This window comes from Mytilus trossulus, chromosome 8 (assembly GCF_036588685.1).
Source record: "Mytilus trossulus isolate FHL-02 chromosome 8, PNRI_Mtr1.1.1.hap1, whole genome shotgun sequence".
Classification (NCBI taxonomy): Eukaryota; Metazoa; Mollusca; class Bivalvia; order Mytilida; family Mytilidae; genus Mytilus; species Mytilus trossulus.
The window spans coordinates 41,562,798-41,706,976 of record NC_086380.1 but is presented as its reverse complement, the minus strand read 5'-3'; the positions used below and the strand labels follow the sequence as shown (position 1 = coordinate 41,706,976).

General features: G+C 32.6%; 1 protein-coding gene and 1 long non-coding RNA gene across 3 annotated transcripts; both read right to left on the bottom strand.

The window, feature by feature from the left end:
• Positions 1-33,895: 33,895 nt before the first annotated feature.
• Positions 33,896-36,140, bottom strand: LOC134681921 (uncharacterized). Its single transcript, XR_010100718.1, has 3 exons — positions 35,652-36,140; positions 34,833-34,900; positions 33,896-34,448 (listed from the first exon to the last, which is right to left on the bottom strand). It is a non-coding gene; the product is annotated as an uncharacterized LOC134681921 (long non-coding RNA).
• Positions 36,141-40,650: 4,510 nt separating this feature from the next.
• Positions 40,651-84,393, bottom strand: LOC134680963 (uncharacterized). Of its 2 annotated transcripts, XM_063540283.1 has the most exons (23): positions 84,290-84,393; positions 77,188-77,233; positions 74,116-74,206; positions 72,465-72,627; positions 71,056-71,281; positions 69,551-69,617; positions 68,871-68,933; positions 66,906-66,977; positions 66,175-66,231; positions 65,743-65,799; positions 64,249-64,353; positions 61,302-61,442; positions 60,763-60,816; positions 59,393-59,533; positions 56,639-58,282; positions 55,823-55,897; positions 51,227-51,433; positions 49,906-49,940; positions 48,333-48,456; positions 46,576-46,650; positions 45,724-45,798; positions 44,188-44,301; positions 40,653-42,227 (listed from the first exon to the last, which is right to left on the bottom strand). In XM_063540283.1, coding segments are annotated over exons 1-23 (3,795 nt in total). In that variant the 5' UTR covers positions 84,292-84,393; the 3' UTR covers positions 40,653-42,066. The 2 variants fall into 2 exon arrangements, with proteins under 2 accessions (XP_063396354.1, XP_063396353.1); XM_063540284.1 differs by lacking the exons at positions 71,056-71,281; positions 72,465-72,627; positions 74,116-74,206; positions 77,188-77,233; positions 84,290-84,393 and having other exon boundaries at positions 40,651-42,227; positions 55,823-55,901; positions 56,640-58,282; positions 69,501-69,615.
• Positions 84,394-144,179: the final 59,786 nt, after the last annotated feature.

Below are 144,179 nucleotides of genomic sequence, written 5' to 3'. Positions count from 1 at the left end.
TTTCAATTAATCATTTTTGTGTGACATATTTAAGAACAATATATGCATCAATATGAAAATATATTCTAGTGCGTAAAAGCAATTAATTATCTATATACTTCACTATTATATTATTAAAATACTTATCATTAATGACAGCATTATGTTTTATTTGAAATGAGGTTAAAGTTCATGTAACTTAAATTCATAAACATAAGTTGGTATCTGCCTTAAGGTTGATAGTTTTTTGATAAATAAAATGGATCTTTGGGCGAATAAAATAAGTAAATTTGGGACCTTTGGGCGAATTCAAAAAGAAAAAAATAGTTTCTTCATCGGAGTTCTTTTTTTCCAATATTCTCTCCAATTATTGTTATTGCATCAAAAAAGGACAATGATATGTACTCCATTTGTCGTTTGTTATTTAAGGTAACTTTGTGTCTTTATTTTTCGAACACTACCTTCATATAAACTTTCGTCTTAAAAGGGTAAGGCGTGAGGCAAATGTCTTGATTTATTGTTCCGCTTTCAAGATGGTGAGTTTTCTTTTATAAGCAATCTCTTCATGTTTTCCATAAGGTTTGTACTTTTTAGATAAATAAAACGGACCTTTGGGTGAATAAAGTAAGTAAATATGGGACCTTTGAGCGAATTCAAAAATAAAAAAAAGTTTCTTCAGGTGTGATACCACCAAATCATGGTAAGTCACATCCGGTTGAAAAATATTCCCTTGAATTTGACCGTTGTAGGTAATTAATCCTACATTTTATTGCAGTAAAACTATTTCTGTGTCATAAACATATGTCTTGGGTATTTCAAAACACCATTATTTTTTATTTGTGATTTCTATAGAAAATTTTGTAATCTTGAGGTTACATGGTGACTAAACCTTGTACACAGATAGAATAAGGGGAGAAATTTGATTGGTTAACTTCCAATGATGGTTATTTTCTTATATGCAATGAAATGTTATGTTAAACTTTTTCTATAGAAGTGGACAGGATAAAACTTTACTCATACCAAGTATTTCTTTATTTGAAACAAAGATAAATTCTGCACAATTTTTTGAAAAGTGCAAATTTAACAAAGACTAATAGGGGAAAATCAATGGTGGTATTACACCTTCATCGGCGTTATTTCATTTTAATATTCTCTCCAATTATTAGTATTGTATCGAAAAAGGTCAATAATATGTTCTTCATTTGTCACTTGTTATTTAAGGTAACTTTGTGTCTTTATTTTTTAAACACCACCTTCATATGAACTTTCTTCTTTAAAGGGTAAGGAATGAGGCACATTTCTTGATTCATTGTATTAGTAAACTCTCCATGTCTTCCGTTTCTGATCGGATATGTCTTTGTATTTAGATAAACATTTTTGTGTTAATAACTTAAGAACAGTCTATGCTTCAATATGAAAATATATTCTAGTGCGTATAAGTAATTAATTATCTATACAATACACTATTGTATAAGTAAAATGCTTATCATTAATGGCAGCGTTATGTTTTATTTGAACGAAGTTTAAATTCATGCAACTTAAATTCATAAACATAAGTTGATATCTACCTTACGGTTGATATTTTTTTATATAAATATAAGGGACCTTTGGGTATATAAAAAAAGTTAATATGGGACCCTTGGGCAAATTCAAAAATAAAAAAAACCAGTTTCTTCATCGGAGTTATAACTTTCCATTATTCTATTAAATTTTTAGTAATGTATCAAGATAGGACAATAATATGTTCTTCATTTGTCACTAGTTATTTAAGGGAACTGTGTGTCTTTTTCTTTTTCGAAAACTGCCTTCATATGACCTTTCTTCTTAAACGGTTAAGGCGTAAGGCAAATATCTTGATTCATTGTTCCGCTTTCAAGATGGTGAATTTTCCTTTACTGTCAAACACTGCACGTCTTTCATAAAACCCCATAATACCAAGCATGTGTCAATAGATAGACCATCTGACATCATAGTAATATCTTTCAACACAATAAAAACCAATTATACCAAACTTGTTTCAATAGGTAGACAATATAACATCATAGTACTATCTTACTTTACCATAAAAGTCAAATATACCAAACATGTTTCAATAGATCGACCCTCTTACATCATAGTACTATCTTACTATACCATAAACACAAGTTATACCAAGTATGTTTTATAAAAGAGACCATTTCACATCATAGTGCTATCTTACTACACCATAAAACCATTGTACCAAGCAACTAACTTTACCAAGCATGTTTCTATTCAAAGACCATCTAACATCATAGTACTTTTATACTACACAATAAAATACAATTATATCAATATTACACCTTAAAAACCTTTGTAACAAGTATCTTTCAATCGATAGACCATCTAACATTAAAGTACTATATTACTAAACCATAAAAACGATTTATATCAAGCATGCTTCTATTATAGATCATCTAACATCATAGTACCATCTTACTATGCAATAAAAACCAATTATACCAAACATGTTTTAATAGATAGACAATTTCACATCAAAGTACTATCTTACTACACCATGAAAACCATTGTACCAAGCATCTTTCAATCGATAGACCATCTAACATCATAATACTATCTTACTACACAATAAAAACCAATTATACCAAGCATGTTTCAATAGATAGACCATTTAACATCATAGTACTATTATAATATGCAATAAAAACCAATTATACCAAGCATTGTTCAATGGATAGACCATCTAACATTACAGTACTATCTTACTACACACAAAAAATCAATTATACCAAGCATGTTTCAATAGATAGAACATCTAACATTATAGTACTATCTTACTACACAATAAAAACCAATTATACCAAGCATGTTTAAAAGATAGAACATCTTACATCATAGTACTATCTTACTACACAATAAAAACCAATTATACCAAGCATGTTTCAAAAGATAGAACATCTAACATCATAGAACTATCTTACTACACAATAAAAACCAATTATACCAAGCATGTTTCTATTGGAAATTAGTATGGCGTTCATTATCACTGAACTAGTATATATTTGTTTAGGGGCCAGCTGAAGGACGCCTCCGGGTGCGGGAATTTCTCGCTACATTGAAGACCTGTTGGTGACCTTCTGCTGTTGTTTTTTATTTGGTCGGGTTGTTGTCTCTTTGACACATTCCCCATTTCCATTCTCAATTTTATTCTATAGATAGACCATCTAACATCATAGTACTATCTTACTACACAATAAAAACCAATTATACCAAGCATGTTTCTATAGATAGACCATCTAACATCATAGTACTATCTTACTACACAATAAAAATCAATTATACCAAGCATGTTTCTATTGGAAATTAGTATGGCGTTCATTATCACTGAACTAGTATATATTTGTTTAGGGGCCAGCTGAAGGACGCCTCCGGGTGCGGGAATTTCTCGCTACATTGAAGACCTGTTGGTGACCTTCTGCTGTTGTTTTTTATTTGGTCGGGTTGTTGTCTCTTTGACACATTCCCCATTTCCATTCTCAATTTTATTCTATAGATAGACCATCTAACATTATAGTACTATCTTACTACACAATAAAAACCAATTATACCAAGCATGTTTCAATAGATAGACCATATAACATTATAGTACAATCTTACTACTAACATTATAGTACTATCTTACTACACAATATAAACCAATTATACCAAGCGTGTTTCAATAGATAGTACATCTAACATCATAGTACTATCTTACTACACAATAAAAACAAATTATACCAATCATGTTTCTATAGATAGACCATCTAACATTATAGTACTATCTTACTACACAATAAAAACCAATTATACCAAGCATGTTTAAAAGATAGAACATCTAACATCATAGTACTATCTTACTACACAATAAAAACCAATTATACCAAGCATGTTTCAAAAGATAGAACATCTAACATCATAGTACTATCTTACTACACAATAAAAAACAATTATACCAAGCATGTTTCTATAGATAGACCATCTAACATCATAGTACTATCTTACTACACAATAAAAACCAATTATACCTAGCATGTTTCTATAGATAGACCATCTAACATCATAGTACTATCTTACTACACAATAAAAATCAATTATACCAAACATGTTTCAATAGATAGACCATCTAACATCATAGTACTATCTTACTACACAATAAAAACCAATTATACCAAGCATGTTTCAATAGATAGACCATATAGCATTATAGTACAATCTTACTACTAACATCATAGTACTATATTACTACACAATAAAAACCAATTATACCAATCATGTTTCAATAGATAGACCATATAACATTATAGTACTATCTTACTACACAATAAAAACCAATTATACCAAGCATGTTTAAAAGATAGACCATCTAACATCATAGTACTATCTTACTACACAATAAAAACCAATTATACCAAGCATGTTTCAAAAGATAGAACATCTTACATCATAGTACTATCTTACTACACAATAAAAACCAATTATACCAAGCATGTTTCTATAGATAGACCATCTAACATCATAGTACTATCTTACTACACAAAAAAATTAAATATACCAAACATGTTTCAAGAGATAGACCATCTAACATTATAGTACTATCTTACTACACAATAAAAACCAATTATACCAAGCATGTTTCAATAGATAGACCATATAACATTATAGTACAATCTTACTACTAACATTATAGTACTATCTTACTACACAATAAAAACAAATTATACCAAGCAGGTTTCAATAGATAGAACACCTAACATTATAGTACTATCTTACTACACCATAAAAACCAATTATACCAAGCATGTTTCAATAGATAGACCATATAACATTATAGTACTATCTTACTACACAATAAAAACCAATTATACCAAACATGTTCCAATAGATAGACCATCTAACATTATAGTACTATCTTACTACACAATAAAAACCAATTATACCAAGCGTGTTTCAATAGATAGTACATCTAACATCATAGTACTATCTTACTACACAATAAAAACAAATTATACCAATCATGTTTCTATAGATAGACCATCTAACATTATAGTACTATCTTACTACACAATAAAAACCAATTATACCAAGCGTGTTTCAATAGATAGTACATCTAACATCATAGTAACATCTTACTACACAATAAAAACAAATTATACCAATCATGTTTCTATAGATAGACCATATAACATTATAGTACTATCTTACTATGCAATAAAAACCAATTATACCAAGCGTGTTTCAATAGATAGTACATCTAACATCATAGTACTATATTACTACACAATAAAAACCAATTATACCAATCATGTTTCAATAGATAGACCATATAACATTATAGTACTATCTTACTACACAATAAAAACCAATTATACCAAGCATGTTTAAAAGATAGACCATCTAACATCATAGTACTATCTTACTACACAATAAAAACCAATTATACCAAGCATGTTTCAAAAGATAGAACATCTTACATCATAGTACTATCTTACTACACAAAAAAAAACCAATTATACCAAGCGTGTTTCAATAGATAGTACATCTAACATCATAGTACTATCTTACTACACAATAAAAACAAATTATACCAATCATGTTTCTATACATAGACCATCTAACATTATAGTACTATCTTACTATGCAATAAAAACCAATTATACCAAGCGTGTTTCAATAGATAGTACATCTAACATCATAGTACTATCTTACTACACAATAAAAACAAATTATACCAATCATGTTTCTATACCAAGCGTGTTTCAATACCAAGCGTGTTTCAATAGATAGTACATCTAACATCAATAGATAGTACATCTAACATCATAGTACTATCTTACTACACAATAAAAACAAATTATACCAATCATGTTTCTATAGATAGACCATCTAACATTATAGTACTATCTTACTACACAAAAAAAACCAATTATACCAAGCGTGTTTCAATAGATAGTACATCTAACATCATAGTACTATCTTACTACACAATAAAAACAAATTATACCAATCATGTTTCTATAGATAGACCATCTAACATTATAGTACTATCTTACTATGCAATAAAAACCAATTATACCAAGCGTGTTTCAATAGATAGTACATCTAACATCATAGTACTATCTTACTACACAATAAAAACAAATTATACCAATCATGTTTCTATACCAAGCGTGTTTCAATACCAAGCGTGTTTCAATAGATAGTACATCTAACATCAATAGATAGACCATATAACATTATAGTACTATCTTACTACACAATAAAAACAAATTATACCAATCATGTTTCTATAGATAGACCATCTAACATTATAGTACTATCTTACTACACAATAAAAACCAATTATACCAAGCGTGTTTCAATAGATAGTACATCTAACATCATAGTACTATCTTACTACACAATAAAAACAAATTATACCAATCATGTTTCTATAGATAGACCATCTAACATTATAGTACTATCTTACTATGCAATAAAAACCAATTATACCAAGCGTGTTTCAATAGATAGTACATCTAACATCATAGTACTATCTTACTACACAATAAAAACAAATTATACCAATCATGTTTCTATAGATAGACCATCTAACATTATAGACCATATAACATTATAGTACTATCTTACTACACAAAAAAAACCAATTATACCAAGCATGTTTCTATAGATAGACCATCTAACATCATAGTACTATCTTACTACACAATAAAAACCAATTATACCAAGCATGTTTCAATAGATAGACCATATAACATTATAGTACAATCTTACTACTAACATTATAGTACTATCTTACTACACAATAAAAACCAATTATACCAAGCATGTTTCAATAGATAGACCATATAACATTATAGTACTATCTTACTACACAAAAAAAACCAATTATACCAAGCATGTTTCTATAGATAGACCATCTAACATCATAGTACTATCTTACTACACCATAAAAACCAATTATACCAAGCATGTTTCAATAGATAGACCATATAACATTATAGTACTATCTTACTACACAATAAAAACCAATTATACCAAACATGTTCCAATAGATAGACCATCTAACATTATAGTACTATCTTATTACACAATAAAAACCAATTATACCAAGCGTGTTTCAATAGATAGTACATCTAACATCATAGTACTATCTTACTACACAATAAAAACAAATTATACCAATCATGTTTCTATAGATAGACCATCTAACATTATAGTACTATCTTACTACACAATAAAAACCAATTATACCAAGCGTGTTTCAATAGATAGTACATCTAACATCATAGTACTATCTTACTACACAATAAAAACAAATTATACCAATCATGTTTCTATAGATAGACCATCTAACATTATAGTACTATCTTACTATGCAATAAAAACCAATTATACCAAGCGTGTTTCAATAGATAGTACATCTAACATCATAGTACTATCTTACTACACAATAAAAACAAATTATACCAATCATGTTTCTATAGATAGACCATCTAACATTATAGTACTATCTTACTACACAATAAAAACCAATTATACCAAGCATGTTTAAAAGATAGAACATCTAACATCATAGTACTATCTTACTACACCATAAAAACCAATTATACCAATCATGTTTCAATAGATAGACCATATAACATTATAGTACTATCTTACTACACAATAAAAACCAATTATACCAAACATGTTCCAATAGATAGACCATCTAACATTATAGTACTATCTTACTACACAAGAAAAACCAATTATACCAAGCATGTTTCAACAGATAAAACGTCTAACATTATAGTACTATCTTACTACACAATAAAAACCAATTATACCAAGCATGTTTCTATAGATAGACCATCTAACATCATAGTACTATCTTATTACACAATAAAAACTAATTATACCAAACATGTTTCAATAGATAGATCATCTAACATTATAGTACTATCTTACTACACAATAAAAATCAATTATACCAAACATGTTTCAATAGATAGACCATCTAACATTATAGTACTATCTTACTACACAATAAAAACCAATTATACCAATCATGTTTCAATAAATAGAACATATAACATTACAGAACTTTTTTACTACATCATAAAAACCAATTATACCAAGCGTGTTTCAATAGATAGTACATCTAACATCATAGTACTATCTTACTACACAATAAAAACAAATTATACCAATCATGTTTCTATAGATAGACCATCTAACATTATAGTACTATCTTACTACACAATAAAAACCAATTATACCAAGCATGTTTAAAAGATAGAACATCTAACATCATAGAACTATCTTACTACACAATAAAAACCAATTATACCAAGCATGTTTCTATAGATGGACCATCTAACATCATAGTACTATCTTACTACACAATAAAAACCAATTATACCATGCATGTTTCTATAGATAGACCATCTAACATCATAGTACTATCTTACTACACAATAAAAATCAATTATACCAAACATGTTTCAATAGATAGACAATCTAACATTATAGTACTATCTTACTACACAATAAAAACCAATTATACCAAGCATGTTTCAATAGATAGACCATATAGCATTATAGTACAATCTTACTACTAACATCATAGTACTATATTACTACACAATAAAAACCAATTATACCAATCATGTTTCAATAGATAGACCATATAACATTATAGTACTATCTTACTACACAATAAAAACCAATTATACCAAGCATGTTTAAAAGATAGAACATCTAACATCATAGTACTATCTTACTACACAATAAAAACCAATTATACCAAGCATGTTTCAAAAGATAGAACATCTTACATCATAGTACTATCTTACTACACAATAAAAACCAATTATACCAAGCATGTTTCTATAGATAGACCATCTAACATCATAGTACTATCTTACTACACAATAAAAATCAATTATACCAAACATGTTTCAATAGATAGACCATCTAACATTATAGTACTATCTTACTACACAATAAAAACCAATTATACCAAGCATGTTTTAATAGATAGACCATATAACATTATAGTACAATATTACTACTAACATTATAGTACTATCTTACTACACAATAAAAACAAATTATACCAAGCAGGTTTCAATAGATAGAACACCTAACATTATAGTACTATCTTACTACACCATAAAAACCAATTATACCAAGCATGTTTCAATAGATAGACCATATAACATTATAGTACTATCTTACTACACAATAACAACCAATTATACCAAATATGTACTAATAGATAGACCATCTAACATTATAGTACTATCTTACTACACAAGAAAAACCAATTATACCAAGCATGTTTCAACAGATAAACCATCTAACATTATAGTACTATCTTACTACACAATAAAAACCAATTACACCAAGCATGTTTCTATAGATAGATCATCTAACATCATAGTACTATCTTATTACACAATAAAAACTAATTATACCAAACATGTTTCAATAGATAGACCATCTAACATTATAGTACTATCTTACTACACAATAAAAACAAATTATACCAAGCATGTTTCAATAAATAGAACATATAACATTATAGAACTTTTTTACTACATCATAAAAACCAATTATACCAAGCGTGTTTCAATAGATAGTACATCTAACATCATAGTACTATCTTACTACACAATAAAAACCAATTATACCAATCATGTTTCTATAGATAGACCATCTAACATTATAGTACTATCTTACTACACAATAAAAACCAATTATACCAAGCATGTTTCAATAGATAGACTATCTAACATTATAGTACTATCTTACTACACAACAAAAACCAATTATACCAATCATGTTTCTATAGATAGAACATCTAACATTATAGTACTATCTTACTACACCATAAAACCAATTATACCAAGCATGTTTCAATAGATAGAACATCTAACATCATAGTACTATCTTACTACACAATAAAAACCAATTATACCAATCATGTTTCTATAGATAGACCATCTAACATTACAGTACTATCTTACTACACAATAAAAACCAATTATACCAAGCATGTTTCAATAGATAGACCATCTTACATTATAGTACTATCTTACTACACAATAAAAACCAATTATACCAAGCATGTTTCAATGGATAGACCATCTAACATTATAGTACTATCTTACTATGCAATAAAAACCAATTATACCAAGCAAGTTTCAATAGATAGAACATCTAATATCATAGTACTATCTTACTATGCAATAAAAAACAATTATACCAAACATGTTTCAATGGATAGACCATATAACATTATAGTACTATCTTACTTTGCAATACAAACCAATTATACCAAGCATGTTTTAATAGATAGAACATCTAACATTATAGTACTATCTTACTACACAATAAAAACCAATTATACCAAGCATGTTTCAATGGATAGACCATCTAACATTATAGTACTATCTTACTATGCAATAAAAACCAATTATACCAAGCAAGTTTCAATAGATAGAACATCTAATATCATAGTACTATCTTACTATGCAATAAAAAACAATTATACCAAACATGTTTCAATGGATAGACCATATAATATTATAGTACTATCTTACTTTGCAATACAAACCAATTATACCAAGCATGTTTTAATAGATAGAACATCTAACATTATAGTACTATCTTACTACACAATAAAAACTAATTATAACAAGCATGTTTCAATAGATAAAAAATCTAACATTAAAGTTCTATCTTACTACACAATAAAAACCAATTATACCAAGCATGTTTCTATAGATAGACCATCTAACATCATAGTACTATCTTACTACACAATAAAAACTAATTATACCAAACATGTTTCAATAGATAGACCATCTAACATTATAGTACTATCTTACTTCACAATAAAAACCAATTATACCAAGCATGTTTCAATAAATAGAACATCTAACATTATAGAACTTTCTTACTACATCATAAAAACCAATTATACCAAGCATGTCTCAATAGATAGAACATCTAATATTATAGTACTATCTTACTACACCATAAAACCAATTATACCAAGCATGTTTCAATAGATAGAACATCTAACATCATAGTACTATCTTACTACACAATAAAAACCAATTATACCAAGCATGTTTCTATAGATAGACCATCTAACATCATAGTACTATCTTACTACACAATAAAACCATTGTACCAAGCATCTTTCAACCGATAGACCATTTAACATCATAATACTATCTTACTACACAATAAAAACCAATTATACCAAGCATGTTTCAATAGATAGACCATCTAACGTTATAGTACTATTATACTATGCAATAAAAACCAATTATACCGAGCATTGATCAATGGATAGACCATCTAACATTACAGTACTATCTTACTACACAGAAAAAAACCAATTATACCAAGCATGTTTCAATAGATAGAACATCTAACATTATGGTACTATCTTACTACACAATAAAAACCAATTATACAAAGCATGTTTAAAAGATAGAACATCTAACATCATAGTACTATCTTACTACACAATAAAAACCAATTATACCAAGCATGTTTCAAAAGATAGAACATCTAACATCATAGTACTATCTTACTACACAATAAAAACCAATTATACCAAGCATGTTTCTATAGATAGACCATCTAACATCATAGTACTATCTTACTACACAATAAAAATCAATTATACCAAGCATGTTTCTATAGATAGACCATATAACATCATAGTACTATCTTACTACACAATAAAAACCAATTATAACAAGCATGTTTCTATAGATAGACCATCTAACATCATAGTACTATCTTACTACACAATAAAAATCAATTATACCAAACATGTTTCAATAGATAGACCATCTAACATTATAGTACTATCTTACTACACAATAAAAACCAATTATACCAAGCAGGTTTCAATAGATAGAACACCTAACATTATAGTACTATCTTACTACACCATAAAAACCAATTATACCAAGCATGTTTCTATAGATAGACCATCTAACATCATAGTACTATCTTACTACACAATAAAAAACCAATTATACCAAACATGTTTCAATAGATAAACCATCTAACATTATAGTACTATCTTACTACACAATAAAAACCAATTATACCAACATGTTTCAATAGATAGACCATCTAACATTATAGTACTATCTTACTACACAAGAAAAACCAATTATACCAAGCATGTTTAAATAGATAAAACATCTAACATTATAGTACTATCTTACTACACAATAAATACCAATTATACCAAGCATGTTTCTATAGATAGACCATCTAACATCATAGTACTATCTTACTACACAATGAAAACCAATTATACCAAACATGTTTCAATAGATAGACCATCTAACATTATAGTACTATCTTACTACACAATAAAAACCAATTATACCAAGCATGTTTCAATAAATAGAACAGATAACATTATAGAACTTTTTTACTACATCATAAAAACCAATTATACCAAGCGTGTTTCAATAGATAGTACATCTAACATCATAGTACTATCTTACTACACAATAAAAACCAATTATACCAATCATGTTTCTGTAGTCAGACCATCTAACATTATAGTACTATCTTACTACACAATAAAAACCAATTATACCAAGCATGTTTCTATAGATAGACCATCTAACATTATAGTACTATCTTACTACACAATAAAAACCAATTATACCAATCATGTTTCTATCGATAGAACATCTAACATTATAGTTCTATCTTACTACACCATAAAAACCAATTATACCAAGCATGTTTCAATAGATAGACCATCTAACATTATAGTACTATCTTACTATGCAATAAAAACCAATTATACCAAGCAAGTTAAATAGATAGAACATCTAATATCATAGTACTATCTTACTATGCAATAAAAAACAATTATACCAAACATGTTTCAATAGATAGACCATCTAACATCATAATACTATCTTACTACACAATAAAAACCAATTATATCAAACATGTTTCAATAGATAGACCATCTAACATCACAGTACTATCTGACTATGCAATAAAAACCAATTATACCAAGCATGTTCCTATAGATAGACCATCTAACATTATAGTACTATCTTACTACACCATAAAAACCAATTATACCAAGCATGTTTCTATAGATAGACCATCTAACATCATAGTACTATCTTACTACACAATAAAAACCAATTACACCAAGCAAGTTTAAATAGATAGACCATCTAACATCATAGTACTATCTTACTACACAATAAAAACCAATTATACCAAACATGTTTCAATAGATAGACCATCTAACATTATAGTACTATCTTACTACACAATAAAACCAATTATACCAAGCATGTTTCAATAAATAGAACATCTAACATTATAGTACTACCTTACTACACAATAAAAACCAATTATACCAAGCATGTCTCAATAGATAGACCATCTAACACTATAGTACTATCTTACTACACAATAAAAACCAATTATACCAAGCATGTTTCAATAGATAGAACATCTAACATTTTAGTGTTATCTTACTACACAATAAAAACCAATTATACCAAGCGTGTTTTAATAGATAGTACATCTTACATTATAGTACTATCTAACTACACAATAAAAACCAATTATACCAAACATGTTTCAATAGATAGACCATCTAACATTATAGTACTATCTTACTACACAATAAAAACCAATTATACCAAGCATGTTTCAATAGATAGAACATCTAACATTATAGTACTATCTTACTACACAATAAAAACCAATTTTACCAAGCATGTTTCAATAGATAGACCATCTGACATTATAGTACTATCTTACTATGCAATAAAAACCAATTATACCAAGCAAGTTTCAATAGATAGAACATCTAATATCATAGTACTATCTTACTACACCATAAAAACCATTGTACCAAGCAGCTTTCAATCGACAGACCATCTAACATCATAATACTATCTTACTACACAATAAAAACCAATTATATCACACATGTTTCAATAGATAGACCATCTAACATCACAGTACTATCTGACTATGCAATAAAAACCAATTATACCAAGCATGTTTCAATAGATAGAACATCTAACATTATAGTACTATCTTACTACACAATAAAAACCAATTATACCAAGCATGTTTCAATAGATAGACCACCTAACATTATAGTACTATCTTACTATGCAATAAAAACCAATTATACCAAGCAAGTTTCAATAGATAGAACATCTAATATCATAGTACTATCTTACTACACCATAAAAACCATTGTACCAAGCAGCTTTCAATCGATAGACCATCTAACATCATAATACTATCTTACTACACAATAAAAACCAATAATACCAAGCATGTTTCTATAGATAGACCATCTAACATTATAGTACTATCTTACTACACAATAAAAACCAATAATACCAAGCAAGTTTCAATAGAAAGAACACCTAACATTATAGTACTATCTTACTACACCATAAAAACCAATTATACCAAGCAGGTTTCAATAGATAGAACACCTAACATTATAGTACTATCTTACTACACCATAAAAACCAATTATACCAAGCATGTTTCAATAGATAGACCATATAACATTATAGTACTATCTTACTACACAATAAAAACCAATTATACCAAACATGTTTCAATAGATAGACCATCTAACATTATAGTACTATCTTACTACACAATAAAAACCAATTATACCAAGCATGTTTCAATAGATAAAACATCTAACATTAAAGTACTATCTTACTACACAATAAAAACCAATTATACCAAGCATGTTTCTATAGATAGACCATCTAACATCATAGTACTATCTTACTACACAATAAAACCAATCATGTTTCTATAGATAGACCATCTAACATTATAGTACTATCTTACTACACAATAAAAACCAATTATACCAAGCAGGTTTCAATAGATAGAACACCTAACATTATAGTACTATCTTACTACACCATAAAAACCAATTATACCAAGCATGTTTCAATAGATAGACCATATAACATTATAGTACTATCTTACTACACAATAAAAACCAATTATACCAAGCATGTTTCTATAGATAGACCATCTAACATTATAGTACTATCTTACTACACAATAAAAACCAATTATACCAATCATGTTTCTATCGATAGAACATCTAACATTATAGTTCTATCTTACTACACCATAAAAAACAATTATACCAAGCATGTTTCAATAGATAGAACATCTAACATTATAGTACTATCTTACTACACAATAAAAACCAATTATACCAAGCACGTTTCAATAGATAGACCATCTAACATCATAGTACTATCTTACTACACAATGAAAACCAATTATACCAAACATGTTTCAATAGATAGACCATCTAACATTATAGTACTATCTTACTACACAATAAAAACCAATTATACCAAGCATGTTTCAATAAATAGAACAGATAACATTATAGAACTTTTTTACTACATCATAAAAACCAATTATACCAAGCGTGTTTCAATAGATAGTACATCTAACATCATAGTACTATCTTACTACACAATAAAAACCAATTATACCAATCATGTTTCTGTAGTCAGACCATCTAACATTATGGTACTATCTTACTAAACAATAAAAACCAATTATACCAAGCATGTTTCTATAGATAGACCATCTAACATTATAGAACTATCTTACTACACAATAAAAACCAATTATACCAATCATGTTTCTATCGATAGAACATCTAACATTATAGTTCTATCTTACTACACCATAAAAACCAATTATACCAAGCATGTTTCAATAGATAGAACATCTAACATTATAGTACTATCTTACTACACAATAAAAACCAATTATACCAAGCATGTTTCAATAGATAGACCATCTAACATTATAGTACTATCTTACTATGCAATAAAAACCAATTATACCAAGCAAGTTAAATAGATAGAACATCTAATATCATAGTACTATCTTACTATGCAATAAAAAACAATTATACCAAACATGTTTCAATAGATAGACCATCTAACATCATAATACTATCTTACTACACAATAAAAACCAATTATATCAAACATGTTTCAATAGATAGACCATCTAACATCACAGTACTATCTGACTATGCAATAAAAACCAATTATACCAAGCATGTTCCTATAGATAGACCATCTAACATTATAGTACTATCTTACTACACCATAAAAACCAATTATACCAAGCATGTTTCTATAGATAGACCATCTAACATCATAGTACTATCTTACTACACAATAAAAACCAATTACACCAAGCAAGTTTAAATAGATAGACCATCTAACATCATAGTACTATCTTACTACACAATAAAAACCAATTATACCAAACATGTTTCAATAGATAGACCATCTAACATTATAGTACTATCTTACTACACAATAAAAACCAATTATACCAAGCATGTTTCAATAAATAGAACATCTAACATTATAGTACTACCTTACTACACAATAAAAACCAATTATACCAAGCATGTCTCAATAGATAGACCATCTAACACTATAGTACTATCTTACTACACAATAAAAACCAATTATACCAAGCATGTTTCAATAGATAGAACATCTAACATTATAGTGTTATCTTACTACACAATAAAAACCAATTATACCAAGCGTGTTTTAATAGATAGTACATCTTACATTATAGTACTATCTAACTACACAATAAAAACCAATTATACCAAACATGTTTCAATAGATAGACCATCTAACATTATAGTACTATCTTACTACACAATAAAAACCAATTATACCAAGCATGTTTCAATAGATAGAACATCTAACATTATAGTACTATCTTACTACACAATAAAAACCAATTTTACCAAGCATGTTTCAATAGATAGACCATCTGACATTATAGTACTATCTTACTATGCAATAAAAACCAATTATACCAAGCAAGTTTCAATAGATAGAACATCTAATATCATAGTACTATCTTACTACACCATAAAAACCATTGTACCAAGCAGCTTTCAATAGATAGACCATCTAACATCATAATACTATCTTACTGCACAATAAAAACCAATTATATCACACATGTTTCAATAGATAGACCATCTAACATCACAGTACTATCTGACTATGCAATAAAAACCAATTATACCAAGCATGTTTCAATAGATAGAACATCTAACATTATAGTACTATCTTACTACACAATAAAAACCAATTATACCAAGCATGTTTCAATAGATAGACCATCTAACATTATAGTACTATCTTACTATGCAATAAAAACCAATTATACCAAGCAAGTTTCAATAGATAGAACATCTAATATCATAGTACTATCTTACTACACCATAAAAACTATTGTACCAAGCAGCTTTCAATCGATAGACCATCTAACATCATAATACTATCTTACTACACAATAAAAACCAATTATACCAAGCATGTTTCTATAGATAGACCATCTAACATTATAGTACTATCTTACTACACAATAAAAACCAATAATACCAAGCAAGTTTCAATAGAAAGAACACCTAACATTATAGTACTATCTTACTACACCATAAAAACCAATTATACCAAGCAGGTTTCAATAGATAGAACACCTAACATTATAGTACTATCTTACTACACCATAAAAACCAATTATACCAAGCATGTTTCAATAGATAGACCATATAACATTATAGTACTATCTTACTACACAATAAAAACCAATTATACCAAACATGTTTCAATAGATAGACCATCTAACATTATAGTACTATCTTACTACACAATAAAAACCAATTATACCAAGCATGTTTCAATAGATAAAACATCTAACATTATAGTACTATCTTACTACACAATAAAAACCAATTATACCAAGCATGTTTCTATAGATAGACCATCTAACATCATAGTACTATCTTACTACACAATAAAACCAATCATGTTTCTATAGATAGACCATCTAACATTATGGTACTATCTTACTACTAACATTATAGTACTATCTTACTACACAATAAAAACCAATTATACCAAGGAGGTTTCAATAGATAGAACACCTAACATTATAGTACTATCTTACTACACCATAAAAACCAATTATACCAAGCAATAGACCATATAACATTATAGTACTATCTTACTACACAATAAAAACCAATTATACCAAACATGTTTCAATAGATAGACCATCTAACATTATAGTACTATCTTACTACACAATAAAAACCAATTATACCAAGCATGTTTCAATAGATAAAACATCTAACATTATAGTACTATCTTACTACACAATAACAACCAATTATACCAAGCATGTTTCTATAGATAGACCATCTAACATCATAGTACTATCTTACTACACAATAAAACCAATCATGTTTCTATAGATAGACCATCTAACATTATAGTACTATCTTACTTCACAATAAAAACCAATTATATCAAACATGTTTCAAGAGATAGACCATCTAACACCACAGTACTATCTGACTATGCAATAAAAACCAATTATACCAAGCAAGTTTCAATAGATAGAACACCTAACATTATAGTACTATCTTACTACCCCATAAAAACCAATTATACCAAGCATGTTTCAATAGATAGACCATATAACATTATAGTACTATCTTACTACACAATAAAAACCAATTATACCAAGCATGTTTCTATAGATAGACCATCTAACATTATAGTACTATCTTACTACACAATAAAAACCAATTATACCAAACATGTTTCAATAGATAGAACATCTAACATTATAGTACTATCTTACTACACAATAAAAACCAATTATACCAAACATGTTTCAATAGATAGAACATCTAACAGTATAGTACTATCTTACTACACAATAAAAACCAATTATACCAAGCATGTTTCTATAGATAGACCATCTAACATCATAGTACTATCTTACTACACAATAAAACCAATCATGTTTCTATAGATAGACCATCTAACATTATAGTACTATCTAACTACACAATAAAAACCAATTATATCAAACATGTTTCAAGAGATAGACCATCTAACATCACAGTACTATCTGACTATGCAATAAAAACCAATTATACCAAGCATGTTTCTATAGATAGACCATCTAACATTATAGTACTATCTTACTACACAATAAAAACCAATTATACCAAGCAAGTTTCAATAGATAGAACACCTAACATTATAGTACTATCTTACTACACCATAAAAACCAATTATACCAAGCATGTTTCAATAGATAGACCATATAACATTATAGTACTATCTTACTACACAATAAAAACCAAGTATACCAAGCATGTTTCAATAGATAGACCATCTAACATTATAGTACTATCTTACTATGCAATACAAACCAATTATACCAAACATGTTGCAATAGATAGAACATCTAACATTATAGTACTATCTTACTACACAATAAAAACCAATTATACCAAGCATGTTTCAATAGATAAAACATCTAACATTATAGTACTATCTTACTACACAATAAAAACCAATTATACCAAGCATGTTTCTATAGATAGACCATCTAACATCATAGTACTATCTTACTACACAATAAAACCAATCATGTTTCTATAGATAGACCATCTAACATTATAGTACTGTCTTACTACACAATAAAAACCAATTATATCAAACATGTTTCAAGAGATAGAACACCTAACATTATAGTACTATCTTACTACACCATAAAAACCAATTATACCAAGCATGTTTCAATAGATAGACCATATAACATTATAGTACTATCTTACTACACAATAAAAACCAAGTATACCAAGCATGTTTCAATAGATAGAACACCTAACATTATAGTACTATCTTACTACACCATAAAAACCAATTATACCAAGCATGTTTCAATAGATAGACCATATAACATTATAGTACTATCTTACTACACAATAAAAACCAAGTATACCAAGCATGTTTCAATAGATAGACCATCTAACATTATAGTACTATCTTACTATGCAATACAAACCATTTATACCAAGCATGTTTCAATAGATAGAACATCTAACAGCATAGTACTATCTTACTACACAATAAAAACCAATTATACCAAGCATGTTTCTATAGATAGACCATCTAACATTATAGTTCTATCTTCCTACACAATAAAAACCAATTATACCAAGCATTTTTCAATAGATAGAACATCTAATATCATAGTACTATCTTACTATGCAATAAAAAACAATTATACCAAGCATGTTTCAATAGATAGAACATCTAACATTATAGTACTATCTTACTACGTATACACCCGTGGTATAGTTAGAGCTGAAAACCGTGCTTTACTTGTTGAAAACGGAGGACATTTAGATGTAAGCCGCGAATATGCAAGATCACTTATGAGTAGAACAAAATTAGTCAAAAGGAAAGGGACAAAAACGGCAAGAAAGTTACCGGTTGATTTTGAAAACTTAAAGGCGGAATATTTGAAGAAAATTACAAAATGTGTTGACGAGTATAACATTCCACATGAACTGTTTATAAACTTTGACCAGACAGGTCTTAAAATGGTTCTTACAAGTGAATGGACATTAGAAGAAAAGGGATCAAAAGAATGTAGTATCGTTGCATTAGATAATAAAAGAGAAATAACGGGTGTAGTAGGAATTTCCCTGACAGGTGCATTACTTCCGTTTCAAATAATTTACAAGGGTCCAACTGATAGATGTCATCCTTCATACACATTTCCTAAAGACTGGAACATAACGCATTCTGAGAATCACTGGTCTACAAGTGATACGATGATAGAATACGCAAAATCCGTATTGATACATTACTTTGACAAAGTTTGTAAAGAAATTAAACGTTCCGGGAGAAGCAAGGCACATGCATTAGCCATATTCGATGTCTTTAAGGCACATCAAGACAAGGACTTTCTTGCACTGCTTCACAAAAACCGTATTCGTACAGTGTTTGTTCCCCCAAGTACAACAGAAGAGCTTCAACCCTGTGACGGTACCGTTAACGGGAAATTAAAGTGCATTATCAAGCAGACATTCAAATGTCAAATAAGAAATAGTCTTACCTCTGACCTCATTGAGAAGTGTTTCAAAAAAAAAAAAAAATGGTCACTGATTGTAAATTGTATATCAAAATCATCAATTTTACTGTTTAAAGCATCTCTGCAATAACCTAGCACTGCACTGTGCTAATAATTGTTTTTTTAATAAATTTTACATATTCAGTATCTTGAAGGAGACTTATAAACTCATTCATTTTCAAAGTCGAAATTACTGGTGAATGGTCTGATCTGTAGCTATTGTCAATGTTTATATCACATATGTCATCTACAAGGCTTTCAGAGATCAAAGAAATCTAACTGTGATTGTTTAAATGGATTTTTTTCTCCATGTAAATCTTTTAAGATCAGAGTATCTCTCTCTAAAATTGTATCCCTTGAATTTGGATTATTTATATGTTTACAGTTATGGGTATCTATGTCAAAATTCTTAACAAGATTATGGTGAGTTGAATAACACCTGTATCACTCAGATTACAATTCTACCTTCACATCTAAGTTTGTATTTAGCCTATTAAATACTTATTTAGCCTTGAGAATTGAAAGGTCAGTTTCCCATTCATACAATAGAAGTTGATAAATTTGGCTTCATGCCATTTACCTTGTCCAAAATTAAGGTCACTTTATTGTTATTGTGATATTGTTAAAGTACAAAAGAACCCTATATTCTGACCAATACTTAAAATTTTGTGCATCTTGATTTAATTCTTAAAAATCTGTTAATGTTGAGTTTTAGGGGTTATACAAGGTTTTCTCTAACTCTATGGAAATTTATCTCTTTCCGAACCCATTGTATAAAAAAATTTAATCAACGTGTGGTTGCTGGTGATCTCAAAAGATCATTGGATGATTTTGAGGGTCATGACCTTTTTAGCTAACTGAATGAATCAAAATACGATAACAGGTGTTAATGAAATTGACAACTTCGTGCAATGTGAAAGGCACTCGAAGGGGATTTTCGGTTAACAAAAAAAGAAAATGTCTTTTTAATCATTAGAGAAACAGATTCTTACATAGTTACTTGTGGATTATCGGATTTATCCAATCTCGATAGTTAAATTATAAATTTTAAAGTCCTCGCCGAGGCGGCTCGGACTTTAAAATTGATAATTTAACTATCTCGATTGGATAAATCCGATAATCCACTGGTATCAATGTAAGAATCTATATATTAAATTGCATATTTCTTTACATGGTAGTTTTTTTTTCAGATATAAAAAAAAACTATCTGCTTGACTGTTATAGAAATAGACTATGCGTGCAGGTTATCTATTACACTGTCTTGTCTTTAGTTTACACCAAATCTGACAAATTATTATTTAGTTGCAAAATATTTTAAATGAGACCTGAAATTTTAAAAGTGCATTGAACAATGTTGAAGGTTAAAATAATCATATAAACTAGAATGAAGAAACATCTTGATCCCAAAAAAACATCATCAACCAGGATATAAAATTCCAAATATTAATTTATCATTGTTTCTTATACTAATATCAGTTGAAATCTCAAGCCACTGTTTTTGATGTTTACAATGTAGGTCATGTTCCAACAGAAAGTCAATAAATATGACATTACAATGTACTCTTAGCACAAACACATAAGGTCACTGTGAAATATACAACTAGGGCAAGAAACATTCAGTTATACCAAACCAGTTTGACCAGATGTTTAGTTTAAAACCAGTTTTACTAGATGTGTCCTATATATTGACAATGTAAATGACATGAGGACCTGCATGGGTTTTTTAATATCTGTATTCTTTAAATTGTTATGGCATTTTCCTTTTAACATGTTCAATAGCCTTGAAAATAACTCATTCTGTAAAATGTTCATGAAAATGATTTTATTATATAGTCTTTTTGTTACAAGATTATTTATCAATTATGTACATTGATCATTATATTATCAGTATTGCATTACAGTTACTAAAGTTACCTTTTCAAGTTATTTTGCACATTTATTCCCTATACTTTTGCACCACAGTATTCTCTTTATTTTATTTTATTGTTCATTTTCTATTTTCTCTATTTTTTGTTGCTATTACATGTATTCTCTATACTGTAAACCCCATTCTGACCCTCATAGGTAAACTTCTATTGTATGAATGGGATAAACTGACCTTTCAATTCTCAAGGCTAAATAAGTATTTCATAGGCTAAATACAAACTTACCTGTCAAGGTAGAAATATAATCTGAGTGATATCGGTGTTTTTCAAGTGACCATAAAGTCCCCACAGATCAGACACAGTTGAAGTCTATGATTTGTGTTACTTTGTCATAGAAGCAAGGATTATCAGTATTGGGCCCATACACATTTATCAGAGTAAATCTCTTGTCTTCAATATTTATATCGAACCCTAACCAATTGCCATCCTCATCTTTTCAAAATGATTTTTAAACAGGATTGCAACTCCTCGTGAAAACAAATTTTAAAAGCTCATAAATCCCATTTGAATAAATGGACGGACGGACGGACAGTTGAACGGACTCACAGACCAGAAAAACTAATGTCCCTCTACTATCGTAGGTGGGGCATAAAAATAGCAGGGCAAGTTGATATGTGCTTTTATATAACTATCTGAAAAAAAACATAAATTTGATTGCATATTTGGTCTCATCAGTCAGGGAATGCATCAAATTTACAATTTGTGAGGAACACAAAATACTAATCTGACTTTTCCCTGAGACCTTCCTGGTTCTATATGCGTGTAAATGTGATTATATACAGCACTTCTAAAAAATCATCATAGATTTTTCTAAAAGAAAATAACAAGCCAATGATTGTGTTTTTATCTAAACAGCATATTCAAAATTTAGAGTGATATTACAAAGTAGAAAACAACCCACCACATTATTTTATTTTTTCTCTTTCTTAATCAGGGTCCAACAAAACGTAATTTTGAACTGAACCAGAAAAGTTTCGACCTACCAGATAGTTTTAATTGAATTCCATGCAAAATACCACACAAACTACTATAATGATCAGTCAATGAGTACTCGAACTAAATTGTACAAACAATAATTACATTCAAAATCTTTTGATTTTAAGCACTGATAAAATATATTATGATAGCATATGTTAAAAATGCTTAACTTTTAGTATAACTGATTCAACACAAACTTATAAGCCTAGTATCACTGAGTATGTTTGATGAATTATTTTGATCTCAATTATCTTTTGTTATCTTGATTGTAAAAAAGCAGAACACTATCTAAATCTTAACATAAATAAATATATAACTTTAAGACGGGAATGCAATTCAAATATAATCTATAATTCATCATTTATCAGATGACTATGATTAATTCTTCAAAACTTTTTTTAAACAGGATAGCAACTCCTCTTAAAAAACAAGTTTTTAAAGCTCATGAATCCCTAGTGTTGGATAATCGATTGAAATTACCAACCGATTTTCTATTACAATCGGTTGACAGCAACCAACTGACTATCGGTTATAATCGGATCATAATACCTTGCCCTTTTTTTTTAAAGGAAATCATGTATTTAGTCTCATTGTACATGTCTTATGTGTACATTCAATATCATTGCAGAGTTTATATATTCATATTTGATCTTTTGTTTCCTTTTCATATTCTTGTGTACTAAATTATAATCCTGGTACCTTTGATAATTATCTATTCAGCAGTTAAAACAATGAAATGTCTTGATAAGAATCAAGATTCATATTGAACATATTTTATCTCATAATTACAACATTTATTACCAACAGTGACACTTTCATTTCTAAATTTCAATGGTGTAACTCACAAAACAATTTCAATAACATAGCTGTATGAACATTTGAATGCTTCTATGTAATTAGGAAAAGATATATAAAGTTTTTAATTTTTAGAAATTTAAAATTAACACAAAAAAATAAAATAATGCATTTGCATTATAAGATATACAGTATACAAAGGGTATTAAGCCATTGTCTGTTAATTCGTGAAGAACGCTTTTTTTCACTCTTGTGATCATTAATTTCTGTCAATTGTGTCATTCGTACGTCTGAACTTATAATTGTAAGAATGCGGAATTATTACATAGTTGAACCGTATCCGATTCGTGATTCTTATATTTTTATAAATGGCGGACAAATTTCGGAAAATTTACAACAATAAACGATGTTTGGCAAACAATTTGGAAAGGAATATGACGTTTTTGATGCAACACATGGATAAACATTTCTAAAAGGCAATTTGCAACATGTTCTAATGAAGCAACGAAATTATTTTGTCTAAAATCAGAATGATTTGTACCGCTCTCAAGTAACAAGTACCGGTAATGAAAGAAAGTATTTCATACAAAGTTATTAATGTTAAATAACCTTCCATCAATCTGCTAATGCTTTTGTCACGTTTATAAAGAAGGAAATTGGTTTATTCTTTAATTATTGGATGTTTGACATTGTTACTGTCATCGACTGGTTAATATTGTTTGACTGCGCATATAAAATGCAAACCGTAAAACAGACCGGAAGTTGACAAGCTAAAGGTCCGGAAATTTAAAACATCAATCGATTGAACAAAATCCCAATCGATTATCGACATCGCAAGGCCCAACCAACTGATTTCCGACTTATTCTGATCATCGGAACAACACTATGAATTCCATTTGAGAAAACGGACGGACGGACATATAAATGGATGCACAGACCAGAAAACATCATCTCCCTCTCCTATCGTAGGTTGGGCATAAAAATAGCAGGGCAATTTGATATGTGCTTTTATATAACTATCTGAAAAAACCATAAATTTGATTGCATATTTGGTCTCATCAGTCAGGGAATGCATCAAGTTTACAATTTGTGAGGAACATAACATACTAATCTGACTTTTCCCTGAGACCTTCCTGGTTCTATATGCTTGTAAATGTGATTATATACAGCACTTCCAAAAAATCATCATAGATTTTTTTAAAAGAAAATAACAAGCCAATGATCGTGTTTTTATCTAAACAGCATATTCAAAATTTAGAGTGATATTACAAAGTAGAAAACAACCCACCACATTATTTTATTTTTTGTCTTTCTTAATCAGGGTCCAACAAAACGTAATTTTGAACTGAACCAGAAAAGTTTCGACCTACCAGATAGTTTTAATTGAATTCCATGCAAAATACCACACAAACTGCTGTAATGATCAGTCAATGAGTACTCGAACTAAATTGTACAAACAATAATTACATTCAAAATCTTTTGATTTTAAGCACTGATAAAATATATTATGATAGCATATGTTAAAAATGCTTAACTTTTAGTATAACTGATTCAACACAAACTTATAAGCCTAGTATGTTTGATGAATTATTTTGATCTCAATTATCTTTTGTTATCTTGATTGTAAAAAAGCAGAACACTATCTAAATCTTAACGTAAATAAATATATAACTTTAAGACGGGAATGCAATTCAAATATAATCTATAATTCATCATTTATCAGATGACTATGATTAATTCTTCAAAATTATTTTTAAACAGGATAGCAACTCCTCTTAAAAAACAAGTTTTTAAAGCTCATGAATCCCATTTGAGAAAACGGACGGACGGACGTATAAATGGACGCACAGACCAGAAAACATCATCTCCCTCTCCTATCGTAGGTTGGGCATAAAAATAGCAGGGCAATTTGATATGTGCTTTTATATAACTATCTGAAAAAACCATAAATTTGATTGCATATTTGGTCTCATCAGTCAGGGAATGCATCAAATTTACAATTTGTGAGGAACATAACATACTAATCTGACTTTTCAAATATAATCTATAATTCATCATTTATCAGATGACTATGATTAATTCTTCAAAACTTTTTTTAAACAGGATAGCAACTCCTCTTAAAAAACAAGTTTTTAAAGCTCATGAATCCCTAGTGTTGGATAATCGGTTGAAATTACCAACCGATTATCTATTACAATCGGTTGACAGCAACCAACTGACTATCGGTTATAATCGGATCATAATACCTTGCCCTTTTTTTTAAAGGAAATCATGTATTTAGTCTCATTGTACATGTCTTATGTGTACATTCAATATCATTGCAGAGTTTATATATTCATATTTGATCTTTTGTTTCCTTTTCATATTCTTGTGTACTAAATTATAATCCTGGTACCTTTGATAATTATCTATTCAGCAGTTAAAACAATGAAATGTCTTGATAAGAATCAAGATTCATATTGAACATATTTTATCTCATAATTACAACATTTATTACCAACAGTGACACTTTCATTTCTAAATTTCAATGGTGTAACTCACAAAACAATTTCAATAACATAGCTGTATGAACATTTGAATGCTTCTATGTAATTAGGAAAAGATATATAAAGTTTTTAATTTTTAGAAATTTAAAATTAACACAAAAAAATAAAATAATGCATTTGCATTATAAGATATACAGTATACAAAGGGTATTAAGCCATTGTCTGTTAATTCGTGAAGAACGCTTTTTTTCACTCTTGTGATCATTAATTTCTGTCAATTGTGTCATTCGTACGTCTGAACTTATAATTGTAAGAATGCGGAATTATTACATAGTTGAACCGTATCCGATTCGTGATTCTTATATTTTTATAAATGGCGGACAAATTTCGGAAAATTTACAACAATAAACGATGTTTGGCAAACAATTTGGAAAGGAATATGACGTTTTTGATGCAACACATGGATAAACATTTCTAAAAGGCAATTTGCAACACGTTCTAATGAAGCAACGAAATTATTTTGTCTAAAATCAGAATGATTTGTACCGCTCTCAAGTAACAAGTACCGGTAATGAAAGAAAGTATTTCATACAAAGTTATTAATGTTAAATAACCTTCCATCAATCTGCTAATGCTTTTGTCACGTTTATAAAGAAGGAAATTGGTTTATTCTTTAATTATTGGATGTTTGACATTGTTACTGTCATCGACTGGTTAATATTGTTTGACTGCGCATATAAAATGCAAACCGTAAAACAGACCGGAAGTTGACAAGCTAAAGGTCCGGAAATTTAAAACGACAATCGATTGAACAAAATCCCAATCGATTATCGACATCGCAAGGCCCAACCAACTGATTTCCGACTTATTCCGATCATCGGAACAACACTATGAATCCCATTTGAGAAAACGGACGGACGGACATATAAATGGATGCACAGACCAGAAAACATCATCTCCCTCTCCTATCGTAGGTTGGGCATAAAAATAGCAGGGCAATTTGATATGTGCTTTTATATAACTATCTGAAAAAACCATAAATTTGATTGCATATTTGGTCTCATCAGTCAGGGAATGCATCAAGTTTACAATTTGTGAGGAACATAACATACTAATCTGACTTTTCCCTGAGACCTTCCTGGTTCTATATGCTTGTAAATGTGATTATATACAGCACTTCCAAAAAATCATCATAGATTTTTTTAAAAGAAAATAACAAGCCAATGATCGTGTTTTTATCTAAACAGCATATTCAAAATTTAGAGTGATATTACAAAGTAGAAAACAACCCACCACATTATTTTATTTTTTGTCTTTCTTAATCAGGGTCCAACAAAACGTAATTTTGAACTGAACCAGAAAAGTTTCGACCTACCAGATAGTTTTAATTGAATTCCATGCAAAATACCACACAAACTGCTGTAATGATCAGTCAATGAGTACTCGAACTAAATTGTACAAACAATAATTACATTCAAAATCTTTTGATTTTAAGCACTGATAAAATATATTATGATAGCATATGTTAAAAATGCTTAACTTTTAGTATAACTGATTCAACACAAACTTATAAGCCTAGTATGTTTGATGAATTATTTTGATCTCAATTATCTTTTGTTATCTTGATTGTAAAAAAGCAGAACACTATCTAAATCTTAATGTAAATAAATATATAACTTTAAGACGGGAATGCAATTCAAATATAATCTATAATTCATCATTTATCAGATGACTATGATTAATTCTTCAAAATTATTTTTAAACAGGATAGCAACTCCTCTTAAAAAACAAGTTTTTAAAGCTCATGAATCCCATTTGAGAAAACGGACGGACGGACGTATAAATGGACGCACAGACCAGAAAACATCATCTCCCTCTCCTATCGTAGGTTGGGCATAAAAATAGCAGGGCAATTTGATATGTGCTTTTATATAACTATCTGAAAAAACCATAAATTTGATTGCATATTTGGTCTCATCAGTTAGGGAATGCATCAAATTTACAATTTGTGAGGAACATAACATACTAATCTGACTTTTCCCTGAGACCTTCCTGGTTCTATATGCTTGTAAATGTTTTTATATACAGCACTTCTGAAAAATCATCATAGATTTTTTTTAAAAGAAAATAAGCCAAAGATTGTGTTTTAATCTAAACAGCATATTCAAAATTTATAGTGATATTACATTGTAGAAAATAATCCACAACATAATTACATGTTTTATCTTTCTTAATCAGGGTCCAAAAATGTAATTTTGATCTGAACCAGAAAAGTTTCGACCTGCCAGATAGTTTTAATTGCATGCCATGCAAAATACCACACAAACTGCTGTAATGATCATTCAATGAGTACTAGAACTAAATTGTAAAAACAATAATTACATTAAAAAACTTGATTTTAAGCACTAATGAAATATATTATGATAGTATTTGTTAAAAATGCTTAACTTTCAGTATAACTGATTCAACACAAACTTATAAGTCTAGTATGTTTGATGAATTATTTTGATCTCAACGCTTTCTAAATCTTTTAGTAAATAAATATGCAAACTTTAAGACTGGAATGCAATTCAAATATAATCTATAATTCATCATTTATCAGCTTTCTATGACTTATTCTATTAATAGTAAAAACTTAATTTAGATGATTTACATTGTTGGATTGAATTTAATAACTCTAAGTTTCAAAAGTGGTGTAGTACTCTTTGAAAACAGAGACAGACATTCGCCTCTGATGCAAGCCTTCAGTGATTAATATAAGATTTAAGACAACTATGAAAAAAAACAGAAAAACAGACTTTAAATTCATGCTACAGAAAGGAGGAACTCATGCCTTGGCAAAAGAGAAGTGAATTTTGCAAAATAATCTGAAATCCAATCATCAATACACAGAGCAAATGCAGAGAAATAAAAACATGTACAGTATATTATTTTTTTGCTTTTTTGTTTGCTGCATGGTGGATTGTACCACAGGATTGTGTACGATCTTGCATCCTAGGCATTATAATAGAGGATCGCAGAGCAACTATGACCCTAGGAATGCAGTCTGTAGTGCCATCGTCGCATGGACATCTCTTTGCATTCATCAACCTTGTCCCTGCTTTAATAAATAGTACCACTGCCTTGATGTAAGATCTTGGAATATCTAAGGCTATGGAAGCAGACCCAAAAAGAAAAGACAGTAAGACAGAGATTGTCAGCCATCGTAGGAATAGTTTATGGGAAGTAAAACACAGACAGTAAAATCTAATTTAACAGATAGGTTTCATGCATGGCTTATTGGCAGGCAAATCTAACAGAAGCTGAATACGGACACAACACAAAATACAACACTAAATTGTGTGAATGAGGACATACTTAGTACGTCATACAGATGACCTTTCTTTTTGTTTTTGCTTAAAAAGGTACTGAATTTGAAAGAGCTTTTCAAGGCAAAACCCTCAGTTCAAGGGAAGGATCATGTAATGCGAATGTTGAAATCATCTCCAAATCATGGCAATTTGTAAGCAGCTTTTCTTTGCCATCAGTGTAGAAAAGATATACATAAACTGCGAATTGACAAGCTTAGGATCTAGTGTTACAATAGACACTATGCTAACTGATGAATACTAGAATGAAGAAGAAAGCTTAAATTGTAAGATGTAGTTTGCTTTGTAGGTGAACAAGAAGACGAGCGTGTAAGTCTTTCTGCCAGTACATAGCCTCTTACACTATTCAAGACCTCTATAATGCTCCCTGCAACAGCATATTGTAACTACACTCTTGCATCCTAGGCATTATTGTAGAGGACCAGAGAGAAACTAGGACCATAGAGAGGCAGTGTGTAGGGCCATCGTCGCATGGACACCTTATACAGATGACCTTTCTTTTTGTTTTTGATTGAAAAGGTACTGAATTTAAAAGAGTTTTTCAAGGTAAAACCCTGAGTTCAATGTAAGAATCAGCAATACGAATGTTTGAATCATCTCCTCCAAATCATGGGAATGATTTGTGCTTAATTTATAAGCAGCTTTTCTTTGCCAACAGTGTAGAAAAGATATACATAAACTGCGAATTGACAAGCTTAAGATCTAGTGTTACAATAGACACTATGCAAAGGATGAATACTAGAATGAAGAAGAAAGCTTAAATTGTAAGATGAAGAAACATCATATGTAATTTGTGTGGAAATATGTTTTAAACGACTTCATTCCTGAAAAGCCACTAGAGGACACACACTGAAGAAAACCTATATAATCGTGATATTTGTAACACAGCTTTCTCACAGTCACTATTTCTGAACACCCACAAGCAAATAAAGCAATCCAACCAAAAGCAATATGATTGTAACATATGTGGGAAAAGATTTGCAATAAATATATATGTTAGTGACAATAAGTGAAATTAGCCATTTAAAGCTTGAATCCTAGACAATAAGCTAACGCCTAGGCATTAAGTTATTGCCTGAATTTTTAGTCATTGAGCTTATTTCCTGAGATCTGATGATGATTATTCATTGTGTTGCTAAACATAGTTTTATAAACTACAAACAATATTATTTCACAGATATCAGAAAGTCACAAATTGATAGGAATAAAATCACAAATAATAAGTTTACAATTGTTAGAAGATGTAACTTTGAATAGAAATTTCGAAGATCCCAAAAAGTCCCAGATCTGTCAGATAAAAGTATCAGTATCAGATTTGTAAAAATCAATAGAAGGCATGTGCAACAATCTGACAAAGGCTTGAATTTGTATTGCTCAACTTAATTTTAGTGATCTGTGTAGAATGCAATTAAATGGTACGAAAAGACTAGATACAAGACTGATAAAACCTGAAGTTATAAGAATATCTCTTGAGATTATAGCACAAAGACTTCAATATCTTGCCAAAGCAAAATATATCAATACAGAAAATAACCTTTTTCAAATATATTTTAATACCACAATTCATTAACCATATGTTAATAGTTACAACACAAATTTATAAGACTTAATTCATTAAACCTAAATGTTAAAAAAAATATATAAGACAGTCATTGTAGTTATTGGACTTAGAATTGTTAATATTTTGTACCTTCATTTTGATATATATTATAAACTTATACATAGCATCTGGTAGGTTGATATTACCAACAATTTCATCTAAAGAAATTTCAAACTATTTTTAAGACTATATAAAAAATTAGTCATGCATGCCTCCTGGAAATATATTGTTATCAAAAGCATGGTATTTTTGTTTATTTTTTCTTAGCATGCAACAATACATAATTTGTCAATATTTTTTTGTTAATCAAGGCAGATCAAAATAATTAAGAGGCACAAGAAACCAAATGAAAATTCAATCCATCTGACTGCTTAGAAGGAGTTGTGCTTACAAGAAAATGGACAAACAGACAGATGGACAGGGTGATTCCTATATTCCCCTCTAATACTTTGTTTGTGATGGGTATACTAAGATTAATGTTAAAGTCATATCAAATATATATATAGCAGATATTTCATTAAAACCTTGAGTCATTTTGAAAGCCAAAGGATCCAAAATTAAACTTTTATATGATTTCAACAACATCTGAATTATCAGGGCATTTTGTGTGAAACTTAAAGACTTACAACATAAATTCAATGATTAGTTTACCTACTTACAAAATTTTGATATTTTAAATAAGATGAAAAATGTCATTGACAGTAAAATCTGATCTGACTTATTTAACAATCTGTATTAATACATTGAGTTTTGATTTATACATTAACCATTATTTTTCTACAATTCATAAAAAAGTTGGATATAAGGATTGACTACTAGTAAATCAGAGGCGTCCTTCATACCTACTTACAAAATTTTGATATTTAAATAAGATGGCAATCGCCATTGACTTTAAAATATAATATGACCCATTTACCATTTTACAATTAATATTGAAACATTGAGTTTTGATTTTATACATTTACAATTATTTTTTTTTACAATCCATAAGAAAGATAGATATAAGGATTAACTAAATTTTTTTACATTATTTGTTCATTAAGATGTTGAGGAACCAAAGTCCAAGAAAAGGAGGAGAGCACCAGATAACAGCTGTAATAGAAAAGCTGATTAAATAGAACTGAAGATGACGAAGGAGAACTTACTAAGGTAATAAAATTAAAACAATGATCACAAAAAAATGTCTACTTTAAAAAATTGACCAAACACCATGTACATAAAATTACTGTATATGTTATAACATAAATTTGTCATTTGTTTGTTTATTTTGATCAACTGTACTGTACTTGTTCTATGAATGAATAAGCAAAACAATTAGTCAATTAATCTATCCAACAACAAAAGCTTCAAAAGAGACTTAATATACCTTTCATAAAAAGGGAGATAAGCAATAAACGTTAAAATGCCAAAAAGACCATTAACAAAGCTCAATTATTAAAGAAAATATCATTTATATTGCTAAAAGAACATATATGCTTATATATCTTCCTAAAGGCCAATTGGTGAATGGTAGTTTTCTGACAAGAGCTATGTTTAAACAATATTATAATTTCTGCATTGTAGGGGGGGGGGGGGGGGGGGGGGGGGGGGGGGAAGCCTAGATCATCTTGAGATAATAAAACCAAAATCAAACAGAAATATATTTTACATTCCAGTTTCATTGATATAGAATCTATATTTTTATTTAACATATGTTTGTAACTTCCCTTGTAAATACAAGTTATTGAAGTCACAAAATATAAGTTTAACAAGGTTAATTTTTTAGTCATTAGCATATAGCACTTAGCTATTATCCAGTGTTGTCAGTGAGAGAAACTCACGATACACACATTCATTTACGTTAAGTTAAAATTATTAACAATTGAGCAAATACTTCAGTTTTAGTCAGGAAACTATATTTGTGGCCGATAATGTTGAACAGCAGCAAGACCCCCAAAATTTATGGTCATATAAAAATAGGGTTTCAAATTTTTTGTATGTACTATTTTAACAATAATCCTTAAAGCTAATTAAAACAAAACTTGCATTTTACGCCAACATTTAAGCGTCAATTATAGTACCTTTAAACAAAATTTTATATAAGCTGTGGTAAACCTTTAATCATATATATTATAAGCTATGGTAAAGCAGTAAAATACTTAGCATTTTCTGAGACTCTTCAGCTGCAGGGCTTTACAATGGTGAAATATTGACTAAAATATCTGCTGCAGGTCACAACTAAAAGTGTAGGAAAAATAAACTGCAATGAAAAAAAGTTGAATTATAAATCATTAAAAATATGATTTTGACTTAAACAAAATTATTACTCTAGTACAGGAGCCTGTAATTCAGTGGCTGTCTTTTGTTTATGTATTACATATTTGTTTTCTTGTCACTTTCTGTACATTAATTAGGCAGTTAGTTTTATTGTTTGAATTGTTTTACATTGTCATGTCTTGGCCTTTTATAGCTGGCTAGGCAGTGTGGGATTTGCTCATTGGTAAAGGCTGTACAGTGTTAATTTATGTGCCAATTGGTCTGCTGTGGAGCCTTGTCTAAATTGGCAACCATACCACATCTTTGGTGTATAAGATCTTCAGAAAAAATGAAACATTTATTTTTCATTACAAGTTTTATTTATTACCTTAAGTAGTTGTTACTTATCATATGGCACAAACATCATTCCTAAAAGTCAATTCTTGTTGGCTTCAGCTGAAATTTAAAATGTAGATATCATTAAAAAAGCTCCAAATTATCTCCCTTTGGTGCAAAAATGCCAAAATTGAATTATCTTTTTTAACTCATCGCTGACCTTTATTTTTTATTGTTTGTTTTCGAATATGCTGTACATAAACTTAATAATTGTAAAATTTAAGAGATTTCTGTAATTTACTTCTTTTTTTTATTTCGATATTACCACTATTTCTCCTATTAGTTCAACAGAAAAAAAGGACATTTACAAAAATGTATGCTTCTTTCGAAGGGAGATTGTGAGTGTAAATGAATGGTGATCCCATTTTTTTTATTTCATTTTTCTATTAAGTATAAGACAAAGTTCATTTTAAAGAAAAATATATCCAAATCCTATATTAGATAAACAAAAATAGATTTAGACCCATGAGCCCCCTTAATAGCTCAGAAACCACAAAACCTAGGAAAAATCTGATTAATTAAGAACGTTAAATAAACAGCTGCCCCGTAAGCATATGATACATCTGTCTCATTTTCAAAGAATAACGTTTGATTACTTCTCAATGTCAATTGGTGAAAATCAAAAAGGAGCGTTAATCAATAGAATAATCAATTCAACCAAGTTTAATGAGAACTGCTTAAGGCATTTTTGAGAAATTGTTCCTAAACTGGAAAATAACCCTTTTTTAATTGAATAAAACCCAACAACTCGGATACTTTAAATTAAAACTGTCTGTTGGTTGAGAAATCAGTAGTCTGATTAAATACACACCTGTTTTTTCTGTTGGTGGAGGGATGATGATGCTGATTAATAACACACCAGGTTGTTTGTTGGTTGATAGATGAAAAGCTGTTTCAGTACAAACCATGATATCTGTTGATCACGAGATATGGAGGTCTGTATCAGTACACACCAGGCTATCTGTAAATGGAGCGATGAGGATGCTGATTCCGTACAGACCAGGCTGGCTGTTAGTTTTTAGATTAAAAGGCTGTTCCAGTTTAGACCAGGCTGTCTGTTGGTGGAGAGATGTGTAGGCTTATTAAGTCGATACTAGATTGTCTGTTGGCTGAGAGATGATGATGCTGATGAAATTTAAACATGGTTATCTGTCATGGAGAGATGAGAAGGCTGATTCAGTTCACACAAGTATGTCTAATAATGAGATGTGCTAATGTTGATTCAGATCACACCATGCTGTCAGTAGTTGGAGATATGATGATGCTAGTTCAGTACACATTAGGCTGTTTTTAGCTTAAGAGATCATTATGTTGATTCAGTACCCACCAGGCTGGTAATTCGGTATATGCCAGACTGTTTGTTCGTAAAGAGATGATGATGTTAATTCAGTATGTACCAGATTGTTTGTTGGTTGAGAGATGAAGATGCTGAATTTATATATACCAGACTGTTTGTTGGTTGAGACATGAGGATAGTCATTTAGTACATCCCAGACTGTTTGTTGGTATAGAAGATAATGCTAATGGAATATATGCCAGACTGTTACTTGGTTAAGAGATAATGTTCCTTGTTTAGTTTATGCCAGACTGTTTGTTGGTTGAAAGATGATGATGCTAATTAGGTATATGCCAGACTGTTTGTTGGTTGAAAGATGATGATGCTAATTAGGTATATGCCTGACTGTTTGCTGGTTGAAAGATGATGATGCTTATTCAGTATATGTCAGACTGTTTGTTGGTTGAAAGATGATACTAATTCAGTATATGCCAGACTGTTTGTTGGTTGAGAGATGATTTTGCTATTTCAGTATATGCCAGACTGTTTGTTGGTAGAGAGATGATGAGGCTTGTTCAATATATGCCAGACTGCTAGTTGGTTTAGAGATGAAGATGCTACTTCAGTACACACTATGCTGTTTGTTAGTTGAGAGATGATGATGCTAATTCAGTATATGCCAGACTATTGTATGTTAAGAGAAATGGTGCTTATTCAGTATAAGCCAGGCTGATTGTTGGTAGAGAGATGATTATGCTAATTCAGTATATGCCAGAGTGTTTGTTGGTTGACAGATGATGATGCTAAATTCGGTATAAGCCAGACTTCTCGTTGGTTGAAAGAGTATGATGCTTATTCAGTATATATGCAAGACTGTTGTTGGTTGAAAGATGATGATGCTAATTAGGTATATGCCAGACTGTTTGTTGGTTTAAAGATGATGATGCTTATTCAATATATGCCAGACGGTCTGTTGGTTGAGAGATGATGATGCTTATTCAGTTTATACCAGACTGTTTGTTGGTTGAAAGATGATGCTGTTTCTTCAGTTTATGCCAGACTGTTAGTTGAAGGATGATGATGCTTATTCAATATATGCCAAACGTTTTATTTGTTGAAACATGATGATGGTTATTCAGTATATGACTGACTGTTGGTGGAGAGATGATGATGCTTATTCAGTATATGCTAGACTGGTGACTTGTTGAGACATCAGGATGGTAATTCGGTATATGCCAGACTGTTTGTTGGTAAAGAGATGATGATACTAATTCAGTAAGTTCCAGAATGTTTGTTGGTTGAGAGATGAAGATGCTGAATTTATATATACCTGACTGTTTGTTGGTTGAGACATGAGGATTGTCATTTAGTACATCCCAGACTGTTTGTTGGTATAGAAGATAATGCTAATGGAATATATGCCAGACTGTTTGTTGGTTAAGAGATAATGTTCCTTGTTTAGTTTATGCCAAACTGTTTGTTGGTTGAAAGATGATGATGCTAATTAGGTATATGCCAGACTGTTTGTTGGTTGAAAGATGATGATGCTTATTCAGTATATGCCAGAGTGTTTGTTGGTTGAAAGATGATACTAATTCAGTATATGCCATACTGTTTGTTGGTTGAGAGATGATTTAACTATTTCAGTATATGCCATACTGTTTGTTGGTTGAGAGATGATTTTGCTTATTCAGTATATGCCAGACTGTTTGTTGGTAGAGAGATGATGAGGCTTGTTCAATATATGCCAGACTGCTAGTTGGTTTAGAGTCGAAGATGCTAATTCTGTACACACTATGCTGTTTGTTAGTTGAGAGATGATGATGCTAATTCAGTATATGCCAGACTATTGTATGTTGAGAGAAAATGATGCTAATTCAGTATAAGCCAGGCTGTTTGTTGGTAGAGAGATGATTATGCTAATTCAGTATATGCCAGAGTGTTTGTTGGTTGACAGATGATAATGCTAATTGGTATAAGCCAGACTTCTAGTTGGTTGAAAGAGTATGATGCTTATTCAGTATATATGGAAGACTGTCTGTTGGTTGAGAGATGAAATTGTAATTCAGTATAAGCCAGACTGTTTGTTGGTAGAAAGATGATGATGCTGAATAAAAATATGCCAGACGGTCTGTTGGTTGAGAGATGATGATGCTTATTCAGTATATACCAGACTGTTTGTTGGTTGAAAGATGATGCTGTTTCTTCAGTTTATGCCAGACTGTTGGTTGAAGGATGATGATGCTAATTCAGTATATGCCAAATGTTTTATTTGTTGAAACATGATGATGGTTATTCAGTATATGACTGTTTGTTGGTTGAGACATGAGGATTGTCATTTAGTACATCTCAGACTGTTTGTTGGTATAGAAGATAATGCTAATGGAATATATGCCAGACTGTTACTTGGTTAAGAGATAATGTTCCTTATTCAATTTATGCCAGACTGTTTGTTGGTTGAAAGATAATGATGCTTATTCAGTATATGCCATACTGGTTGTTGGTTGAAAGATAATGGTGCTAATTCAGTATATGCTAGACTGTTTGGTGCATGAGAGTTGAGAATGGTAATTCAGTAGAAGCCAGACTGTCTGTTTGTAGAGAGATGATTATGCTAATTCAGTATATGCCAGACTGTTTGTTTGTAGGATTATGACGATGCTAGTTCAATATATGCCAGACTGCTAGTTGGTTTAAAGATGAGGATGCTAATTCAGTACATACTATGCTGTTTGTTGGTTGAGAGATGATGATGCTAATTCAGTATATGCCAGACTGTTGTTTGTTGAGAGATGATCACGCTAATTTAGTATATGCCAGACTGTTGTTTGTTGAGAGATGATGATGGTAATTCAGAATATGCCAGAGTTTTTGTTGGTTGGGAGATGCTGATGCTTATTCAGTATATTCCAGACTGTTGTTTGTTGAGAGATAATGATGATAATTCAGTATATGCTAGTCTGTTGGTTGGTAGAGAGATGATGATTATAATTCAGGATATGCCATACTGTTTGTTCCTTGATATATGATGATGCTTATTCAGGATATGCTAGACTGTTGGTTGGTTGAGAGATGATGATGGTAATTCAGGATATGCCATACTGTTTGTTCCTTAATATATGATGATGCTTATTCAGTATATTCTAAACTGTTTGTTGGTAGAGAGATGGTGATGCTGATTCAGTTAATGCCAGACTGTTGGTTTAGAGATGAGGATTGTAGTGCAGTACAACTAGGATGTTCGTTGGTTGAGAGATGATATTCCTTATTCAGTATATGCCAGACTGTTTGTTGGTAGAGAGATTACGATGCTCATTCAGTATATATGCCAGACTGTTTGCTGGTAGAAAGATGATTATGCTAGTTCAATATATGCCAGACGTTTGTTGGCTGAGATATGATGATGCTTATTCAGAATATGCCAGACAGTTTGTTGGTTGAGAGATGATGATGCTAATTCAATATACGTCAGACTGTTTGTTGGTAGAGAGATGGTTATTCAGTACACACTAGGCTCATGATTGGGTGAAAGAAGATGATGCTTATTCAGTGTATGCCAGACTGTTTGTTGGTAAAGAGGTGATGATGCTTATTTAATATATGCCAGACTGTTTGTTGGTTATGAGATGAGGATAATAATTCAGAATAAGCCAGCAGGTTGGTTGAGAGATGTTGTGGCAATTCAGTTTACAGAAGACTGTCTGTTGAAGGGGATATGATGATGCTGATTCAATTTACATAAGACTGGCTGTTGGTGGAGAGATGATGATGCCGATTCAGTTTACATAAGACTGGCTGTTGGTGGAGAGATGTTGATGCTGATTCAGTTTACATAAGACTGGATGTTAGTAGAAATATGTTGATGCCGATTCAGTTAACATAAGACTGGCTGTTGGTGGATAGATGATGATGCCGATTCAGTTTACATAAGACTGGCTGTTGGTGGATAGATGAGAATGCCGATTCAGTTTACATAAGACTGGCTGTTGGTGGAGAGATGATGATGCCGATTCAGTTTACATAAGACTGGCTGTTGGTGGAGAGATGATGATGCTGATTCAGTTTACATAAGACTGGCTATTGGTGGAGAGATGTTGATGATGATTCAGTTTACATAAGACTGGCTGTTGGTGGATAGATGAGAATGCCGATTCAGTTAACATAAGACTGGCTGTTGGTAGAGAGATGATGATGCTGATTCAGTTTACATATGGCTGGCTGTTGGTGGAGAGATGATGATGCCGATTCAGTTAACATAAGACTTGCTGTTGGTGGAAATATGATGATGCAGATTCAGTTTACATAAGAGTGGCTGTTGGTGAATAGATGAGGATGCCCATTCAGTTTACATAAGACTGGCTGTTGGTGAATAGATGATGATGCCGATTCAGTTTACATAAGACTGGCTGTTGGTGGATAGATGATGATGCTGATTCAGTTTACATAAGACTGGCTGTTGGTGGAGAGATGTTGATGCTGATTCAGTTAACATAAGACTGGCTGTTGGTGGAGAGATGTTGATGCTGATTCAGTTTACATAAGACTGACTGTTGGTGGAGAGATGTTGATGATGATTCAGTTTACATAAGACTGGCTGTTGGTGAGGAGATGAGAAAGCTGATTCAGTTAACATGAGACTGGCTGTTGGTGGAGAGATGTTGATGTCGATTCAGTTTACATGAGACTGGCTGTTGGTGGAGAGATGTTGATGTCGATTCAGTTTACATGAGACTGGCTGTTGGTAGAGAGATGATGATGCTGATTCAGTTTACATGAGACTGACTGTTGGTGGAGAGATGATGATGCTGATTCAGTTTACATGAGACTGGCTGTTGGTGGAGAGATGTTGATGCCAATTCAGTTTACATAAGACTGACTGTTGGTAGAGAGATGTTGATGTCGATTCAGTTTACATAAGACTGACTGTTGGTAGAGAGATGATGATGCTGATTCAGTTTACATGAGACTGGCTGTTGGTAGAGAGATGTTGATGGCGATTCAGTTTACATAAGACTGGCTGTTGGTGGAGAGATGTTGATGTCCATTCAGTTTACATAAGACTGACTGTTGGTAGAGAGATGATGATGCTGATTCAGTTTACATGAGACTGGCTGTTGTTCGAGAGATGTTGATGATGATTCAGTTTACATAAGACTGGCTGTTGGTGGATAGATTTTGATGTCGATTCAGTTTACATGAGACTGACTGTTGGTAGAGAGATGAGGATGCTGTTTCAGTTTACATAAGACTGACTGTTGGTAGAGAGATGTTGATGCCGATTCAGTTGACATAAGACTGGCTTTTGGTGGATAGATGATGATGCTGATTCAGTTTACATAAGACTGGCTGTTGGTGGAGAGATGATGATGCCGATTCAGTTTACATAAGACTGGCTGTTGGTGGAGAGATGAGGATGCTGTTTCAGTTTACATAAGACTGGCTGTTGGAGGAGAGATGTTGATGTCGATTCAGTTTACATAAGACTGGCTTTTGGTGGAGAGATGTTGATGCCGATTCAGTTTACATAAGACTGGCTGTTGGTGGAGAGATGAGGATGCTGTTTCAGTTTACATAAGACTGGCTGTTGGTGGAGAGATGTTGATGCTGTTTCAGTTAACATAAGACTAGCTGTTGGTGGAGAGATGTTGATGCCGATTCAGTTAACATAAGACTGGCTGTTGGTGGAGAGATGAGAATGCCGATTCAGTTAACATAAGACTGACTGTTGGTAGATAGATGATGATGCTGATTCAGTTTACATAAGACTAGCTGTTGGTGGAGAGATGTTGATGCCGATTCAGTTTACATAAGACTGGCTGTTGGTGGAGAGATGATGACGCAGATTAAGTTTACATGATACTGGCTGTTGGTGGAGAGATGAGGATGATTACAGATTAAGAGGCCTATTACAAGTCAATCGATTATATGGAATGCATGATATTCAGAATGCTCACATACTTTGGAGGGTTTTCTTAAGTTTCTTTGAAATTTTTTCTCTGTAAACTTTTCTATCATTGAAGATTTTTGTCTTGATGGCTGTTATCCTTTTTTTAATTTCAATATCTTGAAGGATTGGATGCTTCTGAAGAAACTCTCTTACATCTTTTGATCCTGAAAAAAACAACAATCTTGTTCATTGGCATAGTTATTCATTAAGCATACAGAAAAAAAAATTGTTTGAATTTATTTTACAGAGTTACCCATAATGTGCATTTGATAAGGCAGTGTCTATTGAAATGTGGCTGACTTTTATATTTGATGTTATATTTGTTTACTTTTTTCTCCTTTTTGCTTTATTTTTATTTTTTTATTCTTTGGGCTACTTTTACAATCTCTTAGTGTTGTAATTTAGTTCTAAGGTATCCATGCCTTTCCCCTGTAGAAAAAAAAGTTGAGGGCCAGTTGATGGCCATGTGGTGGACAGTTGAGGGTTAGCTGTTATAGGTTGCATTTCTGTAAATATTGACAATGCAATTTCCCATAGGAACTCCTTTTACGGCTAAAACTGTACTACTTTTACTATGAAGTTTTGTTTATCCTAGAATTGAAAGTTAATATTCACCAAATTTTTTTTCAAAGGTCAAGATATAGAGCTGTGCGGCATATTTTCAACTTTTCTTTGCCCTGAACTTTTCAGAGTTCTAACTAACACTAATTTTCTTAACTACCCCCACCTCAAATGAAAGGTTACAACAGATTTTAATGTAAACAATATGCACAAGTTTATTTACTGCTAACATTCCCAAGTTATGTCGCTGTGAGGTGGATCACAGAGAACACAACTGGGAACCAGTATGTAAGCAAAATTAATTTTCTACAAATATTCAAGATCTCCCCAAAAGAGGCATGTTTTGAATCCAGGTAGCCCTCAACTGGCCCTCAACTATTTGCTCAACTGATAGCCAGCTAGCCCTCAACTCTTAGTTCAACTGGGGTCAGCAGGCCTCTACGATACCCTTTTTTCAACTTGTCCTACCAAAATTTACTTGTCCCAATGATATTGTTACTTGTCCAAAAAATTTCTATTAAAAAATAACCTTTTTACATTTTTAGTTGATAAAAGGAACAAAACGAATTTAAACAATAGACAGGATTTGATGTATTTCTTTTGATTTGAAATACTTTTCAAAAATACGAGTCAAGTACAACTAAATCTAGTCATGTCACGGGACTAAGGTTCTAGTTTTTCATCAATGTGAGTCTCATCAGACTCTAAACAAGAGGCACCATCTGATAGGCCTGTACACTCATTGGATTTGTATCCTGCTTTTTTTTTAAGTTGAAAAAAGTTTATTGAAATGCAATCAATAAAAAGAAGATAAGGTCTGATTGCCAATGAGACAACTCTCTGCAAGAGACCAAATGACACAGAAAACTATAGGTCACCATATTGTCAGTATTGGTTTTTTTTCTACTTATGATCAAATATGAGTTTGTGAATTTAATGGTAAATTAAAAAAAATATTTTTGTGAAAAAATTACTGGTATGGTATTTCTTATAAGGAACAGAATAATGTAGCAAAATGAGGTACTGATTTGTCTTGATCCCAAAATATCTCCTGCCTTGCCAAACTGTCTATCAATCATGTCTACTAAATATGTTTTCTCAGTGCCAAACTGTCTATTAAAACTTGAGGTGACGAACTGTCCTGTTAAGTTACCTGATCTACAAAACGCATCATTGATTCGGATCAGTAAATACCTTTCACCTGTTAAAAAGTATCTGACAAAGAACCAGTTGAAAATAATCAATTGCAAGTAAACATGTTGAAGAAAAAAGTTTTGCATTTAAATAAACAGAATGCAGAAACATGTCAAATTAATATTTGTTTTCGTGTTTTTTGTTTATAATAACTTTGTTCTTCAAAGTTGGATTACATTTATTTTCTGCTGAATAATTGTGCTTGTCCTTCGATACAGCTTTTACTTGTCCGACTTTTTTCACCTCTGGTACCGGGCAATCGGACAAGCGTTATTGTCGAGCCCTGGTCCAGTTGAGCAATGCAGTTGGCTTAGTGATCATTTTTCTGTATAGGTTTTGTATTTGATAATCGATAATGCAAAAGTTTACCTGGCAATGACCCTTTGTTGTCCAAGCTAGATGTATCTGTAATGTATCTCTTAAAATAAACATCCACTACTTTAGTATTCTCTTCAGTCCATAATTTATATTTTCTTTTTGTTCCTATAAAATATTCAATTACAAAGCTACTTGTTTAATAATTGTAATCACTCATAAATCAAGTTACCTAAAATCTCCATAGATTTTGGGTTTGAAATAAATAACAATTTGGACATCAACCTTTTAATTTCCATGAATATAAATTCTGAAAACCTGCAAAATATTTATTCTAATTTATAATTAAATGTTGATGTTCAAATTCTAATGTATATCCATATCGTTCATCAGTTGCATAGACAAATTCCAATACAATATTAATTATCACTACAGTAGTCCCTCTATGAAACAGCCCCACCCTAGAACGGCCACCTCCCTTATTGGTCCACGTTAGGCTTATAATTCTGCAATTATATGCAGAAGTACCTCCCATGTATAGCCAATTCCTTTATCTGGCCAGTGGCTAGGTGTTTTCATGCTAGATTTGAAAAAATTAGGCCAGCTAATGTTCTCATGTAAAACAGGCTTTGGTATTTTGTACAGGCACATAACATTGACAAGAAAGATACTTCCTATAGTTTGATAAAAAATTTGTGTATGATTGTAAATTCAACAGTTCAGGGAAACTTGCAACATCATTTGGTGTGGGGGAAACATAGATCAATGATATTGTAATATATAGAAAATCAGATGGGTCAGCTATTCAAAAATTGCATCAACAGAAAAATTGTAAAATTGCTATGAATAATGATGAAACCAATAGGAAAACTAACATGTTCATGGATATTTAATTTCATGGTTTTGCCAAAGTCTGCATTCACACTTATGGATTTTTTTATTATTTGTTGAACATTTGATTTTGTGGATTACCTGTACCCACCAAATTCACAATGATTTGTATCCAACAAATAATAATGCATCCACAGAAGTTCTAATTGAATAAATTTGACAGGAAAAATTTAAAAGTTTAAAACAGAGGGAAACTTGTCAAATTGTTAACATAATACTGTGGATTCATTATTATTCGTTAGATACCAATTTTCGTGGGTTTTGTGGGTACAGGTGAACCACAAATTTCAATGTTCATATTATCATTAGGCTCTGTATACAGAGATTGACAAAACCAAGAAATTAAATATCCACGAAATTGCAAGTTTTCAGCAATCCACAAAAATTGATACCAACGAAAATAAATGAATCCACAGTACGCGTTTTTGCCACAAAACAAATGTCAAGATCTTGCAAATCTACTGCACAATATTGTGCAATTGAAGATTTCTTCTTCTGAATCATTTGACAGGAATTTGGAATACACAGGGTCCATTTTACAAAGGGTATTTTAAGAAAGACTTTGAAGTGAAAAAAATAGGACTTTAGTTTTAGCTGAATGAAGAGGAAACCAGTTTATTCAGTGTCAGTTTACTAAGGTTTGACTGTTTGAGATAAAATTATTATTGCAGCTTTAGTGTCAATGTTATAGAAAGTTACCTTTTTCTGCCTCAGGTTTAGTTGGAACTTTCTGAAGTTTTGCAGCCTTGTTATCATCATATGTTGAACTTTTCCCTAAAAATAACAATAACTCAACTATATAGTATGATGCAATCTATAATACTCTTTCTCAGTCATAAGAACTTTCCATCATTACCGAACTGAACAAAGAAATAACACGATGGGTGTCGTATACAGTGCAGGAAATGCTTACCCTTCCAGAGCACCTGATTTCACTCCCGGTTTATAGTGGAGTTCATGTTGTTTCTTAATTATTATTTATAACTGTTGATGTAAATGTCCTTTGGTTTTGTGAGTCTTTGTTTACTCCTTGGTTTTGATTGTTATTGTCTTCCTTTCTTATCTATGTTTAAGAAATAAGCTCCGTCTTGAGGTTTTTCATATTACTGCTGAGGTCAAACCCTAAACAATTGGACCAAGATTGGACAAAATTTTCAAGCTTGAAATGGTGTGAATTTGGAATGTGATCAATTTGTCAAATAGACCTCTGTAACATCAGTCTCTGATTTGACACTTTCCCTTTGTGTTCATTGTTTCTTTTTGCATTAGAATCCTTGTGTTATCTGAGTTGTGACACAAGAGATTAGTTTTGACAAGTAATAATTGATGTAAATAAGAGTATTGAGACTAAATCATTAGACAGGAATTTGGAATACACAGGGTCCAATTTACAAAGGGTATTTTAAGAAAGACTTTGAAGTAAAAAAAATAGGACTTTAGTTTTAGCTGAATGAACAGGAAACCAGTTTATTCATGGTCAGTTTACTAAGGTTTGACTGTATGAGATAAAATTATTATTGCAGCTTTAGTGTCAAAGTTATAGAAAGTTACCTTTTTCTGCCTCAGGTTCAGTTGGAACTTTCTGAAGTTTTGTAGCCTTGTTATCATCATATGTTGAACTTTTCCCTAAAAATAACAATAACTCAACTATATAGTATGATGCAATCTATAATACTCTTTCTCAGTCATAAGAACTTTCCATTATTACCGAACTGAACAAAGAAATAACACGATGGGTGTCGTATACGGTGCAGGAAATGCTTACCCTTCCAGAGCACCTGATTTCACTCCCTGTTTATAGTGGAGTTCATGTTGTTTCTTAATTATTATTTATAACTGTTGATGTAAATGTCCTTTGGTTTTGTGAGTCTTTGTTTACTCCTTGGTTTTTATTGTTATTGTCTTCCTTTCTTTCTATCTATATTTAAGAAATAAGCTCCATCTGGAGGTTTTTTATATTACTGCTGAGGTCAAACCCTAAACAATTGGACCAAGATTGGACAAAATTTTCAAGCTTGAAATGGTGTGAATTTGGAATGTGATCAATTTGTCAAATAGACCTCTGTAACATCAGTCTCTGATTTGACACTTTCCCTTTGTGTTCATTGTTTCTTTTTGCATTAGAATCCTTGTGTTATCTGAGTTGTGACACAAGAGATTAGTTTTGACAAGTAATAATTGATGTAAATAAGAGTATTGAGACTAAATCATTAGACAGGAATTTGGAATACACAGGGTCCAATTTACAAAGGGTATTTTAAGAAAGACTTTGAAGTAAAAAAAATAGGACTTTAGTTTTAGCTGAATGAACAGGAAACCAGTTTATTCATGGTCAGTTTACTAAGGTTTGACTGTATGAGATAAAATTATTATTGCAGCTTTAGTGTCAAAGTTATAGAAAGTTACCTTTTTCTGCCTCAGGTTCAGTTGGAACTTTCTGAAGTTTTGCATCATATATTGAACTTTTCCCGAACATAACTCAACTATATAGTATGATGCAATCTATAATACTCTTTCTCAGTCATAAGAACTTTCCATCATTACCGAACTGAACAAAGAAATAACATGATGGGTGTTGTATACGGTGCAGGAAATGCATACCCTTCTAGAGCACCTGATTTCACTCCCGGTTTAAAGTGGAGTTCATGTTGTTTCTTAATTATTATTTATAATTGTTGATGTAAATGTCCTTTGGTTTTGTGAGTCTTTGTTTACTCCTTGGTTTTGATTGTTATTGTCTTCCTTTCTTATCTATGTTTAAGAAATAAGCTCCATCTGGAGGTTTTTTATATTACTGCTGAGGTCAAACTCTAAACAGTTGGAGCAAGATTGGACAAAATTTTCAAGCTTGAAATGGTGTGAATTTGGAATATGATCAAGTTAGTTATACATTACTATAGACTCGTGACACAATAAATGTGGTCGGAGAACTTTATTTGAGTTACCATATAGCAACGATCTATTTTGTCCCTAGCAACTTATTCCAAATTCATTAGTGTTAATTAGTTTAACTTCCATTTAGAACATACATGTGTAAGTAAAACTTCAAAACACTTAACAAAACAACTGTTGAGCTGCATGGAAAGTTTGTATTTCGGATGTTCAACCTGACAGGATTTAAAAACATTGGCACCTGATGTTCAAGGGACTTGTTCTTTAAATAGGCCAATTAGATGTGCAACATTGAAAAGTAGCAAAATTGATTACAAGAACACAGCTTGACTCACTATCACATTATTTACCCATTCATTTAAAAAAAATTAATAACAAGTTATACAAGACAGCCATTGTTCTAAGTTTAAACTTACTTTTGTTTGTTCTTCTCTCTACTTGCTCCTCTGTATCACCAGATATCATAGAATCATTTGAAGAACATGGTTCATCTTCACAATCTCTTAAGTTTATATCACTTACATCTGTTGTATTTAAAATCTAAACAGAAAACAAACTTAAGACTTGTTGACTATTTTATTAATTGTGACTGTTTATTTAACGCATCATGTAAATGTAGCGGAATTTGATGAGACTGTTATTAAAGTGAGAGGGTTAGCGCTATAGAACCAGGTTTAATCCACCATTTTCTACATTTGAAAATGCCTGTACCAAGTCAGGAATATGACAGTTCTTGTCCATTCGTTTTTGATGCGTTTTGTTTTTTGATTTTGCCATGTGATTATGGACTTTCCAAATTGATTTTCCTCTGAGTTCAGTATTTTTGTGATTTTACTTTTTAAAGGATGTACATTGACCTATAACGGTTTACTTTTATAAATTGTTATTTGGATGGGGATTTGTCTTATTGGCACTCACATCACATCTCCCAATATCTAAATACTCTCAAAACTTTCCTGTTTAAGATGTATAAAATATTTTATGGAAGAACCTGCAAAATCTGTTATGAAAGTGCGTATGTATTCTGAAACATAGCAATTGCAGTAAAGCCTCCACTTTCAAGATTCATAGCATACAAGACATCCAAATATACTTAATACTTTTGAACTTGACATAAAATGTAAGAAAGAATGTTTAAACAACAGCTGTCAGAATGACAAGAAACCAGACTTTTTTTACATCTATTTGGGTCCCAGCATTTTTCAATATCACAAGGACCAAAATCCTGCACAGGAATAGTGACAATCATCAATACAAAACAGTTGTTTTACATTGTCTTATCAGGCCCTTTTATAGCTGACTATCAAGTATGGGGCTTTGCTCATTTTTGATAGCCATATGGTGACCTATATTTGTTGATGTCTGTGTCATTTGGTCTCTTGTGGACAGTTTTTGTTTATATAGATTAGACCGTTGGTTTTCCCGTTTGAATGGTTTTACACTAGTAATTTTGGGGCCCTTTATAGCTTGTTGTTCGGTGTGAGCCAAGGCTCCGTGTTGAAGGCCGTACTTTAACCTATAATGGTTTAATTTTTAAATTGTTATTTGGATGGAGAGTTGTCTCATTGGCACTCACACCACATCTTCCTATATCTAGTTGTCCCATTGGCACTCATACCACATCTTCATTTTTATATTGACCTCCATTTTATCATTACTAACAACATATTAAAATTTGAAAAGCTTTGCTTTGAAGGATTTATGAATAAATGCACAAATACAACTGGATATGCCATTTTTCAATCTTTCAAGAACCATAGCTCATGAACAGTGAAAGTGAAAATCCTTCATATCAAGCATGACCTCCATTTTGTCATCTAATGAGTAAAAATATTTTAAAATTCTACAAGCTTTTTTAAAAGGTTCCTCAGTTTATGTATGATCCATCTTTTTTTCAAAATCACTATAAAACATTTATGTACCTTGTAAATATCAAGTACTGACAAAAATACAACATGTATTATTAACTAGCTATAGGGTGATATTTACCATGTGGGATCTCTCAGATTCATCATCACTACAGTCTGAAAAAAAACACCAACAGTTTGATATCTAAATGTTCAGAATAACATATTGGAGATAAACACAAATAAATGGAGATTGTCATGTTGTGTCCATAAATGATGCCCCTGTTTAAAAATTATAAAGGGACATAGCTCAAGAACTTGAAAAGTGACACTACCCAAACATGTACTTGTTCTGGTTTTTTTTGGCAAACAAGTATTGTAAATTGTGTATAGGTCTCATAATGTTTGGTAGGGACAAACTTAAGTAATAGAACAGAAACTAAAAATTATGCAATTTTTCCATTTTTAACCAGATTATGATTCAAATGATGCAACCAAATTTCATCTGTGTTTGTGGTAAAAAGTATTGTGTATAAGTTTTCTAATGTTTGGTTTAAGCAAACTCAAGTCAGAAAACAGAAACTAAAATTTTTGCTATTTTTCTATTTATAAAGGGCCATAACTGTGAACGGTAAAAGTGACACCACCAAAAGTCATACTTGATCTGTGTTTTGTGTAATAAACATTGTACATAACATTTGGTAGAGGCAAAGTTATGTTTAAAATTTTGTAATTTTCCCATTTATAAAGGGACAGAACTCTATAATGGTTAGAGTGATACTACCATCATTCAAACTTGATCTGTATTTTGTGATAATACACCTTGTGTACAAGTTACATAACATTTGATTGAGGCAAACTTAAGTTAGAGAACAGAAACAAATTTTGAGAGGTACGTAGGTACATTCAGACAAGGGTAAAATCAAATGTCCCCCTGCTATAGTTTGGGCATACAAATTACCAAGCAAAGTTAACATTTTTATGTCAACTTACAGGAATGGATTTTTAAAGAAAGTATTGACTCTTACACCTTTTGAAATGTTTAACCTTCCAAATCCCACTCACAAAATTCACATGCACGATTAACCACTCCATTGACTTATACACTACCCAAATGGAATTAAATGGAAAAAATTTATGCATGCATGATCATCCCAAAAAATGTGCACTACTAGGGTGACTACATAAATACAGATGTCATATCACGGAGATAATGCATATTCCAATTAAAAACAGGCCCATTTAAAAAAAATCACCAAAAGCACCAAAATTAAACGTCCTGAAGCTCCTGACATTGAAGTATACAAATTTTCAGTAGGTCCCACTATCCAGTTTGAGAGGACAAAAAAAATTATGGATGTTTATATAGAAGATGACGCCAAATTAAAAGAAACTTGACCTATTGGATAGAAGGCGCTTAAAATAGATTTTTGCATGAAACATATTATTTTCATTCTTCATACCTGGAAGTAAATCAAAAACTGATTCAGCTGCCAGCCAAGCATCATCTGTGAAGTATTCTTTTGCTGCATCTTGTAGCATCAGATCTTTCATGCAGCTTGCAGCTCTTATTTTTTCTGGTCTTTGTTCTACTTCATCTTCCTCTATCAATCCTTTTCCTGATATTGCCCTTACTGCAACATTATCATCCACCAGTTCATTCAAAAAGTCTGAAATCAAAAGTAATCAACATTTAAATATTTCTGTTATTCATTAACAACATAATATTTTTGATCTTATTGTCTATGGACAATGAATGAACCTGATATTGCAATCTGGCAATTACTACAAGCATTAATCATGTTAAGGACAGTCACAAAAACTATTATTTTATCATTCCTCAACCTAATCAGTTTGTAAAAACGGGTACATATTCAGTGGTTAAGAAAAAAATTCTGTTTAAACCACATTATTTATTAATGTATAAAGATTTACAACAATTGACTGTTTACATTTAAAGGTTGCTGATCTTTTTTTTTTTGTGACTTCTGTTGATCATCTCATTAAGTATTATAATCACTTACAATGCATAATATAAATAACATAAACTACCAAATTTATTGCAACATATGTGCATTTCAACAAATGATGTCTCTTCAGTGATGTTCAAGGCTGAAATATTTAAACCAAAACACTAATACAACTGATTTTGAATAATTTGAAGATCAACTCAACAGTTAATTATTTAGGTGGCATGTAGGCTTATGTACACAAATAAAACCGCTGTAAGCACTGTAGGCAGATAACCAAAAACCAAGGCAAACATAATTATGAAAACTGTGGTAATATTGCTTCAATTTATTTTCAAAGATTTAAAAGAACAAACATTAAACATTCATATATAATTGTACATTTATGCAAATAATTCATAGTTTATCAAGGTTTTCAAAAGCAACACATATATCAAGTATATTTTTTTCGCTGTCATGAGTCTGCAGTGGTACAAATTCGCAATGATTGCAGTTCTTCTAGTTTATAGTTAATGTCCATATAAGTTGACTTTTAGTATTTCAATTTGACTTTAGTACGAGCTTGTAAAAGTATGAATGGACTTGCTTTCCTGAAAAGAAAACTGAGTTTGTGTTCTACAGTACAAAAGGTATGAGACACAAATCAGACAAATGTTTACTACTACAGGGATCAAAGGTGAGGTCTGACTGACCAGTTCATAGTAAATGTAAATGACCCCCACCTTCACCCCAAGTCTATGATGTCTAAGTTTGGAATAAAATGACAGGTAATTATAACGAGATTGTGTCCAAAGTACACGAATGCCCCACTTGCACTATCATTTGTATGTCATTCAGTCTTTTTTTAAATGAAAAACAGGAATGAATATGGTTTAGGAGTTGGTATTTCAATCTTTTACAAGTTCTCAAAACACACACAATAGGGGGTGGGGTGATCCTAGGGACTACGCCTATATTTCAATTATTTTTTTATCTTGTCATATGAATTAATATGGTTTGCAGGGGTTAAAAAATTTTGTTACAGCTAACTAGCCCAGGACTTTTTGGCAGGAGGATTTTACTAGCCCTGTTTCAAGAACTGGTAGCCCATCAAAACCAACCTGCTAGCCCAAGTTTAACTTACAAATCACTCAGTGTGTGCTGCATAAGACGCTGGGAATGTGTGTCATGTTTTGAAAGGGCATTTGTAGACAGTCTCGGGCTTTTCATCCTCAACAATCGACCTTGCCCACGGGAATCTTTCATTCCATGTCGCTATGAACGTTCTTTTTCGCTTGTCCCGATCGTACTTTCTATTTTTTTTTTAGATGTATCAGCCTCATTAGAATCCCCTTCATTTGCCGATTTTCGCTTTGAACTTGAAGTTGATGAAGTTTCTGCGCTTGCCGTAGTAAAATATGTTGATATATTTTGTTGCATTGACAGTTTTGTGCTCCCTGCTTAAACAGTTGTCCGACCAGAGTCTAGACGGATCAATACCTATCAATACATTATACCCCCCGGTACCGTTAATTGAAAAACTCGACAGAACCAATGAAAAATATCCCCGTTATAACATATAACGAGAAATCGATATTGAAAGTACAATAACTGCGATCAATACATGATACCGGGCCACCCGGAGTTATTTGTTCTATTTTTAAAACATGTTACTGTGCATGAGGTGAGGACCTGTACAAACCAGTTCAAATTCTTGGAATCTCGGATAACGTAATTGAATCTGATTGGCTAAGACAGAAAAGTGATGAAGGGATTTTCCACTTTCTATTTTAGACACTCCAAAAATTTTTTGTTACTAGTCCGTCGGGCATACTGGGTTATAAGTTTTGGTTGCCCGAGACGTAAATGTCTAGTCCCGGGCGTCGGGCTAGTGGATTTTTTAACCCCTGGGTTTGGGGTGGGGATCTCAACTGTTATCAAGTTTTCAAACAGGAATGAGTGGGTGATCCTAGTGACTTCCCCTATATTTCAATTGATTTGTTATATTGTCCAATGCATGAATATATATGGTTATGGGATGGGGATCTCATCTGTTTCTAAGTTATCAAACAGAAGAGGGTAAGGTGACCCTAAGAACTCTCCCTATATTTCATTTGATAAGTTCTCATACATGAATATATATGGTTTAATTTAAAGTTGGGGATCTTGACTGTTTCCAATAACTCCATCAGGAGGGGTGGGGTGACTGCATTGACTCCCCCTATATTTTATTTAATTTAGAGGTTGGGATCCCCACTGTTTCAAAGTTCTCAAACAGGAAGGATGGGGTGACCACAGGGACTTCCCCTATATTTAATATGATTTGTTATATTGTTCCATACATGAATATATATGGTGTAGGGGTGGGGATCTTGATGGTTATGAAGTTCTCAAACAGGAGGAGTGGGTGACCCCCAGGGACCCCCCTATATTTCATTTGATTAGTTACTAGTATATTGTCCAATACATGAATAATTATGGTTTAGGGTTGAGGATCTCAAATGTTTCCAAGTTCTTAAACAGGATGGTATACAGTTACCCTAGAGACCCCCTTATAATTCATTTGATTCCTTCAACTTTTGCCATTAGGGAAATCTAAACTATTTGTCTTTAGAGATTTTCAGCGATTAAATATTTCATACATTTGTTTTTGACATCTTAGCCAAAAGCTCAGGGGATAATAAACTACATATGTGCTCTACTTCCTATGTGCAACTTCAAAACTTTTGGAAAAATCGACGATCATTTAAGGTGTTTCTTGTCATATTTTTTGTAAATCAGAATTAAAAGTATGAAAAACTGTCCAATAAGTTATAAATAACATAAAATCCAGCTAGATAATAACAATGGCAAGTATTTCAGCAATTATTGGGTAGAACACAAATCCAGGGTGCTTGTATAAGGCAGTTAAACTGCCTAAAAATAAAGCTACATATTTTGAGCAAATGTACGGTAAAGTGTTAATTTTAGACTTTTTATAATTTGGATAAATGTTTTACATAGTTATAAATCCCAAATGAGAATTTGATTCAAATCAGAGAACATGAATTCAATTTTACAGCTAATGTCCCTTTAAGATAAATTCCAAATCATATATCAGACTAACAGCAAATTAATTAAAACAATATCTGTATTTTAATGCCAGTACCAAGGTTAAGTTTCATCAAAACATTGTTAATGTGAGAAAGAGTTGCACTAAAAAAATGTATTGACCAACAGATAGACATCCATCTACAGGCAGACTGAATGAAATTCATATATAATAAGTAGTAAAAGACATAATAGGATATATTAGAGAGCAACTAAATGGAAAAGACCAGTCAGCACAACAATACAAATACTATATAAAAATATGAATAACAAAAGAAAACTACATAAAATATAAACACTCCTCTGATAATGTACCATAATAAAAAAAACATAATTTATGCAAGGAAACCACTTTACACTATAACTTAATCACTTTTGGTCATATATAATTAGTAAACTGTGAAAGTACAGAATATTATAAAAAAAAAAAGTCACAGGGCAAACACACTATGAACTACAACTGCATGCAGAATGATACCCATTTAATATTTAATAATCTAAACTGCAACTTTTAATCTTTTAATTATTATAAAAACAAAATTTTGATAAATGAAAGTCAGATTTCTGGTAGTGAGATGCTAGTACGATAAAGTGTTAATTTTATATCCTCATAGTTCTCGTACATATGTGAAATAGTAATTTTATCCTGGGCTTGATTTTGATAAGAATTATTTTAAAATTCAAGATACATTTATATCAAAAGTTCATGTTACTGTTTTCTTTAGGTGACCTAATTAACACCTTTGATGGTCTTTAATCTGTTGATCACAAGATCTCAGGGTTTAAGTGAGTTTGTTATAACTTACATGGGTCAATGGTTACTTTGCAGTTTCTGTCAATTCAAACAATTTGTAATCTTCATATGTAATGGCTTAAATTTTTCATTTTTTTTTTTTGAAAAACTAAAATCAATGAATCTAAAAACCAATGAAGATGTAAATGTTGCTCAAACCACAAGAATTAAAGTACTTTCACAGTACTGTATGTACCTAACCATTTAACTAATTAAATTTGACTAACCTTTAAGAGAGAAGGTAATTTCTGGATTTTTTGGACCAGTCTCTGCAACTTTTGATGAGGAAGCTTTCATGTTTCCTGCAAAAAAAATTGAACTTTCAGCATTAACATTTAACGCAAAGGCAAACCTCAATCAGAGTTGAGAACCACATCTGCTTGCAAAAATCTTAAGACACTTATTTTTCATCTATAGGTTTAATTTGGTTCAGGATATATATTTGTCTTCATCATTTGACAAGTGTAACTAGTAGGTTTTCATTAAAATTGATTGTTTTGGCTCCAGCATCTTCAGTTATATTGTATCTCTTAATTCTGATTTTTAGACCTTTATAGTTTATGTATATATATATATCTTATGTTTAATTGTGTCATATAATATTTCATTATGGCGTTTTAAATAAATCTGACTGTGTGTTTGTATTGCCTGAATTGTTTTATAAAAGTTATTTTAGGGCCATTTGTAGCAAAGTGAGTCAAGGACTCATGCTGAAGGTTGTACTGTGACTTTTAATTGTTTATATTTACTACTTACTGTTGGATGGAGAGTTGTCTCACTGACAATATATCACATTTTATTTTTATGAACATGTAAAACTCTAATGTTGGGACTTACCCCCATTATTGTCTTGCTTCTTATATCTATACATACGATGCCTAATCTTGTATGCAAAGTTTCATGGAGTGCATGGATAGAATGAATGACAAGACTGATTTTATGAAGGAGGGGAGTTATTATAAAAACTATTGTAATTATATGACATCAAAAACTCAACTACATCTTTGCTAGCCAAGGGTTATGATCCTTAACAATGTACTTACCCCTGTCTAAACATTGAAGAGCTTTCCCAACAGATGTTGTTATCCTCACGGATTCAGGGCACTGGTATACATCTCTATTCATGTCTGCACTGTGCCCCATGTGTAAATAAAATAATCGGCGCTCTTTTTCTGGGATGTCCATTGCAGCATATAAAGTTGCAGCCCTGTGTCGCATATCAGTAGCAGTGATGTCCTTGCTAAGTCTGGCTTTTTTGCAACATTTTTTTACACAACTCCATCCAATTACATGTTCATCTTTACCAGCAGTTGTGGGAAATAAAAATTTATTTCCTTTCCCAATGCCGGCATCATCTCGAACTTTTTCATCTGCAAGGATTCTAATGGCATCCCAACAATCCTGGGGTATTAACAGTGACACAAGCTTTCTTTTTCCTGCTTGGTATGCAATCTTTAATTCACATAATAATTTTTGCTCAATGGGGTCCTCCACCTTTTCCACTGAATCTTGCGAAAACCAGACCCCATTTTCTGCATCATCCCATTCTGATAGTAAAAGCCTAGCAGGTTCGCCTCCTCTTCGAGCATTAAATAGTGTTAATCTGCATACAAGTAAATCTCTAATCTCAGCATATTCATTAGAAGTTATAAATTGGAATTTCGTTTTAATGTCTTTAATTTTATTTTCCAGCCATTCTTTCAACATCTTAACATCATCCTCATCTGGAAGGCGAGATGGCATCCTCAATTCTTTCTGTCTTAGTACAGTTATTTTATATTCTGCATCCCCAAATATACCTGGCCAGCAAAATTCCAATAGATCTCCGAAGCGCTTAATCTCATCAACTTCAGCATCTTTTTTTTGGATGAGAAATTCTCCAGTGAGATATTTGATAACTCTCTTTATGAGATAGCCATATCCGATTTTTAGCCCTGCTTTTGTGTGCCCAGTTTCTTCATTTATTGTTAGGGCTAAAATGGATGACTCCAACGAATGAAAATTGCCTCTGTCAAACATGTTTACAGCTGATTTAGCCTCAGCATCACCATTTATCTCACATTGTTTTCTAAATTCTAACAATAAATGTGCCAGTCTCCTCATATCTGACATAACTGATTTTCTTTTTTCTTCTTTTTTACTTTTCTTAGCCTCCACATTTCTATACATCTGCAGCCCAAATGATGTTATAAGATTGTCTGTTCTACATAAATTTCCTACCTCAGAATTATGGAATTTTGCTAGAACATCAAAGTTAAATGAAGAAGTAAACTTTGGAGATGCAATATGCACTGGATCTAAGGCTTTCGCTGTAGTTGTTGTAGATTCAACTGCAGTGCATGTGGATCTGTGTCTCTTATAGTAAGACTTTGTTAAAAAACCTTTACATAAAGAACAGTAAGCAAGTTGACCTGCTCCATGCTCCCTCTCTTTAAAATATTTTACTTCTGCTTGAGATCCTTCATCCTCCATTTTTTTCACCTGGTCTAAATTAGCTTTCCAAATACCTTCTTTCCTCAGGTTAGCCATTTGCTTTACTTGATCTTGATGGGGCAGCCTTTTTAAAACTTTGACCTCAGGAATATCTTTGTGTTTGCGAAGGATGTGATTGGACAATCTAGCCATAAGGAGACCACAGAAAGGGCAGGGTCTGTAAGGTTTTGACCTTGTTGATTTGCTTTTTTCTCCTGAAAGAAACATTTAAAAGAATCAAGTTAATAAAAACTCATTCAATAAAAGAGAGCCACTCATGACTTTAATTTAATTTTTCTGTTTAGGGAATAATGAAAGCAGGAGATGTGCTGAGGACTGTATTCTGCCTACAAAAATAAAACTGTTTCTAAGCTTAAAAATAATTGTTGAGCATGTGCTTTTTTACCAAAAACAAAGACATTGCACTTAACAGTAAGATAGGTTTAACTTAGGATTTTCTACCTTCAGGAAAAGATTACCATAGATTATTTTGGGCCAGGTGAGCTAAAAAAAACTACAAAATTACTGTTAATTACTAGCTCAGGGGCAGCAACCAAACAATGTGTTGTAGAACTGGTCAGTGTTTACTCTAAATGCTTTGGAGATAAACTAAAATCTACATTTTCCCCCTATGTTCTGATCTTAGCTATGGCCACCATTATTGTTGGCAGGTGGGGTCATTCGACACATTTTTAAAACCAAATAACCTAATGAGAATTGTGGATAAATTTGACACATATGTTTCAGAGAAGAAGATTTTTTTATAAAAGATTACATACATACTTCAAATTATCATACTATGACCCAACATATAAATTTGGAATGATGGTTCATGACACCCCCCTCTTTTTTCTGTAAGTGAATTACTCAATTGCGTACAGTATTCATTTATAACTTCAAAAATGGCAGGACAACCCTTGTGGTCCAAAAAATGATAAGTAAAATCATCATTACGAAAGCTAATTTCACAAGGCAGATAGTCTACAGATTAAGGAAAAATATTAAAGTCATTTTGTTTATTTTCTTTTGTTTCATATTCTGACATCAAATTCAGACCTCTCTTACTAGTTTTACTGTGCATATTGTGCGTATTGTTGAGCGGTTTTTTATACCTGTCCCAAGTCAGTATGATCTATATTGCTTATATTCACTACTTTTGGATCTTGGATGGAGGGTTCTTTCATCATTACAACATATTTTTTGTGTTCATATTATAGGCTATAAAAGTATATGTTATCAATTTCAAATTCATTTCTGTAGTATATCAAATATCTCAAATTTATTGCTTCGCAAACAGACCATCCAATCTAATGAAATAAATATACCAGTAGATGATTTCACTGGTCTGCCTCTAGCTTTCTTTGGTCCTTCACTGCAACTGGCTGTCTCCTGACAATTCATCTTATTTTGTGCAGGTATGCGTATTGAAGTATCATTGAATGCAGGTGATATTCTTTCAATATTATCTGTATGAAAATAAAAATATATCAAACAGATATTTTGGACATTGACTGTCATTTAAAACAATTTGACATTTTTAAGAATAAGTGACTTGGGGAAGAGGTACTTTAATTGTCCTAGATAAAAAAAAAAATAATCTGGTCACCCTCATAAGGCACATTCCTGCTATGTTTGGTTTAATTCCATTCAGTGATTCTCTAAAAGAAGACATTTGTATGTTGGACCTCAAAGATGACAATTTGAAAACAGGCCCAAAATTAAATAGCCTCTCACAATATTAATTTTGACCCTTTGGACCCTAATGTGGATCAACTTAAAAACAGAGCCCAATATCCAAATCTAAATAGCTGTTGAATGTTTTATGCAATTGTAATGAACACTATCCTAGTAATCACTTCTGTTTATGCTATTAAAAAAAATTTATTGTTATGAATAACAATGGACTGTACTTTCTGGATGTAGAAGCAAGTGTTTCGAGAAACCCTGCTCTTCACACCCTGTGGTAAAAATCTATTCTTTTTTGTAACAATAGATTTATTCAATTTAAAATTGTTTCAGAGATAGATGTGACATCAAAGTTAAAAGAAAAGAAAATATGATTGCTTGGAATAAGTAGAACAGTTTTTTATTCTATGTTCTATAAAATAAAAAATAAATGTTATGTCAGTTTGAAAGAACTTGTGCATTTCCACTGCACACAATTATACCATCATAACATATATGAGAAGAACATAACCCGTGTCATGCCAACAACTGGTATATTATAGTAAAAGTGTTAAGTTCCGATGCAAAGACCCTATTAGCGAATCAATTAAAAATTATTCAGCTTTAATTGGTAAAGTAGTTTGAGAGTAAAAGATCTTTGAAATAGTCTACACTGAAGGACGGACAACAGAAGCGACAAAAGACACCAAGTTATTGCAAAAACTTAATAGATATAGGATGATGTGGTGTGAGTGCCAATGAGACAACTCTCCATCCAAATAACAATTCATAAAAAAAATAAACCATTATAGGTCAATGTATGGCCTTCAACATGGAGCCTTGGCTCACATAAACAACAAGCTATATAGGGCCCTAAAATTACTGATGTAAAACCATTCAAAAGGGAAAACCAACGGTCTAATTATATTAAGGGAAAGGTGAGCTAAAAAGCTTTCAAGGAACTCTGTTAATATTAATCAATACAATTGAAATCACTGCAAAATTGACAAAAAAGCATAAATTTGTTTACCTCCATCTTTACTGTAACTTTCATTTTGACTGGCATCTCCTGCATCTAAACCAACTGCCATAAAAAAAAAAATATTATAAATCACTGAAATTTTGCAAATAAGCTACACAAATAATTGTAAAAACTAGGATTACACCCAAAAATTGTCTAAATATCTTCTTAAAAGGGCAATAACTCTTATAAAAGATGGTTGACAATTTCAGTCATTCTTACTTTTTTGTAGATTTTAATTGCTTATTTTTTTTTTACTTTTTTCAATTTCACTTTTCCTGTAGATAAATTCAAGACAATAATTGAAACTGTAAAATAATCATCATTACAGGGTCGGTAACCCAACAATATGTTGTCAATTTGTTATGAAATTTCAAGAACACAAAGATTTGGACTTGTTTACATTATTCATTAAATAAATTCATAAATTCAGATCACTGAAAAAAATACATTCTTAACTTCATAAAAAAGCCTAGTTTAGATAATTACTAAAATCTACTCTTAATGTTCTACAAACCCTACATAAAAAATGATTCAAATAAATATACCCATAGAGGATTTAAGTGGTGGGCCTCTATCCTTTTTTGGTCCTTCACTGCAACTGGCTGTCTCTTGACTATTCATTTCAATTTGAGCAGGTATGTGTTCTGTAGTATCATTTGATTTGGGTAGCATTCTCTTTACATTATCTATAGAAATATAAAATCAATAGCTATTGTTATTTATTGTTTTGTACATGTATATGGTAGTGGCAAAAAGTGATCTTAAGTATGAAGCCTAAATCGTAGTCAATAAGCTAACACCTAGGAATTGAGTTATATGCCTGCACATATTTTTCAGGATTTAAGACTAATGCCTAACATTATGTAGGCAATAAACTCACTGCCTAGGTGCTACTTTATTGCTAAGGATTTAAGCTGAATGCCTTATTTCCAGGATAGCGGCTGTCATACAAACTATTATCTTTAGAATAAAAAGTGAAATCAGATAAATGTTTCAAAAACACAACATCTCTAATCTAAACAGTATTCAGATGCTTCACATGGCACAGCTTGATACGACCATAGAGGTCGAAACCCTGAACAGTTTGGGCATGTATGAACATAACATTTAAGCTTGATACAGCTCTGAATTTGGATTGTGATTAAAAAGTTGACACAACATAGGTTTCTGACACAAAATGAGTGTGGTCTGAGAACTTTAAACTTAAAAACTTAAAAAATTTAAATTAGATATTTACCTATTAAGTCCAATATCCAAAATCTAAACACATGGTTAGATTCAGCATATTATAAAACCCTAAGAATTCAATTTTAATGAAATCAAATAATGTTCTATTTTAGACCCTAATGATCTCAAATTGAGGTCCTCAATGTGGACCAATTTGATCTGGGCCCAAATATTAAAAAATCTAAATACATGGTTAGATTAAGCACATTGAAGAACCCCATATATTCAATTTTTGTTGAAATCCAACAAAGTTTAATTTTTTACCCTTTGGACCTTATGCAGACCAATTTGAAAATGAGACAATACTGTGCAATTGAATATTTCTTACTATATAGCAAAACTGTGCTCTTAGAAATTTCTTGCTATTGCGCAATATTGTGCAATTAGATATTTCTTGCTATTGCGCAATACTGTGCAATTGAAGATTACTTGCTGTTGCGGAATACTGTGCAATTGAAGATTTCTTGTTATTGCTGAGTACTGTGCATTTGAAATTTTTTTGCTATTGCACAATACTTAACATATTAGTTTTGGACCATGATTTGGACCAACTTGAAAACTGGGCCCATAATCAAAAATCTAAGTACATGTTTAGATTTAGCATAACAAAGAACCCCAAAAATTAACAATCTGAACACACAGTTAAATTTGGCATATCAAAGAACCCCAATAATTCATTTTTTTGATGAAATCAAACAAAAAAGTTTAATTTTGGACCCTTTGGGCCCCTAATTCGTTGGGACCAAAACTCCCAAAATCAATCCAAACTTTCCTTCTATGGTCATAAACCTTGTGTTAAAGTTTCATAGATTTCTATTGACTTATACTAAAGTTATTGTGCAAAAACGAAGAAAAATGCTTATTTGGGACCTGTTTTTGGCCTCTAATTCCTAAACTGTTGGGACCAAAACACCCAAAATCAATCCTAACCTTCCTTTTATGGTCATAAACCTTGTGTTAACATTTCATAGATTTCTATTTTCTTTAACTAAAGTTAGAGTGTGAAAACCAAATGTTTTCGGACGAGGACGCCGCCAACATGATACCAATATACAACTAAAGGTTCCTGACATGGCCCTCTAAATTGGGTATCTTTAAAAACAGTGCAAATATTGGAAATAAGACATTTTTGTTGGTGCTTTCAAAGTGAAATATTTGTGTTACCATGACATTACACAACATATCAATTGACTTAATGTTCAGAAGAATATTACAAACTTTAATTAACTCTATACCCTTACCAAGATTGGCCTCAGGGGCTTCAAAGAAATGTAAAATATCCTATATGAGCAGTATTAAATTAGTTTATCATAATGAAATATTATCTAATTGAGTCACTTTTACAAAAGTCTAAAATTAAAGACTTTTGTAAAAGTGGCTAAAACTTCATACCTATTGATGTAAAAACTTTAAAGAATAACATTTTGTATACAGTTCAAACAAGAGCTGTCTGACAATAAACTGGCTTTTATAACATTTATTTGAGTCCCCAAATTTTTCAATAACACAAGAACCAAAACTGCTGAACAGTAATAGTGAAAATCATCAATACTGATCTTGACCTCCATTTTGTCACCAGTGTCAACATATGTTGATTTTTCTAATAAAATATTACACTTTCACACATACTTCAAATATCAAATACATTTTTGTTCCAATTTGCAAAATACAGTTATTCTTATTTTTCAAATCATAAATGTCCCACTCTCACATTAAATCAATGACAGTGTAAGTTGCAACTTAAAGTAAACCTAGCGTTAAATTCTTAATTCATTTCACATTAAACAAGAATGTGTCCACAGTACACGTATGCCCCACTTGCACTATCATTTTCTATGTTTAGTGGACCATGAAATTGGAAAAATTCTCTAATTTGGCATTAAAATTTGACTGATGTTATCAAAGGAACATGTACACTAAGTTTCAAGTTGATTGGACTTCTACTTTATCAAAAACTACCTTGACCAAAAACTTTAACCTGAAATTTGCACTATCATTTTCTATGTTCAGTGAACCGTAAAATTGGGGTTAAGACTCTAATTTGGCATTTAAATAAGAAAGATCATATCATAAGGCACATGTATACTAAGTTTCGAGTTGATTGGACTTCAACTTCATCAAAAACTACCTTGACCAAAAACTTTAACCTGAAGCGGGACAGATGGACAGACGGACGAACGAATGGAGGCACAGACCAGAAAACATAATGACCCCTCTACTATTGTAGGTGGGGCATAAAAAAATCTAAATACACCAAATTCTTACCAGTGAAATGCACACCCATATGGCTCAGAAATGATTCTCTACTTCTTAGTTTTTTATCACATAGGGCACATACAAATAGCTTTTCAGTTTCCCCTTCAGATTTTTCTGCAATAAATAACAAAAGAAAAAATAAATAATGCTTCTATAATTGTTTTACAAAATTTTGGAAAACAAAATAAGGAATGCCACTTAGAATAATCTCAATTCATGAAGAACAAATCAAACATAGTAAAATGACTCTGTAAAATAACATGTGCCTTTGAAGTGTGAGTACCTAACATCATGCATATGTCCTTTACCATGTCAATTGATCATTAAAGTGATGTTTTGTACAGTCTGGCTTTACAACTCTTCATGTACCAATCATTGTTTTTTAAGTGAGGTTCTGAAATTTTGGCATATATTGTCAATAGTATACTAGCAGTTAAATTTATCTAAAGTTTGATTTTCATATGAATTTGAGTACATGTCTTCCAGTATATTTTTTTTTATTGTTATCCATATATATGAGCTGCAACTCTTAATACCCAACTTTATCTTTCCTTCAAATAAACCCAAAACAAGAATGTGTCCATAGTACACGGATGCCCCACTCGCACTATCATTTTACATGTTCACTGGACCGTGAAATTGGGGTCAATACTTTAATTTGGCATTAAAATTAGAAAGATCATATCACAAGGAACATGTGTACTAAGTTTCAAGTTGATTGGACTTCAACTTCATCAAAAACTACCTTGACCAAAAACTTTAACCTGAGCTTCACACTATCTTTTTCTTTGTTCAGTGGACCATGAAATTGGGGTCAATACTTTAATTTGACATCAAAATTAGAAAGATCATATCATAGGGAACATGTGTATTAAGTTTCAAATTGATTGGACCTCAACTTCATCAAAAACTACCTCGACCAAAAACTTTAACCTGAAGCAGGACGAATGAACGAATGGACGAACAGACGAACGGAGGCACAGACCAGAAAACATAATGCCCCTCTACTATCGTTGGTGGGGCATAAAAATATATCAGCCTGTGAAATCGATTTTTTTTAGATATAAGCCAAAAACTGCATTTTACACTTATGTTCTATTTTTAGCCATGACAACCATGTTTGTCGATGGATCAAAACTTTGGATACAATTTACAAACAAGATACCCTAAGAATATTTAGTTAAGGTTTGAAGGTATTTGGCCCAGTAGTTCCAGAGAAGAAGATTTTTTAAATAGTTTACGATGACAGACGACAAAGACGACAGACGTCAAATTATGGCCCCCCTGAGCTTAAAAGCCAGTATAATGGTTTGCTGTTTGAATGACAGAAAGACAGACAAGGGTAAACTATATGGCCCAAACCACTTTGTGACAGGGTCATAAAAAAAAGTAAATACAGCCAAGCAAATTTATACTAAGGACAAAGCTCTGGCTTGATTTAGACAATTAATGTCCGAAACCCATTCACAATCGGAAATATACCTGAACAACAGTTCACATTACCTTCTTCAACCTCAATATTACTGCCCTCTTCCTCATCTTCTAATGGTTGTATCAAAACTAAAATAAAACAGGAAACATCCTAAGGATCATTTAAAATAAGTTTGGCTGCAAAATGTTCAGTAGTTTCAGAGGAGAAGATTATCTAAAGTTAACAAACATGATGAACAAATTGTTTAAAATTGTCTTTAAACGCTAATAACTCTTTAAGGCAAATTAACAATTTAAGTTATATTGACTGAATTGTAAATCATACTTTGCTGAACATTTTTGCGTTTTACAGTTTATCTACATCTATGATAATGTTTAAGATAATAAGGGTGGAAACAGAATGGCATGGATAGTATCCAGCACACTGAGAGTATTGCATAGCAATACAAAATTCATTGTTCCCAAAATAAAATTTGAGCATGATTTTTACAAAGTTCACATTACCTTCTCTAACCCCAATATTACTACCAACTTCCTCATCTTCTGGTGGTTGATTCAATACTAAAATTAAACAGGAGAAATATAATGACATATGATAAATCATGGCTCCAGATTCAAATATAAATGTGGCCTTGAACAAGGATAGCACACTTATCAGTCCCAATATTATAAGTTATATGGTTTGTTACTGACTCCCTACAGATCCAAAGAGGGTTAGTAAAATACATAGGTGATGAGGCAGGCGGATTTAATATCCCTCTATGGTTTTGTACAGGTCAGTAGTAAACTGTATGAAGAAAATATTGCAAACAGGACTTTTCCTGCTGGGTTCCAAAGAAAAATAAACAATGAAACCCAACAACATCAATAGATGAAGTCACCATTGACAGAAGTTACAACGTAGCTAACCCCCTACAAATCCATAGGGGGTAACCATGTGACAGTGTTTAACCAATCACAACATGATAATTTACCTGCAGTGTGATAATGATTTTTAGGATGTAGATGATTGAAAATGATACAAAAAAAGAACACAAAAATTCAAACTTTACACTCAATTAACAGGAAGAACATGCATATATATGATATAGTAAAACATCTTAAACAAGCTCAGCAAATGATGCTATTGCTTCGAACGAATTCTGTAAATATTCTATGAAATGTTCTCTAGATTTCGTGAATTAATTGAACCATGTAGGAAAGATGTATGGATACACTTAATTATTCAAAGTTACCTTGTTTATTCTCATTACTTAGGTCTAATTCTTGTTTCTCCTCATCTTCATCATCAGATGGTAGTTTCAAAACTAAAAAACAAGAGTGTATGCAATGTTTTGCTAAGGGTTTATCTCAATTAAAACTAATCAAAAATAAATATGGGGTCTGGCAGTTTGAAAATAGGAGACATCCCAATGTCAAAGCTTTATTCCAATCTTATGATACGCTTTTCACATGAAAGAAAATTTAAAGCTTTTAAGGTTAAGGTTTTATATTTTGAATATTTATATTCTTAAATGAAATCAACTAGTTGCATGAGTTACTTGATTTTTATAGTACTATGGAAGATAATATTCCATTTGCTCTCTACATGTAAGTATTTTCTTTTTTTTTTTTTTTTCCTTTATGTAAGTATTTTCAAGTTATCTGAAAAATTCATTAGTGGCAGATCCAGAAGTTTTCATAAGTGCTACAGTCTACAGTCATGCTTCAGTGATTTTCAATATAGTCAACCAAAATTTTCCTAGAAAAGGAGGAGCTGCCCCCTCTAAATCCACCTCTATTTATCTCAATTGCCACCTGGAGATTTTAACCAGGTAAGCTAAAAACTTGATATTAACAATATATAATATACTCTTTCATATGAAAGTAACTCAAGTCATTAGCAAGATGTAGGAAGATGTAGTATGAGTGCCAATGAGACAACTCTCCATCCAAATAACAATTTATAAAAGTAAACTATTATAGGTCAAGAAACAGCCTTCAAAATCGAGCATTGGCTCACACAGAACAACAAGCTATAAAGACATGTAAACAGACAGACTGAACGAATGAACAAACAGGCACACAGACCAGAAAACATAATGCCCCTCTACTATCCTAGGTGGGGCATAAAAATAAAAGCTTGACTGAAAAACTCTGATGATTAACTCATGTGGTAGGCACATTCATGCATTTATGTGTTGGTTGGTCACATATTGAATGTTTTTCTTAATTTTAATTCTTGGATTAATTATTCCTTAAACATTCAGTGTTATGTGTACAAATGCAAAAGATTATTACTAAATAACTTTCACTGGGGCATACAATTACTATGCTTCTAACTAGGTCCAATACCAAAAAGTAAAATCACAACAAAAAAACACATCAAAAACGAATGGACAAGAACTGTCATATTCCTGACTTGGTACAGACATTTTCAAATGTAAAAAAATGGTGGATTCAACCTGGACCTATAGCGAATTGATATTGAATACAATTTCGAAAGGAATGTGGTATTATCAGATTATCACATGGCATTTTTCATATCGCATGTATTATCAGCCCTAGGTTCAATATCAGCCCAAGAGTTGCATGGCTCGAGGGCTGATATTGACCGATGGCTGATAATACATGCGATTGGCAAAATGACATGTTATGATCTTTTTATCATATGCTTCAACCATGGAGAAAAAATAACTGATTCGTATATTGATCCTTTTACATGGTTCTGTAATAGAAGTTTAAAGATTGAAAAGTTCACGGACGTCAGACCCCAAATTTAGTAAATTCGATATGAAATTTTTCTATCATTTGCCTCAATAGAGAAGAAAAACATTTTAATATGGACGAATCGACAAAAACAAACAAAAATTAACAATACACATAATGAAGACTGTTTGGCAACTTTTTAAAGTAACTTTCTAAATTATGTTTGAAACTTTTAAACAATGCATTTATTTAATAATTTGTTGGGTTTTTTTATTTTTGTTTTTATTATTTCACAAAATATACTTTCCAGTATCCAAATGATTGTTTTGTACACTACTTTGTAATAGTTTTCACAAAAAAACGTAGCATTAAAGTGTATTTTCCGGAACTTTTCATATCAGCCCGCTAAGGACCAATTCGAAAAATATGGAATTTACGGTAATTCAATGATATTATCATACAGTAAAAATCATATGTTATTTAGTCTAAGTATATGATAATAAAAGACATACCTCTATGTTTCCTTGTCAAGTTCTCAATATCACTATCACTGTCAGAATATGCCTCTCTATTGCCTATGAATAATTGAGATTATGAAAGAATTAACAATATATGCATGCTGTTTTACTCAACATATCAATTTAACCTAACCAAACTCAATCTTTTTAAGAACAAAATAAATAATATGTGCAAAATATGTGTTATGTGTAACTCATTAACTTTTAGATTTCTCATCAGTGAAACATGTATGTTAGAATTTTACATTTTGTAATATTTATCACCAGTACCCTTGTTGCCAGTACTTCGGAAAAAAATATTGATATTGTTATATTGTAATGTTTCATAATAACCTTCAATCATAACCGAACTGGCACTCACACCACATCTTCCTATATCTATGAACAAAGAAATAACATGACAGGTGCCATGTACGGTACAGGAAATGCCTACCCTTCCAGAGCACCTGATTTCACTCTCGGTTTTTAGTGGAGATCATGTTTTTTCTTAATTATTATTTAATGTCCTTTGGTTTTGTGAGTCTTTGTTTACTCCTTGGTTTTGATTGCTATTGTCTTGTTCCTTGTTTAATGCTCTTCTGCTTTATATTATCAATTCTAAATTCTAGACTTTTTAAATTTCACCCAAGTACATTCTTTAGCTCAGAACTTCTATACAAATTCATATAACATACATGCCACTTTATGACTATCATCTTTAATCTCCAGTCTTCTTATTGAAACACAACATTCTTTCAATGTCTGTAAGATATACATTTAATTTTACAAAGTTTACAAAGTTTACACATAAATAAAGTAAATATCAACAAAGTATCATTTGTTGGGATATAACACAATTCATACCTGCATACTTTGAAAAAGCCCAGCTTGCATGAGAATGACACATATTATAGGGAAATAATAACATGTAAACACACATTTTCAGAATCCTGTTAACAGTGCAGAACTGAGAGTATAAGTAAAGAATTGAACTATGTCTTACTTAAGTAACTTTGTAATACACATGAAATCACTCTGCCACACAGCAAATGCAGATAAATAAATGGATGATTGCTTAACACACATTCATATTGGAGAAATGTTAGAGCCTGTTATCACTTGCTCTGAATTAAATTGATCTTTAAAAAAAACAGCTTGCGTTTAAATTTGAACAATCAAGATAGATCGGGAACTAGTGCCTTAACATTGCAATTTTATCTTAAAATGATAGGTTTAACAATTTCAATAACAAACAAGAATGTGTCCCCAGTACAAGGATGTCCCATCCACACTATCATTTTCTATATTCAGCAGACTGTGAAAATAGGGGAAAATTTCTTATTTGGCATTAACATTAGCAAGATCATATCATCATGATCATAGGGAGCATGTGTACTAAGTTTCAAGTTGATTGGACTTAAACTACATAAAAAACTACCTCAACCAAAAACTTTAACCTGAAGCGGACAAACAGACAGACAGAGGAACGGACGTACAGACCAGAAAACATAATACCCACATGTCACAAGTCATTAACCAAAGAAATGTGAAAATAAAATTTTGATTGAAGACAAGGGAAACAGGATTTATCTTTTCAGAAAAATGACATGAAAACATGGAATATATTTCTTTGTTTTTTATCTTCAAGTTCTGCCAAATTATTTGAGAATATGGATGAAACCCCAAAAGGCCGTCATTTCGAAGAATATATATACCAACGCAACCGTATGTAGATTTATTTTTATATCTAAGTATAACACTTTCACTCTCAGAAAAATCACAATCGATCTAAGAGTAAACACTTAAAGAAAGATAAATTCATAAAAAAAATCACAAGGGTTCCACAAGGGTTCCGTGAACCCTGTGTCTCACCTACTGCAAGATTTGTAGAAATCTGGGATAGTTGAAAAAAGTTATTTTAATTTAAAAAACTTTCACCACAGAGTGAATATTTGTGGACAACAATGGAATGTAGGATGGCTATGTCTTGCTTTTGCAACTACAGTTGCAGGGTAGACAAAAACTGTGTGTCTGTTATAACTGAAACCTAAGTACCAATTTGTATATAATATCTACACCACTTATGATGTAAAAAAGAATGACAAATGATTATAAAAGGACTGTAAGTCTTCATCTTTGTTTGGCGGTAACAGAAACATATTTATATGGGACCGTTTTTTTCAATTCAAATTGAAATTACCGTATTTTTTTTTTCATCTGTTAGTGGTCTCTTTCTCCATGGGAGGTTTCGACTAACATCACCATAGTCATATCTGATTTCATCTCCTATATATATATCCCTTCTGGCAAATAAAACTAAATGTGGGCTCCCATCCACAACAATTCTTTTCATTAAAGCATTCTCATCTGCTCCAACTCCATCATTAACAAACCTTCCCATTTGTTTAGAAAAAGTAGCATCTATGCTAAAATAATGATTGAGATACAAAAATGACAATGTTTGTTTCAAGGTAAAATTCAAAATTTTCAGATGACTACTTGTATGTCAGTATGGGTGACATTGACCTTTGACCTATATATAACTACTGACACCAAAATCCAAAAATCAACAGTCCTCTTCCCTACCTAAAAGTCTTCACCTATCATGCCTATGTAATTTTCTTATTAGCCATGAACATGATGAAGACTGTTAGAACTGAAAATTAAACTATTCTACTTTTGTATCTAAAATCATTTCTAATAAGATAAGCAAAAAATTATGACTGCTTAACATTTTAATGAAGAGAATGAACTTAAATGACTAGTAAAACAATTGCAAGAATTCAGAACAAAGCATACTACATGTAGTTTACTTAAACTTTCCCAAAGTAATTCATAGTTTATTCAGTGATATCATAAAAGAACTATATAGAAAAAGAATGATAGTAAGTGGGATGTTTTCTTTATGTCATAATATTCAAGAACAATTTTGCTGTGTAACAAAGGCTTATAGAACTTATGCATCTGAAACAAATTTTCAAAAGAAACATTGTATTTCATCCAGTAAGTGTGACCATGACCATTTGACCTGCTGACTAATCAAAAACAAATTCAAATAAAGGTGTCTTCACTGCTCCTAAATATATGCATTATTAACAATGGTTGCGGTAAAATTGTGAATATTTCAATCTCATTTTTACCCCTAGTTTCATGCATAAAGTGTCTGAGTATCATTATTCAAATACTGTTTTTTTATGTTTTCTGATTGCCATGATCACTGCATATTGAAACAAATTGTTAGCTAAATAATAAACCTAACAGATAAACACTATTTCTTTAATATGTAATGAAATATTCTTTATACAAATTAAATTATGTTGGCCTACAGGAAAAGTATGTACAACTATTTTTTCAAAATATACTTCAGTCTAAATCCCGTAGTTTCTGTTAAAATCTTCAAAGCAAAACAAAGCCTACATATTTGGCAAAATTCATCAGAGCAGAACAAAACATAAACTTTATCTGTAACTCATCATGGTAGACTCACATGTAGCAGAGGAGATGTTTGACACTCGACAGACGACAGGTATATTCCATGGACGCCAAGTGATGGCAAAAGCTCACATTTCCTTTCAGGAAAGCTAAAAGTAAAAAAGGCTAAACACCTACCTTAAACTTTTGCCTCCATACTTGAAAAAAAACACATAGCAGCCAAAGGTATTGCTGTGTTCCTCCAATCTCCTAGTTCCCTCTTTGTTCGAAACAAGATCCCCATCATATTCCAAAAGAAATTCACCTTTGCTAAAAGATCTTTCAGCAAACACCCCTTTTCCTGTTTAAAAACCATAGAATTGAAAAGGTGTTAAGAAAGGGAAATCCAAAAGGTTCCTTAATGATTAAGCATTAGAGGTATAGATGAACAAAAAGAAAATGTACAGACTCTAATAATTGTCCAAGCTTGATATATCTCTGAATATAGTTACACAGCATAGTTTCTGACACAGGATAAATAAGGTAAAGGTGGTAATATGACTAAGTGGTAACAAGTGTTTAACAAAATATATATAAAATCTCAACCGTTACCAACCTTACAGTAAAAAGAAATCAAGAGGCTCTCAAGAGCCTGAATTGCTCACATTTAATTTTCCTTCTTATACTCCATCATTTTTTTTCAAATTAAGAAAAATTGTCTTAAGGAGGTTTGCGGGTGCAAAAATTGCAGCAAAAAGCTAAACATTTCTTTTTCATTACAAATTTTATCTATTACACCATCAGTAATAACTTTATGATATGGAACAAATATTAACCAAAAGAATCAATTGGACCTAGATGACTTTTAAAATGTTATAACATGATAAAAGCTCTAAATTATCTCCCTTTGGTGCAAAAAAATCCATCAGCAGTGTATCTTAAACTGATCTAATCACAAACTAATACATGTAAACTAAGATAAGTTCCAAAATTCTTGGACTAAGGGGCAAGGCCATATATTCTCCATGGAAATGAGATGTGCCAAAGCGTATACAACTGCATACCAAATATCATTGACCTACCATTTGTGGTTCCCCATAAACTGACCTTATCACTAACTAATACATTTGTACATGTAAAATAAGCAAAAGTTTTGAAGTCAATAAACCATAACTGAGGGGGCAGGGTCAAATAATCTCCATGGAAATGAGATGTGCCAATGCTTATACAACTGCATACCAAATTTGGTTGACCTAACCCTTGCCGTTCTTCATAAACTAAACTAAAATCACAAACTTATACATTGTTGACACCATTACGTCGCCGCTAACGCTGGAAACAGCATACCTATGTCTCACTTTTAGACTCCATCAAGGCAACATAAAAATAATCTACTTTAAAAGTACAATAACTCCTTAAGATGTTAATCAACAATTTTGTTTCATACTGACTTATTTGTAGATCTTAACTTTGCTGAACATGTTTGGTGTTTACAGTTCATCTTTATCTATAATAATATTCAAGATTATAACTAAAAACTGCAAAACTTTCTAAAATTATCAATTCAAAGGCAATACCCCAAAAAAATCAGTTTTACCCCTATCTTCTATTTTTAGCCATAACTGCCATGCTTTTTGACAAAACAGTTAAACTAGATACCCTAAGAATCATTTAACTAAAGTTTGGTTAAAATTGGTTCAGAAGTTTTTAAAGGAGAAAGTCTTTAAAATTGTTAACACTGGACGGATGATGGACAAGGGCAACGGACACCAAGTGATTGAAAAAGCTCACAAGTCCTTTCACGAAAGGTGAGCTAATAACTACAACCAATGAAAATATATATCCTTACCAATTGTATCATCTATATATCTTACAACAAAACCGTCTTTGTCTTTCTTCAACCTGATATATTGTTCAGCCTGATTTTCAGGATATGTTTCCTATAAAAAGATAGAGAATTAAAAGCTTTTTATTCATCAGATAGTTTAGAAATAGAAATTTCTACAAAGCTGTTCCTCAACCTTCAAATAAAAACAAATATTCTATAAAATTAAAGTATTAATGATTATGAAAATTACGATTTTTGCTTTATCCTACATATCAGTCTTTTAATGTTTTTTTAATTTCTGTAAAACTTTAAAGTCTTGAATAACAATGAATCTATTTTATTTGCTTTGAGACCATAATATTGTCGAAAAAATTACTAAAAATGATTTGCATTTCTATTTAAGAAGGAGTCAGGGAAACGCTTAGAATACACGATTTTGAGTTATTTTTCTCAGAGCTTCCCCTTACCAAAAAAATTTCGCCTCACCATGCTTGGCAAATATATTTTGCCTCAGTAATAAAAAGGGCTAGTTACAGCCCTGAAATTTAGTTGAATTCAAACAAAGTTTAATTTTTAACTCTTCAAAGCTTCATATGGACTAATTTCAATTCAGGGTCCAAAATGTAAATGCACAATAAGGCCAGGGTTTTTAAACTTTTTGGTTTACAGATTTTTCCTATGAAAAACTCAGGTTGGTCAGTTCAAAAAAGAAAAGAAAAAAAAATCTTCCAAAAAATATATATTTCACCTTTCTAACAAAATGTTTGATATGCTATTCTGAATTCATGACATTTCTTAAATTTTTATTTAGATGAAATATTATTGCTCAGCTATCATAAACATTGCATTACATCGTGTCCACGGACAAAGAAGAAATTAAACCATTATTTCCTAAACAGATCAGACTGAGGTTGCTCATTGTCAATTTCAGGAAACTAAAGTGAGTAATAATATTCAAGAACAAAAACTGATAAAAAATGCAAACATGTTGTACAGAAATAATTTTTAACATGCATTTATGTAAAAAACATAATAGACTGGTCCACTAGAATAAAGAGGTTTCAGCTCTAAATTTGGATTGTGATTAAATAGTTGACACAGCATAGGTTTCTGACACAAAATGAATGTGGTCTAATGAACTTAAAATTTTCGTTTTACCTTTGAGCAATTCACTATGCTGTTGAATATTAATCTTTTCAAAAAAATGTTTGAAGAAATTTTCTTTTTATTTATGAAATTTCAAATGAGTAAAATTGACCCCCCATTTTTTTTTACATCCCCCTTTCCTTTATTCCAAAACCAATCTCAATTCAAATTTCTAATGGAGTTTGCAACAATAATTACTCATTTAAATACATCATAAAATATTAAAATGTAAAAGAAAGTGCTTGTTATCACTGAATGGTAAAGATTGTTTGAATTTATCATTTGGTAGTAAAAGTGAATATACATTGTATATTGTATAAAACAATGATTTAAGTTGATTCAACTACTATTCTGGACAAAGAAAGATAACTCAATTTGAAGTTTCTTGTTATTGCACAATATTGTGCAATTAGATATTTCTTGCTATTGCGCAATACTGTGCAATTGAAAATACTTGCTATTGCACAATACTGTGCAATTGAAGATTTCTTGCTATTGGGCAATACTGTGCAATTGAAAATTTCTTGCTATTGCACAATACTTAATATAACAATTTTGGATCATGATTTGGACCAACTTGAAAACTGGGCCCATAATCAAAAATCTAAGTACATGTTTGATTTCAGAAATTCAGCATATCAAAGAACCCCAAGAATTCAATTTTTGTTAAAATCAAACTAAGTTTAATTTTGGACCCTTTGGACTTTAATGTAGACCAATTTGATAACAGGACCAAAAATTCAGAATCTACATACTCAGTTAGATTTGGCATATCAAAAGAACCCCATTTATTCAATTTTTGAAGAAATCAAACAAAGTTTAATTTTGGACCCCTATTTGGACCAACTTGAAAACTGGGCCAATAATCAAAAATTTAAGTACATTTTTAGATTCAGCATATTAAAGAACCCCAAGGCTTCATTTTTTGTCAAAATCAAACTAAGTTTAATTTTGGACCCTTTGGACCTTAATGTAGACCAATTTGAAAACAGGACCAAACATTTAGATTTTACATACACAGTTAGAATTGGCATATCAAACAACCCCAATTATTCAAATGTTGATGAAATCAAACAAAGTCTAATTTTGGACCCTTTGGGCCCCTTATTCCTAAACTGTTAGGACAAAAATTCCCCAAATTACTACCAACCTTCCTTTTGTGGTCATAAACCTTGTGTCAAAATTTCATAGATTTCTATTTACTTAAACTAAAGTCATTGTGCGAAAACCAAGAAAATGCTATACATGTACTATCAAGTATAATAATACTTGCAGCTCTTTTGTGCATTTTAAGATTTTTTTTATATCCATCCTCATAGCAATTTCGAATGATTTTTGTATGACATTTTGTCGGTCTGACAGAGTTTAGGATACACTGTGAAAAGGGTGAGAAATTTTTCCATTGCTCGATTTTATCATAACATGCATAAGTATCTGAAACTTATCAGATGTCAGTATACATTTTAAATACAGTTAAACCACCTTTAGAAAGGCATATATATTTGTCAAACCAATTAATCTTTCTTCATTTTCTGATGTGGTATTTCCACTGAAACTAGACATAGATGCTATAAATACAATTATTTTTGACATTTGCACCAAATTTTACATTAAAAAGATTACATGATCACAATTTTATCAACAGAAATTCCATAATGTCAGTGATCTTTCAAGTATTCATTAAAAGATTTTGAAAGTTCAACTTTTTGTCAATGTGCATATCTTTCAAATAGAAAGTCTGACAAGAATGGCAGAAAAAAATGAACTTAACATTTGATAATCATTACTTTTATCCAGAAACGAATACAAAAAACTCATTCACAGATAATCTTAAATGTCAGCTGGAAGTGTGCTGAAAACCAATTTTAATTATAAGAAAATTAAAGAATTGCCAAAAAGTGGGCACAATTTTAGTTAGAAAAGAAATTGTGAAATGATCAAACTTACAGTATTCTGATTTGCTGTGTTATTTAATCTTGTACTTCTTCTTTCCCTGGAACATGTGGAATAATCAATAAGTTATCATAATCTACAAATTTAATTGATAGGCTTAATACTACAATGTATATTCATGTATAGGCACATATTTTGTATATATATTAATTGTTAGTAAGCAGACATAAAGAGCTAGTTTTTACACTTTCCATTTTGGGGCCCTGGTATAGCTTAATTACTGTTGATGTGAGCCAGGGCTCTGTGTTGAAGATCTTCCTGTGGTAACCTTACTTCAAATACAATTGTGACTTGTATGGAGAGTGCTATTTTCATTTACTGGTCATAAAACATTGCAAAATCTTTCGATTGGTAAGCTGGAAGCTCAAAAGATAAGGAAACTTTGTATAAGATTTTTTTTATATATTTGGTATAAATTAACTGATGTTTAAAATAAGTAATTGCTAGTTTAAAAGTTTTCAACAAAGAGGAGGTGGGTTCTGTTCACAGTGTAAATATTTTGACTCTTCCATCTTAGCCTTTTGACCATTAATAGGGTTGTAGAGGGTTTAAGTTTGTGCCAAATTAGCTCAAAACCTGCTGAACGATGTCTTAGATGGCAACAAAACAAAAGATGTCATGTATTTTATCTATTAAACCAAAGGTTAAAGAAAATATTCTAGCTGATACAGATTAGTAAATTTAGGTTAACAGTGAAGTAATTATTCATGTAGGCGACAATAGGGTACATTGGTAGCTTATAGCCTTTTGGGTTCTGTGTTTATGATATAAGAATAACACCCATAAATTACCAAATACTTTACAATGCCTTTAGGTGTACATAAAAAACATCACATATGATAGTGCAGCCTTCCTTGATCAAAACAAGTATTCTTAAGGGTACTATTAAATGCTATATGACTACAGGAAAGAAATATAAACATGACAAATGAAGCATAACCAGCTTAATCTTACGATGAAACTTTGTAAATTACAAAAGAAAAATTCTGGAAAATTTCTTGATATATTTGCATTAGCCATGTTAGCAGCTGTTGTTTCAATTTACAGCAATTACCTTTTTACATAGTGTCACTGTCAGTTACCTTTAAGTTCAGAAGACTTTTATAGCAACTAATACACCCAGGGCAGGTGTTGTACAAGTTTACAATTCTTGTAAAAATAGGTAATTCAAAGTCTCAAATGACCATCATGAAATGATACAAGAGTGCACATGTACACATTGAAATGTCTCTCCTTCTTAACTAATCACTGATATTATGTTGATGGTCATAAATATAAAGGTTTTATTACAACTGTCACATAAACTTAACATCAACCAAGAAAATCAAACATTGACAAATGAACCATGAAAATGAGGTCAAGGTCAAATGAACCATGCCAGACAGGCATTTACAGCTAACAATTCCTCCATACAAGTAACAACAAATATAGTTGACCTACTACTTATAGTTTAACAGACCAAAAGACAACCAGGTGCTCCGCAGGGCACAGCTTTATAAGACCCCAGTGGTTGAACCTTGTACAGTTGGGGCAAATTTGGTCACAATATTCAAGCTTGATTCTGTCTGAATTTGGATTGTGATAAAATTTTTGACATAATATAGGTTTTTGTCACAAAATTTATGTGGTCAAAGATCTAAAAAAAACTATGTGCACAATTAAAGATTTCTTCTTAAAACGAAGTTCAAAATTTTAAAAAATTAAAAAAAAGGAAGCCCTTCAAAAATGGTAAAAATCCATTGCAGGATTGAACCTTGTAGTACAATTTCAGAGAGATCCATACACTTAAAACACAAGTTATTGTCTTGATTGTTTTGGAACCAGAAACATGCTTCTTTTTGGCCCCTAATTCCAACATATTTTTGTGGTATTGAATCTTCTGAAAAAATTTCATGAAGATCTATTCACTCAAACTAAAGTTATTAAACCAATGTGTCTCCGGACAGCGACCACACAGTCAGACACACAACATCATACCATTATACAATCCAAAAAAATTTTTGGAGTCTTATAAAAACTTAACAATGAGCAATGAACCGTGAAAATGGGGTCGAGGTCAAATAAAACCTACACGACTGACATCATGGACATAGAGATCTTTAAATATTTCCATACACCAAATACAGTTGACCTATTGGATATATATATAGTATGAAGTGCCGTTAGTTTTCTTGTTTGAATTGTTTTACATTGTCTTATCTGGGCCTTTTATAGCTGACTATGTGGTATGGGCTTTGCTCATTGTTGAAGGCCATACAGTTACCTATAGTTGTTAATGTTTGTGTCATTTTGGTCTTTTGAGGATAGTTGTCTCATTGGCAATAATACCACATCTTCTTTTTATATGATAGTAATTTTCAGTATCATAAAAAAGACAATTTTTTTAAAACTTAGCTTTCATCATGAAAATGAGGTCAAGATTAGATGACAACTGCTAGTTAGACATGTACACCTTACCATCATTCCATTCACCAAATATAGTAGACCTATTGCATAAAGGAAAAACAGACCAAAACACAAAAACTATTATTCCACTGAACCATGAAAATGAGGTCAAGGTCAGATGGCACCTGTCATTTGGACATGTACATCTTACAGTGCTTCCATACACCAAATACACTATAAATATTGCTTGAAGTATCTGAGATATGAGACTTGACCACCAAAACTTAACCTTGTTCACTGCTCCATGAAATGAGGTTGAGGTCAAGTGAAAACTGTCTGATGGACATGGACCTTGCAAGGTACACACATGCCTAATATAGTTATCCTGAAAATGAGGTCAAGGACATTGGACATGTGACTGACAGAAACTTCTTAACATGAGACATCATATGAACAAAGTATGAAGCAGTGACTTTAACCTGAACTTGGCTGAAGCTGGATAGACAAACAAATAGACGGATAAACAGACGCACAGACGAGAAAACATAATGTCCCTCTTCTATCATACAGTGTAGGTGGGTAAAAAAAATTTGTGTGCAAAACATATGAATACCTGGGAAATATAAACTTTGGTTCATAATTTGAAAGATATATTTTATAGTCTAAGGCAATATTAAGATCTTATCTTTTTGAAGCATGTCACAGACAAAATAACTTTGTCAAATCATCTTTGATTGTGTAACCGGAAAGCACGAATTTCATTACAAAATTGCTTGTCTCCATCGGGACTCGAACCCGGGACATCTGTGGTACAAGGCAGCGCGCTAACCGACTGAGCTAAAGAAGTACTTCCTTAGCTCAACCGCTTACGGCTGACTAAGTATCTACTACGTTTTCTAAGGGAAGCAATCCTGCCACAAATGTCATGAATTAAAACTTGCCTTTCATCAATATTATATATACATGTACTATTCTTACAAATTACAAAGTAATTACTCATTTGTAGTATTTAGTTTATCACTGTCAAACCTACATGTATTTTAATGTATCAAGAAATAGTACTTACCAAAAACTACAATTTTCAGTATGGATTAAATACAGATAGAGTTAGACCAAATACATGAAATAATAATGATGTCTGGCAATGCTCTGGGATGGTTTTTTTAAAGTTACGATACTGGCACCAATATTATATATACATTATACAAGGTATACCAGTATTGCGATCTGTCCAAGGAACTGTCCTTGGGCCTATACTCTTTTTAATATACATTAATGATTTTCTAGAATACCTGGAACACAGCAAACTACGACTCTTCGCTGATGACAGTATTATATACCGAGAAATTACATGTCAACAAGACTGCACAAATTTACAAAAAGATCTTAATGCAGCAGCGAAATGAGAGGCTGATTGGCTCATGGCCTTCCATCCTGGAAAATGCACTATCTTAACCATCACACAACAAAAACAACCATTTAAACACGATAACATCCTTAAGCTTCATAACCATACTTTAGAATTAGTAACATCTGCAAAATATCTTGGCGTAACCCTACAGTCTAACTTAAAATGGAACATTCACTACAACAACATCGTATCAAATGCAAATAAATCTCTTGGCTTTCTTAGGCGAAACTTAAAAATTTCTAACTCCAGTATCAAATCCCGTGCTTACCAATCAATAGTGAGACCAAAACTTGAATATGCCTGTAGTCTATAGGATCCACACACAGCAGATTATAAAAATAAGCTAGAAATGGTACAGAGGACAGGTGTGCGGCCCGATATGTATGTAACAATTACCACAACACCAGTAGTGTAACATCCATGTTAAATGAACTACAATGGCCCTCACTCAGTGACCGCCGTCTCAAAACCAGACTTATCATGTTCTACATTGTACAAGGTCATCCATGGACTCATTGCAATCCCAGGGATCTCCATGACCTGTTTAACGATGGCGCCCCGTCATCGTTCAAATGTCTTCCGCCATGGTCAAATGACTTGCTCCATCGTTCAATTGTCTTCCGCCATCGTTCGAAACTGTGGTCGTTTTTATAGCCTGACGCCATTTTTGTAGCAATTTTAATCAAATGCATGTAATTGCATAACACTCAGGCTTTTTTTTATAGTATAATCCAATACAGTTCTCACGCCTAGGGGATATCCGGATTAAAATCGCTAATCATTTGTACCTGAGCTTGTACAGGTAGATCAACAAACCAGAAAGGAGAATATTATCTGAAGATAGACGATTCATTTGTCGAATTATTTAACTAAGTTTCTGCAAATGCTTATGATAATTTAGATTAAATAAATAAATTAATAATCCAGTTACAAATTTTAACAAGTCGAACACGTGCTTTTGTTTTGACTTACGCAATCAGCATCCCCCTTTTTAAAATTTACAAAATAAAACGTAAAACAGTAATTATTATTTCATTTCAAATAGCTCGAGTACTGCTGTATTGTAAAGATAATATAGAATTACTTTAAAAGTTAAAAATTATAAACTTTTAATATTTCCTGTAAAGAAATATCGTATCGTAATTCCGAATTCATTTCGTAGTTTACAATGAAAATGATACATCCGCATTTCTGGTTTCTATTCAGACTTGAAAGATGCATGTTGCATAGCATGGATTTGCTAAATAAAGTCATTAAAAACCTTTTCATTTGACAACGTTTGTTAAAAAATACATTTTTTTTTAACCCGTACGACTCGTTTTGTCGTTGCTGCAAATCAACCATACCGGTAATGGTTTCATGACTTCTGAATTTGACAGTGTCCGTGAAAAATAATCTCCACATGATTTTTAACCCCCATACCAATTACCAAAAATAGCAAGAAAACTACATGGTGACCTTTGTGATAGTTATTTGTCATTCTAAGGGAAAGGGAGGGGGCATGAGGGCTTGTCCTTTGAAGAGTTACAAACGGCAATTATGGAAAATACATATACTTCTATATATAGTATTTATAATGAAAATATAATTTAAATAAGCAATGAATTAGCATGTTCACCTATCCTTATGTGGAGGAATGAAATACTTTCGATACCGCTACACTGTACGGCGTAGATACAATTTATGATGGTGAAAGTTCCTCCATGGTTCAATTTTCATCCATGGAGATCCCTGAATCCCATCACTAGTCCTCATACCATCAGATACTAGAACAAGAAAATTCCATACTCAAACATTTCGGCAAATGTCCACCTCTAAAGACATTTACAAATGGTCATTCTTTCCGCAAACAATCATTCAATGGAACATGTTGCCACAAGTTGTGGTAGCAAGTCAAACCATTGAAATTTACAGAGATCAGTTGACACCAACTGTCCTCCACAACATAATTTAATTCTACAAATAACAATGTACATATTTTTAATCACTTGTTGTTTTCTTTCATGTAAATATCACCAAGTATTCTACTAAGTAAAAGATAATTTTTTGTTCATATCATATACTCCGCGCATGCAACAGTTCGTAATCTTCAATAATAATGAAGCTGTAACTGTATATCAGAAAATGAAGAAGAAGAAGATCACCAATTACAGGAGATCCGTATGTTTTAATGAGCATCATATTGAATTACCTAATCTAGTACTTGCGTGATGGGTCTTAGACCCTTTGGCTTTGCATATCAACGGGGTAGGAGATGTCGGAAATGATGAATTGGTACGTAATTTCAGAGCCAAACGTCGTGAAGGATGGTAGATCCGAACTGGCATTTTTTCCGATTTTAATGATCATGAAATGAACGAGCCTGAACACATGTTAAACAGAAGCAAGTTAACTCGTACCAAAAAAGTTAACTCGTACCACTGGGATGTCGTCAGGGAGTTCATAAATCCACGAAGCTGCTATCTAAATTCCCGATGACTTGTTTTTTTACGTCAACTTTCAAAGGTGTCCACCCAACTTGGATGTTCCAGCAATAGCAGGCCCGTAGCCAGGAATTTCCAAAGGGGGGTTCGTTTGACTCACAAACTCGACTTTAACAGTCACAATTCGAACAGAACATCGACTTTAACAGTGCTTATTTGTTTTCAAGGGGGGGTTCGTCCGAACGAACCGAACCCCCCTGGCTACGGGTATGAATAGGATATCATATGACGTGACTATTCGTGTCTACCTTTGGCGGTCACTAGTCGCGTCCTTGTCGTGTCCATTTTAGATGGTAGAATGGTGAATGAATCACTAAGGTTTGACGTCTCTTTATCACCCTTGGAGGGTGGTTTATAGAATTCAAAGGAGTGGTGTTAGCGTCCTGTGTCTAGCTTTTAAGATTTCTACGCATTATATTTTCACTACTAAGAACAACTACATGTATCAATAGAACGAACCTTTCTTGCTTTACAAAGGTATCTGCCTCTTTTGTTAAAATGTTGAATAAATGTTTTTCTACCCGTTCTTATAATTCTCTCAAAAGTTAACTTTTAAAAAGCAGGAATCGTGTTTAACTATCCGAAAACATATATTTGTAGGTCATGTGCTGCTATTTATTGGCACATACAAACAACATCTCTAATTCGTCTAAGTGAAAAATAAATTCAAAAGAGAATAAAATGCATAAATGTGATACAGTTTGATCTATGAGCTCAGGATACATTGGTTCACCAATTTCGTGAAATAGTTTTATAGTGTACTATGCAACCAATGAAGAGTAATGAACAATGGATTGATAAATTAATAAATACTCACATTTTGGATATTCACAAAAACCTTTTCTTCTAACTTTCACACAAATTTCAGAAATATTCGGATAAAAGTCTCACAAAAAAGCAAATATCAATAATTAACTGTCGTGTGTTCAAAACAACGTAGCTTTGAATGTTACAAATATCACGTGTTATGCGAACACCACTGCAGTAATATGAGAGTTTTATGTCAAACCTGATTGGATGATGTCTGGAAAGATGCATACATTCGGAGTATTGTACCGCAATAATATGGATAAAATTATGTTCACTCTATTGAAGATGTCTATATTTTCTATTAGAGAGGGTCGTAAACAATTTGTACATGTTGTAATAAGACAACTTTCATGAAATTTTCGGTTTTCCGAAGGTACCTAATGTATATAAACATACAAATGTAGGTGGTTATAGTTGAAAATTTAATATCATATCTATAACACTTTATTGTTTATCGATAAAAAAAAAACATACAAACAAAAAATTAGTTGTATAAACGAAGGAAGATATTAATGTAGAGAAAATTCATATTTGATGTAATATTAAAAACTATATCTCTAAAAATACCCCTTCCCTTTTTTGGTACACAATAAGAAGAATTTTCACTTGTAGAAAATTGTTTTGCGTATTCCGCGCATTTTGAGAAAGTATAACGCAACACTATATTAATATATATATTAACTATATTAATCCCACAATTCATGTAAAGTTTCATGTCAATCATACTAACAGATGCGCCAAAAAGCGCAATTGTTTCCTAAACGGAGTGGCTATTTATCCAGCTAGCCGGACGAATAATGCCAGGGCTATTTGTCCGGCCATTGGAATGCGCATGGCATATTATGTGCGTTTGGGAGTGCGTTTGACATTTGTGATATTATCTTCAGTAGCACAAGGAGGGGCGCGCTTAATTCGATCACTGATTTTCAATTTTAAGATCACGACTGAATTCGGCGATATCAACGTTTGTGATAAATTTTGCAGTTTTCAGAATTTGACAACGGCATACGAAAGTATGAACTTCAAAGAATGATATAATCTATAAAAAAAAAAGAGAGAGACTCAAGAATAATTGAAATCACAAGGAATATGGGAAATAAAATGTAATTGCTCGTAGAACTATAGTTTTACTAAATAATTCGACTCGAATCAGCCGAATGAATGGTGGAAATGATTTTCAAATCAAGAGTACTAGTTGTTGAGAAAGGCCTTAACAATGGCATGTCTAACTTAATAAAATATAATTATATTCCAAAAATGAATATTGAAAGTAGCCCTTGGAATGGGATATATATTAAGGGGAGGGGTTTGAGGATACATGTGCAAAAAGTGGGGATGTTGGATATATAATTATAAAAAGTGGGTTATGACATATAGGGGACATTAAAGGTGGGGTTTGGAGAAAAAAGAAAAGAGGTATTTGGGAAAAAGAGCACACCGTGTCACCTCGACCACATCACGGAAATAAAATAGATGAAGTAATAAATATGGAATATATATGATTTGTTTTTATTATTCGTAATCCAGATTGGACTATGTACTAGTATATAAATTAAGAAAGAAAAAACTATTACAATTACCAGTAACAAGATAAGGCCCTTACAATAAAGATTACAAACATATATGCTACCCCCTGGTGCTACTGAAGATAATATTACACGCACACACAAATAGTGACATGCGCATTGTACTGGCCGGACAAATAGTCCTGGTTCTTTCCTAAAAATGTTTTATACCCGTAAATTTGATACTCTGTTTCGGATACTAAAAGTATGAACAGATTATTGTTTGTTAGTGGCTTTGAACTAGCTGTCAGTTAACTGCGAGTACTCTCAGATCTGTTCCTGTCAGTGAACTGCGAGTACTTTCAGATCTGTTCCTAGTGTCTTTTTGTTGTTGGGATGTACAAATACCCGGCCACGTTCTCGTGTATTTTTGTCCATCTGATGAGTTAAGCCTTTTTCAACTGAATTTTATAGTTCGTTCTTATGATGTATTGTTATACCACTGTCCCAGGTAAGAGGTCGGGATAGCTGGGATCCCGCTAACATGTTTAACCCCGCCACATTATGTATAAATGTGCGGCCTGTCCCAAGTCAGGAGCCTGTCGTTTGTTTATGTTTTACATATTTGTTTTTCGTTCATTTTTTTGTATAAATAAGGCCGTTAGTTTCCTTGTTTGAATTGTTTTACATTGTCATTCCGGGGCCGTTTAGAGCGTACGGTTACATATAATTGTTAATTTCTGTGTCATTTTGGTCTCTTGTGGAGAGTTGTCTCATTGGCAATCATACCACATCTTCTTTTTTATATAAAATTGTTGACGCCGTTCACGCCAATCGAAGTTACACGACAACAGTTTTCACTAAAGCACAAATGACTTTAGCTTTAGGTAAGTCCTATTTTTTGGAAACTCTTGGCTCTATTTCCAACAAGATGAGGCCTGAATCATTCACGAAACGTTCGGGGAGTGGCAAACCTGATACCACAAGTTTTTAAAATATTAATTATAATAAGACGCTGCATGGACACCAAATTTGGAAGAGAAATCTTCTCCGGACTGAAAGAAGCGCATTGCGACAAACAAACTAGCATACTAGGCATGACACATTATTTGACAGTTTAAATTAAATTCTCTATTTTTCCAAAATATTATCTTATTGCCATAAAATTGAGAATGGAAATGGGGAATGTGTTGAAGAGACAACAACTCCATAGAACAGACAACAGCAGAAGGTCACAAACAGGTCTTCAATGCAGCGAGAAATTCCTGCACCCGCAACCAGTTTATATACATGTATATACGCCCCATATGTGTTTTCTCAGTATGCCTTTTGTTGATTATTAAACTTCTTTCATATTTTTATCGAATTTATATTTCATTATGGTCTTATAATGAGACTACTATAACACTATATGTGTTATAGTAGATCAGTCTTAGGGATGACATCAAAAGTTCAATGAAGAATAAAAAACTTAATTCACATAGTTTTTTTCACTGACCCCCACACCCCCCTCTCTTAACTTAATTTTGGAAAAATTGATTGACCAATAGGGATATATGTAAAATCGATTTTAGATTAACAAAACTTGCAGCAATGTTGACCCCCACCCCCAAACTATTTGAATGAAGTTTTTTTGTCCTACATCGATCTTTTGATGTCGTCCCTTATTTAACAAATTATAATCTAACACTGAACGACATTTTTTTTACATTAATGGGATTTTATTTGACACTGTGAGTTTTACAAGTTTTTTCCGGTATATATATATATCAACTAGTTTTTTTCTCTTTTGCATGACACTAAGTTATTCCATTCTTACATTAGACACCACATGAAACCCAAACAATAAGGGAATCAGTTTCATTTTTAACTGCAGTACGCAATATATGAAAATGTTTACATTTATAAAGTTTTAGATTATATAAAAAGGTTGGGGTAACAGAGCTCTAACGAAACCCTCTATCAATTAAGTATTGAAGCAGCCCCCTTCCCTTCCAAACAAAGCTGCACATCGTTTATCGGTTTATGGTACAACATCGTAAGTGATCGGTATAGGAAAGAACAGTTTATAAGGTTCTCAGGAGCAAGTCTGAGAAGTTTGACTGATTTTTGGGGGTTTTCAACCGATCTATAAAAATCATAGATATGCGGACACTATGGTTCATGTTGACCTTTTGGCTAAAATGGCTGCATTTTCACCTCAAAATTTACTATGAACTAGTACAGACAAACCTGTGCATCTGGAAAAGTTTGAATACAAAGCATGCCTAGATAACTAGAATTCAAAAGCATTGTATAATTCAGAAAATTTATAACTCAACTGGATTTTGCAGTGTACTTTTTTTTGCTTGATATGGTCCACTCCGGTACACAGTTAAGTCACCAATTATTGTCATGTAATGTACATATATATTGTCCATCTATTGCCCATTTCAAACAAAACAGTTCAATCCAATAATTACCTGTGGGGAAGATCTTAAATCTCTTTCTCAACTTAGTTTATTTTGGTACCTTCTGGAGAAATGAAAAAAGAGCACTGCAAAATCCTGTTAAGTTTTTATTTTTGAAATTTATTTATCTAGGGCATGCTATGTCTTAAAACTTTTCTAGAAGTACAGGTTTGTCTGCACACAGAGTGAATTGTGATGTGAAAATACGGCCATTTTAGCCAAAGGGTCCACATGGACCCTATCTAGTGAAAAATAACATTCCTTATCGCTTGTTTTAAATTTATTTTTTCAATTGATATATTCCCATAAAAAAATTTTTTTAACACAAATTAATGATATGAAAATGTTTTGTCGTAAGAAATGTATATAAAAGTAAGAAATTTAGATAATATAACTGGCTCCCGGTAATGAACGGTAACTCTGTTATTTTTTTTTCGGGGGGAAATGAATGGTTTATCATATCCAATCGTTTTGAAAAATCGATTTTTTTTTCAGGATAGTTGCCACCGTGCACTTGCACTTGCACGCAAACTAATTGTTATAATAGTATAATTGAATGATATATATACAAATGGATGAAAATTATATATACTATATATACATGTAACTATGTAACTGTTATGTTACTATAGTATATAACAACAAACCAGTGTATAATTCTCTTGGACTATTATTATATAAGTATAATTATAGTACCAAATATACTAATGTGTATCACTACAATACCATGCATGTAGTTATTACGGTGCGGTTAAATTATGCATCTTCCACGCACGAACTTGTATCAGAAAAAAAGTATCTCTGTACATTAAACTCAATTTCAGGTATAGAGATGTGATCTTTTTCTGTGACATTTACTTTTGACAATCCATAAGAACTTGTGGTCATCCGATGTTCAGTACTTCAGTACTTTGATTATAAGTTGGTTTTTTCTTAGAGAGAAACGTAGAATATACTTTGGTTTGTATTAAATAGTTTGCTGTTAGCCCTTATACATAGCAAAACCAGCAGATTTCTCTAGTCTCAATTAATTGATAATTTGACTTGTAGCAGAAAAAGAAGAAGGTATGGCCAAGTCACCACCTTTCGAAGCAACATTACATCACAATGTACTGAGAGCATTTAAGCAAACATGGAATACTTATATAAAGTGCAGACTCTGTTAGGTCACCGTCATTGCTCAAATGATGGGGAGACAAGGAATGTCTTGTTCCAGTTTTTATTCAGGGACAAATGTCATCTCTTCATGCAAGATCTCTTCAAGTTGTTCAGCTGCGAAAATCAATTTGTTTTAAAAGCTGGGTTTGTTTTGAATGGAACATCTCGTGAACAGGTCGTTGTCCATGTTTAAAAAAAAAAAGATGAATTAAAACAATGGTTTTGAGATTCTCAGATCTACAATGTTGCCATGGAAACTGTTCAAAAATATCGAAATTATAAATATTCTTCAAAAATGTATAAAACTTTACAGAAATGTATACTGGCAAATACAGATGTGGCATTTTTTTTAAAACTCCCTGAAGACGAACTGTAGAGAGTGAAAGAACATCACTCAGATGGAATAGCTGGACTAAAGAAAAAATAGCAGCTAAATAGATATAGGAAGCTGTGGTATGAGTGGCAATGCGACAACTCTCCATCCAAATAACTATTTATAAAAGTAAACCATTAATTATAGGTCAAGGCACGGCCTTCAACACGAAGCCTTGGCTCAAACCGAACAACAAGCTATAAAGGGCCACACAAGTACGAGTGTTTAAAACTATTCAAACGGGAAAACCAACGATCTTATCTATATAAGAAAACGAAACACGAAATGATTACCTTTGCAACATATTGCACAGCGAAACATTTTCTTGGTACACTTAACTTATAATGCAAGCTAAATGATGTATTGAGTGTACTGGCATGAGATACATGTGCAATTGTAGGCATGACTGTTAAGTTCTACAGGATAAATCGATAGAAATGGACCAAAATTTGTATCTATGTTTTATGTGATATTCCTCATTCCCGTTTACTGGCATGACCCTGTATTTAGGCATACTAGTAAACTTGTCATGGAAAAAAATCAAAAGAGTGTGTCTTGTTTTTCTTCATGTCTTTTGGAATAATTGATCAATCATTTTGTCCTTTTAAATTAGTTCATATGTTCATCTTGAACTATATTTTTTTTTTCTGAAAGATTTTTCTTATTTTTGTCTTTTCTGTCTCAAAAGTGGGACTGTCATTTTGATATTTTTAACGTATATGATGAAACATTTGCTAAGGTCCACAGTCCCAATTGGACGATTTACATTTAAGGAATAACAGTACTGTAGTTGAAGAGTTTCCATCGTCAATTGTAGATTTACTAATGTATGTGCCTGTCCCAAGTCAGGATCCTGTAATTCAGTGCTTGTCGTTTTTTTATGTGTTACATATTTGTTGTTCGTTCATTTTTTTACATAAATAAGGCCGTTAGTTTTCTCGTTTGAATTGTTTTATTGTTTTATTGAATTGTCTCATCGGGGCCTTTTATAGCTGACTATGCAGTATGCTCATTGTTGAAGGCCGTACGGTGACCTATAGTTGTTAATGTTTGTTTCATTTTGGTCTTTTGTGGATAGTTGTCTCATTGGCAATCATACCAAATCATTTTTTATATTGATGATCGCAAATGCAGTTTTACTGGCGACGCGTAGCGGAGACAGTAAAACGGAGATTTGGGACCGTCAAATCAAAACCTGTTTAACCAGTGGATCATATTTCACAGACTAGGAACTTATTTTACCAGGTGAGTTCACAAACCCAGAACTAATTTCACCAGGTAATTAACACATCTCAAAAACCTGGAACATATTTCACTAAGCAAGGAACAAATTTCACCAACCCTGTACTTATTTCACCAGGTAAAGTGTGGAACTTATTTTATAGAGATGGAACAAATTATTTTAAAATTATTTATGAAAAACGTTCTCCCAGGACAAACTCCCTGTGATATAAGTTCCACTGAAACTTTTTTCACAGGAACAAATTTTGGCTCACACCAACATTTGCAGCGGAATTAAACGTTTTAATGATTATGGAACCAAACCTTCTCCTTTATTTTCTAAAACAATAGTATTATAACATCACAACATAAAAAAAAACACGAAAAAATATCAATTGGAAGCCTTAGCTCAATAAAAAACGTAAATGAACTCACTAAAGACCGTGTAAAATGGAAAAGTGTATAATGGCCATAAATGCCGACCGGCATGAAGAGAAAAGGTGAGGTTAGGTGACATATGTGGCATTCGACTTTCTAAAATGACTGCCGCTACCATAGACACAAGGCAAAAATGTCAAAATGCTCAAAACTTCATAAAACTTTACAAAAGTGTTAGACGCCTTACATAGACGTAGCATTTTTTTTTATTTTGAAAATGGCTGCCGAACAGAATAAAAGAAGGAAATGTAAAATCAACCATACGCTATGTTGAACTAACAGAAAGATCGGTTGTCATGCTAAAATCATAGAATTGAGGGTCCTACAAAAATGCGCCCGGGAACGCCCGTGGAATAAAAAATAGCGCCCCGGAAAAGAATATGCGCCGGGGAAAAGTATATAGATATTTTACTGGCATGAGACAACTTTGTGTTGATGAAATAAGTTAAGCACATTAATTTTTATTAATTTTAGACAAGGAATTTTCAAATTCAGATAATAGACATTTGTAATAAAACATGTATGAATGTTTCAATTTTAACCAAAAAAAATGTATGCATACCATTGAAACATTTAGTTTCATAAAAAAAAATATAATAAATGTATATCAGCATCTGCATAAAAAAGTGTTCTCCATGCAATTGCGAACATATTAGATTTTAGGCATCATAGGCCACATTTATATTAAGGACAAAACAACCAATGATTATTTTTTTTTAAGGAAAAACATTATTGTTATAAAATATTATTATTTTAACCCCCCCCCCCCCCCCCCCCCCGGGTGCCAAATTACCTTCCACTAGAAAGGGCGCTTTTTCCTTTCCCCGGGAGGTTTTTCTTCTCCTGGGCGCTCTCGAGCGCTTCCGGACGCTTTTTGGTTGGAAAGAGAATTGAGAATGGAAATGGGGGTTGTGTCAAAGAGACAACAACCAAACAATAGAACAGACAACAGCAGAAGGTCACCAATAGGTCTTCAGTGTAGCGAGAAATTCTCTCACCCGGAGGCGTCCTTCAGTTGACCCCTAAAAAAATATATATAAATACTAGTTTTACTGATTAAAAATCCCGAAATGGCTGCATTTTAGTGGCAATCGGCGGAGCATATAAGTTAATTTTTATGGCACGAAAGGATGAATTGAATTGATATGCAACCTTTTTTTTCTAATTTCAGACACGGTTATAAACCTGATAAGCAAATAAGTTTAGCACACAAATATATGTGTTGTAGGGACCATACATTGTGTTTTAGATTGCCACAATAAGCTTAATTAACCCTTGTCAACTTGTTCATCACTAAGAAATTTCAATTTCGAAAAGACAATGTAAAATACTAAATAGATATATGTAGCCAGTGAACTAAACTTATGACAAATTACACCAATTGCCATTCCTTTCTAAAAAAAAGCTGACGTAAACACATTCTTAAAATAAAAAAGGATCAAAGGTCAACATATACTCTGATTAATAGCGACAATTACAGGAAGTTGTAACCGCAACGAAAATAAAGACTGACATCTGCTCTTGATAAAATCCAGCATTCTATAATGACGAAAGGCAGTTTCCGTTTTCATATAAAATTAGTGACGGATTTTAAGGCAGCAACCATTTGATTTTCTAGGGGGGGGGGGGGGGGGGGGGGGGGGGGGGAGCTATGGTTTTTATTTTTTAAGTTTTTCTCCAGTTTTGGGAGAGAAAAAAATAATTTGTTTTTGATTCTGAAAATAAAAAATGTTTGTTTCACCCTCAGCTGCCCTAAAAATACTAAAAAGGGTTGATTAGAACTAATGTCATTGATTATTTTCTGAGGGTCGATACATGGTGCAACGAATTTGTACTAATTAAAAAATATTATCTTGCCAACTTTTCTTGGACGTAGCAATTTCTAAAATTTATTGGGTAACTTACAGTTTTACTGGTGAACTTACATGCTCTAACGGTACATAAGTTGGGGAGTGACTAAGATTAATTGGGCTGGAAATCGTATTCGTTGGAAATATGCTCTTGTCCATATATTCTACACGTACCTCTGGTCGCAGGAATTTTTAATGACCGCTTTACGTAAACATAACATTCGAATTTTTATTTTTTTCATAAAAAAAAATTCAGAACCTTCGTTCGATAAAATATTTTTTTCTTTTGAGAAGGAAAGCAAACATGTTTTTCCTATCATGTGGAACAGAAACTTATTTTTTTTCTCTCAAAACCATAAAATTTACATAGAATTCATTTTAATTTTTTAATTGATATAAATTGTAAAGTGCATGGCTCTATCTATATCCTGACATTGGCTGTTGTCTCTGTAGTTTTTTTAACCCACTTTCTACATATTGATATTCTCTGAGTCCGTCTTACAGGAACCTCAGTCCTTGAATTTTAATACTGCAATTGAAGTGGCCACCATTGCCATATGTAATGGCAAAGAGTGAGTAGCTCCAAATTATAAACATCCACTGTTTCCAACTATGATAATTGACATTCCATTCAAAAAAGAGGTATAACGAATAACCGGTATACAAGTATGTGTCCTACACAATCGAAGGCCTTTAAAAGACTGCTTATTTTACTTTATCTATCCCTGTTACAAAAGGACCATTATTTTATAGCTGACTATGCGGTATGGGCTTTGCTCATTGTTAAAGGCCGTACAGTGACCTATAGTTGTTAATGTCTGTGTCATTTTAGTCTTTTGTGGATAGTTGTCTCATTGGCAATCATACCACATCTTCTTTTTTCATATTTCATGTTTATAACTGTTGTTATTCTCAAATTCAGCAGTGCACATTTTTTTTTCAAGCAGGTGAAAGCACGCATTTTTTTTCAGCTACAGTGCAAAACATTGTTTTTTTCTTTCAGCTAGGCCATCAAAATATTTGTTTCCAAAAAATCCCAACCCATACCCCCCCCCCCCCCCCCCCCCCCCCCCCGATAAGAAAATGGTTGTTGCCTTAGTCGAGTATCATTTTGGTCCTTGTAATCAATACTCTGGTACTCGAGTACTCGTTGACATCCAGTAGAAAGTAATGAAAAAGTTAAGCAGGGTATGGATGAAAATGACCAAGGGGAAAGTGTCAAAGAGACAACAAACCGACCATAGAGAAGACAACAGTCGAAGGCCACCAATGGATCTTATAAGCAGCAATAAACTCCCGCACCCGGAGGCGTACTTCAGTTGGCCCTTAAACAAATATGTATACTACTACAGTAATGATTGACGTCATACTAAACTCCGAATTATACACAAATAAGAATGTGTCCCCAGTACACGGATGCCCCATCCGCACTATCATTATCTATGTTGAATGGACCGAGAAAATGGGGGATCTATAATTTGGCATTTAAATTAGAAAGATTTGTTCAGGGAACATGTGTACTGTGTTTCAAGTTGATTGGACATCAACTTATTTCATCAAAATCACATCGACCAAAAGCTCTAACCTGGAAGGAACGGACGAAGAGACGGACGGACGAACGAACGAACAGACGGGCGCACAGTCCAGAACTCATAATGCCCATTTACCGTAAGTGGACCATTAAAACAAAAAAAAAAATCTAACAAGACTACCAAAGGCAAGAGGCTGACTGAGACTATGTTTTTGAAACACAAGATCCCAGGATAGATAACTACGTTGTTTTTGCGATCAGTATTCTAGAAACTATTCAAACAAAAATGATCAGCAAGACAAGATCTACAAACAAGTTAATATTTCCGATATAATACATGTAAGTAGACTTTTCAGAGTAATGATGGACCTTTACTGACGGACGACTTTTCATCTTCTCTTGTGTTTTTGGTTGAAACTAGAGAAGGTAGAGAGATTTTTATCATGAACTTTTTAAGTCTACAATGTTGAAGAGTTCTCATTGTTGAACACATCTACCTAGAGCAGAAGAATGCCACGTGGTCTTTATAGCATTTTTGGGTTTTAGCTGTCAATGTTGTGTATTTCCAAAACTGTTTGCTATTGTCTTTGATATATAGCTCCTATTCTATTGTCAAGATAGTTGTTGTGTGATTTTATTTGTACCTCAGTCGTTATTCATTTTCATAGTTCTTTCCATTTTACCCCTTATGTTCTGTTCATATAATTATTTCTTCCGTTTCCGTCTCCGTTCAGTTTTCCGTTTCCGCCGTACAAATTATTCATATTCAAGATAGAACAGTCTTTTTTAATTGGATATATACGTTGAAGTTACACGCCATTATTTCGACAGCCCATTAGTCCGACACCCATTTGTCCGACACCTCATTAGTCCGACAACCCAATAGTCCAACAACTCATTGCTCCGAAAGCCAAATACCCCGACGACCCATAAGTCCGACACTTATCAAGTCAAGTATCAGGGTATACGTATCGGGGTAAAATAAAAAGTGTCTGTCTGTATTATTACGTTGATGTAATAACATACTTCAAGAAATAACTCCGTTCATATTACATACGACTAAGGTAATTCGATTACTTTCTGCATGCTCAATTCAAAATATATATATAGATTAGAACAGAAAAGAGAGGCTCCCACATGGTACCCCCCTCAGGTCGCAAGGTCGCTTATAAATTCGTCGCAAGGTCGCGAGGTCGTTTTTAAGGGAAATGTACAGGTCGCAGGTCGTTTTTTCCAACATAGAGGCCGGATGTCGTTTTTATATTTAAAGGGTCTATTTAAGTCATTGATGTGCCCTTGGGCTGGGTTGTTCTTGTTTTGTTTGAGGCCATCAAGAGATGGTCGTCTGTAAGCGAGAAGCTCCTGCTCTATTGAAGTTCGTGTTGTCAGCTCTAGATTTATATTTTGTGTGGCATTTAATGATTAATATGTGATGTCTTCGTGCCATTAACCCATATCCGTTCTTTTCCATATTGAGACCAAAAACAGGACTTGAACTTTTCGATTTTTCAGAACAGTAGTTTCAACCAAACATTCAGTATATCACTAATCCAAACCAATATTCATATTGAGCAAGTTCCCAAAATCACCGGGGATGTAGAGCTGGATTTACCTACTGATACTTTGAACACGATCTATAGACTGATGGCAACAAGGAAATGTCTTGAAGACAGATGTGTCCCGCTCGGCACTCATGTCCATTTTATATTGGACTCCCCAATTTTTACACAGTTGTTAGTCAGGCCATGCTATGATAAATACAAAGTACGGTTCAAATTTTCATGAAGATTCGACTTAGGGGACGACCATTAGATATCCTGGGGGGGGGGGGGGGGGGAGTATTTTTTTTTTGTAAACTAACAGGAAAGTTTATTCATTTTCTGCACTATTGAAGCAAGATTTTTCATTTTCATTAAAGCAAGGAACTGATGGTTCATTTTCACAACTTTATTTGTAATATTCGAAAACATCAAATTTTTAAATGATTTATTTATTAAATAATACATGTATAGTCAATTCACTATGTACCATTTAATCATCATCGTCTGCAGAAATGAATCTTTTATATTCCCAACTGCATATGCATGTATTTCATACGTACATAGAATTTTGTTGTTGTTGTAACTTGCTTCTTTTAAAAGTATTGGCCAAGATATTTCGCCGAGCGGAGCGAGGCAACATTTTTTAAGGCGTTTTGGAGCCACTGAAGGCCCAAGAAGCTATAGAACAAATGATGCAAATTCATGCTTTCTGGGTGTCCTGAAGACCCTTTCATAATTTGAAAATGCAAGTTTTGTTTTAATATTTTTTTACTATATTTTGGTCTCAAAGCAAAATGTATAAATTCAGTGACTTTCTAGAGAATACACAAAAAGACCAAGGTGCATGATTAAGCAAAATTGGAATTCACATAGTTAAGTCTGTGGCTGCTATTTTTTTAAACTCATGATCAAGTTCATAACAAAATTACTAGATTAAAAAAGGAATGCAACAGAATGCAGAAGGGCAATCAACGAACAAAAGACAAATAAATAAGAAACATTGATCCTGAAACTGAAAAAATAAGAAACATTGATTCTGAAAAATCAGGGCTATGTCTGAGTGAAAACAGAACTTGCTTCTTGCAAGGCATTCGCCGTGAACACAATTTGATATGGAGACAAGCGTTTCGTTTTGAAATTTCCTACATGAGGCATTTGTCTCAATGTAGTTACGGCCCTGTTAGAATAAAAGTGAGGTAAGGTTTCCTGAGACAATATATCTCAAGTTAAAAGAAACCAATTTTCAGACATTTCAAGTATATTTAAGAAATATTTATACTTTTATTGTTAAAAAAAATTGTGAAGTGTTTCCCCGATTTTTTTTGGGGTAAAAAGATGAATTTATGAAGAATCTTGTGCCATCTCATACTTTCGATAAACCCTGCCGAGTTATTTATTTACAATACATTGCAAGTCAGGTAATTTATTTTCAAACAACCACAGAACAAACCATTTATTTTTGTGATTATCAAGGCTGAGTTATTTATTTTCAAAATCCTCTCTTTTTTAAGAAACAAGGCATAGTACGATTCTAGCACGCCCTTGTCGTCCTCATCACACTCTCCATACGACCTGACTACTTTCATACTACGACCATCATTCTCGTTGTCATTTGCACATAAAAATATTACATATCCAGGTTTTGTTTGTCTGTATTTAGTTCTTGTCCCTTTTTTCTAATGGCTCAACCATATAATAGATTATACCGTTGGTTTTCCCGTTTGAATGTGTTCTTTCAGTTTGACATTTTGGTGGCATGAATGTATAATTGTTTCCAAGAAATCTATGTACATGTATTATTCAGAAATAGAAGGAATGGAAGGTTGTTGATATGGAACACGATTTTGGCGTTATTACAGATAACAGAGTAAGATCGCGGTATGAACGTATGTAATAATCGCAGTAAAAGCGTTGTAAGATCGTGTTGCAATCGCATAACTCGTGGTATGGTCGTAGTGAGAACGTTATGAGCGTAGAAAGATCTTGATAAGCGTAGAGATCGCAAAATGAGCGGAGAACGAGGTCTAATCGTAGCGGGATCGTTGTAGAAGCGTATTAATGAGGACGTAGAAGCATATCGTGAAAGCAACGAAAATTTACATTTCAAGCCGCTCATACCGCGACCTCACCACGATCTGAATTTATTTTTGATCGCGGCGAGCGGAGGGCGATCGTGGTCTAGTAGGACTAGGGCTTAAACAAATGGGAACAAACGATATAAATCTTTGATCCGTTCTGAAGTTTTCATCTGGATACCACTATGGGACGGTACTACAGATGAAAGTATGGACGGACATCAAACCATCATGCCATGTAAAACTTCTCTACTGTGTGTAGTGGGGTATAATACAGACTACAGTAGACAAAATTGTGACTGAGATGGCCGGAAAAACAGTATGGCTGACCATGGTTGGTGGGACCAACAGTTAGCAGTTTATGTTTAATAACAGACATGTAATTTGGGCATTTTATTTCATCAGATCGGTCCAATGACGCAAGCCGATTGTTCATCCCGATCTAGTTCTACATGTGGGAAGAACGTACAGTCTTGGGGGAAGGGGGGAATAGGTAGCCTGGGGTCCTGGCTAATCTTCTCAGTATAGCCAGGCGTGTATCAATGTACTGCCTGTCAATGATTGGTTAATACTAATTTTGTCCTCAATGTTTGTTTTACATCTGTATCCAATCAATTCTTGTTTAACATCAATTAGTAACTAGAGGCTCTCAAGAGCCTGTGTCGCTCACCTGTTACTGTATTTACTGATGTCGGTCATCTTGGTTGGTAGGTGGGGTCATTAGACCCTTTTTTTAAATAGATACCCTAGTAATGATTGTGGCCAAGTTTGTTTAAATTTGGCCCATAGTTTCAGAAAGGAAGATTTTTGTACAAGTTACAAAAATGACGAAAAGTTGTTCAATATTGTCTATAAAGGGCAATAACTCCTAAAGGGGTCCTCTAATAATTTTGATCATGTTGACTTATTTGTAGATCTTACTTTGCTGAACAGTATTGCTGTTTACAGTTTATCTCTATCTATAATAGTATTCAAGATAATAACCAAAAACTGCAAAATTTCCTTAAAATTAACAATTTTAGGGCAGCAACCCAACAACGAGTTGTCGGATTCATCTGAAAATTTGTGAGGGGAAAGATCTTATTCTGATGGACATTTAAATCTTGAAAGATTTGCCCTAAATGTCTTAGTTTCAAAGATATAATTCAAAAACTGCATTTTACCGCTATGTTCTAATTTTAGCCATGTCGGCCATTTTGTTTGGTAGGCGGGGTCATCGGACACATTTTTTAAACTATATACCACAATGATAATTGTGGCCAAGTTTGGTTAAATTTGGCCATGTAGTTTCAGAGAAGAAGATTTTTGTACAAGTTACAAAAAATGACGAAAAGTTGTTAAAAATTGACTATAAAGGGCAATAACTCCTTAAGGGGTTGACTGACAATTTTGGTCATGTTGACTTATTTGTAGGTCTAACTTTGCTGAACATTATTGCTGTTTACAGTTTATCTCTATCTATAATAGTATTCAAGATAATAGCCAAAAACTGCAAAATTTCCTTAAAATAACCAATTCAGGGGCAGCAACCCAACAACAAGTTGTCCAATTCGTCTGAAAATTTCAGGGCAGATAGATCTTGACCTGATCAACAGTTTTACCCCCATGTCAGATTTGCTCTAAATGTTTTGGTTTCAAAGATATAAGCCAAAATATACATTTTACCCCTGTGTTCTATTTTTAGCCATGGCGGCCATCTTGGTTGGATGGCCAGGTCACCGGACACATTTTTAAAACTAGATATCCAAAGGATGATTGTGGCCAAGTTTGGTTAAATTTGGCCCAGTAGTTTCAGAGGAGAAGATTTTTGTAAAAGTTTACGGACGACGGACGACGGACGACAGACGACGGACGCAGGACGACGGACGACGGACGCCAAGTGATGAGAAAAGCTCACTTGACCTTTTAGGTCAGGTGAGCTAAAAATTAGACTGTAATAATTTTTCTTTATGAATTGATGTATAGTGTTATCATATCTAATTAGTAGTATGATGATAATTAGTAAGCAGAAAAGGGTTAATTCTTATCAGCAATCGCCTGGTGAGAAAGTTAAAAGTTTAAAATTTCACATGTCCAAGGTGTCAATTGGAATCCAATTGCGCTGGTTTACATCAAACATCAAAAATTTATGCAAAGATTTATTCAGCCTCACTTTAGATTCAGAGTCAAATGGGTATTTGTTCCCCACCCGGCCATTACGACGCGCAGCTAGATTGGGCCGGATCCCAGGCTAGGGAATAGGCTGAGACAGAGAACCAGTAATCGCGCGCAATTTTGCAGATCTGTCAGATAACAGAAGTAGCGACAAAGAACCACATAGGAAAACATCGCGATAAAAATGGCAAGGTCGCAGGTCGTTTTTAGAAGGCCCTCAGGTCGGAAGTCGCCTCTAAAAAGCCCGGAGGTCGGAGGTCGTTTTTTACCCTGCGGGAGCCTCAAAAGAATATTTCATTTTCCAAATTACAGGGTCTATAAAGAGCAAACAAATTAAGACCAACTAGTGATGGTGCGAGCTACTGATGATACCCTGTCAAATATCTTGGTAGACAGGAAGTTGTTGTGTTGTGATTCTAAAATAGCACCACACAGTATAACTGACTTATATAAACCTTGATACAAAAGTTCAGAAATCATTGTATTGTAGTTTTTAAAATTTGACGAAAATTTACAACTTGGCTCTCATGTAAAAAGTGTTCGGTAAACATAAAGTTGTTGAGAATGCATCACACGATATTCAAAAGACTTTATCCACATTCGGAACCTAAATATTTGCGGCTGCTTTGTCTCGCTTTAGGGACATAAATCATAGGCTCATAGTAGGACTAGGGCTTACAACAAAAACACAAACAGCATATCGGCTCTGAGCAGATGGTGAATTGCTTTAAGTATAAGAAAAGTACGTAGAATTCATAGAAGATTCAGACTTTTACAAAAATTCGAACAAATATATATCAAATGATCTATTTGAATAAATTTATTCCCTTTTTATTTAAAATCACAATTCATTGAATAGAGAAGCACAAGGTTGATGTGCTTCTGACCAGTTTTTCTTATTCTATGTCGATTATTTGTTTTATTTTCAAAATTCAAGTGTACGCCCGGGCGTTTTGACGTAAACGTACATGTAGCTACGCGCATGAGGATTGAACTCCAAAAGAGAGGACTGTACTCTCTTGTATATGAATAATTTGCATGAAGACACACGGTTACTTATAGAAAACTAAAGGAGGACTGAAGTCCTAACGAGAGGACCGTACTCTCTTGTGTATGAATAATTTGCATGAAGACAGACGATTTGGATTACATATAAAAAAAAATTGAAGGAGGACTGCACTCAAAAAGAGAGGACTGCATTCTCTAGTATATATGAATAATTTGCATGAAGACCGGCATGGTTACATATATATGTATATAGAGAATAATACATGGCAAAATCCGTATCATATGTCGTATCATCCCGAGACATCAATATCAGCCCGAGGGCCTTTATAGGCCCGAGAATTTAGAAAGAATTTAGAAAGAATTTAGAAAATATATGAAGCCACACTGGAATGAGTAGCGATAATATAGGATTCTTCTTAAAGCATTTTTTAACTTTTGTAATGTAAAACTTTGAAGTTTTTTAATGTTTGCAATTCTTAGAATTAATATATTTATTGTTAATTATTTCTGAAACTTTTCATAAAACGTTGTTTATCTACTGTACTGTGATACGAACTTTTTTTTAACTCACAGTGATACATTTTTTTTTTTTCGTTAAACATCTTTTTGATTTTTGAAGAAATATCAAACATAATTTGATGTAAGCTATTTATTTTCTTTTACTTAAAAATATATGATAAATAGATTATTACATGTCATTTTTCATAGGGTCCATGGTATCAGCCCACGACCCATATCAAGCCCTCGGGCTTAAGCCCTCTGGCTTGATATGGGAGTCTAGGGCTAATACCAGGGCCATATGGAAAATGTCATGTAATAATCTATAAATATATCAAGAGGAGGACTGCACTTCTAAAGAGAAGGTGCACTCTCTAGTATATATATAATTTGCATGAGGACGCATGATTACTTATAAATATATTGAAAGGAGGACTGCACTCCAAAGACTGTGCTCTCTTGTATATGCCACTTAAATCCTCTATGGGTATATTTATTTGAATCATTTTTTTATGTAGGGTTTGTAGAACATTAAGAGTAGATTTTAGTAATTATCTAAACTAGGCTTTTTTTTATGAAGTTAAGAATGTATTTTTTTCAGTGATCTGAATTTATGAATTTATTTAATGCGGGGTTCACACATTGCGGATTTTTGCTCCCGTTTGAGATCAGACAGCAATACGACACGAAAAGTGAAAAAGTCGGATTAGTATCCTCAATTATCTGGAATGTCCTATCATTGTCTGAACGCAGTCGTTTTAGTTCGTAACAGATTCCTACGGGTCGGGAAGGGTCCGAATAGTTCGGCCAAGCATCCCGACAGTAAGGTGCGTCCCGTAACATTCGGGGCAACTCAGCCGATTTTGTCTAGTCGGATTACAATCGTGGCTATGTCGTGACAGATTCTGCTGTATCGGATCGAATTCCGAACAATGTCTTGTGTATTCTGGACGGTGTCTTGTGGAACGGAAATGATCTGGAGTAATTTTTCATAGCTTTTTTTCTGCCGATTGAGTCCAGATTGCATCCAGGTCTTGTTGATTGCGAACCGTTTTTGCCGAAACCGTTCCGAAACCGTCCCGTTATTAATACGAAATTCGTCAATGATACCCACGTCGGAGTCCCGACAATTACAGAATACAATACGACTGAGACCAGACAAAGCCGTTTGCAATGCGATGGAGCGGACCGTGATAGGATTACGTTCCGACAGTACCTGATCATCCAGAATATGCCGACAGTTTTCGAACGGATAACTTCCGTCAGTGTCGGTTCACTGTCTGGTCACTGTCTGATCTCAGTCGGATTACATTCGGTAAAGTCGGAACGGAATCGTGAAAGACTCGGTCGAATTTTACCCGGCGAAAAATACAAATCGGATTAGAAGCGGATTCAGAACGGGATTATCGGGACTTATTCGCTTTGAAACGGTTGAATATCGACGTTTCCTGAACACTATCTGATTGTTGTCGTGATCAAATTATTTTTTTTACAAATTTAAATTTAAGTTTGAATTTCCATCCACGATTCACAGGATCTTGATCAGACTTTTAATAAATTTCAATCGGGAATGGTCCTGTCAAGGACGGTAGTAAACATCGTGAATGTGTGACCCCAGCTTAATGAATAATGTGAACAAGTCCAAATCTTTGTGTTCTTGAAATTTTATAACAAATTGACAACATATTGTTGGGTTACCGACCCTGTAATGATGATTATTTTTACAGTTTCAATTATTGTCTTGAATTTATTTACAGGTAAAGTGAAATTGAAAACAGTAAAAAAAAATCAACAATTAAAATTTACTTAAAAGTAAGAATGACCGAAATTGTCAACCATCTTTTATAAGAGTTATTGCCCTTTTAAGAAGATATTTAGATAATTTTTGGGTGTAATCCTAGTTTTTACAATTATTTGTGTAGCTTATTTGCAAAATTTCAGTGATTTATAATATTATTTTTTTTATGTCAGTTGGTTTAGATGCAGGAGATGCCAGTCAAAATGAAAGTTACAGTAAAGATGGAGGTAAACAAATTTATGCTTTTTTGTCAATTTTGCAGTGATTTCAATTGTATTAATTAATATTACCAGAGTTCCTTGAAAACTTTTTAGCTCACCTTTCCCTAAATATAATTAGACCGTTGGTTTTCCCTTTTGAATGGTTTTACATCAGTAATTTTGGGGCCCTATATAGCTTGTTGTTCGATGTGAGCCAAGGTTCCGTGTTGAAGGCCATGACCTATAATGGTTTATTTTTATTAATTTTTATTTGGATGGAGAGTTGTCTCATTGGCACTCACACCACATCATCCTATATCTATTAAGTTTTTGCAATAACTTGGTGTCTTTTGTCGCTTCTGTTGTCCGTCCTTCAGTGTAGACTATTTCAAAGATCTTTTACTCTCAAACCACTTAACCAATAAGCTGAATAATTTTTAATTTATTCGCTTATAGCCCGGGGTCTTTGCATCGGAACTTAACACATTTACTTTTAATATACCAGTTGTTGGCATGGCACGGGTTATGTTCTTCTCATATATGTTATGATGGTATGATAATTGTGTGCAGTGGAAATGCACAAGTTCTCAAGTTCAAACTGACATAACATTTATTTTTTATTTTATAGAACATTCTACTTATTCCAAGCAATCATATTTTCTTTTCTTTTGACTTTGATGTATGCCCCATGAATTATTTCTTAAATATATTGAAAGGAGGACTGCACTCACTTGTATATGAATAATTTAAATGAAAACGCATGGTTACCTATATATATTCAAAGGAGGACTGCACTCATAAAGAGAGGACTGCAATCTCTATTATGAATAATTTGGATGAAGACGCATGCTTTCATATATATATTTAAAGAAGGACTGCATTCCAGAAGAGGGGACTGTACTCTCTAGGTATGAATATTTTGCATGAAGACGCATGGTAACTAATATATATATTTATACATTGGACCATATATAACCGGTGATACATTGGATGTACCCTTTATACATTGGATATATCTGGTGAACATGACGTGTACAGCTAATACATTAGGCATACTCCCTGTAAATGTCGTATACAGGGCGTTTACTTTGTGCACAATATTGGTGAGTACATTGAACCATATACAACCGGTGATACATGGCCTATACACTTTTATACATCAGACATACACCCTGTACTTGTCGTATACGCAGTATACAGGGCGTTTACTTTGTGTACAATACTTGATGTGTATGTTGGACCATATATAACCGGTGATACATTGGAAGTACTTGGTTTACATGGCGTGTACACTTTATGCATTGTGTATATTCGGTGTACGCGTAATACATGGTTACACGCCATTATTTCGACAGCCCATTAGTCCGACAGCCCTAATGGTCCGACAACCCATTAGTCCGACAACCCAAAAGTCCGACAACCCATTACTCCGACAGCCCAAAACTCCGACAACCCATAAGTCCGACACTGATGGTATCAGGGGAAAATAAAATGTGTCTGTCTGTATTATTACGTTTAGATATGTAATATTTTAACATATTTTAAGAAATAATCCCGTATATATAACATGAGGCTAAGGTAGTTCGAATACTTTCTATATATACTCAATTCGAAATCTGTATATATATAGAATAAAACAGAAAAGAATATGTCATTTTCCAAATTAAAGGATCTTAAAGAGCATACATGTATAAATCAAGAACAACCATTGGTGGTACGAGCTACTGATGACAACCCCGCCCAAACATTTCGGTAGACAGGAAAAAGCATCACACAGTATAACTGACTTATAAAAATATTGAAATCAAATTTCAGAAATAATTTCTTGTAGTTCCTGAGTAAAATGTGACGACAGTTTTCAACTTGGCTGTCACATGTAATGCGTAATCAATTTGAAAAAGTATCACACGCCACAGCCGACTTCAATTAACCTTTCAGAAATCCTTGTAATGTAGTTCATGAAAAAAGATGGAACGAAAATATTTATGGGACGGACGGACAAACTGACGGATGGACGGTTAGACGATACGACAGACAGAGGTAAAACAGTCTACCCCACTTTTTCGAAGCGGCGGTCTAATGATTGGGTCAACATTCATGACATTAAAACATTACAATACTAGTACGATATAATTATCTTTATAGCCCTATAAGCCTCGGTCACAATCGGAGCCAAGACAAAATAGAAAAAAACCCAACTAACACATGGATATCAAATTACAGTCAGTATCAAGACATGTAATCCATAATCGTCAAAAGAACTAACAAATTGAATGTAATCATCATTTCCCCCCATAATAGTAAAGTTTTCTTGTGTTAACAAAATTTATCTTATTTATCTGACTTTTTAAAGTTCTTACATGTGCTAGAAATATGGTGAAAGAGTTCCACCCTCAAATTATTATGAAGTGAGCATTCGATTGAAAAATAACTCCCATCCTCAACTTTGTCAGCTGTACAAAACGATTGTTTTAGTATCGAGCATTTCCAATTCTTAATGTAATGGAAGAGCACTGATTGTGAATTAACATATGACCTACCTTTCTTAAAATCAATAATATTTAAATATTTTTCTTCTTCTTGAAAAATGTTTTAAATGAAAAACAAATGTCAAGTTTCCAACAAAACACATAATGTACTATGTTTTTAAAATTAGACAATATGACAAAGACACAAGCAGGACAAGAATGTCACACATTGTCTTAGATTTTTTACTTTATTAAATAGAGAGGGTCTGTATACTAGTATATCAATGACCACTATGGATCGATTAGTAAACTTAGAATCGAAAGTAAATACGCTATATTTATATAGTAATGAATGTTCATGATATACAGATAAGCGCTAAAAATAGTCATGTGAAGTTTTGATACCTTTTCTGAAATTCTCCAGTCATTAAATCTTTTACAAAATTCATTGATTACAAAAGAAAGAAGATGTGGTATGATTGCCATGTTGAAGCAACTCTCCACAAGAGACCAATATGTCACAGATATTAACAATTATAGCTTACTGTACGACCTTCAACAACGAACAAAGCCCTTCCGCATACTTAGCTTTAAAAGACCCCGAACTGACAATGTAAAACAATTCAAACCAGGAAACTAGCGACCTTATTTATGTACAGAAATATGAACGAAAAACAAATATGTAACACATAAACAAACAACAACCACCGAATTACAGGCTCCTTACTTGAATGTTCATAACATACTAAATGTATGTTCATATTGAAATTGATAGAAAACCAAAAAATGGGATAATTGGAAATAAAGGAGGAGGGATAAAAAAAAAGTATTTTCCTGTCCTCAATAACCTATGACTTATGATACTTTTTTTGCTCCAGTCATTCAATATTTTAAAAAATTCATCCAACAACACTTTACATACTTTAAACTACGCTCTGAATGCCCGCGATTTCGCGGGTGTGTTCTAGTATTTATTTTATATGTAGTTCATAGTGGGGAAAACATCAATCCCCTGATACGCGAAAAGGGGGAGCCGAAGATCTAGTTTAAAAGTCTTAGATGCATGATTTTTTTATTAGTTGTTAGTGGCTATGAACTACAGTGCTTTCTGATAACTCCGAATACTCTCAGATATGTTCCTAGTGTCTTTTTGTTGTCGGGATGTACATGTTCCCATGCAGCCACATTCACTTGTTTTATTGTCCATCTGATGAGTTTAGCCTTTTTCAACTGATTTTTATAGTTCGTTCTTATGTTGAACTGTAATACCACTGTCCCAGGTTAGGGGAGGGTTGGGATCCCGCTATCATGTTTAACCCCGCCACATTATTTATGTATCTGCCTGTCCCAAGTCAGGAGCCTGTTATTCAGTGGTTGTCGTTTGTTTATGTGTTACATATTTGTTTTTCGTTCATTTTTTATACAAATAAGGCCTTTAGTTTTCTCGTTTGAATTGTTTTACATTGTCATATCGGGGCCTTTTTTAGTGGACTATGCGGTATGGGCTTTGCTCGTTGTTGAAGGCGTACGGTGACCTATAGTTGTTAATGTCTGTGTCATGTTGGTCTCTTGTGAATGGTTGTGTTATTTGCAATCATACCACATCTTCTTTTTTATAAAGAAGGTAGATCGAGACACACATGCGAACAAATAGTGAACTAGAACAGCACATACTGATAGTGGACACACAAACAACGAAATATTAAGATAGATAAAGTACCTTTACACTTAAAACGAATATGGGACGTGGGTAAAGACTGAGCAGTTGCCATTAGCATTTGTATTAACTCCAATATACTGAGACAAATATCCCGCATGGAAAAAGTAATTGTAATCAAGACGGACAACCACACATATCATAAAGAACGGATTTGGTCTTTTTAAAGAAAATTTACCAATACACATAAGAAAAACGCATTGTCGGAATAATGGGCTGTCGGAGTAATGGGTTGTCGGAATAATGGGCTGTCGGAGTAATGGGCTGTCGAAATAGTGGGCTGTCGGAGTAATGGGCTGTCGGAATAATGGTTGTCGGACTAATGGGATGTCACCGTAATACATAAGGCATAAACCCTGTACATGTCGTATACAGGGCGTTTACTTCGTGCACAATATTTGGTGTGTACATTGGACCATATATAACCGGTGATACATTGAATGTACTTGGTTTACATTTCCTATACACTTTATACATTGGGTATATTTGGTGTACCTGGCTGCGACTGCAGAGGTCGCAATTTAAACAAAATTTAATGTGATTAGTTTGGACACAATATCTAAAATTGATGCAGCTCTGATACAGAATTTCACGAAACCTTTTCAGATAATAACTTAAGGACATACTTTATAGTTATGCATATCGACGGGAAATTGCGATTCAATTTTTTTTCTAGGAGTTACGCCCCTTTGAACTTATATACTTTAATGTACTACTGCAACAGTTTGTCATCGCAACTCCTCTCAAATCACACAACAGAATTTCAAGAAACCTTTTCAGATAATAAGGACATACTATGTAGTTGTGCATATTGACTGGAAATTGCGATTCAATTTTTTTTCTAGGAGTTACGCCCCTTTGAACTTATTTGCTTCAATGTACTACTGCAACAGTTTGTCATTGCAACTCCTCTCAAACCACACAACAGAATTTCACAAAACCTTTTCAGATAATAAGGACATACTTTGTAGTTGTGCATATTGACGGGAAATTTCGATTCAATTTTTTTCTAGGAGTAACGCCCCTTTGAACTTATTTGCTTCAATGTACTACTGCAACAGTTTGTCATCGCAACTCCTCTCAAACCACAAAACAGAATTTCACGAAACCTTTTCAGATAATAAGAACATACTTTGTAGTTGTGCATATCGACGGGAAAGTGCGATTCAATTTTTTTTCTAGGAGTTACGCCCCTTTGAACTTATTTGCTTCAATGTACTTCTGCAACAGTTTGTCATCAAGAAGTTTTCAGTTTTGATTTTGATTTAGGTGCAATACCACCAAATCATGGAACGTCACATCTGGTTGCATACAAAAGTAGGTCTAAAAAAATATTCCCTTGAATTTGACCGTTGTAGGTAATTAATCTTACATTTTATTGCAGTAAAACTATTTCTGTGTCATAAACATATGTCTTTGGTATTTCAAAGCACCATTATTTTTTATTTGTGATTTCTATAGAAAATGTTGTCATCTTGAGGTTACATGGTGACTAAACCTTGTACACAGATAGAATTAAAGAACCTTAGTGAGCACGCTCACATACCCCACGTCCCCACATGTCATTGGAGAAATTAAATAAGTGTAAGAAAAATAAATTGTATAAGAAAAATTAATTTCCTGCCAATATGCACATCTTAATAGTATGTCCTTATTATCTACAAAATTTCATGAAATTCTGTTGTGTGGTTTCAGAGGAGTTAAGATGACAAACTGTTGCAGAAGTACATTGAGGCAAATAAGTTCAAAAGGGAATCGCAATTTCCCGTTGATCTGCACAACTACATAGTAGGTCCTTATTATCTGAACAGGTTTCGTGAAATTCTGTTGTGTGGTTTGAGAGGAGTTGCGATGACAAGAAACAGGACTGACGGAGGGACTGACAGACGGACTGACGAGTCAAAAACATTATACCCTCCGCAACTCGTTGCGTGGGGTATAATAAGGGGAGAAATTTGATTGGTTAACTTCCAATGATGGTTATTTTCTTATATGCAATGGAATGTGATGTGAAACTTTTTCTATAGAACTGGACAGGATAAAACTTTACTCATGCCAAGTATTTCTTTATTTGAAACAAAGATAAATTCTGCACAATTTTTTGAAAAGTGCAAATTTAACAAAGACTAATAGGGGAAAATCAATGGTGGTATTACACCTAGAGCCTTTTTTCATAGTTTTTTCCATGAATTGTTGCTTGTGCTAAAAAATCTCAATTCCGTCCAGCAAGATTTGCAAGGATTGATGGGTTGTCTCCTCCATGTTGCTGTGCAAATTTCTCTAGATGCTGTTAACCTTGATTTGCTGGCTAAAAATCATTTCAAAATAACACTTCTTGTCAAAAGCCTCATCTGTTGAATTTTCTTTTCTTTGTTTACATCAACCTTAAATGTGAACAAATAGTATAGCATTTATATTTAATATACTTGTCCGTGTAGGCCTTTGTAGGGAATAATGTTAAAATACCAATTTCGCTGCACCAGATGTGCAGATCAACAAATAGTTTTCATCAGTGATGTTTGAGGCCAAATTATTACCATGCAAAAAACATATATATTTTTTCTACCATGCATGACAAACATGTACATTTACAAATGTAATTTTAATACAATGGCATGCATTATCAATAAAATACTTTTTGGGGTTCTTTTTGTAAGGTATCCCTCTTTTCATTCACATTGACAAATGTAATTTTAATACAATGGCATGCATTATCAATAAAATACTTTTTGGGGTTCTTTTTGTAAGGTATCCCTCTTTTCATTCACATTTATAACTTCATGTACAAAAAAATAATAAAGACAAAGTATAAAAGAGACTTTAATCAGTGCGGGGCCACTAGGATATTTGCCCACTTTGCACCAGCACTATGATGATTTCCTAGGCAGGGAATCGAACCCTGGTACACTGAAAAAGTCTCATAAATATACAATGATTATAATGGTAGCACAAATTTTTTGGGCAATATATACAATGGTTTACTTGAATGATCTGTTTGATATTTTAAAAACTTGGATCATAATTTCAAAAATCTAAAATTTGAAAACTTTTTAATAACTTTAATTAATAATCTAATTGATTTAAATTTTATACAAACCCGACTATACACAAGTTACTGTAAATTCATTTGCATTTTTTCCCCATTTAACCATATGCTCCGCAGTGCCCAGCTTTATATGACCGCAGAGGTCCAACCATGAACAGTTGGGGCAAGTATTAACACAACAATTAAGCTTGATATAGCTCTGAATTTGGATTGTGATTAAATAGTTGACACAACATAGGTTTCTATCACAGAATGAATTTTGTCTAAGATCTTAAACTTCGAAACTTCGAAACTTCAAAATTTTAAATTATGGTCCAATACCCACAATCTAATTACATGGTTAGATTCAGCATATCATAGAACCCCAAAATTCAATTTCTGATGAAATCAAATAACGTACAATTTTACACCCTTTAGATGTTTCGATCTCAATGTGGAGCAATTTAATTCTAACCGGGCCAAAATATTAAAAATCTAAATACATGGTTAGATTCAGCATATTGAAAAACCCCATACATGTATATTCTATTTTTGTTGAAGTTAAAGTGACATCCAGCGCATAATGAACATGATGAAGTCCAAAATCAACACTTGTATTAACTATAAAGTTCTAAAAACATCTTAAACCCTTGAAAAACACCCTATAAAATTACAAGATTTATTTTGTTCTATTGTCATTCTCTTACCCAGTTCAAACCCTACCTTTGATAAACATCATTCTCCCATCAACTTTTTTATGCAGACACCACTGTATTGATCTGAATCATGCATCTGATGAGTAAAAACCCCTACAAAAGAGTTTTAAATGTTTTTTTATTTTTGTGCTTTAACACCACTATCTCAGGTTAGAGAGAGGGTTTAAAATTTGGATCCATCAAATACGTTTAACCTAACTGCAGTTATACTATATGCACAATATGCCTGTCCCGACTCAGTATCTTTAGTGGTTGTACATGTAGCTTGTTAATCTTTTTATATTAGACTGGCAATAAGTTCGTCCTACCTGAATTGTTTCACATTAGTACTCATTGGGGCTTGAATGGAGAGTTGTCTTATTGGTAACGATAACACATCTTTTTGTGATTATATTCATGTACAATGTTATCAGATTATAACATGGTATTTTTCATATCGCATGTATTATCAGCCCTAGGTGCAATATCAGCCCAAAAGCCACATGGCTCAAGGGCTGATATTGACCCAGGGCTGATAATACATGCAATAAGAAAAATGACATGTTATGATCTTTTTATCATATGCTTCAACAATGGAGAATAATAACGGCTAAAATCATAATTAATCATTTTACGTGGTTACCAGATAGAGTTCAAAGAGTGAAAAGATTACGGACGTCGGACTCATAATTAAGTTCATTCGATATTAATACTTTCGATCATCTGCTCAACAGAGAAGAAAAATATTTTGTTATAGATGAATCGACAAAATATATAATTAAACAATATACATAATTAACATTGTTTGGAGGTCAACTTTTTTAAGCAACTTTCTAAATTAATATGTTTGAAACTGTTTTAAAAATGCAATTATTTTTAATAATTTGTTTGTTTCTTTTTTTTCTAATTATTTTACACAATATATTCTCAAGTATCCAAATATTGTTTTGTACACTTCTTTGTAAATTGATGTGTTTTCACTGAAAACGTTGCATTGAGGTGTATTTTCCGGAATTTTCCGAGTATCACCGGAATGCCATGCGATAATGTTACGGAAAGGCATGCGATAACAATCGAAGCAAATGATAAACTTTTCATATCAGCCCGCCAAGCACCAATCGAAAAATATGGAATTTACGTTAATTAAATGCTATTATCACACAGTAAAAATGATATGTTATTTAGTCTGAGTATATGATAAATATATATATTTCATGTAATTTTGATCTTATTACATTACCTTTGTGTTAAATCAAATCAGAAGAGGGGGACTTGAAAGTACATGTAATCCATGGCTAACAAAGATGCAGCAATATGGATGATTTTGAAAATTAAGCATGGGATCATGTAAAATGGCAATATTTACAATTGTATCTACACTCTTGTCAGAGTCTGTATAAGAATTGTGAAAGTATAAAAAATGAAGTAAGGCTACTCTATTCTGACATGATATTGGGGGATTATCTAAAAATAATATATATTAAGAAATACTTTATCATGTTTATTGTAGTTTTAACATTGGTAGGCATTATAATATATTGATGATTATTTTTGCACAAGCAAAAGTGAAGGACCAGTTTAAAGTTCACAAATGGTGTCTTGCATTTTGTCAAAATTGAAAAACAAAGAATTTAGTATTTCCATCAATTTTGTTCATTAAACATAGTAAAATGATGTCCATCTATAATAAAGCAGGTGTAATGGATAATCAGCAGTACCAATAAATACTTACAAAGGTTTTGTTGAAAAAAAGTACGATGATTTTTACTAGTTCACATTTTAGAAAGATTTAAATAACCATAAATTGAAAGACTGCAAACTTCTATGAAATATGTTGAAGTTCTTCTATCAAAATAAAATCTATTCGATATTAAAGATTTTTTTCATTCTCAGAGTGCATCTTACAATTCAAAGTAGTAGATAGATTTGATAAGAACACATATTCTTCTATTTGTCTTTTAGTTTCTAAGCAAAAGGGATCTGCAAAATGATATTATTATCTCGCAATTTCAACAAATACATTACTATTTACTTTATCTAAGATGGGATGAATTAGATGCACTCAACATTTGTTTTTGGATTTGATATATATTTTGTAATAAAAGTGTTTAGGCCTGTCTTTCGTTTTTGTTAAAATGCTTTTTCCATATGGGTTTTTGTGTTTCTGTATTACATATGACGTAGCTCTGTACTTATACATTCTGTCAGAGAGTTACTTTTCTATGAATATGTTCTATGACTTGTTTTTTTACTGTTACGAATCACAGTTAATGACTAAACTCAACAAAGACCCATCGAAATTTATTTGATAAATTCAACAACACTTACCGTTATCTTGATGATATTTTTTCATTAAATAATCAAGAATTTTCTCAATATACTGCTGAAATTTATCCTAAGGATCTTACTTTAAATAAATCAAATTTATTCGGTAATAACTGTCCTTTCCTGGATTTAGATATTTCGGTTTTAAACAGGAAACTACACTCTAAAATTTACAACACAAGAGACGACTTTTCTTTCCCTATTGTTATTTTTTTCATTTTTAAATGGTGATGTTCCTTTGGCACCATCTTACCGTGTTTATATTTCACAACTTGTTTGTTATGCCCATGTCTGTTATGACGTTTTTAATTTTAACGAACGCAACCTATGTATTACTGGTAAATTATTAAAACCAGGGATATCATGGATATCTTTACCATAAATTACTTAAAACCTTTACTGAATTTTTCCATAGACATGATAGATATAAAGATTTGTTTTGAAGCTTGATTGTACCTGTAGCAAACTTATTTCATACCGGATAGCACATTCTCATTTTTACGGAAATGTTGTTAACAGTGCCCAGAAATTTAGAAATGATCCATGTAAACTTGTCGCTCCCTTAAATAACTTATTCTAAAAGGTTACCAATTCAACACTGTAAGAAGATCATTGAACATTGTTTTATTGGTATAAATATTGATTTTGATATCAGTAGATTAAAAGATTAACTAAATATTACTGGTATGTTATATACATACATGTATACATATTCATGGATCTACAATCTGTCGATACCTGTAACTTGGCATTGCACAAGGTCATGTTTTTCTCTGGCTGTTTAAGACGTCTTTACACTAAATCCATTGGATGTTGGATGTGTACAGATTGATTGTTTAGTCTTAGTTGCATGATTTTTTATTAGTTGTTAATGGCTTTGAACTAGCTGTGTCAGATAACTGTGAGTACTCTCGAGCTCACATCTGTTCATTGTGTCTTTTTGTGTCGGGATGTTTAAGTACCCAGCCACGTCCACTTGTATTTTTTGTCTATCTGACAAGTTAATAAAATTGAGAATGGAAATGGAGAATGTGTCAAAGAGACAACAACCTGACCTTGGATAAAAACAACAGCAGAAGCTCACCAACAGGTCTTCACTGTATCGAAAAATTCCCGCACCCAGAGGTGTCCTTCAGCTGGCCCCTAAAAAAATATATATACTAGTTCAGTGATAATGAATGCCATACTAATTTCCAAATTGTACACAAGATCTAAAATTAAAATGATACAAGACTTGGGATAGGCGCAAAAATGTGGCGGGGTTTAACATGTTTGTGAGATCTAAACCCTCCCCCTATACCTCTAGCCCATGTAGAAAAGTAAACGCATAACAATACGTAAGCCTTTATCAACTGATTTTTATAGGTCCTTCTTATGTTGTACTGTTATACCACTGTCCCAGCTGGTTAGGGGAGGGTTGGGGTTTAACCCCGCCACATTATTTATGTACAAAAAATGTATGTACCTGTACCAAGTCAGGAGCCTGTAATTCAGTAGTTCGTTTGTCTATGTGTTATATGTACATGTACATGTACATATTTGTTTTTTCATTAATTTTTTTACATAAATAAGGCCGTTATTTTTCTCCTTTGGATTGATTTACATTGTCTTTTCTTGGCCTTTTATAGCTGACTATGCAGTATGGGCTTTGCTCATTGTTGAAGGCCGTACGATTACCTACAATGTATAGTTGTTAATGTGTCATTTTGATCTTTTGTGGATAGTTGTCTCATTGGCAATAATATCACATCTTCTTTTTTATATGGCATCATTTAACTAGAGGCTTTAAAGAGCCTGTGTCGCTCACCTTGTTCTATGTGCATATTAATTAAAGGACACAGATGGATTCATGAGCAAATAGTGTTTTGGTGATGCGATGTGTTTGAAGATCTTACTTTATTGAACATTCTTGCTACTTACAATTTTCTCTATCTTTAATAAACTTGGCCCTTTCCAAAAATTACTGTTAATTTAAAAGTTATCATGTACATATTTTTAAATTACTGTACAATATCTAAGATACAAGGTATACAGAAAAAGGAAAACAATTTTGGACATTGAACGAGTTACCAAGGCAACAAATCATGACTTAATTTGCATCATGTGCATAATTTGTAAAATTTCTTGATTTTCTTTGTTGTTCTTCAAATTTTTAAGTATATTTTAGATTGAAAAGGAAGTGCCAACCTAAGAAACAACTTTGGTGATATTTTGTTAATAGCATAAAAGTTGTAATAAAGCATCTGTTAAATTATTATGATTATTTTGTTGTTTCTTGGCTGATATGTTTTCACAACAGATACATTGTATAAAGATAGCAAACTGTATAAACTCTGTATTTTTCATCGTTTTTGTGAAAACAGTATATATAAAACCTAATTGTGACGTCATCACATAAAAATCTTCATGTTTTTCATGTTTTTGTTGATATTTCTTGATCCTAATATGCATTTTTAAACAGTATGTGCCAATTTGAAAAAAGTTATTTAAAATTTGTTTTGGCCTTAACCAGGCCGAGGTATTTCTTAGTACTGCTGATTATCAATTTCACCTGCTTTATTATAGATGGACATCATTTTACTATGTTTAATAAACCCTACTAATTTACCCAACTTACCGAATTAAAGCAAGACAATCATAAGTCATGTAAGTATCTGAGATGTTCCTTAATGTTTAGAATAAAAAGATTGACGTGAGGGTAATGCTCTGAGCCATCGGTATAAGTCTACAGATTGCTCTAAAGCAATTGTATACCAAAAATTGTTGAAAATTGACTATAAAGGTCAATAACTTCTTTAGGGGTCACTTGACCATTTTAGTCATGCTGACTGATTTGTAGATCTTACTTTGCTGAACATTATTGCTTTTACAGGCTATCTCTATCTATGATACTTTTCAAGATAATAACCAAAAACGGCAAAATTTCCTTAAAATTACTAATTCAGCCCAGGGGCAACCCAACAACCAGGTGTCAGATTCCCCTGAATATTTCAGGACAGATAAATCTTAGCTTGATAAACAATTTTAACCGTGTCAGATTTACTCATAAAAGCTTTGGTTTCAGAGTTAAAAGCCAAAATCTACATTTTCCCCTTATGTTCTATTTTTAGCTATGGTGCCCATCTTGGTTGGTTGCCCGGGTCAATGGACACATTTCTTAAACAAGATACCCTAATGATGATTGTGGCCAAGTTTGGTTAGATTTTTGTAAATTAAAAATTTTTGTAAATTAAAAATTAAAAGTTAATAATATATGTAAACATGGTTAAAGACAATGGACGATGAAGACTGACGTGAAAAGATGAGAAAAGCTCACTTGGCCCTATGGGCCAGGTAAGCAAATCAGACATGGAGTCTATCCATGCTAAAATTTTACAAACATGCCTATCGGAAACACTTGCAATATTGGAAAAATCATGGTGTATGCAATTTTATCCCCACCAACATGACCAATGCAATGTCTAAAGGGAAACAAACAGGAAGAAACCTATCAAAAAATCAACAGACCATTTATACAGCCACCAGTTGAAAGAAGTTCAGGCTGACAAAATATTATTCGTAAGAAAAGAAAATTCGCAAAAGAATCCATCTACCATTTTGTCTTACATGTCTTAGTACTAACACAAATAAATAGAACAATTATTTTTATACAAAGAAGGGCTGCAAGGTATGTGACAACTGCTAGACATGATGGACTCCCTACAATAACTAAGAAAGGAAACCAGACTTGTTATGTTTTACAAAAATGACAGAAACATGTTTGAAAATATATATCATGAATATCTGAAGAAGCCATTTGCGCCAAGGAATAAATGAATAAACAGAAAAAACATAATGTACATCTAAAACTTAAAAGACAACCAAGTAACACACTCGCATATGCATATTGATGTCCTTCATGCCACAGATCCTTGAGTTTAAGTTGTACATTGTATATCATAAGAAGACCATAAGAATGATCCAGGGGAGGATCCAGCAATTTAAAAAATAGGGGGGGGGGGGTATTCCAACAATAATTATGTCCCCATTTAAAGCTTCAAACTCCCCTGGATCCGCCAATGTGATCTACCACCAGATATGCAACAGGCAGACAGACACCAGACGGCTGATGCATCCAAAAGGTCAAAGTGGCAATTTTTAAAGCTCAAATTTCACAAGTATATCAATTTCACTGGATCTCATCACCTGACTAAACAATCGTCTTGTTAAACAGAAAACAAATATAAAATATCTTAAATCTTTGACTTGTTGAAGAAGGAGTATATTTCTTTATTTACATGCATGATTTATAATTTAAATATCCGACAAAACAGTCAGAAGCAAGCTTCCGTACAACCAACATGCATGAGTAACGAATAAACAATAAAAAGATAAAAAAAAAAACCTTTTTTCTTCAATCCATCAAAAATACATCTATCTGCAACAATACGTTAAAATTCAGTTGAAAGATTGACATATAAAATAATGATTATATAACGGAACGATTTTACCTGCAAGCTGCCATTTTGTCCTATTTAATCGAAGCGAATGAATCCAAAGGTGTTCCGAATAAGATCTTCGAAAGAATATATGTGAAATTTCAGACGTGCTACTCATATATATGTCGAATATTTTTTCTATTTCTTACAATTTCTTGGAGAAAATTAATCGAATACTGCAGAAAGTTCCCACCAATTTACTCAAATAATAATATAAGTGATATATATCAGTTTTTTTGGTGGAAAACCAAAAAAGGCGAATTAGCCCAAACGCCCGTTTATAACTCCAGCTAGATATGCACTTTACAGACGGTCATATTTCATAAACCGATAATTGTTCAAATAGTTGTCCGATTTAAATGTTTGGAAGCGTTTTGGGGAGATATTATCTAGCTGTATATCATATTAAAACCACAAAATGATAACATTAACATAACAGGTTGAAATTAGTACAAACCTTTGGGCGAATTTTTTTCAATTACCCCAAAGAATTTATTACCCCAAAGGTACCAATTTTACATATAAACGGACACCAACAATCTATATTTCGATTATATATATATGTGTATATGTATATTACTTGTCTAAACTTCAACCCAACAATGTTAGATCTGTAAAAAAGAATCGCAAATGTTTTGTTCTTCCCTCGTCGGGATATTATATATATGATCCATAACTGTTTAAATAAAACTCATTATTGTGTTGAAGTTATATTCTAAGACATTTGTTTACATTCACATGTATTTCATTTTGAAAAAGCTTGATCTGCAAGTGATATTATTGGTCGAACTGCATTTCACTGCATCGAAACAACGTCTGATATTTACGAACAGTCCTAAAATATTTGCAATAAATGAACACGTTATAAAATATCAACAGTTCATTTGTATTTTTTAAAAAGATTCGTAAATTAAAGTGTGCAAAAAAACCTGTTCAGAGTTTGTCAAAATATGAATACGCTTTCGTTGTACTCACAAAGCAAGAGTGTGTCTATAATAATCTAATGTTCCAGTCGCGATAACATTTTCTTTTTTTCAGTGAACAGTGAAATAAGGGTTGAATTTCAATTCGGAATTATATTACAAAGATCAGAATCTATACATAGGGAATATATGTAATAAGGTTCAAACTATTTAGACTTCAATCAAATCAACAGACCACGTATGATGTGGCTTAACATTCTGTTTTTTATACTATTTTATTTGGTTGATTCTAAATTGAGATTCTTACCAAGATGGAAATGAGCTGATATTCATTTGGATATTGGCATGGAATATTCAACATTCTGGAATAACACATATACATATACAATATTAGGTCAATGATTATCATTTTTTTATTGAGACTGAGAAACTGAGAAAGAGCGATGTTTTAACAGGCAGTTTTTCGCTGATTACAAAATAGTTAATATTTTCTAACAATCACCTAATATTATACTGCTACTTAAACTAATACATTGATTAAGTCATTAACCAATTGACAAATTAGTTTTCATTCACTAATGAACCCCTGATTGTGGAGAAAGTGTTTCGTGATGAAATTGGCAAAATAAAAGATGTAGCTATGTTACTATATAAACAGAACTAGTTGCAGTATAAAATGGAGTATTATACACTGCATCATGCTTACCCTCAAAGTTGCAATGATGGAATTCTAAATCTTACGTTAAATATATAACAATAAATATTCAAAAGACTGGATATCTTCCAAGTCCAACTTATTATCTCTTTTTGTCTTTTACTGTATTGAATATTTTCCAAATCCTTTCTATCCTTGCTTTAGATATAATTGGTGCTTATAGTGTATTGTATCATATTTTTATGGCTTTGTCTTTTTCGGCGTAACGTGTTTTTTTCTTGGCTTCATTTATTCCCAATTCCTAGTTGACATCGTATTGTTTTTTTTACACCAATACACTTCCCAATTTTTTAATCACGGAACTATAGATTTATAAAAACCAAATATGTTCTATTCTAAGGGAAATTTTGTGACATTTTTAATTAACAATTTCGACCTAAAAAGTACAATATATTTGATTCAAATAAAGGCAAACGAAAAAGACAATCCTCCATGACAGATATAAGAAACCATTTCAGTTAAGACATGTTTCCAATATGCATAGTTTACATATATTCGACATATAATACAGCTTGACAGGCAATATATGCACTTGAAGTTGTTGGAAAAACAACATTGTTTTTATTCAACTATTATCTGCTTTCTTTATACATTAACTTCAGTTACTGTTTGCCTTTATGATATATATGAATATTTCTGTCTTACATAAATGCTTACGATTCAATAGGTATTCGTCGAGTGATTTTCCTTAAATCATTGGTAAACCGTTTGAGTCGTAAGAAGATAATCTTCGGTGGCTGGTATATAGTTGACACTTTCAAATGCGGCGTTTTATTGGAACAAACTTGACATTCTCTGCAATAGACAATTTGCATTGATAAAATATTCATGTATAGGTACAATACTTTTTCAATATCATCTTTACTCTTTTTTGTAAAATCGGTAGCTGCACATCTACAATGTTACCGTAAGTGGTATTATGCATAAAAAGATGGTAATTTTTACCTTATTGATACCTAGGAGAGGCAAAATGGTGGACAGAAAATGACATGCCAGTCCATGTTTTCTTGCTCTTCCGGGCTTATGAGATGACATGTTAATTCCTTTAATTTTAGATAGTATTCACCTTCACCTTACCTCGTACCATATAGTTATACCAATCGCAAAAATATTATTAAATGTCAGTCTTTCTACAAAAACCTACACAGCATCGTTGTCTGTAAGTGCTTCGTCTTTCAATGTTTCGTTGATGCATCCAATGACTGAAGTTGTCAGCTTTGACGTTGGTATGTCCATGGCGAAAATTGAATGTTCCTCTTGTAGACATTTCGTCTGAGAAAAAAGATATTAATAGATATTTATACGTTGTTAGAACTTTTGATATTGATAGATATTCCGGCCACCAAGATAATATTACTTGGAAAAATTTTGAATTATGATTTATACTGATTTATTTTAAATGCCTTTAATTTCGCATCATATAAATGCTTACCTAAATTCGACAAACAGCATTTTAGAAGGATTACATATGATAAAAGCGCAATATCTGAATATGTTAAAACATGGAGTGTACTTTTTGCTACACTACCGTATACAATTAGCTTCGGCCACACCTTACCGGATAGCACGAACAGACTCCTAACAGATGAAAATAAGAGTTGTCAGTTGACATAAATTTTATCCGTTGGGAGTCCGTTTATGTACTGACCACATACAATCCGGGGCGTAACGAATGCATAACGGACAAACAGCGGATAAGTAACGTTCGAGAAACATAAATGTACCGGACAGAACGGACGTCGAACGTCCATCCAACGGACAGGTACCGCAGAAAACAGACACCTAACGAAAACATATCGAATAAAACAGATGAACAAGACATACGGAAAAATGGAGGATGACAGTTAAACTATATTGCAAAAATATTTAAAAAGTTTCTATGTGACTGGTTTTTGTTTGTTCTTCAAAATGCTGCAAATGGATAGTTTTTTGATCTGAATGAGAACTGTTTAATAGGGAAGTCGTTCCCCTAATCTAAGATCGATGATGAATAATAAATTCATTCATGACAATCAAGAACTCTTACCAATAGTAGGCTTTTCTGACGCTAAATTTTCACTTACCATTCATTAAGAATTTAATTGCCGTGAAATAAAGAATTCAAAACTCATTCATTTTAACTACTTAGAATAGTAATACTTACTGTTCTACAACGTAAACATTCGAGCTTTGTTATAGTAATCAGTGGATCAAAAATAAGGGTTCTCTCTAATCTATTTAGAACAATACTAATGAATAACGAAGGATCCTCCTGTTGACCAATCTCATCTGTATATCTTTATCCATCATAATAACACTCTGCAAATCAAATAAATATATAAAATTGATACACTGTTGGGTGTATTGTCAATTAAGAATTGAATTCTTCCTTTTTGTAACTCCATTGGGATATAAAAGCGTTGACCGCTGTACAATTTGTATGAAGCGTGGAAGCGCTTCATTCTAAAAATGTGCGCTCGGTCAACGCTTTTACAACTTTTGATCCGTTTATTGTTTAAATCCAAAATTATGTTATTATTTAAATTCAATAAATTCTGAATTAGTCTATTGCATACCAATTTGAATTTGTTTGTAGAACCAATGTTTTGGAGTTTTGGTGATTTTTTTTAGTGAAAGGCGCGAAAAACTATTTCAGTGAAGATGTTATGTTATAACTATGTAGAATTGACATTGGATGAAAAGAAAGTTACAACTATGAATTCAATTCTAAACAATAACCGGATGAAAAGAATTTAGCATAACCAAAGTTACACATACTCTACAACCATGTCATTTTACCTTGTTTTCAATGGAAGTGTTGCAATACTTTTTTCCAGGTGTATAGTTTGTCAAGTCCATATTTTAGATCAGCTACAGGAATTCAATGTGTGATTATCCATTTCTTTTTATACAGATATTAGTGCTATAATTTTTTACTGATTGTTGTATCTCATACACCAGTTATTCAGCTTTAAGAGATCGACTGATACTTCAAAGGCTATAAATAGACAGGTTGTTTTCACTACTGCGAAGAAACATTGCACGATTAATACTACCAGATGTTGTACACCACCTTATCCTCAGACTCTGTATTCGAATCTTAAATGTTTTAATTAGAACCGTGATATGGTATATATTCCCAGTTGAAGTATTGATTCATTCTAATATTATATATTAACACAAGATAATAAACGTGGCATCAAAATTGTTGTTCTACCTTAGGGTAGATCATACTTTTGAAGCATTGATTTTCAAACTGATTCAAACGCATAACAACGAAGGGAATCATTTTATACAAGTTACCATTAATTGGCGCACTGACGAAGGTTGGGTTGACTCTTCCATATCAAACAATTTTCTGTACAACTCGACAATCAGTTTGTCTCCTACTTCTGTAAAAAATAAAATAAATTTTGAAATATTTTTTTGATTTTGATCAAGAGAGTAAGTAGCCATAGCGTGTTATAAAAAAACGTAGAAGAGAACAGAAAGCAATTGAGTTATGATCGAAATGAGGTTCGATGATGTACACATACATTGTGTAGTTTTTATATTGTAATAATTCAATTTTGGATGTAACGCGTCTTTTGTGAATGGCTGACGTCTATTTGTTTATCATCTCATAGACTTAATTTTGTCATGTGCCAGTAACGTCATTGAGGCGTTTTCCGGATTAAATCCGGTTTGACATTGAGTTAATAATCAAATTAATGACGAATGTAATATTTTCTCTGTCTATTCCAAATAACATAAAAATGTAGTGCAGTTGAAAATAACAGTTTGCCCCATATTTTTTATGTTATTTCTTCATAAACAGATATATTCCATTCATTTCTTAAATAATGAAGCTATTCACTGAAAGATGCATGATAATCTTTTCGTACTAGAAAGAACAAAATATAATAAACTAGTAACCTTGTAAGTTTTCTTTACAAAATGTAATGAAAACAACAGATATATAAACCTCTTTTTTTTAGTAATTGCAACGACACCTTTGACATGGTTTCGACTTAAAAGAACAATACGACTTGTGACACACGTAGAGAAGGATTTGCGTATAATTCCGTGCCTTCTACCTGATGCAGTGCGTATGTTTATGGTCTGTTTTGTATTTTGTCCGTCTTTAAGTCTTTCCGTGTTTTTGTTCGGTCTACGCGGCGCGTCGTTCGCTAATTTCTAGGTCTAAAAATGAAATGTTCCTTTGATAATATTTGCATCTCTTATATGATGACAATAATGTGTTGATGCATTTCATATTGTTTGGACAATATTGTGCTGCATTGTTCAATTACATCATTTTTTCATGCATTTTCACATCAAAATTCAAGACTATCATATAACTTGTACTTATACATTTCATATTTTCCGACACATTATATCACCAATGGTTGTTGTAGCGTTTTTGTTATTCATTACTAAGTTGAATACGATGATGTTGTTAAAATTAGTTCGTTGTCAGTTGCCCTTCAATGTATGAGTTTGAATTTTGTTTTGGCATCGCCCCCCTCTCTGTTGAAATATTTTGATTGTTCACTATATGTGTAAATCAAAAAAGTGTTTGATTGTAAGTGATGAAAAAAAATCAGTATCATGTATTTGATATTACCTTCTATCTTATGCATGTCTTTTTTTAGGGTACATCTCAACATCTGCATAGAGGCATTCAACCAGCAGTTGTTGGCATAATTTACAAGGCCGTATTTGTTGAGGGAACTGTCTGCATCAACCTTTAATTTTTTTCTCTCCATAGGTTCATTGGGTTGGGTTCCACTTATTGAAGTTTTCCGCTTTGTTTGTGCTGTTGTGGTTTTCGGAGGACTAAAGAATTTAGTTGAATTCCTTGGTGTCTGTTGCCTGGTGGTCTTGTTCCATTTCTCTTGCGACAATACTGCATCATTTGGTGGTTTCTTCTTGTTTTTCCTAACTTTAAACGTCAGGTTGTTTGTGTATTGTCTCAATCTTCCCTTAAGTATCGGGTGTACCTTCCGAACAAATGCTCCGGGTCTGAGTCTTTTTTTCTGGAGTAAGGTGTCTTTTTTAATTATCTTGAACCAATTCTCCACAGATGCATTTGTATCGCGTGTAATATCTGGTGTTTTATCAACAACTGGGATGGACATGTCATTGGCATATCGACTTGTATTACCCAAAAGAATTCCTGACCAGAGTGGAACCAAAAACATATACGAATTCAAGATCAATTCCACAATACTTGGATTGAAGTAACCATTGACAGTGGAACACGGGGTATGCTTCTTCTGCTGACAAGTAATTTCTAAACTAATCTGAAGGAAATGGTCAAAGAAAGGAGAAGACATCCTGAGTGGTCTTAACTGCCGTACTTCACACAATTCCAGCTCAGCAGTGCTCTTTTCCTCGTATGAGGTATCATCTATATAGTCTTCTATGCCGATAGTGTTTATCATTTTATTCAAAGTTTCTAGGCTGTTCTTGACAGTTTCGGTCAAGTATTGCCCAGCGAATACCGTGCAGAATGACGTCCAGATTTCCGTCAACCTAGCAAAGTCTCTTTCGTTCTGAAATAAGGCAAAAATTCTTACGATGAAATCAACGTGTGCTGGATCTTTAATCTTACTTTCTACCTGCCGTTTTGCAGCTTTTATCATGTGGCTTGCACAAATATGCATTATGGTGAAATGTTTAATTATTGCTGTCGAGCATTTATGGTGAACAATATTCCACGATCTGGAGATATATCTTGTCACGTCTTCTGTATTGAACACTAGAAGACATGCATGTATCAGTGCCCAACTGAAGTCTGTTTCTATCCGTTGTGGTCCAGACCTTTCATAAAAATGCTTCACCAAACAGTATTTAACCTTATGTAGGAAAGTAGTTATAGAAGGTGTTGTGTTGTCCGAGGTGATGAGTTCTGCAAGTGGAATAGGTGGATCTCCTTGTACATCACTCCTGCAGATTAAGGCGTAATATAGTACCGTCTTTGCTGGACTACCAGACTTCTCAACAACAGTCCCCGTCGCATCAAAGTACAGCACGCATTTGCCTGTCTTAATCTTATGTGCGAGTATCTTCATTTGTGTTTCTTCAAACATTGCAATTTGGAAAGGGTCATAGGAGATGTGTTGAATGTAACCTTGGATTTTGTTGTTGTCAATATCCTCTGCAGCAAGAATGTCCCGTACAAGAATTAACTCCTTGAATGTATCTTCATGCAGGTAAGTGTTAATGCGTGCTTCGGAAACTGCTTTTTGTAGAACTGTTTTCGATTGACATACTGTTTCATTTCCAAATTTTAAAGATTCAGCATCTATTTCATTCATTTTTGTGTAGAAGAAATTACTTACACCTTCTTGAAGCAGCTTTATTTGTGTATTTTTTCTGCGTTCACCTTGGAGCTTTCTCTTCTTTTTTGCAGGAACATGTGTAATATTTCCTATCTTTTGTATGATTACTTCAACATTTTCTCCATCTCGTGGTTCTTCTTTTATCAAAAAATCATAAGTAGCACATTTCGGAAACGTGCATTTTGCCTTCCCATTGAAATAAGGAGATTTCTTCTTACGTGAGTCTTTCCTTTTAATGGTATTTCTAGTAAAAACTAAAACACATACTGGATTGTGTTCCTTGAATTTATCCGCCATCAAGTCCGTCCAGCCTTTTTTGAGACTTCTGTTATCTGAACAGGTTTCCTCAGGAGATATTCTTTTGAACTCCTCATCAGATAGTCGTATTACATACTCTGACTTCCCATCTTTTATCAAACATTCTGGTGGTACTGTGTCTTCATCTTCAGTCGATTCGTTGTCATCACACGAACTAAGGGCTTTTGCTATCACATCTGCATTTACATGATTATCGCTATCATTCTCTGAATCTGTAATATCCTTCAATGTATCCCCCATTAAGTTTGTCGAATCATTTTTTATATCTGTGTTGTTAATACAAGTTTCTTCCGGAGATAATCCTATGAACTCCTCATCAGATAGTGGTATTACATACTCAGACTTCCCATCTTTTTTCAACCTTTGTAGTGGAACTATATCTTCATCTTCAGTAGATTCGTTGTCATCACGTGAACTAAGGGCTTTTGTTGAAACATCTACATTTACATGACTATCGCTATCATTCTCTGAATCTGAAATATCCTTGAATGTATCCGCCATAAAGTTTGTCGAATCCTTATTTATATCTGTGTTGTTAATACAAGTTTCTTCCGGGGATAATCCTGTGAACTCCTCATCAGATAGTGGTATTGCATACTCAGACTTCCCATCTTTTTTCAGCCTTTGTAGTGGAACTATATCTTCATCTTCAGTAGATTCGTTGTCATCACATGAACTAAGGGCTTTTGTTGAAACATCTACATTTACATGACTATCGCTATCATTCTCTGAATCTGTAATATCCTTGAATGTGTCCGCCATCAAATTTGTCGAATCATTTCTTATATCTGTGTTGTTAATACAAGTTTCTTCCGGAGATATTCTTTTGGATTCCTCATCAGATAGTCGTATTACATACTCAGGCTTCCCATCTTTTTTCAAACATTCTGGTGGTACTGTGTCTTCATCTTCAGTCGAATCGTTGTCATCACATGAACTAAGGGCTTTTGCTAAATCATCTGTGTTTATAGGACTATTGCTATCATTCTCTGAATCAATATTACTATTAATGATAAAATTGTTTTCATAAGTGTGTAACGACTCATCAACGTTTAAATCAGTCGACTCTTTTCTCTTCTTTGTGGTAGAATTCACCTTATTTATTTTATTTTCATCATCGCCAACGTCATTGTCATCAGGATTACCATTGTTGGGATTTCTACAGTACTCATTTTTTGTCTCTTTTTGGATATTTTTCTGTCGTTTTTTCGCATAGGTTTTTCCAAATCTGTGAAATGATAAATGCCTTTTGGCCAAAGTAATCTTTTGTTTTCTTGAGCTACTTCGTCTATTTTTAAATCCAATATGGAATTCAGCAGAACTGATGTGATTTGGTCTCTTTAAAGGTCTGGTAGACACCTCATTGTTAGAAATATGTTCCGAAGTTGTTCGTCTTTTCTTCATGTTGTTAAATTCAGCCTGGGGACGATACAATATTTATCATTATAATATTTTATCTGGTTTATCACCGTTATCATTTTTTATTATAAAAAAAAAAGGAAACTAGACTTCCTTGAAATGGGAGCGAACTGTGTGGGCCTTGCTGTGAATAATGTGTGATATCAGAACTGTATCTTTCCTATAAGACTTGGGGTAATACTAATACATCTTCCTTCGCCTGGATTCAAACTAAAATCGCCTTGTACCCTTTCCTACACACTTGACCACTCCACCCCCTTGGCTTCACAAAAATGGAGCTTCGGTGGCCACTTGTTACCTTGGCACATTTTTATGTAATTTTGGATCCTCAATGCTCTTCAACTTTTTACTTCTTTGGCTTAATACATATTTTGATAAAAGCGTCACTGATGAGTCTTATGTAGACGAAAGGGTCGTCTGGCGTACTGAATTATAATCCGGGTACCTTTGATTACTACCCTCACTAAAAAAATCAAAACTTAATGAGTTTGTTGAACGCATCTTTCCCATCGAACCAGAGATATAGTATACAACAGACACAGTTAAGTCTTGACTTACATCTAGAAATTGACACTGAGGGTCGTTCGAAAACACAACTTTACGACAAAAGGGTGTATACATCTCCCTATTGATACGTTATTCCCGTGCTAGTATTTTCTATCAGGATTTTCCTGATAGAGGATTGCTGCTCACATGGAACCTATTGAACGAACAGTTTGAAATTGTGAAGTTCATCTCTTTGTAAATTTACGACCACGAGTTGATTGACCGTCATGGACTAACCGTTCCACAATCGAAATCGGATATTTCCTGTACGCCGTAACTCCAATGACCTGCCCTTTCATGAATGTGACCACCTGAAATACACTATTTAATTGATAATTTACCAAATGAGCAAAAAGAAGGGTGTCACATGTGGAGCAGTATCTGATTACCCTTCCGGAGTACCTGAGATCACCCCCAGTTTTAAATGTGGTTCTTGTGGCTTATTCTTTAGTTTTCTCGGTTGTGCCAAGTGTATTTTTGTTTGTCTGTTTGTCGTCTTCATCTTTGATCATGGTTCTGTCTGTTTATTTTCGATTTATGAGTCTGAACGTCCCTGTGGGATCTATCGCCCTCTTTTACAATTTTTTTTTTACAAAAGCATAGTAAAGTGATCAATGCATCCAAATGAAGACCCTCCTTCCGTTGATCTTTACAAAAGTAAGGGCGTACAGCAAAAACTATTTAGAATATAATATTGTTGTTTTTTATTCCAATTGTTCATAATCAATCTACGCTGACTAGGTGAAACATTTCAGGTTTTTATCGACACCGTGTTGATTTGATAAAGGGGTATAACACTTCTAACCCGGTCGCTGATAACCAATGATATACCTTGAAATGAATATGATGTAAGAGAGAAATAAGTGAAAGTCGAAAAATCTGCACAACGGTTTCAATGATATGAGTACCATTGTGCAAATCTGTATATCTTTGATATGTTTCTAGACGATTTTCTACATGTCAGGTTGGTTCTTTCATAGACGGATATATACATACAAATTTTAAAAATGTCCCGTCAAATCGATGACTCCGAGGCCGCTAGACAATTGACTATGTTTTAAATAACTTTCTATTGTTTTTTTATTTCATAAATATAAACAAACTGTTACTTTGTGCATTTTAACTTTTTCTTTACAATATACAATGTAGAAATGTATCTGCAATCAACACATCCTTTATAAGGCGATTGAAATATTTCAAGAAGGTGCTTGGTGAATGACTTCAATGCGCTCACCTACCACACATCTGTGTTATATATCAAACTATTCTGTTGTTCGTCTCGCAGTCGAACTTTCATTATTTTATGCGTGGTTCTACTTAAGTTTCTTTGATTCATGGTTTGAGATTGATTGTCCATGTGGTATCATTTTACTTCAAATGCATTCAGTTGCATTATTGCAAATCGGCGAAAATATCGACATGTACATGTGACAAAGTAAAGAAGACAAAGCGCGATGAGGTAAATAACCACGAAAGTCAGTGAGTTCGCTCACATACATGGAACTAACAATTCCAGGGTATTAAACTGATAACCGTAACTGGAATTTCGACTATCCCAATATTGCGACGGCAGATATAGGTAAAAGCTTTACAGTATGTTTATTAAAATGTAACATGTTTTGTCAATAGTTACTCAGCTGCAAGGTTTTTCTAGACTTTTACATCTTATTTAAATCGTAACAGAGAACTGTAATTGTCTAAGCGCTTTGAAAATTGCTGTTGAAAAATTCGGGATGATAATCGTAATTGTACGACGTTTTTCTTGTTTGATGATCATAATTTCTTAATCGGATAATAGTAACTGAAGAAAGATAGATGTGTTTTTCAACATGACAATGTTTTTTGTGTGTTTAAATAAAAACTTCTAAACGATGACATACCCCTCCACAGTATTAATGTATGTGCCTGTCCCAATTCAGGAGCCTGTAATTCAGTGTTTGTCGTTTTTGTATGTGTTACATTTTTGTTTTTCGTTCATTTTTTTTTACATTAATAAGGCCGTTAGTTTTACATTGTCTTATCGGGCCTTTAATAGCTGACTATGCGGTATGGGCTTTGTTCATTGTTGAAATCCGAACGGTGACCTGTATTTGTTAATGTCTGTGTCAATTTGGTCTTTTGTGGATAATTGTCTCATTGGCTATCATACCACATCTTCTTTTTTCATCCATAAACGCAAAAAAGACATAAATGAAGAAACTTACAGATTGATTTCTAGAACAAATACTTATATTTCTCGAGTAATAATCTTTTTCATCAAATATCTAGCATTAATATGATAGCCTCTGTATATGTGTAATGAATGAAGGTTAACAAACCATAGTTTTTCTACCCGTGCTGAAAACCCATATCGTGGGCCTCTCGTGCAAAAAAAATCACCATAACAATGCATCTCGTGCAAGTTATTTCCAATATCATTTGTTTACTTTTCCATTTTGGCATTAGATATTTTTTATTATGACGTCAAAATTTTACGGGAATTTTTGTGATGTCCAGTAAAGGCGAACAAAAAGCAGTACTTAAGGTGTATTGGATCCAGTGGTAAATCTGTTTGTACTGAACCAGCTGTTATTCAAACACAGATTTTATCATGACTAAATCCAGTGAAAAAGATTTTTAAAATGATGATAGTATGTTACATGCTTTGCCTTTTTCATATCGGCAAAGGTATCATCCCTTGAGCCATATCAGAAGATCGACTACGTGTCGGGCTGCTATGTGGGTCTCGGGAAGATACGCTGGCCGATATTGAAAAGACCTTGTTTTTTTTTTTGCTTTACATGTTAAAGATGTGGAAGATGAAGCAGATGTAGAGTCAGTTATTGTGGAAAGTAGATATTTTAATTTCTGTCAATAATGCGTGCGCATGTAAGGATTTTTTTTTTTGGGGGGGGGGGGAAAGGGGGGATTAGCAATATCCCAAAAGTGCAATCTTTTCAAATCATTGCTCAAAATGAAAGTCCCATATACCAAATTTTGAAATGCCGTATGTTTTGCCTCCTTAATATGACGTTCACACTAAAATTCTGCGCGTAATGAACAAAAGCGTCCATCAATAACTTTATAACTGCATTATCGGATTTAACAGTTGAAACTATTATAGGTGGATATCAGTGTTCATATTGCCTTTCCCTTTATAATTCAATAAAAATGCATTAAGTTTAATTTTGGAGTGAAATGTATAATTCCGGTTACAATAGCCTTTCATATTTGTTCCCATGAAATCACTTTTATTTCTGTTTTACACTGATATGATATATGATTTTAAAAATGAAATTCAAATGCTTAAATCAAATAGCCATGTATTTTAGATTACAATTATTGCCATATGTCATAACTTCCTTTAATATCGCCTCTTCGCTCATCACCATTTTTTGTGACATTACTAGTTCTTGGAGTTTTCTGTATTCTAACATAGTTCGTGTTTTCGCCATTTCCAAATTTCTTGAAGCTTGTTTAACTTTCCAATTTTATAATATACTAGTATTAATTCATCACCATAATGTCATCATATTCTGTCAGATATACATTTTAAGTGTCAATATCAATAAAACACCATCCAATTACGATTATCTTCTCATTTTTGATACTATAATTACGATTTTCTTTTTTTCTGAGTTGCAATTGTCATCCCGAAATTTTCAACTGCAATTTTCACAGCGCTTAGACAATTCTAGTGTACCGTTACGATTTAAATATGATGTCATGGTATAGAAAAACCTTACAGCTGAGTAATTATTGACCAACACACGCTACATTTAAGAAAAGTGACTGTAAAGATTTTACCTTTATTTGCCGTCGCCATATTGGGATAGTCGTAATTGCAGTTACGGTGATCAGTTTAATACCAGTGCTAGTTGTCATCATACATTTAACTACAACTTTAAAACTGTTATTCAAACATATATCAAAGGGTCATGAAGCTGATATATCTAAAAACGAGCTGTTGAAGCCTGCGCAAAACTCCAAAAAAAGAGAAGCAGTTTACATTACCCATCATATAAAGCTACAGATTGAGTGACACAAACATACGGAAATATTAGGTAAACTCAGGGGCTCAAAGAGGGTAAGTCGATCCTGCTACATATTTGACACTTTTTTCTGGATCATCTATAACTTTAAACTCGGTTACAAGCATAATTTGGTAGGTGACATTCAAGGCGGAGATGACAGTGTTGTGTTTACGTCGATTGACAAGTATTAGTCGTCAACTGGCAAAACAAATATTCCATAACTGTCAACCACTTTGTAGTTGTTTCCCTTTAACCCTTTCAACTTTGCATTTGAACTTTGTTGTAAAACCATGTTCAAATCACCATTTTTCTTCAAATGTCCTGTACCAGGTCCATATGGCGGTTGTTATCGAAACTCTGTTTCTTTGCATTTTGAAGTTTGTTTCTGTAGCATTTCAGTGTTTCTGTTATTTTGTTGTTTTCCTCTTATAGTTTAAATGTTTCCCACGTTTTTTGTGTTTGTGACCCGAATTTGTTTTATGACTATTAAATAGCAGTGAACTATAGGTTGCAGTCTTGTAATTGACTGCTCCATTGGCTAACATGCTAAACAGCTGATCTTTGAAAAGAAGAAAAATTGCTACATAGAAAAAAAATCATGTTCATATCATGTATGTACTAATGTGAAATTGTGATTAAATTGAAAAAAGGGGGTCTTGCCCCGAAAAATAAAAAAGTTACGCAATCCTGAAGTCAAAACATTTTTTTTCTACTTTCTGTTTGCTATTTTTACTAGGCCGCACCATTTCCAGTAAACATGATATCCTTCCACTTTCCTGGATTGATATCCCCAAAAGATGCCAGATTTTTTTTAAAGTCTATATATTTGTTTCAATTCACCATAAACCTATAATCAAACAGAAAAAAATTAGTTCAGAAAAAAAATCAGAAAAAAAGGCACTATTTTGTTTCCCTCCATATTTTGACAAGCACCGGAGTTCTAATAAAGGACTGGCACCTATAGTTGCCTTTATTTGAATGCTTTATTGTGATCAGTTACCACAATGAAGGAAATCATGAAGTTAATACAAGCCCTGGAATATTGTATCAACTTCAAGATATCAACTTTATTAGAGGATGCCACAAAATAGCGTTACACTTGAGCAAGTGTTGTAAAAAAAAAATTTACTATTGCGGGTAGTACGTGGACTGAGCATGCAATGGCAAATTTGTGAAATTCAAAACACTATATTTACAAATAATATCATGAATATTTCAGACTTTAAATGGTTTCAGAGGTGAAGCGGCTACATGAAATTGGCCTCTTCCTGTAGTAGCATATATATGAAGGTGTTGGTGTAATGCTGCTACATTGTAGAAAGAAATGAAAAGTTTACCATAAGGTTACCCATCTCTTTTGTCATAAAAGTTATCAATCGATTTCATGATATGTGATAGAGTTAACTATATCTGTTGATTGTTTTATTTTCAATTTCAATGAAAATACACTTGCAACATTGTCACAAACTTTGCACTATTCAGCGAGAGGAAATCATCTATGTAGTGGAAAGTGGTGTATCAATAAAATGATTGTTTCTATCAATTCGTCATCAAAAGCTCTTAAATGGAGTCCGTCTTGTTTTAAAAAAAGAAGAAATCATTAAAGTTATTCAGGAAGTGTACTTTGACACATTCCCAATTTCCATTCTCAATTTTATTGTAATTAGAAATATTGGATATTAACGGATTTTTTTCTTCAAAAATATTCAAGTTTAATGAATTAATGCCTCATAAAAAATGGACAACGCAATTTAGTTTTACTAAATAAAAGATCTTTCCACCATTCGTTTGATGTGTTTTGTCATTTGATTTTGCAATGTGATTAGGGACTTTCTGAATTCATTTCCCTCGGAGTTCATTATTTTTGTGATTCTACATTCCACTACATCAGTTTTCAGAATTTAACTATACAAAGCAAAGAATAAGATGAGTCGGAAAATTTTTTTCCCACTGTGCAATGTAGATTGCCGTTACGCAGTTTCTCCCACCCCTTTATTTCAAGCAATGATATGATGCATGCACATATGTTTTATTTTGAATTTTTTACGAATCTTAAGATTTCTTTTTTATTAAATCTTTAATTGATCACATACAATGTTTGAAAAGGAAGAAGTGATTTAAATCTGTGTTTCCGCAGATGGCGATATTTTTGGCAACTGTATGTGTTGTTATGATTTGCTGTTTGATTAGAAGAAATATTGATGATGATGAACACTATTTTGATATCTTTTACAGGGTTTTACTTAGTTTAAAGTGATAAACAGTTGCATCAAAAAGAAATAATTGGGTTTTCGCTAATTTGGTAAAGTTTTACTCGAATTTCAGTAAACATGTGCTGGCTATCAGAAACACGCTTTAGATATTTAAAAATGCGATTAATTAATGACCGTTTATCTCTTTGCTAAAAGTTGAAATTGTTTGCATACGTGAATAAATTATATAGAATTCATCATATCCAATCAAGCAATTATCTGGGAAAATAGTGGCTTAATCGTCCTTGACCATTGATCTTGACTTTGCACCGTACGGTTTTCTACGACCGGCAAAATAGATAGTACAGATGTGTATCTTTCAAATGATATATCATTTAGCCGTGTGTTAGATGGGTGCATTAAGAAATGATTTTATGGTTAAGGTCACTCCACTATATATAGATATAGGAAGATGTGGTATGACCTTCAACGCGGAGCCGTGGCTCACACCGAACAACAATCTATAAAGGAACCCAAAGATACTAGTGTAAAACCATTCAAACGGGGACACTAACGGTGTAATATATTAGGTACTGTGTCACAACTGAACATTCTGCTAACGAGGAATTCGAAAGTTAAAACATGGCAACTGAAAACTTGAGTTTAAAACCAATCTAGTGCGCTGAATACAGTGCATGCGGTGTTGTGACAATATATCAATAGCATGCGATTGAATCATGACGAGGGACAAAAGGTTTGATATACAGATATTCAGCTTTCACATGGTTTATGGATATTTAGAGTAATTATAAATGAAAAATGTGTGTTCAGTCCTTTAACATCTTCATTGGTCATTCAATAAATGGATCTGTCGCTGAGTTGTCCCTAGTTGAGACGTTCTAATATATTTATACAAGTGTATAGCAAATAAAATCTCTAAAAGAAGATCTATCTGCCATGAAAATTCAATCGCAAAGTCCCAAATCAAACGGCAAAATCAAATGAAAAAACACTTCAAACGAATAGACAACTAGCATTTAAACAAAGGTTTACACAACGGTACTAATATAATGATGTATTATTTAAATATTTGAAGATGATGTTATAATATCCTTTTTACACATGTTGGACCAGTGAAGCTTGTGGGTTACTCTTATTTTTACCACTGAATCGACAAATCTGTTTGTCTTTTAAGTATAACAAAGTAAAAAGCATTCTGTTTATATCTAACTTTGCTTTCAAGAAAATAAATAATAATCCAGCTTTTCCTGGATATGTTTTTTCTATCGATTTATGAATTTTGAGCAGAGATGCTACTGCTGCCTTTACAAAGCTTGATTATTGCTTATAATCAGCTGTTCGATGTTTGTATTAAGGTAAGATATCGACCACCTTCATTAAAATTAATTTGAGTCATTTAACTTTCATAAAAATTGTGACAAAATGGTTCCTTTGACATTTTGAAAAATATATCAGTTTAAAAACGTTTTAAAGAATCAATTTATCAGACACATTTAATTGGTTATATGTCAGTTTCACAAAGACTACTTTTTATGAACGAGAAGGTTAATATTTCATTAAAAGTACAAGCCTTGAAGGTGATTGAAACTTGTAGCTGATTTTACTAAGAAATCTTACTAAAGTGTTAGATACCACCTTAATCTCTATATTTTCAAATATTTAGCTTTGGAATATCACTGACGAGAAATGAATTGTCGATATAGGCATATTCTGCAACAAATTAATTACCGGTCAATTATACATATCCTAGGAATGAAACCCTAATGTAATTAGAATTAAATAGGAAAATTAGCAATCAAAACACATCATCTTGTTCTTTCATTTTTATTTCAGTTTTTGACCCTGTTACCAAAAAGTTTTTAAAAAGGGACGAAGGATACCAGAGGGAAAGTCAAAATCATAAATCGGAAATAAACTGACAACGCCATGACTAAGAATAAAAAAGGCAAACAGACAAACAATAGTTCACCACTGGTGATGGCGTCTGTAAAATGTACCAAAGGGTGATTTCAACTTCACTATTTGGAACTTTTAGTTTGGTAGCTTCCTTCTGATCAGAAAAATAATGATAGGAAATGCAAGCACTGGAATATCGTATCAGTTGGGAGATATATACCCCAAATTCATGGGGTGGAGGAATATTGCTATTTAAAGATGGCAATTTCACAATTTGAATGCGGAAATCAACTCTTTTGTCGTAAAATTGTTTTTTCAAACGACCTTCATGGTCAATTTCTAGATGTTGTTCAAGATATGAGGCCCACTTAACTGTATCTGTTGTATCCTTCATCTCTAGATTGATGGGATAGAAGCGTTCAATATAGTCTCCAAATGTTTAATGATTTAGTGAAAGAACATCGTCTATATAGTGGAAAGTACAGTTAAAGGATACTGTTAATTTTTCTTCTTTCTTCCTAACAAGTTCCTGTATGAAATCAGCCTTAAAATAATAAAGAAACAAGTCGACAAGAAGAAGCGCACCATTGGTTTCCATTTGAAATTCGACAGTCTGTTGAAAGTCCCCAGAATGTAACACATATGTTGTCCAACAAGAAATCAAGCATCTTGATAATGTCAGTTTCAGAGATGTGTTTGCTTGAATCAAAGTGATCATTCACACAGTACGATTAATCCTTCCCTGAGATAAGATACTGGTATCTACGTTGGCCATTCTTTTGTATGAAACAAACAAACTCTTTCAATTTGTCTTTTAGTTTGACATATGGAATGATTGTGTTAATTGTAGAAAAGTGAAATGTACTTTAAAAGATCTTTGTAATTTTTAAGTATCCACATCTGGTTCACAAACCTTTTTTTAAAATTCTGTGGTATACACATAAATAAACTGCTGTGACTAATTAGGGTATGATGAGAAGTCGACATTAGGCATTACAATGAGTCGCCTTTGCAATTCCAAATATGTACTTTTATTATATGTTTTGAAATTCAGAATTTTAGAGTGGAGAGAGAGGCGGTCAAGGGTAACATTTGTTGCCCCTTTTGACTATGGAGGTTGAATACACATATTGTTATACATACATTTCATATATGTTCATAAGTAGCTGAATGCAGCCACGAATATTTCCAATTTTCAATTTTATTGTTTAAAAAATTAAGCATGCGATCTTTTGTATCATACCACCGCAAATGTATGTGCCGTAGTATAATGTTAAGATGTTGCATACGCCTGTGTCCATTTAGGTTTGCAGACAGCGACTGACTTGAGTTTAAGTTCGTGGATCTCTATAATATTTTAGCACAATGTTCCATACTACTAATGGATGTTTGCGATTTTGTTTAAGGGGGATTGGGTTATTGTGATATCGTTTTTGAAATTAATGGCCACAAATGGTTTTGCTAGTTTATGGGAAACAAATTGGGTTCACAGACAATGACTTGAGTAGAAATGAGTCTGTAAGACATTTAAGTACAAGGTTCCATACCACAGAAGGAGGATTAGGCATGCTTTTGGTGTGTGTACTTGGCTGGTTAGGAATAAGGGGTGAAAAAGTCCCTTTCAAAAAATATGCTGTCAGGTTCACAGAAAAAAACTTGTGTATAAGCATGTGGATCAAAATTAGGTGTCATATCACAAAAGGATATTAAGGTCCAAATGATCCAAAAGTACAATTCTTATAATAAGAACAAGAATGTGTCCATAGTACACGGATGCCCCACTCCCATTACCAGTTTCTATGTTCAGTGGACCGTGAAATTGGGATAAAAAAAAATTGGCATTTAAGTTAGAAAGATCATAACCTACGGAACTTGTGTACAAAGTTTCAAGTTGATTGGACATCAACTAAATCAAAAACTACCTTGACCAAAAACTTTAACCTGAAACTTGCACTATCAATTTCTATGTTCAGTGGACCGTAAAATTGGGGTCAAAAGTATAATTGCAATTAAATTAGAAAGATCATATCATAGGGAACATGTGTACTAAGTTTGAAGTTGATTGGACTTCAACTTCATCAAAAACTACCTTGACTAAAAACTTTAACCTGAAACTTGCACTATCATTTTCTATGTTCGGTGGACCGTGAAATTGGGGTCAAAAGTCTAATTTGGCAATTAAATTAGAAAGATCATATCATAGTAAACATGTGTACTAAGTTTGAAGTTGATTGGACTTCAAATTCATCATAAACTACCTTGACCAAAAAATTTAACCTGAACGAACGAACGGACGGACGCACATACCAGAAAACATAATGTCCCTCTACTTTCGTAGGTGGGGCATACAAATTAGTTCGGGTTCGTTGATTAGCCGAATCTTAGCGTGTATTAAGTTATTTATTTGTGGCATGGTCGATCCACATTAAGGTCTAAAATGGTAACAAAGTATACTTCGTTTTTCTTGTTTTTTCTTCTGAACAATTATTTGTTGGTTTGTCCTTTTATTTTCAGCCATGGCGTTGTCCGTCTATTTTCGATTTATGAGTTTGAATGTCCCTCTGGTATCTTTCTTCCCTATTTGTGTAGATCAATATTGGAAATTAACAGTTATCTCTCAAAATTATAAACTGCTGGAGACATGAAAACACTGAAATCGTTCATTAACAAACGAAAACAAAAAGAAAAATAATGTACAGGTCGATGTTCAAGGTTAATATCCTCATGGATATATATCAAGTATCAACTTATCGTTGAATACAATGTAAAATGAAGTCCTAAAATATGTTCTGTTGTTAAACAAAAGGATGTGTGTGTTTTTATGTGTCGTGTTCTAATGTGCATATATGTTATATATATATATCTCCCAATTGATACGATATTCCCATGCTTGCATTTCCTATCACGATTTTCTTGATAGAGGGTTACTGCTCACAAAGAAGCTATTAAACCAAGAGTTCCAAATGGTGAAGTTGAAATCATCTCTTCGTAAATTTTACGGACGCCATCACGAGTTGGTTGACCGTTATGGAATAACCGTTTCACAAATGATATCGGATATGTTCCTTACGTCGTAACTACAATCCCCTTCCCTTTCATGAATTTGACCTACCGAATTAAGACTATTTACCGGATTTGTAATCACATAAGCAACACGACGGGTGCCGCATGTGAAGCAGGATCTGCTTACCCTTCAGGAGCACCTGAGATCACCCCTAGTTTTTGGTGGGGTTCGTGTTGTTTATTCTTTAGTTTTCTATGTTGTGTCATGTGTACTATTGTTTTTCTGTTTGTCTTTTTCATTTTTAGCCATGGCGTTGTCAGTTTGTTTTAGATTTACGAGTTTGACTGTCCCTTTGGTATCTTTCGTCCCTCTTTTATGACATAATCTCTGTATAAGAGAACATAAAGTCAATAATAATAGTAGTAACAGTTTGATTCCTCTGTGTTGAATATCAAAATAGATAGAGATAAACTGTGAAAATTAAAAGTGTTCAGCAAAGTGAGATCTGCAGCAGATAATTCATGTTATCAAATAGGTCAATTACCACAGAAAGAGTTAAATTAATAATTTAAATTAACTTTTCAAAAATTTTCGTAACATTTTTCAAAAATCTTCCTCTCTATAAGTACTGGGCCAAATTGGACCAAACTTGGCCTCCAGCATCATTATGGTGTGTAATTTCAAAAATCTATCTGATGACCTCACCTATGAAGTACCGCCTTGACTAAATAAAGAACGAGATTTTTTGCTTAAATTTCTGAAATAAAAGCAATGAAAACAAATCCGAGACATATAAAAAATTTCATCAGCCCTGACATTTTGAGACATAACAGACGATATGTTGCCGGGTTGCTGGATGAAAATTGTCAATTTTGTGAAAGTTTTAGTTTTAGTATTATCTTGAATAGTATTACAGATAGATATAAACACTGTATACGTCAAAACTGCAAAGTAAGATCTACAAATAAGTCAAACATGACCAAAATGGTCAATTGCTCCCTTCACAGTACAATTTTTATTATTTTTTTGGGGAAATTTTGAAATCTTTTACAAAAAACTTCTCTGAAACTGCATAGACAAATTTAATCAAACTTGGGCAAATTCATTATTAAGGTATCTAGTTAAGAAATGTGCCAGATAACCATGCCTACCAACTGACATGACTGTCATTGCTAAAAATTGAACATAGTGATTCAAAAGCAAATGTGTCTGTCATTTTTCTCATCACTTGGCGTCCGTTGTGATAAAGTTTAACCGAATAAAATTCAGAATGATCTTCTTGTCTTAAACTACTAGGCAAAATTAAACCAAACTCGACCACAATTATTATTGGGGTAAGTACTTTATAAAATGTGAAACCAAGATAGCTAACATTGTTAAAACATAACATAAGGGTAAAATGTAGATGTTGGCTTATATCTCTGAAACCAAAGCATTTAGAGCAAATCAGACAGGATAAAATTGTTTACTGATCAGGGTAGGATATATCTGCCGTAAAACAATTCAAATGATTTTGATTGCTGACCTTTAATTGGTAGGTTTAAAAAAAAATTGTCGTCTTGGGTTAGTATCTTTTATAGTTTTATTGATAGAGAAAAACTATAACAGCAATGATGTTCAAAAAAGTAAGATCTACAAGTAAATCAACATGACCAAGATGATCACTTGACCCCTTAATGAGTAATTGCCCTTTATAGTCAAAATAAAGAAAAAAGTTTTAAGTATTTCACAAAAATGTTCTCTTCAAAACCCACTGGTGCAGATTTAACCAAACTTGGCCACAATCATAATTAGTGTATTAAGTTTTAAAAAATGTGTCCGCTGACCCCGCGGTAAACAAAGATGGCCGACAAGACTTAAATTAATTCATAGGGTGAAATGCTGTTTTTGGCTCATATCTCTGAAACCAAACAACTAATTGTTCATTAGGTCAAAATCTATCTGCCCTGAAATTTTTCAGACCCATCGGGCAACTTGTTGTTTGGTTGTTGCCAATGAACGAGTTATTGTAAGAAATTTTGCAGCTTTTGGTTATTATCTTTAATATTATTATAGAAAGACAAACTGTAAACAGCAATAATGTACAGCAAAGTAAGAGCTGCAAATAAGTCAATTGACCTCTTTTGAGTTATTGCCCTTTATTGTCAATTTTTAACAATTGTCATATTTTTTTTTCTTTGTCTCTCCTTGCCCAAGTTTATTACAGATTTTATTTTAAGAAGCAAGATTGTTCAGTTTAAAAGAATAACACGCACAACACCAATAGCAAAACACATTTTTTTCATTAATCATCTGTGTCCTTTTTTTACTATGCACTCAGACCACGGTGAGCAATACAGGCTCTTTAGAGCCTCTAGTTTGAATCGCTATGGATAGAGAAAATCTAATTAAAAGAAATATGTTAAGAATAATGAGCTCTACCGATTGTTCATTCATACATCAAAACTGCTAGACCAATTCTTATAGGAGTTATTGCCCATAAATTAAAAACTTTACGATTGTGTTTTTCTCTTTTTTGTTGTAAGTTGTGTATAAAACTTATTGTGTAAAATAGATAAATAAGTGATTAAGACGATAACACAATGTTGACTGCTGTACTCCTATTTTCGAGATTTTTATTTATTGTGTGTGTTTGTTTTGTTCACGAATCGTTGACAATGTAATGAAATTTGATGCGATTGTTATACAAGTGAAAGATTTAGCTATCTATGAAACCAGGTTCAATCCACCATTTTCTACATAAGGAAATGCCTGTACCAAGTCAGGAATATGACAGTTTTTATACATCGACTGTATCTACAAAAGCAGACGATTGTTGTTTTCTTCATTTTTTTTTTAAATTTTGTATTATTAGGGTTGATAACTCGGTCGATCGGGGTTTTACATTTAAGAATTTATTTACAACCTTTCTGCGTAAAAATTCCTACATTACCGCATTATTTAAGTGCTCTTTTCTGGGTTTTTTTACCTTGCTTTTTATTAAAGGTTATTTACGTTTCGGAATAATGTATGCCCCCCTCCTGGCTCAACAACGAGGAGGTGGAGGTAGAACTTAGAGCAGGATAAGTCTTGTGATTAAAAGATAGAAATCATACGTGGTCATATATCAATTAAAAGTAAATGCTCGGCACTAATTATATATATATACATAAATGTATAAAGCAGTAAACGTCAGTATACTATTATACAGTACATTTGGCACAGTTTACATATTTTTCAAAGCGAAAAACTAGTAGCCAACTGACTCTTTTGAAGTAAAACCTCGTAATCCCTTCTCTACCACACTTGACAAACTGTTAAATTCTTACGCGGTCATTATTACAAACTGGTGCTATTGGTGATAAAGACCGACTTTTGACGAAAGTTTTTGTTTGAATCTTCTGCAAAACGTCCCTAAAAGAAATTACATGTGTGACATGCATAGAACCGGGAGTTAACATAAGAATGAAACAAATCGGGCCCATTTTTTTTTATCTTTTGGCCTCTGTTTCTATTGGAAGTAAAAACTTTGTATCAAAGACACGTAGTTTTCTCGGACGTAGCTTGCAAATAAAGTCTGAAATATCATTATTACCATGTTTACAAGTGAAAAAGATATGCACAACAATGCGAAAACGTCAAACAGGGTATTTCTGACAATGCGGAAATATAACATGCCCGGGTAGATGAAGTAACTTTTGATAACAAAATATATTGTGAATATACCTATTTTATTAAGCTGTGGTCACACATTCACAAATTTTACTGCCATTCTTTACAGGACCATTCCCGATTAACATTTGTCAAAAGTCTGATCAAGTTCCTGTGAATCGTGGATGAAAATTCAAAATTTCATTAAGCTGTTGTCACACATTCACGATTTTTACTGCCGTCCATGACAGGACCATTCTCGACTAAAATGTATCAAAATTTGGATCAAGATCCAATGAATCGGGGAAGGAAAATCAAAAATTTGTAACCATAAATAATCAATCACGACAAAAATCTGGTATTGTTCAGGAATCTCCGATATTCAACAATTTCATAGCAAACTTGTC

Excerpts from the sequence above, each read along its gene's own strand:
- LOC134680963 (XM_063540283.1), bottom strand. Across the intron at positions 68,934-69,550 it reads TGATAGTCATAAAGTGGCAT|GCAATAGAGAGGCATATTCT; the intron begins GTATGTTATATG and ends AATTATTCATAG. Across the intron at positions 42,228-44,187 it reads CAACAAAGGGTCATTGCCAG|GATCAAAAGATGTAAGAGAG; the intron begins GTAAACTTTTGC and ends TGTTTTTTTCAG.